The sequence below is a fragment of the Saimiri boliviensis genome, chromosome 1, assembly GCF_048565385.1.
Source record: "Saimiri boliviensis isolate mSaiBol1 chromosome 1, mSaiBol1.pri, whole genome shotgun sequence".
NCBI classification, from domain to species: Eukaryota; Metazoa; Chordata; class Mammalia; order Primates; family Cebidae; genus Saimiri; species Saimiri boliviensis.
The window spans coordinates 53,328,237-53,472,415 of record NC_133449.1 but is presented as its reverse complement, the minus strand read 5'-3'; the positions used below and the strand labels follow the sequence as shown (position 1 = coordinate 53,472,415).

The 144,179-nt window shown below is 44.2% G+C and overlaps 1 protein-coding gene across 3 annotated transcripts; it reads left to right on the top strand.

The window, feature by feature from the left end:
* Nucleotides 1-52,868: 52,868 nt before the first annotated feature.
* KCMF1 (potassium channel modulatory factor 1) lies at nt 52,869-142,860 on the top strand. Of its 3 annotated transcripts, none has more exons than XM_039461780.2 (7): nt 52,869-53,186; nt 113,603-113,770; nt 120,759-120,898; nt 130,023-130,124; nt 132,873-133,047; nt 136,876-137,158; nt 142,236-142,860. In XM_039461780.2, exons 1-7 carry the CDS (start codon nt 53,171-53,173, stop codon nt 142,495-142,497), a joined length of 1,146 nt encoding a protein of 381 aa, XP_039317714.1. In that variant the 5' UTR covers nt 52,869-53,170; the 3' UTR covers nt 142,498-142,860. The 3 variants fall into 3 exon arrangements, with proteins under 3 accessions (XP_039317714.1, XP_074253696.1, XP_074253702.1); XM_074397595.1 differs by lacking the exon at nt 52,869-53,186 and adding an exon at nt 53,483-53,959; XM_074397601.1 differs by lacking the exon at nt 52,869-53,186 and adding an exon at nt 53,483-53,964.
* Nucleotides 142,861-144,179: the final 1,319 nt, after the last annotated feature.

Below are 144,179 nucleotides of genomic sequence, written 5' to 3'. Positions count from 1 at the left end.
ACACAATAATAGTTACAGCTCACAGTCTAGGCCGAGAGCCATGGTGGGTAGAACCCAGCAGCATGGCTTGGGAGCTGAGTTAGGAAGCTGAATTTCAGGGATTGCCTAAACAGACCTTGGAATGTGTTGACATCAATAGCAACAGCTAACATGGTTCCTGAGTCCCCACACTGTTCATTGTCTGTATCAGGGTTTTCCAGAGAAACAGAGCCAATAGGAGATACACACACACACACACACACACACACACACACGCACACATGCTCACACACAAACATGGAGTGAAAGAGATTGTAAGAAATTGGTGAAGTGGCCGGGCGCGGTGGCTCAAGCCTGTAATCCCAGCACTTTGGGAGGCCGAGGTGGGTGGATCACGAGGTTGAGAGATCAAGACCATCCTGGTCAACATGGTGAAACCCCGTCTCTACTAAAAAATACAAAAAACTAGCTGGGCGTGGTGGCGCGTGCCTGTAATCCCAGCTACTCAGGAGGCTGAGGCAGGAGAATTGCCTGAGCCCAGGAGGCGGAGGTTGCGGTGAGCCGAGATCGCGCCATTGCACTCCAGCCTGGGTAACAAGAGCGAAACTCCGTCTCAAAAAAAAAAAAAAAGAAAAAAAAAAAAAAAATTGGTGAAGTGGCGTTTGTTGTCTGGGGTAAATATTTAGGGTTTATCATCTCCCGCCAAGGACACAGACACACACAGTGAGTGAGTTTAGGAGGGGAGGTTTAATAGGCAAAAGAAAGAGAAAGGCGAACAGCTGTCTCTCTTGGAAGAGAGAGGGGATTCCAAATGGGAAATCTGGCCCAGAATGGGAGTGCACCAAATTGTATAGGCAGGCTTGCAGAGGTGGTGTCTGATTTTTGTAGGGCCCACAGATTGGTTAGACCAGGTGTGATGTTTACACTGTGCTCAGAGAAGGGTGGCCACCCCACCTTAATCTTATTATGAAAATAGTCTCTCCATTTGGCCCCCACCCTGTCGTCTGCTCCTTACCGCATATGCGGCTGGCAAAGAGAGAAGATGGAGCCGCCATTTTGAATATGCCTCGTCCCCGTAGGCTTTTCCTGTTGTCACAGCTGCCGGCATGCACCCATGCAGGCTCCCAGCTTACTTCTCTGTCTGCAACTCGATTTTACAGGCTGCTCTTTGTTAGGAAAGAAAATAATCTGGGGGCTGCTTTTCATTAAAAGGAAAACCTTACCAAGGACTTCCTTACCCTCACTCTCTGCATAAGTAATTTCTTTTTAACTCCTATATCATTGGGTCAGATGATTGTAGGGGTTAACAAGTCTGAAATCCATAGCACAAGTCATCAAGATGGAAACTGAAGCAGTTGGGGTTAGCGAGTCTGAAATCCATAGCACAGGTCATCAAGATGCAAATTGAAGCACTTCTTCCATGTTATAGTCAAGGTAGAATTTCTTCTTCTCAGAGAAACTGCAGTTTTTTTCTCTGAAGACCTTAAACTGATTGGATGAGGTCCACCCAGAAGGACTATCTCCTTTTCTTCAAGTCAGCTACTTGCACATGTTAATCACATCTACAAAACGCCTTCACAGCAATTGATAGACTGTGTTTGACCAAATAGCTGGACACCATAGCTAAGTTGACACATAAAATTCACTATCACAGTGTTTGCGGGGTTTTTTCCATTTCATCTGCACAGGCACCTGGATTCCAGCAAGTATTTTCTCCTTGGATCTGGGCACCAGTACATCCCACGCCAGGCCTGGCCCACCACGAGGACCACTGAATGCAGAAGTCCACCTCCCACTCCCACCCAGGGCCAGGAAATGACACTGGGGATGGAAACTGATGTTGGATGGTACCGCAGAAAGCTGAAGGAGACTGGGAGCTCAGAGTTGCTATGCCAGGCGTGGGCTGCTCCTTCCAGCCATCTTCATCAGGAAGACGAATAAGCTTCTATTATGATACATAAGTCACTGGGATTTTGTTTGTTTTTGTTTTTGTCTTCCTTTTGTGACGGAATCTCTCTGTCACCCAGGCTGGAGTGCAAGGGTGCATCTCGGCTCACTGCAACCTCCCCCTCAGGGGTTCAAGCGATTCTTCTCCCACCTCAGCCTCCCAAATAGCTGGGATTACAGGCACGCAGCATCATGCCCAGCTGATTTTTGTATTTTTGTAGAGACGGGGTTTCACCATGTTGGCCAGGCTGGCCTTGAACTCCTGACCTCAGGTGATCTGCCTGTTTCAGCCTCCCAACGTGCTGGGATTACAAGCGTAAACCACCATATCTGGCCGTGGTTTTGTTCTTTGAGACAGAGTCTCACTCTGTCACCAAGGCTGGAGTGCAGTGGCACCATCTCGGCTCACTGCAACCTCCACCTCCCAGTTCAAGCAATTATCATGCCTCAGACTCTACAGTAGCTGGAATTACATGTGTATGCCACCATGCTAGGCTAGATTTTGTATTTTTAGTAGAGATGGTGTTTCACCATGTTGGTCAGGCTGGTCTCAAACTCCTGACCTCATGATTCACCCGCCTCGGCCTCTCAGAGTGCTGAGATTACAGGCATGAGCCACCACACCCGGCGACAGTCCAATATTTTAAAATCAGCCATAAATTTATGCACTGAATAATGTCTCTCTCTCTGACACATACACATATACACACACACACTCGTGCGTGTGCACACCCACACATTGTTACCACTTAGAAGAGTGCCAGGCCCAGATGGTTTCACAGACGATTGCTTTCAAAGCTGCAAGAAAGCAATAACTTCAATACCTCAAAATTTGTTTCAGTAGTTAGAAAAGGACATATGCTTCCTGTGATGGTTAACTTTGGCTGTCAACTTGACTTAATTAAGTAATACGGTAGTCTCCCCTTATCCACAGAGGGTATGTTCCAAGATCTCCAGTGGATGCCTGAAGCCACACATAGTACCAAACCCTGTACACACCTATGATAACATTTAATTTATAAATTAGGCACAGTAAGAGATTAACAACAATAAGAATAAAATAAAACAACTAAGTTAAGCAGTTGAACACAAGCAGTGTGATGCTGTGACAGTCACTCCTCACTGAGATGGCTGCTGAGAGACTAGCTAACGGGTAAGTAGTGTATTTATACAAAGTGGAAAGGCTGGACAAAGGGATGAGTCACATCCTGGGAGGGACAGAGTAGAATGCCATGAGATTTCATCATGTTACTCAGAACGATGAGCCATTTAAAACTGATGAACTGCTTATTTCTGGAATTTTTAATTTCATATTTTCATACCAAGGTTGACCAGAAGTAACTAAAACTGCAGAAAGCCAAATTCTGAATAAAGTGAGGCGTGGAGAACCCGGAGAGCTGGTAAAGCATTCTTTCTAGCCGGGTCTGTGAGGGTGTTTTCAGAAGAGATTGGCATGTGAGTGGGTGGGCTGACTGAGGAAGATCAGCCCTCAATGTGGGCGGACACCATCCAATTGGCTGGGGCCCCACATAGAACCAAAAGGCAGAGAAAAGGCAGATTCTTTCTTCTCTCTCCTGAAGCTGGGCCAGCCTTCTGCTGCTGCTGCTGGACATAACTGCAGGCTCCCTGGCCTTTGGCCTCTGGGTCTTACATCAGCAGCCCCCAGGTTCCAGACCTTTGGCCTTGGACTGAGAGTTACACCATCAGCTGCCCTGGCTCTGAGATTTTAGGACTTGAACTGAGCCACACTGTGGCAACCCAGAGTCTCCAGCTTGCAGACAGTCTGTCATGAGACTTTTCACCCTCCCTGATCTCATGAGCCAATTCCCCCAATAAATCCTCACTCATATATCGATATTCACTTGCCTCTCATATCTATGGGGGATGGGTTCCAGGTTATGTTGCCCAGGCTGTTCTTCAACTCCTGGGCTCAAGTTATCCTCCCATCTCAGCTTCCTGAGTAGCTATATTATAGTCTTTTTTTGAGAGAGAGTCTGTCGCCCAGGCTGGAGTGTAATGACATGATCTCAGCTCATCCTCTGCCTCCCGGGTTCAAGCAATTCTCCTGCCTCAGCCTCCTGAATAGCTGGGATTACAGGTACCTGCCACCATGTCTGGCTAATTTTTTGTATTTTTAGTAGAGACAGGGTTTCACCATATTGGCCAGGCTGGTCTCAAACTCCTGACCTCAGTTGAGCTGGCCGCCTAGGCCTCTCAAAGTGCTGGGACTGGAGGCACGAACCACCGCGCCCAGCCAAACTATATTCTTTTTGTTTTGTTTTGTTTTTTTGTTTTTTTGTTTTTTTTTTGAGACAGAGTTTCACTCTTGTTACCCATGCTGGAGTGCAGTGGCACGATCTCGGCTCACCACAACCTCCACCTCCTGGGTTCAAGCAATTCTCCTGCCTCAGCCTCCCGAGTAGCTGGGACTACAGGCATGCGCCACCATGCCCAACTAATTTTTGTATTTTTAGTAGAGACGGGGTTTCACCATGTTGACCAGGATGGTCTCGATCTCTTGACCTCGTAATCCACCCGCCTCGGCCTCCCAAAGTACTGGGAGTATAGGCATGAGCCACTGCGCCCGGCCCAAACCGTATTTTTTTTTTTTTTTTTTTTTTTTGAGACGGAGTTTCACTCTTGTTACCCAGGCTGGAGTGCAATGGCGCCATCTCGGCTCACTGCAACCTCCGCCTCCTGGGTTCAGGCAATTCTCCTGCCTCAGCCTCCTGAGTAGCTGGGATTACAGGCAAGCGCCACCACGCCCAGCTAATTTTTCGTATTTTTAGTAGAGACGGGGTTTCACCATGCTGACCAGGATGGTCTCGATCTCTTGACCTCGTGATCCACCCGCCTCGGCCTCCCAAAGTGCTGGGATTACAGGCTTGAGCCACCGCGCCCGGCCTTCCAAACCGTATTCTTAAACACATTTGTTCTGGCTTATTGCTGCTTACCAAATAACTCCAAGAGTTAGTGTCCTAAAACAATCACTACTTTTTATTGCTTTTTAATTATTTCAATCTCTTTGTTAAATTTATCTGATGGAATCCTGAATTTCTTTTCTATGTTATCTTTTTTTTTTTTTTTTTTGAGAAAAAGAGTAATAAGAAAAAGAACAAAGAAGAGGAAGAAAGAGAAAAAGAAGAGGGAGAGAGAATGGGGGTATTGCTTTGCTGCCCGGGCTAGAATGCAGTCCAAATATGGGTATGCCTACAATTGTCCCCAATAATGGAGACATGAAAGAAAATGAGGGAAGAGAGCAACAAACAAGGAGCCAACCAACATTTCATTTAAACTTCCAAGTTGATATGATGTGGTACTGATAAGAGTGTATATTCTGTGTAAAGTGGAGAGTTCTATAAATATTAATTACGTTTACTTGTTCCAGATCTGAGTTCAAATCCTGGATATCGTTATTAATTTTCTGTCTCATTGATCTGTCTAATATTAATGTTGAAGTCTCCCACTATTATTGTGTGGGAGTCTAAGTCTCTTTATAAGTCTTGTATGTCTGGGTATTCCTGTATTGGGTGCGTGTATATTTAGGATCTTTAACTCTTCTTGTTGTTGCATTGATTCTTTTATCATTATATAATGTCCTTCTTTGCTTCTTTTGATCTTTGTTGCTTTAAATACTATTTTATCAGAGGCAAAAATTGTAACTTCTGCTTTTTATTTATTTATTTTTGCTCTCTGGTTGGTTGGTAAGTCTCTCTCCATCCTTTGTTTTGAGTCTTTGTGTATCCTTGAATGTGAGATGGGTCTGGATGCAGCATACAGTTTTAGTTTTTTGTCCAAATTGCCTGTCTTTGAATTGAGGAATTCAGTCAATTTAAATTTAGAATTAATAATGATATGTGTGAGTTTAATACTGTCATTTAATGTTAGCTGGCTATTTTGCCCATTAGTTGATGTAAATTCTTCATTATATTGATGTTTTTTACTTTTTGGTATTTTTTAGAAAGGCTGATACTGTTTGTTCCTTTCTATGTGTAGTGGTTCTTTCAGAAGCTCTTGTAAAGCAGGCCTGGTGGTGATGAATTCTCTGACTGCTTGCTTGTTCACAAAAAACTTTATTTTTCCTTCACTTAGGAAGCTTAGTTTGGCTGGATGTGAAATTCTTGGTTGAAAGTTCTTTTCTTTAAGGATGTTGAATATTGGTCCCCACTCTCTTCTGGCTTGTAGGGTTTCTGCTGAGAGATCTGCTGTGAGTCTGATAGGCTTCCCTTTGTGGGTAACCTGACCTTTCTCTCTGGCTGCCCTTAGTATTTTCTCCTTCATTTCAACCCTGGTGAATCTGACAATTATGTGCCTTGGAGTTGCTCTTCTTGAGGAATATCTTTGTGGTGTTCTCTGTATTACCTGGAGCTGAATATTATCCTGCCTTACTAAGTTGGGAAAATTTTCCTGAATAACATCCTGAAGCATATTTTCCAGCTTGGATTCATTCTCTTCGTCACATTCGGGTACACCTATCAAGCGTAGATTAGGTCTTTTCACATAGTCCCATATTTCTTGGAGACTTTGCTCGTTCCTTTTTATCCTTTTTTCTCTAATCTTGTCTTCTAGTTTTATTTCATTGAGTTGGTCTTCGACCTCTGATATCCTTTCTTCTGCTTGATCAATTCGGCTGTTAAAACTTGTGCATACTTCACGTAGTTCTCGTATTGTGTTTTTCAGTTCCATCAATTCACTTATTTTCCTCTCTAAATTTTGTATTCTTGTTGACATTTCGTCAAACCTTTTTTCAAAGTTCTTAGTTTCTTTAGATTGTGTTAGCACAAGTTCTTTTAATTCACAGAAGTTTCTTATTATCCACATTTTGAAGCCTGCTTCTGTAATTGGAACCCACTCGTTCTCCATCAAGCCTTGTTTCATTGATGATGAGGAACTGGGATCCCCTGCTGAGGGAGAGGCGTTCTGATCTTGGGTATTCTCAGCCTTTTTTGGCTGTTTTCTTCCCTTCGTTGTAGATTTATCCATTTGTGGTCTTTATAATTACCGTCTTTGTAATTGGGTTTCTGAGTGGACGTCCAACTTATTGATTCTCAGCGCCGAAATCTGAGCAACCCACTGCGCCGACTCAATCAGCGGCGTTAAGATTGATGGTGCTTTTCTGACTCTGCACCAAGAACCGACGCTCCGAGGTGCCGGCAAAACCGCCTCGCCGGTCACAGGAGTCGCGCTGGCGACCCGTGGGGCTCCTCCGCTGGGAATCTCCTGGTACGTGAGCAACCAGAATTCATGTGAAGGTGTGGCGTCCTCTCGTTCTTTGCGTTTTCAGTAGGAGCTACAATCCCGAGCTGCTAGTGATCAGCCATCTTGGATCTCTCTCTCTTCTGTGTTATCTTTAATTTCTTTGAGTTTCTTCGACAGCTATTTTGAGCTGGGCATGGTGGCTCATGACTGTAATCCTGGCACTTTGGGAGGTCGAGGTGAGTGGATCGCATGTGGTCAGGAGTTTGAGACCAGCCTGGCAAGTATGGTGAAACCTTGTCTCTACTAAAAATACAAAAATTAGCCAGGCATGATGGTGGGTGCCTGTAACCCCAGCTACTAGGGAGGCTGTTGCAGGCCCCTGTTTTTCATTTTTTTTGTTTGTTTTCTGCACTAGCAGGACAGCACTAATTTCAATGCCTCTCCATTGCTGGGCTCTCCCTTCCCCAGCACACAGAAAATCTCTCTGCAGCTGGAGGACAGGGAATAGGTGGCACCAGTAATTTAAGACTGTTTTTTCTACTTCTTCAGCGCATCTTTCAGTGATCTGAAGTTAAAACCCCTGAGTCTTCACCTGATTTTTGATTCTCAGGAAGGTGCCTTTTTGTGTAGATATCTGTTAAATTAAAGAACCAATAGAAGCTTCAGTGGGACTTTCTATTCTCTGCGTTTGTCTCATTCTTTTTTTTTTTTTTTTTTTTTTTTTTTTGAGAAAGGATCTAGCTTTGTTATCCAGGCTGGAGTGCAGTGGTGAGATCATAGAGATCATAGCTCACTGCAGCCTGGAACTTCTGGGCTCAAGTGATCCTCCCACCTCTGCTTCCCTAGTAGCTGGAACTACGGGTGCATACCACCACACTCAGCTAATTTTTAAAATTGTTTATATAGATGTTGCTTTATGTTGCTTATGCTGGTCTCTAACTCCTGGACTGCAGTGATCCTCCTTGGCCTCCCAAAAAGCTGGAATCCTAGGCATGAGCCTGGCCCAGAAAGCATGGTTTCCTTTATCTACTCCCCTGGGCCCCACATCTAACCCATCTGCCTATGGTCTCTGTCTTCCCTATCTCCTGGCCTTCACTGCTACTCAATCTATCCCTGGACCCCTGAGTTTAGCTCAGACTCTTTCACCTCACAGATATTCCTAATAAGCCCAGACCTGCTGCTGGCCTCTCCTCCCCGTACCTTGCCATATTTTTCTAAATGAAATTAAATCTGGGCTGGGCAAGGTGGCTCACACCTGTCATCCTAGCACTTCAGAAGGCCAAGGTGGGAGAATCACTTGAGGTCAGGAGTTCAAGACCAGCCTGGCCAATGTGATAAAACCTTGTCTCTACTAAAAATATAAAAATTAGCTGGGTGTGGTGGCACATGCCTGTAATCCCAGCTACTCAGGAGGCTGAGGCTGGGGAAATGCTTGAACCTGGGGAGGTAGGAGTTGCAGTGAGCCAAGATCAAGCCACTGTACTCTGGCCTGGGCAATGGAGTGAGACCCTGTCTCCAAAAAAAAAAAAAAAGCAAAAACAAAGAAAAGAAAAGAAAAAGAAAGAAAGAAATTAAATCTGGCCCTGCACCCCATATTAAGTATATCTACCACATCAGTGCTCCTACGGGGAAGGCTACTTCCCTGAACGCAGAGAGAGAGTGGGTGAGAGTCTCAGGTCCTTGAGGAAATTATAGACTTCTGGCTCCTTCCAGTCCTGGGGAATTTCCCAAACCTCTCTCCCTTTGTCTTGACACTTCCTCCCGTTCTCTTCCCCTGGCGTCAACCCACATAATCCTGGTGTAGCCCATTCCTTCCGGGATTAGCCCACTAGAATAATAAAAGCCATCAGAGTTTCCTAACCACCAACACTACTCGTCAACACACCTGCCACCAGGACATGAACTGTACCAAGGGATACTTTTCCCCACTATAATCTTCATAAACCTCCTAAATAAAATAAGCACTTATGATATCCTCATATAAACAAACACCAGTAAAGGCATCTCTGGAAAATGTTTCTGTTTTAATTAAGCTGCAAACACTTCATCCATACAAGGCATATAGAGTTTCAAGTCAAACCCATAGCTGTCCCCTACAATTCCAGACCACCTTCTCCGGACTGAAGCAGGAAAATAGGGTCTTGAAGCAGGGAACCTAAGGCCGATTCACACTGATTTTCTAGAACTAAATCATAAGGAAAACTCCAACTTTCCACAGCTAAGTAACAAAAGGACTGGAAGCTACTCCCTTTGCAAACCTCACCCACCTTTTCTGTGGGGCCAAAAAATTGAAATTAGTTGCTTTCCACAATGAATCACACACCTTGCATAGGGTGTAACCTTGGTAACTTCACTTCAGCCTCTGATTGCTTAATTTCTGCAACCAATCAGACTGATAATGGGCCACTAATTCATTTACATAGAGTGTACACAAAGTAGCCAATGGGAAACCTCCAGAGGGTTTTGGGGTTTTTTGTTTGTTTGTTTTTTGAGAGGGAATCTCACTCTGTCACCCAGGCGGGCACTATCTCAGCTCACTGCAGCCTCTGTGTTCCGGGTTCAAGCGATTCTCCTGCCTCAGCCTCACCTGTAGCTGGGACTACAGGCACATGCCACCACACCCAGCTAATTTTCTGTATTTTTAGTAGAGACGTGGTTTCACTGTGTTAGCCAGGATGGTCTAGATCTCCCCACCTCGTGATCCGCCCACCTTGGCCTCCCAAAGTGCTGGGATTACAGGTGTAGTCATCCAGCTGGCTCTAGAGGGTATTTAAACCCCAGAAAATCCTATACTTGATTTGCTCACACCCTGTGGAGTTTACTCTCGTTTTCAATAAATCTCTGCTTTTGTTGGTTCTTTCTTTTTTTGCTTTGTGCATTTTGTCCAATCCTTTGTTCAAACTACCAAGAACCTGGACACCCTCTACCAGCACCACCCAACCAGATTGCTGCCTCTGAGCCCCTTCTTTTCAGAAATTCTAGAGGCGCTATTAAGAATATGATGCATGTGCTGGGCGCGGTGGGTCACGCCTGTAATCCTAGCACTTTGGGAGGCCCAGGTGGGTGGATCACAAGGTCAAGAGATCGAGACCATCCTGGTCAACATGGTGAAACCCCGTCTCTACTAAAAATACAAAAACTCAGCTGGGCATGGTGGCGCGTGCCTTTAGTCCCAGATACTTGGGAGGCTGAGGCAGGAGAATTGCCTAAACCCAGGAGGCAGAGGTTGCCGTGAGCCGAGATCGCACCATTGCACTCCAGCCTGGGTGACAAGAGCAAAATTCCATCTCAAAAAATAAATAAATAAATAAATAAATAATATGATGCATGTGCCTTTAGCCACTAGCTATTCCCATCTCTCTTCTGGGATATGTTCAGCACTGGGTCTTCTCCATCTGCCCACAGGTTCAGGGAGCCGAGGGAGCCTTCCAGAGCCTCGAAGCTACTCCCTTTGCAAACCCCTCTGGGAGGCTGTCTGCCTGGCCCACACACAGGCAGGCCCCCTTCTTGGCCTCCCCAAGCCAAGAGGGCACAGACTGATGATCCAGGGCAGGTCTAGGCAAGTGGGGCATGCAAGGCTGTTGTATTAAAGCTTAAGCATCATGAAAGGATCTGAAGACTCAGGGAGCAATTTCTTGAGGCCATATTGTCCACCTGGGAAGAAATTGTGGCTGAGGAGTGTTCAGGAGCAGCTATGGGGCAGAAAGGGGCAGAAATGCACCTCAAGCTTCTACTGAGTTCAGGAGGTCCCGGGGCTAGGCAGAGCAAAGGGAAGCTTGAGAATTGGCTCCCTAACCATCAGTTCGCTTATGAATGCGAAGCCCCGGGAAAGGTGAAGGGTGCCTTCTGGTGGCCAGCCATGGAGGCGGCCTCAGAGAAGAGTGACCCCAGTAACAAGTCGCAGTGAGCGCTGGCTGCGTGCCCAGCTGCGTTGCACAACTCCGGGGCCACCAGTGGGCACCATTCTCACACTCCAGCGCAAATGATGCTCCTTGGAGTCGAGGGTCGTCGAGGTCCTTCCTCAGGCAGCCTGGGATGTGCCCATAACCCACAGGGGAGTTCGGGCCACACTTTAGCTAGATCTTGAATGAGATGAAGACCAGGAGAAAGGGCCTTCCAGACAGAGGGCTTACACCCTGAACAAAGAGCGTGGAGGGGCGTGGCACGTTCAGTCTGGCCAGTGCATAAAGTGAGAGAGGCGGGAGACAGGATAGAAAAGGAGAGTGGGAATAGCTGTGAAGGGTCCCCAGGGCCTTGCTAACGCATTCGGACTTTATCCTGCGCCAGACATTTTAAAGGTGGTAAGTAGTGAGGCCAGACGTAGTGGCCCCCCTCTGTAATCCAAGCACTTTGGAGGCCAAGGCGGGTGGATCACCTGAGGTCGGGAGTTCAAGATCAGCCTAACCAACATGGTGAAACCCCGTCTTTATTTAAAAAAAAAAAAAAAAAAAAAAGATGGTAAGTAGTTTACAGATGTGTATTTTTAGGCCAGCACAGTTCTGTTTGTTTGTTTGTTTGTGACAGTGTCTGGCACCCAGGCTGCAGTGCAGTAACGCTATCTCAGCTCACTGCGACCTCTGCTTCCCAGGTTCAAGCGATTCCCCTGTCTCAGCCTCCCGAGTAGCTGGGGCTACAGGCGCCAGCCACCACACCCGGCTAATTTTTGTATTTTTAGTGGAGACGGGGTTTCGCCACCTTGGTCAGGCTGGTCTCGAACTTCTGACCTAAGGTGATCCACCTGCTGCAGCCTCCCAAAGTGCTGGGTGGCCTGAGCCACCTGGCCAGCAGCACAGTGTCTTAAGCAATTTTGGATATGAATACCTTCAAGACGAACTTGCGCTCCCACAGACCCCACCACTCCTTACAGTCTGTAATTACCCCCAGCTGCACCCATCTGCATAGCTTTCCTGGTCCAGAGGCACAGGTGTGTGTGACGCTGAAGGATAGTGGGGTGGCCTTGCATGGCATGGCTGCCATTGCTAAGAGGGGTGTTTCGCCAGCCTTCGGTCCCACTCACCGGATGATGTGGGAGCTGGCCCCCATCATCATTACTATTTGATGACCTGAGGCGCCCAGGCTCCAAAGGAAAGGCTGCCGCCCTAGTTCCTACAGGGGACCCCTAGAGTCCCTCAGGTCAGCTTTCCTGTCCTAGCTTTGCATCAACACTGCTGAGATTCCCTCACCTTCCTTCTCCCAGGTCTCCGTTCTCTGTGATTCTGTTCTCCCTCGAGGAAACACTGAATGTTTTAGAGGGAGAGCTGGCATCTCTTTTGCAGGGTTGGAGGGAGACTGACAAACTCAACCACCAGCCTGCAGGCAGCAGCCATCAGCGGATTGCAGGTAGGTAGGTACCCTGCCGGCGGGTCCCGGCTAAGTGCCGAACACCGGAGGCCTTAGGAAGTGGGAACAGGCGCCATCTGGTGGTCATCTCTGGAGTGACAGTACAGAACTGGGGGTGTGTGTGTGTGTGTGTGTGTGTGTGTGTGTGTGTGTGTGTGTGTGTGTGTGTGTGTGTGTGTGTGTGTGTGTGTAAAGACAGAGTCTCACTCCATCACCAGGCGCCAGGCTGGAGTGCAGTGGCGGGACCTCGGCTCACTGCAATCTTTGCCTCCCGGGTTCAAGCAATTCTCCTGCCTCAGCCTCCTGAATAGCTGGGACTACAGGCGCGCGACACCACGCCCAGCTAATTTTTTGTATTTTTAGTAGAGACAGGGTTTCACGTTGGCCAGGATGGTCTCGATCTCTTGACCTCGTGATCCGCCCACCTCGGCCTCCCAAAGCGCTGGGATTACAGGCGTGAGCCACCGCTCCCGGCCTGGAATATATTTTATATTTTGTTTTGACCCTGTTCCATTAATTGAATAAAGCAGAAACAATTCGAAGAGTCATGTAGTTACTAAATACCTTAGGGCCACATCAGGCCAGAAACAGCAACAAAACGGAAAAGCTAAAAAGAAGTTCTTCAGAGAGAGGGAACATGGTATAAATTGGAAATCCAGATCCAAGAAGGAATAAATGAAGGTAAAATGAAATATTTTATTTTTCTTTTCTTTTTTTTTTTTTTTTTTTTTTGATACGGAGTTTCGCTCTTGTTACCCAGGCTGGAGTGCAATGGCGCCATCTCGGCTCACCGCAACCTCAGCCTCCTGGGTTCAGGCAATTCTCCTGCCTCAGCCTCCTGAGTAGCTGGGATTGCAGGCACGCGCCACCATGCCCAGCTAATGTTTTGTATTTTTAGTAGAGACGGGGTTTCACCATGTTGACCAGGATGGTCTCGATCTCTTGACCTTGTGATCCACCCGCCTCGGCCTCCCAAAGTGCTGGGATTACAGGCTTGAGCCACCACGCCCAGCCATTATTTTTCTTTTTTTGAAATGGAGTCTTGCTCTGTCACCCAGGCTGGAGTGCAGAGGCACAATCTTAGCTCCCTGCAACCTCCACCTCACAGTTCAAGTGATTCTCCTTCCTCAGCCTCTGGAGCAGCTGGGATTACAGGCGTGTGCCACCATATCTAGCTAATTTTTGTACCATTAGTAGAGACAGGGTTTCACCTTGTTGGTCAGGCATCTCGAACTCCTGACCTCGTGATCCACCCGCCTTGGCCTCCCAAAGTGCTGGGATTACAGGCGGGAGCCACGACACCTGGCTTATTTTTCTTATTCTTCACTAATCTAATAGATAACTGTTCAAAGTTCTAGTAGCAACAATGTATTTGACAATTACAGCATATGGATAAGTGAACTGAATTACGGCAATGTTATAAAGGATGAGAAGGAGGAATTGTGAATGTATAAATGGTAACTGTACCATTTGTAACAGTTGTAAAGTGCCACAGCATTACTTACAAGTGGACATAGCCAGACACAAAAGTACAAATATCATATGATTCCATTTATATAGTTGCCTACAATAGCCCAAATTAGACAAACAGGAAGTAGAACAGTGTTTACAGGGACTAGGTGAAAGGAAAAATGGAGAGTTATTTAATGAGTAGGGTTTCTATTTGGGACGGTGAAAAAAATCTAGAAACACATAGGAGTGATGTTTACACAACATTGTGAGTATACCTGAAGCCACTGAGTTATACACTTAAATATGGTTAAAATTTGTCAGGCGTGGCCAGGTGCAGTGGCTCACACCTATAATCCCAGCACTTTGGGAGGCCGAAGCAGGCAGATCACTTGAGGTCAGGAGTTCAAGACCAGCTGGCCAACATGGCGAAACACCGTCTCTACTAAATAAAAAAAAATTAGCCAAATGTGGTACATGCCTGTAATCACAGCTACTCAGGAGGCAGACGCAGGGAGAATTGTTTGAATCTGGGAGGTGGAAGTTGCAGTGAGCCGAGATCACACCATTGCACTCCAAGCACTCCAGCCTAGGCTACAAAGGCAAGACTCCCTCTCAAAAAAAAAAAAAAAAAAAAAAAGCAAATTTGTCAGGTGTGGTGGCTTATGCCTATAATTTCAACTCTTTGGGAGGCAAAGGTGGGAGGATCACTTGAGCCCAGGAGTTTCAGACCAGCCTGGGCATATATTGAGACCTCATCTTTATAGAACATTTAAAAATCAGCCAAGTACGTTGGTGTGCACCTGTAGTTGCAACTACTCAGGAGGCTGGGGTGGGAGGATCATCTGAGCCTGGGAGGCGGAGATCACAATAAGCCGAGATCATGCCACTGCACTCCAGCTTGGGCTACAGAGGGAGACCCTGTCTTAGAAAAAAAAAAAAATGGTTAAAATGACACATTTTGGGGCCGGACACAGTAACAGTAGTTCACGCCTGTAATAGCACTTTGGGAGGCTGAGGTGGGCAGATCACTTGAGGTCAGGAGCTTGAGACCAACCTGGCCAACATGGTTGAAACCGCAACTCTACTAAAAATACAAAAATTTGCCGGCATAGTGGCGCATGCCTGTAATCCCAGCTGCCTGGGAGGCTGAGGCAGGAGAATTGGTTGAACCTGGGAGGCAAAGGTTGCGGTAGGCCAAGATCATGCCATTGCATTCCAGCTTGGGCAACGAAAGCGAAATTCATCTCAAAAATAACAGTAGGCTGGGTGCGGTGGCTCACACCTGTAATCCCAGCACTTTGGGAGGCTGAGGCAGGCAGATCACGAGGTCAAAAGATCGAGACCATCTTGGCCAACATGGTGAAACCCTGTCTCTACTAAAAATACAAAAAATTAGCAGTGCATGGTGGTGCATGCCTGTAATCCCAGCTACTCGGGAGGCCTTGGCAGGAGAATTGCTTGAAACCGGAAAATGGAAGTTGCAGTGAGCCGGGATCGCACCACTGCACTCCAGGCTAGCGATAGAGTGAGACTCTGTCTAAAAATAATAATAAATGACAAATTTTATGTTATGTATATTTTACCACAATAAAAAATGAAATAAAGAACACATGACCGGGCGCGGTGGCTCAAGCCTGTAATCCCAGCACTTTGGGAGGCCGAGGCGGGTGGATCACGAGGTCAAGAGATCGAGACCATCTGGTCAACATGGTGAAACCCTGTCTCTACTAAAAATACAAAAAATTAGCTGGGCATGGTGGCGCGTGCCTGTAATCCCAGCTACTCAGGAGGCTGAGGCAGGAGAATTGCCTGAACCCAGGAGGCAGAGGTTGCGGTGAGCCGAGATCGCGCCATTGCACTCCAGCCTGGGTAACAAGAGCGAAACTCCGTCTCAAAAAAAAAAAAAAAAAAAATTAGCTGGGCATGGTGGTGCATGCCTGTAATCCCAGCTACTCAGGAGGCTGAGGCAGGAGAATTGCCTGAACCCAGGAGGTGGAGGTTGCAGTCAGCCGAGATCGCGCCATTGCACTCCAGCCTGGGTAACAAGAGCGAAACTCTGCCTCAAAAAAAAAAAAAGAAAGAAAAGAAAAAGAAAGAAAACAGTTACAAATATAGTAGATATTAATCTAACTATACCAATAATCACTTTAAATCTGAACCATTTTTTAAATCTACTCTGATGGTGTGATCATCAGAGTGAATTTTTAAAAGAAACTAAATTATATGGTGTATACAAGAAATCAGTTTTAAATACGAAAACTCAGATTGATTAAAAGTAAAAGAATGGGCCGGGCACAGTGGCTCACGCCTGTAATCCCAGCACTTTGGGAGGCTGAGGCGGGTGGATCACGAGGTCAAGAGATCAAGACCATCCTGGTCAACATGGTGAAACCCCGTCTCTACTAAAAATACAAAAAATTAGCTGGGCATGGTGGCGCGTGCCTGTAATCCCAGCTACTCAGGAGGCTGAGGCAGAATTGCCTGAACCCAGGAGGCAGAAGTTGCGGTGAGCCGAGATCGCGCCATTGCACTCCAGCCTGGGTAACAAGAGCAAAAGTCCGTCTCAAAAAAAAAAAAAAAAAATTAGCCAGGCATGGTGGCACATGCCTATAGTCTCAGCTACTCAGATAGCTGAGGCAGGGGAACTGCTTGAACCCGGGAGGCAGAGGTTGCAGTAAGCCGAGATCATGCCACTGCACTCGGCCAGGTGACAGAGCAAGAGCAAGACTCCGTCTCCAAAAAAAATAAAAACATTAAAAAAAAAAAACTAAGCAAAAAGAGAAATAATGAAACTTAGAGCTGAAAACAGTAACACTGAAAACAAGTCAATAGGGAAAAAGTCAGTGAAACCAAAAGCTGGTTCTTTGAAATGACCAATATATTGATAAACCTCTAGCCAGGCTAGCCATGAAAAACAGAAAAGATAAAAATTACTACTAACAGGCCGGGTGCGGTGGCTCACACCTGTAATCCCAGCACTTTAGGAGGCCAAGGAGGGCAGATCACCAGAGGTCAGGACTTCAAGACCAGCCTGGTCAACATGGTAAAGCCTGGTCTCTACTAAAAATACAAAAATTAGGCTAGGAGCTATAGCTCACGCCCGTAATGCCAGCACTTTGGGAGGCTGAGGTGGGTGGATCATGAGGTCAGGAGTTCAAGACCAGCCTGGCTAACATGGTGAAACCCTGTCTCTACTAAAAATACAAAAAAATTAGCTGGGCATGGTGATACGTGCCTATAATTCCAGCTACTTGGGAGGCTGAGGCAGGAGAATTGCTTGAACCGTCCTGGAGGTGGAGGTTGCAGTGAGCCAAGATCGCACCACTGCATTCCAGCCTAGGCGGCAGACCCCATCTCAAAACACACACACACACACACAAAATTATCAGGGTGTGGTGGCCCATTCCTGTAATCCCAGCTACTCAGGAGGCTGAGGCAGGAGAATCGCTTGAACCGAGAGGCAGAGGTTGCAGTGAGTTGCAATCGTGCCACTGCACTCCAGCCTGAGCGGCAGAGCGAGACTCCATCTCAAAAAATAAATACATACATACATACTAATAATAGAAATAAAAGAAGGGCCATCACTGTGGGCCCCATGAATATTAAAAGGATAATAAAGGGAAAAAAAGATAATAAAGGAATATTATGAACAACTTTATGCCCCCAAATTTGATAATCTAGATGAAATGGACCAATTCCTTGAAAGATGCAAACTACTAAAACTCACGAAGAGAAATACATAATCCAAATAGTCCTATATCTATTAAAGAAATTGAGTCAGGCCAGGCATGGTGGCTCACACCTCCAGTCCCAACACTTTTGGAGTCTGAGACTGCAGATCACTTGAGCTCAGGATTTGAGATCAGCCTGGGCAGCAAAGTGAAACCTCATCTCTACAAAAAAAAAAATTTTTTTTTTCAATTAGCCAGGCTTGGTGGTTGGATCACATGCCTATAGTTCCAGCTACTCAAAAGGCTGAGGAGGGAGTATTGCTTAAGCCTAAGAATTTGAGGCTGCAGTGAGCTATGATCCTGCACTCCATATTGGGTGATGAAGCAACACCCTGTCTCTAAAAATAAATAATTAATTAATTTTTAAAAAGAAGTTGAATCGCTGGGCACAGTGACTCATGCCTGTAATCCCAACACTTTGGAAGGCCGAGGAAGGTGGATCATGAGGTCAGTAGCTCAAGACCAGCCTGGCCACCATGGTGAAACCCCGTCTCTACTAAAAATACAAAAAAATTAGCCGAGCGTTGTAGCGGGTACCAGTAATCCCAGCTAGTAGAGAGGCTGAGGCAGGAGAAGCGCTTGTATCCGGAAGACAGAGGTTGCAGTGAGCCAAGGCCACACCCTTGCCCTGCAGCTCTGGCAACAATTCGAGACTCCATCTCAAAAAAAAAAAAAAAAAGCCTAAATCAATAAATAACAACTTTCCATAAAAGAAAACACCAAGCCCAGAGAGTTTCACTGGCGAAGCCTACCAAACATGATTTTTGTTGTTGTTTTTTTCGTTTTTGTTTTTGTTTTTGTTTTTTTTGAAACAGAGTCTCGTTCTGCTGCCAGGTGCCAGCCTGGAATGCAGCGGTGCAATCTCGGCTCACTGCAACCTCCGCCTCGTGGGTTCAAGCAATTCTCCTGCCTCAGCCTCCCGAGTAGCTGGGACTACAGGTGCACACCACCACACCCAGCTAATATTTTTTGGCACTTTCAGTAGAGATGGGGTTTCACCATGTTGGCCAGGATGGTCTCGATCTCTTGACCTGGTGATCCGCCTGCCTCGGACTCCCAAAGTGCTGAGATTACAGACTTGAGCTGCCGTGCCTGGTCCCAAACATGTTTTTAATGATATCAACCTCTCATCTTTTCCAGAAAATAGAAGCAGAGACAATACTTCTGTGTTTTCCTAGAGTTCATATTTGTCTGTTTTGCATCTGTTAGTCACAGGGCCAAATGAATGGCCAAAGTTGTTTAATACCTGTCCTGCAATCCGGAGTCCATACCCTGAATCACCCTTTGTATCCAATTCTCAGACATCAAGACAATATTTTCTTTTCCCTAAATCAACCCAGGGTCAGGTACCAGACAACGAGGGACACCCTCTGTGCCCCAAAGCCCACTGGAATTCTTCTAACCGGCTAATCCTAAACTTGTTTCCTTTGGCCTGCCTTGCCTTTCCCATGGAAAACACAATGTAGGCTCTGGGCCAGGCTATCCCCTGGCTGGCTCGGCCTTTTGACCTACTTTGGTGCTTCCCCATGTGGCCCTGTATTGCATGCCCCCTTCTCCTGGGAAACACAAATAATAAGTTCTTCTTTCAAAGACAGTGGGCTGTGTGTCTGTCACCTTACCACACCTAATTAAGACAAATCCCAGGTGCCCATTTTAGAGCAACTTCCTGACTCATTGAATGGTGCCTGCCTTACCCTAATAACAAAACCAGATAAAGGCATTATAAGAAAGGAAAACTACAGATCAATATCTCTCATGAACAGAGATGCAAAAATCCTCAACAAAACATTAGAAAATCAAATTCAACAATGTATAAAAAGAATTATACACCATGACTAAGTGGGATTTACTCCAGGTATGCAAGGCTGGTTCAACATTCAAAATAAATTAATGTAATCCATCACATCAACAGAATAAAAACAAAAAAATCATATGATCCTATCAATTGAGGCAGAAAAATGCATTTGACAAAACCTGACATTCATTCATGATAAATGAACACCCACTCTCAGCAAACTAGGAATAGTGGGAAACTTCCTCAAGTTGATCAAATCTACCAAAAAACAGCAGTTAACATCGTACATAGTGGTAAGAAACTACATGCTTTCCCCCTAAATTCAGGAACAAGAAAATTACATCCACTTGCCGGGCACGGTGGCTCAAGCCTGTAATCCCAGCACTTTGGGAGGCTGAGGCGGGTGGATCACGAGGTCGAGAGATCGAGACCATCCTGGTCAACCTGGTGAAACCCCGTCTCTACTAAAGATACAAAAAATTAGCTGGGCATGGTGGCACGTGCCTGTAATCCCAGCTACTCAGGAGGCTGAGGCAGGAGAATTGCCTGAACCCAGGAGGCGGAGGTTGCGGTGAGCCGAGATGGCGCCATTGCACTCCAGCCTGGGTAACAAGAGCGAAACTCCGTCTCAAAAAAAAAAAAAAAAGAAAATTACATCCACTCTCACCACTCCTATTAAACATTATACTGAAATGAAAGTCCTGACTTATTCAATAAAATAAGAAGACAAAAAAAAATTTTTTAAAGGCCAGGTGTAGTGGCTCATGCCTTTCATCCCAGCACTTTGGGAAGTTGAGGTGGGAGGATCTCCTGAGCCCAGGAGTTCAAAACCAGCCATGGCAACATAGTGAGACCCTGTCTCTATGAAAAAAGAAAAATGATCTGGGCATGGTGGTGTGCACCTGTAGTCCCAGCTACTTGGTAGACTGATGTGGGAGGATTGCTTCAACCTGGGAAGCAGAGGTTGCAGTGAGATCAAGCCACTGCACACCAGCCTGTGCAAGGGGCAAGACTATGACTCAAAAGAAAGGAAAAGAGCAGAAGGGAGGGCAGGGGAGGGCAGGGGAGGGGAGGAGAGGGGAGGGGAGAGGAGAAAAAATAGCTGGGCATGATGGTGTGAACCTGTAGTCCCAGCTACTGAACAGGCAGAAGTGGAAGGATTGGTCGATTCCAGGAAGTCAAGGCTGCAGTGAGCCATGATCACACCACTGCACTCCAGCCTGGGTGACAGAGCAAAACCCTGTCTCAAAAAAAAAAATAGAAGGCCGGACGAGGTGGCTCACGCCTGTAATCCCAGCACTTTGGGAGTCCGAGGCAGGCAGATCACAAGGTCAGGAGTTTGAGACCAGCCTGGCCAAAATGTTGATAGCCCCGTCTCTACTAAAAATACAAAAATTAGCTGGGCGCGGTGGCACGTGCCTGTAATCCCAGCTACTCAGGAGGCTGAGGCAGGAGAATCGTTTGAACCTGGGAGGCGGAGTTTGCAGTGAGCCGAGATCGCGCCATTGCACTCCAGCCTGGGTGATAGAGTGAGACTCCGTCTCAGCCGGGCGCGGTGGCTCAAGCCTGTAATCCCAGCACTTTGGGAGGCCGAAGCGGGTGGATCACAAGGTCAAGAGATCGAGACCATCCTGGTCAACATGGTGAAACCCCGTCTCTACTAAAAATACAAAAAAATTAGCTGGGCATGGTGGTGCGTGCCTGTAATCCCAGCTACTCAGGAGGCTGACGCAGGAGAATTGCCTGAACCCAGGAGGCGGAGGTTGCAGTGAGCCGAGATCGCGCCATTGCACTCCAGCCTAGGTAACAAGAGCGAAACTCCGTCTCAAAAAAAAAAAAAAAGAAGTAAAAGAAGTAGGGGGTAGTTTATAAGAAATGGTAAGGAGGCTGAGTGCAGTGGCTCACACCTGTAATTCCAGCACTTTGGGAGGCCGAGGAGGGTGGATCACCTGAGGCCAGGAATTCAAGAGCAGCCTGGCCAACATGGTGAAACGCTGTCTCTACTAAAAATACAAAAATTAGCTGGTTGTGGTGGTGTGCACCTATAATCACAACTATTCAGGAGGCTGAGGCACAAGAATTGCTTGAATCCAAGGGGTGGAGGTTGCAGTGTGCCAAGATGATGCCACTATGCTCCAGCCTGGGTGACAGAGCAAGATTCAGAAAAAAAAAAAAAAGAAGAAGAAGAAGATGAAAGAAGAGAGAGAGAGAGAGGAGAGAAACTGAGGCAAACATAGAGAAAAAGTCAAGTCAGGAATAGAGATTAAAAATTCAGAGCTGGGGCCGGGCGCGGTGGCTCAAACCTGTAATCCCAGCACTTTGGGAGGCCGAGGCGGGTGGATCACGAGGTCAAGAGATCGAGACCATCCTGGTCAACATGGTGAAACCCCGTCTCTACTAAAAATACAAAAAATTAGCTGGGCATGGTGGTGCGTGCCTGTAATCCCAGCTACTCAGGAAGCTGAGGCAGGAGAATTGCCTGAACCCAGGAGGCGGAGGTTGTGGTGAGCCGAGATCGCGCCATTGCACTCCAGCCTGGGCAACAAGAGCAAAACTCCGTCTCAAAAAAAAAAAAAAAAATTCAGAGCTTAAAGAACTCAGTGCTTGCCAGAGCTGGGTCATACATTTGACTCAAAGTTTCCTAGCAGCCTATGTGAAAAGGGAAATCTGATTAGTTATGCAGTTTACAATACCTACAAGATAAAGGCAAACTCTTGGCCTGGCATGGTGACTCACGCCTGCAATCCCAGTACTTTGGGAGGCCCAGGTGAGAGGATCACTTGAGTCCAAGACCAATTTTGCAACAAAGTAAGACCTCACGTCTATAAAAAAATTTACAAAATTAGGGTGTGGTGGCACAGGCCTGTGGTCAGCTACTCAGCAGGCTGAAATGGGAGAATGCCTTGAGCCTGAGAGGTTGAGGCCGCATAAGCTTTGGTCACACCACTGCACTCCACCCTGGGTGACAGAATGAGACTCTGTCTCAAAGAAAAAAAAGGCACTGGGCCGGGCGCGGTGGCTCAAGCCTGTAATCCCAGCACTTTGGGAGGCCGAGGCGGGTGGATCACGAGGTCGAGAGATCGAGACCATCCTGGTCAACATGGTGAAACCCCGTCTCTACTAAAAATACAAAAAATTAGCTGGGCGTGGTGGTGCGTGCCTGTAATCCCAGCTACTCAGGAGGCTGAGGCAGGAGAATTGCCTGAACCCAGGAGGCGGAGGTTGCGGTGAGCCGAGATCGTGCCATTGCACTCCAGCCTGGGTAACAAGAGCGAAACTCCGTCTCAAAAAAAAAAAAAAGAAAAAAAAGAAAAAAAAGAAAAAAAAGGCACCTTCCTAAATCTAAAGAAATACAACTCTTGGGCCAGGCGCGGTGGCTCACGCCTGTAATCCCAGCACTTTGGGAGGCCGAGGCGGGTGGATCACAAGGTCAAGAGATCGAGATCGGCTGGGCGCGGTGGCTCAGCCTGTAATCCCAGCACTTTGGGAGGCCGAGGCGGGTGGATCACGAGGTCGAGAGATCAAGACCATCCTGGTCAACAGAGTGAAACCCCGTCTCTACTAAAAATACAAAAAACTAGCTGGGCATGGTGGTGCGTGCCTGTAATCCCAGCTACTCAGGAGGCTGAGGCAGGAGAATTGCCTGAGCCCAGGAGGCGGAGGTTGCGGTGAGCCGAGATCGCGCCATTGCACTCCAGCCTGGGTAACGAGAGCGAAACGCTGTCTCAAAAAAAAAAAAAAAAAAAAAATTAGCTGGGCATGGTGTCTCAAAAAAAAAAAAAAAAAGAAATACAACTCTTTTTGGTAATAAGACCAGACCAGGAAAAAGAAAACAATAAAATTCTATCCTGGAGTTTCTTTGTGTGTGTGTGTGTGTGTGTGTGTGTGTATGCGTCTTCGTGCTCAGTGACCTGGAGTTTCTTATAAAAATGACACGTGTGTGATTTATTACTCATTTAAAAAGTGAAACCAGAAGAGAAACATCCTGAGGTAAGACTTTAACTGAACCCTTATATGGTGTAACAGATCTTATTTTTTAGTTGGTCACGCTACCTACTCAGTTAGAAACAAGTTCCCGTTTACGTTAGAGTACGTTTATGCCACAGTGTCAGAGTCCACACAGTTTTCTTTTTTCTTTCTTTTTTTTTTTCTTTTTTTGAGATGGAGTTTCGCTCTTGTTGCCCAGGCTGGAGTGCAATAGCATGCTCTCAGCTCACTGCAATCTCCACCTGCTGAGCTCAAGCAGTTCTCCTGCCTCAGCCTCCCGAGTAGCTGCGATGCCTACCATTCCTGGCTAATTTTTTTCTTCTTTCTTTTTCTTTTCTTTTTCTTTTTTTTTTTTTTTTTTTTTTTTTGAGATAGATTCTCACTCTGTTCCCCAGGCTGGAGTACAGTGGCACAATCCTGGCTCATAACAACCTCTGCCTCACAGGTTCAAGCGATTTTCCTGCCTCAGCCTCCCGAGCAGTTGGGACTACAGGCACGTGCTAATTCTTGTATTTATAGTAGAGATGGGGTTTAATTTGTTGGCCAGGCTGGTCTCGAACTCCTGACGTCGTGATCGACCAGTCTTGTCCTCCCAAAGTGCTGGGATTATAGGCGTGAGTCATCGCATCCAGCCAATTTTTGTATTTTTAGTAGAGACAGAGTTTCACCATGTTGGCCAGGCTGGTTTCGAACTCCTGACCTCAGGTGACCTGCCTGCCTCAGCCTCCCAAAGGCGTGACCCACTGTACCTGGCTGTTTCCACACAGTTTTCTAGTTTGCTGAGCTGCAGACATACCAGCAGAGAAGGAATGTTCCTGGTAGAGCTCCTTTGGCCTCCCTCAGATCCATGGGATGCACTGTGACTGTTCCTTTAGCGACACAGATACGTAACCATGTTTATCCTCTTCAGTTATTTAGTTATCCCAATCTTTCAGATAAGTCTCTTCTAGACAAATGGAGTTGCAAGGTGACCTTGGTGTGACAGTGGTGGTAGTGATTATGGTGGTGGTGATGGTAGTGAAAGTGAAGGGGATGAGGGTAGTGGTGGGGGGTGGTTTCTTTGGTTTCTTAAAGCTGCAGTCTGTAGTTCACCACCGTGGCTGCTGAGAATAGTCTCTGTTTGTCTGCCATCAATGCATCAGTCTATCCAGATCCTTCTACCTGGGAGAAAATCTGCACTAGCCAGGCCTGGTCACATGGCAGCAACCAGGTTGCAAGGAACAAAAACTCCTCTCTGGAGGGAAGATTAATCCAGATTTAGAAACTGCCAAGAGCTGGGTTTCTCAAGCCACCTAGGCCTTGAACTCCCTCTAAGGGAGGTCATCAGCAGAGTGTAAGAGGTACTTGGGATCCTGCAGTTGGTGGAGTTGAGATGGGTGTGGAGACTCCGCCTTTGTGACGGCCTGCAGGTTTCAGTTTTAAGCACATGGTTTTAAAGGGGACCTTCCCCATCAGAGGAGGAAGAGCTGACAATTGGAACAGCCCCTGAGTTTAATGAACTTAGCCGAAAGCAGCTATAATTGGCAAACAATAAAGATTGAGATGGTGTAGTATCCAGGCAAATACCAGCAGCTAGCACCCAGACAAATCCAGAACCTTACACTGATCAACCCCGGAGGTTTGTGAAAGCACAAAGCCTTTTGTGGGGAGGAGAAGGGAAATGAAAGCTAATGTTAGGCTAAGCAGTTGTTGATAACAGTAAAAGTTTATGCCAAGTCAATATGAAGAAAGAAATGACCAAAGATAGACTTTCTGGTGGAGGAGACAAGGGATCATTGAGATGAAATCAGACCAGCATACCTTCCCTGAGATGCAAATTGCCCTCATCCCCAACCCCAATCTCAGCTAGGGAGACTGGGGAAGGGAGCTCCTTAAAAAAATTGGGCCAGGCACAGTGGCTCACACTTACAATTTCAGCACTTTGGGAGCTGAGGCAGGGGGATCAATTGAGGTCAGGAGTTAGAGACCAGCCTGGCCAACATGATGAAACTCCATCTCTACAAAAAATACAAAACTTAGCCGAGCATTGTGGAGGCACCTGTAATTGTTATTCGGGAGGCTGAAGTAGGAGAATCACTTGAACCTGGGAGGCAGAGGTTGCAGTGAGCTGAGATGGCGCCACTGCACTCCAGTCTAGGCAACAGAGCAAGACTCCATAAAACATAGTAAGTTGAAAATTCCAATGGTAAAAAGAATACACAGTGGAGTTTCCCACTTTGGGACACCCAGTTCCTTTCCCCAAAGGATCTATTGGTTTCTTTTGTCTCCATTGTACATATACAAATGATATGAGTATGTATCTTTTGTCTCCATTGTACATATACAAATGATATGAGTATTTTTCTTTTTTTTTCCTACAAAAGGCAGCATATTATTAATATAATAGGGTTCAGATGCATGCTTTTTCACATATCAGAACATCTTGGAATGATCCATGTAGCGGCACATGTCTGTAGTCCCAGCTACTCAGGAGGCTGAGGCAGAGGAATCACTTGAACCAGGGAGGTGGAGGTTGCATGAGCCGAGATCACACCACTGCACTCCAGCCTGGCGACAGAGCAAGACTCCCTCTCAAAAAAAAAAAAAGGTCCCTCATGAAGAATCTGAGAGGAAAGATTCCAAGATACATGGGTGAACAAGGTCAATAAGAGGCATTCTGTGCTCCACTGAAATACAATAGGTATGTAAACACATGAGAGAGAATGGGGAATAGGTGAGTCAGAAGCCAAGCCAAGCTGGGGCGGTCAGCTCAGTCCAGGAGTGGGAATGAAGGTGCCAGTCAACCCCTATTACCTGGACACATAATAAACGATTGTTACAGGCAGGGTGTGGTGGCTCACATCTGTAATCCCAGCACTTTGGGAGTCTGAGGTGGGTGAATCACCTGAGGTCAGGAGTTTGAGATCAGCCTGGCCATATCATGGTGAAACCCCATCTCTACTAAAAACACAAAAAATTAGCCAGGCATGGTGGGGTGTGCCTGTAATCCCTGCTACTCAGGAGGCTGAGGCAGGAAAATCACTTGAACCCAGAGGCAGAGGTTTAAGTGACCCAAGATCGCATCACTGCACTCCAGCCTGGGCGACAGAGCAAGACTCCATCTCAAAATAAATAAATAAATAAAGAATAAATAGGCCGAGACGGGTGGATCACGAGGTCAGGAGTTCGAGACCAGCCTGACCAACATGGTGAAACTCCGTCTCTTAAAAAAAAAAAAAACACACACACACACACACCAAAAAAAAGAATAAATAAATGGTTGCTGTTATGTCACTGACAGTAGATAATGGAAACAATCTTCCTTCCCATATCTGCTCCTCCTCTCACATCTCCCACCTTGGCTAATGGCACCAGTACTCCTGTGGTAAATATATATTCAGTCTTTGTCCTCAGTCTAGGCAGCACTTATGACTCTTGGAATCTCTGGAATGATGTCTTTTGTATGCTAATGAGGTGCCTGGTGGCTGGGGGTTCCCTGACATAGCTTGAGGATGGGGGCTGGTCACCAGAGAGACCAAGGCAGGACAGAATTGTAACTTTCAGCTCATCCTCCAACCTCCAGGAGGGAAAAGGGGCTGATGATTGAATCAATCACCACTGGTCAATGATTTCATCAATTATGCCTGTGTAATGAAATTTCCATTAAAAAACCCCAAATGATGAGATTCAGGGAGCTTCTGGGTTGGTGGAAACACTGAAGTGCTCGGAGGGCAGCCCAGAGGAGACACAGAAGCCCTCCATGCCCCTTCAATACCATGTCTTCTGCATCGCTTCCACCTGGCTGTCCCTGAGCATATGTCCTTTATCATAATGTGGCAAGCCTGACGAGAGTGTTTCCCTGAGTTCTGTGAGCAATTCTAGCAAATTATTGACCATGAAGAGGGGTTTTGTGGGAACCTAGAACTTATATAGCTGGTTGGTCAGAAATACAGATGGTAACCTGGTACCAGCAACTGGCATCTGAAATCAGGGCAATCTTGTGGGATGGAGCCCTTTAACTGGTGGCATTGACACTAATTCCAGCTAGATAATGTCAGAATGGAATTGATTGGTTGGATACCCAGTTGGTATCTAGAGAGTTGAATAATTGGTCAGTATAAGAAAAAACTGAGGCCGGGTGCGGTGGCTCAAGCCTGTAATCCCAGCACTTTGGGAGGCCGAGGCGGGTGGATCACAAGGTTGAGAGATCGAGACCATCCTGGTCAACATGGTGAAACCCCGTCTCTACTAAAAGTGCAAAAAAATTAGCTGGGCATGGTGGCACGTGCCTGTAATCCCAGCTACTCAGGAGGCTGAGGCAGGAGAATTGCCTGACCCCAGGAGGCGGAGGTTGCGGTGAGCCGAGATCGCGCCATTGCACTCCAGCCTGGGTAACAAGAGTGAAACTCTGTCTCAAAAAAAAAAAAGAAAGAAAAAACTGGCTGGGTGTGATGGCTCATGCCTGTAATCCCAGCACTTTGGAAGGGCAGATCACCTGAGGTCAGGAGTTTGAGACTAGCCTGACCAATGTGGAGAAACCCTGTCTCTACTAAAAATACAAAATTTGCTGGGCTAATTTTGAGGCTGAGGCAGGAGAATTGCTTGAACCCGAGAGGTGGAGGCTGCAGTGAGCTGAGATTGTGCCATTGCACTCCAGCCTGGGCAACGAGTGAAATTGCATCTCAAAAAACAAAAAAGAAATGAAAAGAAAAGACAAACTCACACATTTGGTGGCAGAAGTATTGTGAATAAAAACAGAGCTCCCCTACTCCCAAACTGGAAAACCTGGAGTCATTTTCTTTTTTTTTAATCTTATTATTATTATTATTTTTTAAAAAGATGGGGTTTCGTCATGTTGGTCAGGCTGGTCTTGAACTCCCGACCCCAGGTGATCCGCCTGCCTTGGCCTTCAAAGTGCTTGGATTACAGGCGTGAGCCACCACGCCCGGCCAACCTGGAGTCATTTTTGATGCCACCCTTTCACCACCCACCCTCTGCACTGTCTCTGCCAATCACTTGCCAAGTTATCCTGCTTCCACCCCTAAATACCTCTCTCATTGCCCTTGTTTACTGTTCATTCATCATTTACTCATTTAATCACAGATATTTGCTCTTACTTTCTCTGTGCCAGGTTTTGTGATAGGCACTGGAGTCAGAAAAACAAATGAGACCTGGTAGGAAAATCACTGTCTGGTGGTAAAACAAAAACCAGAACACAATCACAAAGCAATGAGATTCTCACACAGAGAAATGCACAGAGTATCTCAAAGTCCAGGGCAGCAGTTCCTGACCAAGCTCAGGAGTGGTAGGGGATGGGATGGGGACATTAGTGGAGTTTTTGGGGTTTTTTGGTTTTGTTTTGTTTGAGACAGGGTCTTGCTCTGTCACCCAGGCTGGGAGTGCATTGGTGTGATCCTAGTTCACTGCAACTTTAAACTCTTGGCCTCCAGAGATCCTCCCATCTCAGCCTCCTGAGTAGCTGGGATTGCAGGAATGAGCCACCACACGCAGTCAATAGACTTTTCTTAATAGGGGTGATGCCCAAGCTTCAAGACTAAAGGAGAGCTGGCACACCGAAAGTATAGGAGAGGAGAGGACACGGCAGGGTGGTAGGACAGCTTTGAGCATGGCTCAGAGGCGAGGCAAGCAAGGTCTGAATCACTTGTGCTCCAAGTCCAGGCCCACATTACTTCTTCTGTGGACAAGAGATCAGTAACTGCTCAACCCACACATTCTCCTCCCCTACCACCAGAAAAATCTCCCTAAAGCTCAACTTTGACTTCCTGTCTCCCCTGCTTGCTACCCTCTGATTGTTCCCCTTTCTGATCTGTGGCATTTCAGCTCCACCTCTGTTCATAAACTTCATCTGCTGCCTTCAAAATTATTTCTGTCTCTGGACCTTCATCCCTGCACTACTGTCTGCCTGGAATTTCCTGTCCTGCCTTGGTTGATGAGGTGGACTCCTATTCATTCTTCAGAGTGACTCAGATGTGACTTATTCCACAAGGGCCCCTCCTACTTGCACTCACCTCCGGAGTGCACGTATTCCAGGGCTGTGAGCTTCACCTCTCTGCACGTCTCCTTCCTGCTACAGCTGTAAGGGTACAGGCCTCCACCGCTGGCACCAGGGTCTGGTCTGCACTGCGCCTTCAGCAAATGCGGAACTAAGGCTCCTGGTAGGTGAAAATGCAGCTAATGACCGGAAGCTAGAAGCTGTTGGAACATTCCTGAGATCCTTTGGACCTGAAAGTAGCTCTGTGTGGGAGGGTTGCGGATAGAGAAGGATGGGAATGAGGTCCCTCTGTCCCCAGCTTGCCTTAGACCCTGGCTCCAGATACAGCCGCAAGTGTTTCCAACCAAGACTCTGACCTGGCTCCTCAACCAAACCTTCCTGCGCCCATGGATCTGCCTGAACTCCCATTTATAACCGTAAGAGGCTGTTCATTGGAGGCACTGTGCTGATGATGGCTGTATGGTTCTTATGGTTGTGAAGCTGTTATATTTTGTTTTTTTGTTTTTTTGTTTTTTCTTTTTGAGACGGAGTTTCGCTCTTGTTACCCAGGCTGGAGTGCAATGGCACGATCTGAGCTCACCGCAACCTCCGCCTCCTGGGTTCAGGCAATTCTCCTGCGTCAGCCTCCTGAGTAGCTAGGATTACAGGCATGCGCCACCATGCCCAGCTAAGTTTTTTGAATTTTTATTAGAGACGGGGTTTCACCATGTTGACCAGGATGGTCTCGATCTCTCGACCTCGTGATCCACCCGCCTCGGCCTCCCAAAGTGCTGGGATTACAGGCTTGAGCCACCGCGCCCGGCCGAAGCTGTTATATTTTATGTAGAATATAAATTTAGGTACATTACGATTAAGACTAGTAAAGCTGGGGCCGGGCATGGTGGTTTACGCCTATAATCCCAGCACTTTGGGAGGCTGAGGTGGGCAGATCACCTGAGGTCACAAGTTCAAGACCATCCTGACCAACATGGAGAAACCCTGGTCTCTACTAAAAATACAAAATTGGCCAGGCGTGGTGGTACACGCCTGTAATCCCAGCTACTCAGGAGGCTGAGGCAGGAGAATCACTTTAACCCAGGAGGCGGAAGTTGCAGTGAGCCAAGATTGCAGCCTTGCACTCTGGCCTGGGCAACAAGAGTGAAACTCCATCTCAAAAAAAAAAAAAAAAAAAAACAAATTCCAGTTCCCTGTCCGGCATGATGGCTCACACCTGTAATTCTAGCTCTTTGGGCTGGGCGCGGTGGCTCATGCCTGTAATCCAAGCACTTTGGAGGCCAAAGTGGGTGGATCACCTGAGGTCGGGAGTTCAAGACCAGCCTGACCAACATGGTGAAACCCTGTCTTAAAAAAAAAAGAAGCCGGGCGCGGTGGCTCAAGCCTGTAATCCCAGCACTTTGGGAGGCCGAGGCGGGTGGATCACGAGGTCGAGAGATCGAGACCATCCTGGTCAACATGGTGAAACCCCGTCTCTACTAAAAATACAAAAAATTAGCTGGGCATGGTGGCACGTGCCTGTAATCCCAGCTACTCAGGAGGCTGAGACAGGAGAATTGCCTGAACCCAGGAGGCGGAGGTTGCGGTGAGCCGAGATCGCGCCATTGCACTCCAGCCTGGGTAACAAGAGCGAAACTCTGTCTCAAAAAAAAAAAAAGAAGAAAGAAAAAAAGAAAAAATAAAAATAAAAAAATTAGCCGAACGTGGCGGCATGTATCTTTAGTCCCAGCTACTTGGGAGGCAGAGGCAGGAGGACTGTTTGAGTCCCGGAGGTTGAACTTACAGTGAGCCATGATCTTGCCACTGCTCTCTAGCCTGGGTGACAGAGTGAGACCCACTCTCAAAAAAAAGAAAAAGAAAAAAAAAATCTCAAGTCAATTGTATTTATTTATTTATTTATTTATTTCAGATGCAGTTTCGCTCTTGTTGCCCAGGCTGGAGTGCAATGGTACAATCTCAGCTCACTGCAACCTCCACCTCTAGGTTCAAGCAGTTCTCCTGCCTCAGCCTCCCAAGTAGCTGGCATTACAGGCATATGCCACCATACCCAGCTAATTTTGTATTTTTAGTAGAGACAAGGTTTTTCCATGTTGGTCAGGCTGGTCTTGAACTCCTGAACACAGGTGATCTGCCTGCCTCTGCCTCCCAAAGTGCTGGGATTACAGGCGTGAGCCACCACGACTGGTTATATTTAATTATTTCAAAAGCCAGGCTCTCTCATTGCACAACATTTAAACAATAAAGTAAGAAGAAGTGCCTACCTACCCCAAATTGGCATGACTACTGCTAGCATTTAGGAGTGTGTCCTTTCAGCCTAGAGGAACACAAGTATCTGTGTGTGTGTAACTTTGACCCCTTCTCCTCCCGCTCCAAAAAATGTACTTACATATATATATACATTTTTTGTTTTGTTTTGTTTTTTTTTTTTTTTTTGAGACGGAGTTTCGCTCTTGTTACCTAGGCTGGAGTGCAATGGTGCGATCTCGACTCACCGCAACCTCCGCCTCCTGGATTCAGGCAATTCTCCCTCCTCAGCCTCCTGAGTAGTTGGAATTACAGGCACGTGCCACCATGCCTAGCTAATTTTTTGTATTTTTAGTAGAGACGGGATTTCACCATGTTGACCAGGATGGTCTCGATCTCTCGACCTCGTGATCCACCCGCCTTGGCCTCCCAAAGTTCTGGGATTACAGGCTTGAGCCACTGCGCCCGGCCTGGTTTGGTTTTTTGTTTTTGATATTAGCAGAGACAAGGTCTCACTATATTGCCCTGGCTTGTCACAAACTCCTGGGCTCAAGCAATCCTCTCACCTTGGCCTCCCAAAGTGCTGGGATTACAGGCGTAAGCCACTATGCTCAGCCTATATATTCCTTTTTTTTTTTTTTTTTTTAATATGTAGCCATGCCCAGCTATATATTCTTTAAAAAAAAAAAAAAAAAAAAAAAAAAAACCTTGGCCGGGCGCGGTGGCTCAAGCCTGTAATCCCAGCACTTTGGGAGGCCGAGGCGGGTGGATCACGAGGTCGAGAGATCGAGACCAACCATGGTCAACATGGTGAAACCCCGTCTCTACTAAAAACACAAAAAATTAGCTGGGCATGGTTGTGCGTGCCTATAATCCCAGCTACTCAGGAGGCTGAGGCAGGAGAATTGCCTGAACCCAGGAGGCAGAGGTTGCGGTGAGCTGAGATCGCGCCATTGCACTCCAGCCTGGGTAACAAGAGCGAAACTCCGTCTCAAAAAAAAAAAAAAAAAAAAAACCTTGATGGAGCCAAGTGTGGTGGCTCACACCTGTAATCCTGGGACTTTGGGAGGCCAAGGAGGGCGAATCATGAGGTCAGGAGTTCAAGACCAGCCTGGTGAAACCCTGTCTCTACCAAAAATACAAAAAAAAAAAAAAAAAAAAAAAAAAAATTAGCTGGGCATGGTGGCACATGCCTGTAATCCCAGCTACTCAGGAGGCTGGAGCAGGAGAATTGCTTGAACCAGGACCTGGGAGGCAGAGATTGTAGAGAGCCGAGATCGTGGCACTGCACTCCAGCCAGGGCTACAAAGCAAGACTCCATATCCAAAAAAAAGGTTATATCAGAGATTCTGCGGCCTACAAAGCCCAAAGAGCTTACTATCTAGTTATTTACAGAAAATGTATGCCAACCTCTGCAGTATATGATGTATCATGCTTTATTTAACCCAGGCGTCCCCCAACTATGGCCCGCGGGCCGCATGTGGCCCCCTGAGGCCATTTATCCAGCCCCCCGCCGCACTTCAGGAAGGGGCACCTCTTTCACTGGTGGTCCGTGAGTGGAGCACAGTATGTGGTGGCCCTCCAACAGTCTGAGGGACAGTGAACTGGCCCTCTGTGTAAAAAGTTTGGGGACACCTGAAACCAGTCCCCTAGTAATAACATTTAAATTCTTTCCATTTGTTCAGCATTAACAAACAATCTCACAATTAACACTTTCTTTTTCTAATTTATTTATTTATTTATTTATTTATTGAGACGGAGTTTCGCTCTTGTTGCCCAGGCTGGAGTGCAATGGCACGATCTCGGCTCACCGCAACCTCCGCCTCCCGGGTTCAGGCAATTCTCCTGCCTCAGCCTCCTGAGTAGCTGGGATTACAGGCACGCGCCACCATGCCCAGCTAATTTTTTGTATTTTTAGTAGATACGGGGTTTCGCCATGTTGACCAGGATGGTCTCGATCTCTCGACCTCGTGATCCACCCGCCTCGGCCTCCCAAAGTGCTGGGATTACAGGCTTGAGCCACCGCGCCCGGCTAACACTTTCTTTTTCAACATTTATATCAGTTGATGGCTATTAGTGAGTGAGAATATTACTAATTGTGAACCCAATGTGTCCATACAGAAATACCCTTTAAAAGTGGGCCCTCGGCCAGGAGTGGTGGCTCACGCCTGTAATCCCAGCACTTTGGGAAGCCGAGGTAGGTGGATCATGAAGTCAAGAGATCGATACCATCCTGGTCAACATGGTGAAACCCCATCTCTACTAAAAAGACAAAAATTAGCTGGGCATGGTGGCGCGTGCCTGTAGTCACAGCTACTCGGGAGGCTGAGGCAGGAGAATTGCTTAAATCCAGGAGGCGGAGGTTGCGGTGAGCCGAGATCACGCCATTGCACTCCAGCCTCGGTAACAAGAGTGAAACTCTGTCTCAAAACAAAACGAAAAAAAAAAAGTGGGCCCTCATGTTAATAGACACTGTGGCTCCAGGGTCAACTCTGGAAATATGAGCAATTGCCAAAGTTGCCAAGCCAAAGGGCTGTACAGAACGATCTCATTTTCTTTTTCTTTTCTTTTCTTTTTTTTTGAGACAGAGTTTCACTCTTGTTGCCTAGGCTGGAGTGCAGTGGCACAATCTTGGCTCACTGAACCTCGGCTTCTCAGGTTCAAGTGATTCTCCTGCCTCAGCCTCCCAAGTAGCTGGGATTATAGGCATGTACCACTGTACCAGCTAATTTTGTTTTCTGGGGTTTTTTTAGACAGAATTTTGCTCTTGTTGCCCTGGCTGGAGGGCAGAGGTGTGATCTCAGCTCACCACAACCTCTGCCTCCCGGGTTCAAGAGATTCTCCTGCTTCAGTCTCCTGAGTAGCTGGGATTGCAAGCATGCGCCACCATGCCTGGCTAATTTTTTTTGTATTTTTAGTAAAGATGGGGTTTCTCCACGTTGGTCAGGCTGGTCTCAAACTCCCGATCTCAGGTGATCTGCCCACCTCGGCCTCCCAAAGTGCTGGGATTACAGGCGTGAGCCACTGCGCCCGGCTCTGCATCAACTTTTTAACTATGCCGTTGTAGCACCAAAGTGCTACATAAGAAATAACATACATAAGAAATAACGGGTGGGTTGCAGTGGCTCACACCTGTAATCCCAGCACTTTGGGAGGCCTTTTTTTCATCCCATACATTCAGAGATTTTTTTTTTTTTTTTTTTAAAGATGGGGTTTTTGGGCCGGGCATGGAGGCTCACGCCTGTAATCCCAGCACTTTGGGAGGCCGAGGCGGGTGGATCACGAAGTCAAGAGATCGAGACCATCCTGGTCAACATGGCGAAACCCCATCTCTACTAAAAAAATACAAAAAATTAGCTGGGCATGGTGGCACGTGCCTGTAATCCCAGCTACTCAGGAGGCTGAGGCAGGAGAATTGCCTGAACCCAGGAGGCGGAGGTTGCGGTGAGCCGAGATCGCGCCATTGCACTCCAGCCTGGGTAACAAGAGCGAAACTCCGTCTCAAAAAAAAAAAAAAAAAAAAAAAGATGGGGTTTTGGCCGGGCGTGGTGGCTAATGCCTGTAATCCAAGCACTTTGGAGGCCAAGGTGGGCAGATCATCTGAGGTCCGGAGTTCAAGATCAGCCTGACCAACATGGTGAAACCCCATCTTAAAAATAAATAAATAGGCCGGGCGCGGTGGCTCAAGCCTGTAATCCCAGCACTTTGGGAGGCCGAGGCGGGTGGATCACGAGGCCGAAAGATCGAGACCATCCTGGTCAACATGGTGAAACCCCGTCTCTACTAAAAATACAATAAAACTAGCTGGGCATGGTGGCACGTGCCTGTAATCCCAGCTACTCAGGAGGCTGAGGCAGGAGAATTGCCTGAACCCAGGAGGCGGAGGTTGCGGTGAGCCGAGATCGTGCCATTGCACTCCAGCCTGGGTAACAAGAGCGAAACTCCGTCTCAAAAAATAAATAAATAAATAAATAAATAAATAAATAAATAAATAAAATAAAATAAAAAGATGGGGTTTCACCATGATGGCCAGGCGTGAGCCACTGCTCCCGACCTTCAGTTAGAAATTTAAATGCTAGGCCGGGCGCGGTGGCTCAAGCCTGTAATCCCAGCACTTTGGGAGGCCGAGGCGGGTGGATCACGAGGTCAAGAGATCGAGACCATCCTGGTCAACATGGTGAAACCCCGTCTCTACTAAAAATACAAAAAATTAGCTGGGCATGGTGGCACGTGCCTGTAATCCCAGCTACTCAGGAAGCTGAGGCAGGAGAATTGCCTGAACCCAGGAGGCGGAGGTTGTGGTGAGCCGAGATTGCGCCATTGTACTCCACCCTGGGTAACAAGAGTGAAATTCTGTCTCAAAAAAAAAAAAAAAGAAAGAAATTTAAATGCTGCCGGGCGCAGTGGCTCACGCCTGTAATCCCAGCACTTTGGGAGGCTGAGGCGGGTGGATCACAAGGTCAAGTGATCGAGACCATCCTGGTCAACATAGTGAAACCCCGTCTCTACTAAAAATACAAAAAATTAGCTGGGCATGGTGGCGCGCGCCTATAATCCCAGCTACTCAGGAGGCTGAGGCAGGACCCAAGAGGCGGAGGTTGCAGTGAGCCGAGATCGCGCCATTGCACTCCAGCCTGGGTAACAAGAGTGAAACTCCGTCTCAAAAAAAAAAAGAAAAGAAAAAAGAAATTTAAATGCTAGTCTTGATCAGGTGCACTGACCCACACCTGTAATTCCAGCACTATGGGGAGCTGAGACAGACGCCTGGCCAACATGGCAAAACCCGGTCTCTACAAAAAACAGAAAAATTAGCTGGGCATGGTGGCACATGCTAATAATCCCAGCTACTCAGGAGGCTGAGGCAGAATTGCTTGAACCTGGGAGGGGGAGGTTGCAATAAACTGAGACGGCACCACTGCACTCCAGCCTGTACATCACAATGAGACACTGTTTCCAAAAAAAAAAAAAAAAAAAAAAAAAAAGTAACAAATAGGCATGACTGTATTCTAATAAAACCTTATTTGCCAGGTGCAGCGGTTCAGATCACACCTGTAATCCCAGCCCTTTGAGAGGCCGAGGCGGGTGGATCACCTGAGGTCAGGAGTTTGAGACCAGCTTGGCCAACATGGTGAAACCCTATTTCTACTAAAAACACAAAAAGAAAAAAATTAGCCAGGCATGGTTATAGGCGTCTGTAATCCCAGCTACTCAGGAGGCTGAGGCAGGAGAATTGCTCGAACCCGGGAGGCGGAGGTTGCAGTGAGCCGAGATTACACCATTGCACTCCAGCCTGGGCAACAGAGCAAGACTCCGACTCAAAACAAAACAAAGCAAACAAGCAAAGAAACAAACACTTTATTTGCAAAAATGGTGGTGGGGGCCAAATTTGGCCCATGGGCTAGTTTGCCTACCCCAGACCTAAAGAAATAATACAACAGTTAACATTTGTTGAGAACTACCACATACCAGTCACTTTATTATCGATTCTCACAGCAACCTTGAGAGGAAGTATTATTGGCTCCCTTCTAGAGATAAAGAAACTGAGGCTGAGAGGTGTTGGGTAACTTGCCTGGGGTCACCCTGATGGTGTGTGGCAAAGCTGGGATTCAACTCAGGACTAAGGTCTTACTCTGGAGCTCATGGTTATTTTATGCCACCTGCCAGAGGCAGTCAAGAGGAAGGGAAAGGAGAATATATGACTATCAGGTCTCAGTTCCTGGGAGAATTCACTCACTCACTTTTCATTCATTCATTCACTCATTTAACAAATATTTCACTTACACTATTTGCAAAGTACTTGGGACTCAAAGACAAATAAAACATGATTGCTGTCCTTGAGTAGCTCAGAGTCTAGATTTTTTTTTTTTTTTTTTTTTTTTTTTTTGAAACAGGGTTTTGCTCTGTTACCCAGACTGGCATGCAGTGGCGCAATCATGGCTTACTGCAGCCTCCACCTCCTGGGTTCAAGTGATCCTCCTGTCTTAGCCTCCCAAGTAGCTGAGACTACAGACATGCACCACCACACCAGTCTAATTGTTTTTTTTTTTTTGTAGAGGTGGAGTTTCACCATGTTGCCCAGGCTGGTCTTGAACTCCTGAGCTCAAGTGATCCACCCGCCTTGGCCTCCCAAATTGCTGGGATTACAGGCATGAGTCACCGCACCTGGCCAAGTCTAGCATTTAAACCTCTAAGTGAACGTAAGGGATGAAGAAAAGGGAATGTGATTTATTAATAGGATCAATGAATTAAAACATTGAAGATTCTCTCATCCCTGCTTCCTTCCTTCCTCTAAGCAGCCAGAGAGCTCTCTGATCCTTTGGGATCAGACACTGGATATTTTTACTCTGTAGCATGAACACATAGGTGGATTTACTGTGAAACTACTGAAGCTTACATTTCAGGGTCCCTCACTTCCTCAAACAGGGCTTCCAAGCCCTTTATCTAATTTTGCATTTCTTTCTTAAGAGTTGCCTGTCCTGTGGACGGGCACAGTGGCTCATGCCTGTAATTCCAGTACTTTGGAAGGCCAAGGCGGGTGGATCACCTGAGGTCATGAGTTCAAGACCAGCCTGACCAACATGGTGAAACCCTGTCTGGACAAAAAATACAAAAAATTATTCAGGCATGGTGGTGGGCAACTGTAATCCCAGCTACTTGGGAGGCTGAGACAGGAGAATCGCTTGAACCCAGAAGGCGGAGGTTGCAGTGAGCCAAGATCGTGCCACTGCACTCCAGCCTGGGTGACACAGTGAGACTCTGTCTCAAAAAGAAAAGAAAAACAAGAACAACAAAAAAAGAACAAACAAGAGTTGCCTGTCCCAAATACATAAACCTCAGGGCCTCAAACCTGGATCCAGACCAAGTGAATGTTCTTTTAGAGCCAGGTCTGGTAGAAGCCTGTTTTTAAGAAATTACCAGGAACTGAGGATGTTGTTTTGGCCCTCAGGGTTTTCTCTGAGAACTAAGAATTTGGGGGCTGTCCTCAAAGTCACAGGTGTAGCCAATCTGAAGTCTGTTCCCACCCTGTCCACTCTCTTCCTCTTCCCATCACCTGCCCCTGCTGTGTCTTCCCTTACAATACAGCCCCGAGCCCTAAGCTTTGCGCTGATTCAAGCTCTTTGGAATTCAAGACATCCAGGAATCTGACGCTCCAAGAATTTTCCCAATGACCTCTCAGTGGGCCATTCAGGCAGGAAAGGACACACACATTCCTACTGGGGCCAGGGGCTGTGACTGAGCCTGTGTGTGCCTGGGAGCCTGCTGAATACTGGGTGCTGGCAGTTGGCAGGGCTTCCCAGGGCAGGGGCATCTTGCCGAGCTTATCAGCAGGCCCAGCTCTGTACCCATTTGTCCAGGGTAAAAAACAACCTCTGGTGCAATTTTTAAATTTTTATTTATTTATTTTTGAGACGTAGTCTCACTCTTGTTGCCCAGGCTGGAGTGCAGTGGTGCGATCTTGGATCACTGCAACCTCCATCTCCCGGATTCAAGCAATTCTCCTGCCTCAGCCTCCCGAGTAGCCGGGATTACAGGAGTGCGCCACCAAGCCTAATTTTGTATTTTTAGTAGAGATGGGGTTTCACCATGTTGGCCAGGCTGGTCTTGAACTCCTGACCTTAGGTGATCTGCCCGCCTCAGCCTCCTAAAGTGCTGGGATTACAGGTGTGAGCCACTGCGCCTGGCTGAATTGTTTTATACTCACCCACGTCATAAATGACTCACAACTAGAATGTTATTAACATGAGAACAGAAGGACTACCTGGATTTGGTCATTTGCTCAGAGTGCCAGGCAAATCCACAAAGCATCTAAAATTACAGTTTAGCAATCTGATGAATAAACAACAGTAATACTACGAGTACTCAAGGTTAGGTCCTGTACCTATTTTTTTTTTTTTTTTTGAGACGGAGTTTCACTCTTGTTACCCAGGCTGGAGTGCAATGGCACGATCTCGGCTCGGCTCACCGCAACCTCCACCTCCTGGGTTCAGGCAATTCTCCTGCCTCAGCCTCCTGAGTAGCTGGTATTACAGGCACGCACCACCATGCCCAGCTAATTTTTTGTTTTTTTTTTTTTTTTTTTTTTTTTTGTATTTTTAGTAGAGGCGGGGTTTCACCATGTTGACCAGAATGGTCTTGATCTGTCGACCTCGTGATCCACCCGCCTCGGCCTCCCAAAGTGCTGGGATTACAGGCTTGAGCCACCGCGCCCGGCCTTTTTTTTTTTTGAGACGGGGTTTCGCTCTTGTTACCCAGGCTGGAGTGCAATGGAGCGATCTCGGCTCACCGCAACCTCCGCCTCCTGGGTTCAGGCAATTCTCCTGCCTCAGCCTCCTGTGTAGCTGGGATTACAGGCATGCGCCACCATACCCAGCTCTTTTTTTTTTTTTTTTTTTTTTGAGACGGAGTTTCGCCCTTGTTACCCAGGCTGGAGTGCAATGGCGCGATCTCGGCTCACTGCAACCTCCGCCTCCTGGGTTCAGGCAATTCTCCTGCCTCAGCCTCCTGAGTAGCTGGGATTACAGGTACGCGCCACCATGCCCAGCTAATTTTTTGTATTTTTAGTAGAGACGGGGTTTCACCATGTTGACCAGGATGGTCTCGATCTCTCGACCTCGTGATCCACCCACCTCGGCCTCCCAAAGTGCTGGGATTACAGGCTTGAGCCACGCGCCGGGCCGGTCCTGTACCTGTTTTGTCCACTGTCATATCTCCAACAAGACACAGCGAGTACAGCCCCTAACACGCTGGATATACTCTATAAAGAATTACTGAATGATTAAAGAAAAGGGATAAGCTGTTCTTAGTGGAAACACCCATTTCTCCCAAGATGAATTCGAATTCTCTTAGACCAGGTCTTTCTAAATTAACAGCACCAGCCAGGAGATACCAAAGAATCTTTGTTGTTGTTGCTTGTTGTTTGAGATGGAGTTTCGCTCTGTTGTCCAGGCTGGAGTGCAGTGACACAGTCTCAGCTCACTGCAAACTCCATCCCCCAGGCTCAAGCGATTCTTCTGCCTCAGCCTCCCGAGTAGCTGGGATTATAGGCACCTGCCATCATGCCTGGCTAATTTTTCTATTTTTAGCAGAGACAGAGTTTTGCCACGTTGGCCAGGGCCAGGCTGGTCTCGAACTCCTGACCTCAGGTGATCCACCCGCCTCAGCCTTTCAAAGTGCTAGGATTATAGGCGTGAGCCACCATGCTCAGCTGAGACGCTCTAATTTCTAACTTACGGCTTCCCCTTTTCTGGATCCCACGAGGTCCACACACAAGCGTTCTATGACTCACTACATCCTGAGCCTCAGCTTCTTTTTTTTTTTTTTTTTTTTTTTTTTTTTTTGAGACGGGGTTTCGCTCTTGTTACCCAGGCTGGAGTGCAATGGCACGATCTCGGCTCACCGCAACCTCCGCCTCCTGGGTTCAGCCAATTCTCCTGCCTCAGCCTCCTGCGTAGCTGGGATTACAGGCACGCGCCACCATGCCCAGATAATTTTTTGTATTTTTAGTAGAGACGGGGTTTCACCATGTTGACCAGGATGGTCTCGATCTCTTGATCTCGTGATCCACCCGCCTCGGCCTCCCAAAGTGCCGGGATTACAGGTGTGAGCCACCGCGCCCGGCCGAACCTCAGCTTCTTGACTGTTACATTCCAGGGCTCTTTTCCACGGTATGTTTCTAACTCTTTGATGGGTTTGGGGGAGACCTGGGTGACACACTTGGAACAGACCTGGTCCACGGGTTTGCTCATCCAGTTTGTGTACATCCCACTCCCTTCATGTTCAGGTGACCTCATTTTTTGAACTTCCTCAGAGCAACCAATCCCCCACACACTGTCTCCTTCAGAGAATCTTTCTGTGTGAATTTGTGGTCTTTAAATTAGCGTATGAGTTTTAGGCATAGTCAGAGCAGGAAATGCCTTCATGAGGAATTCAGCAGCTTCTAGAGATAAAACGTGATAGGGCAAATTATGAGTCTGGGGATAAGGACACCTGGGTTCCAGTTTTGTACACATCATTCATTCATTTCACAAATAAGCACCCAAAGCCCACCATGATATGCAGCTGCAGGGCTGTGCTAGAAGTATGTAAACAAAGACACCTACTCCCGCCCAAGGGCAGCCCAGTGGGGGAAGTGAAAGGATTAAATGCAATAATGGAGAATTGTAAAAAGAATCAGGAGCACTTAGTGAGGTGGTTCTTCAACTTTATTGCACCATCAGGATCCCCACGGGTGTTCTTTCAAATGCCAATCTTTGAGCCCCATCCTTCAGAAATCCTGATCCGGTTGATCTAGGAAAGCTCAGAGACATTTATTGTTTATCTTGAGCACCTTCCCTCCTCCCTTCACTCCCCTCCCAGGTGATTCCACTAGAAGTTGGCCCCAACCCACACACCTTCCTTCAAGAAAAGGTTCAAAAAGCAGGGGTCTGCAACTGATTTTTTTTTTTTCTTTAAAGAGACAAAGTGTTGCTCTATCACCCAGCCTGGAGTGCAGTGGTGAGATCATGGCTCACTGCAGCCCTCAACCTCCTGGGCTAGAGTGATCCTCCTACCTGTTTCCCAAGTAGCTGGGACTACAGGCCTCTGCTACCACATCCAGCCCTTACAGCTAATTTTTTTTTTTTTTTTTTTTTTCCAGATGGAGTCTCACTCTGTTGCCCAGGCTAGAGTGCAGTGGCACGATCTTGGCTCACTGCAACCTCCACCTTCCAGGTTTAAGCAATTCTCCTGCCTTAACCTTTGAAGTAGCTGGGATTGTAGGCACGTGCCACCATGCCCGGCTAATTTGTTGTATTTTTAGTAGAGACAGAGTTTCGCCATGTTGGCCAGTCTGGTCTTGAATTCCTGACCTTGTGATCCACCTGCCTTGGCCTCCCAAAGTGCTGGGATTACAGGCCTATAATCTGATTTTTAGAGAAAAAGGAGCACAAATGAGACACAGAGGTACAAAATGGCATGATTTTTATCCTCCACTCTAAGAAAATGAAGGCCATGAGGCATGAATACCACAGCTTCCTGACATACCCAATGGGACACCTTTATCTCCACTGGCAACCCTTTTTTTTTGAGACAGAGTCTCACTCTGCACCCAGGCTGGAGTGCGGTGGCACAATCTCGGCTCACTGCAACCTCCACTTCCCTGGTTCAAGTGATTCTCCTGCCTCAGTTTCCCAAGTAGCTGGGACTATAGGCGTGCACCACCATGCCTAGCTAACTTTTGTATTTTTTCAGTAGAGATGGGGTCTCACCATATTGGCCAGGCTGGTCTCGAACTCCTGACCTCGTGATCCACCCGCCTCAGCCTCCCCAAGTGCTGGGATTACAGGTGTGAGCCACCGCGCCCAGCCCATTGGCAACCTTTTCCATAGCCAGCAGCTGAAGAGGCGTCCTGCTCCTGGTGGAAGCTAAACTCATGTGGGCTCCTTCGCCCCTCCATCTCCCACCCTCCCCATCCCTACCTCCTTTCCGCACACGCACATATACACTTCAGTTCTCTGCCGCCTCTCCTGGATCCTTCCCCTAAGCTTCTAAACACTCCCATTCCTAAAACCAAAAATGCTTCTCTTCACTCTGGAGCTTCCATTAAGCACGGTTTCTTATTTACTTGTTTATTTATTTACTGTTTTGAGATGGAGTCTTGCTCTGTTGCCAGGCTGGAGTATAGTGGCTCGATCTCAGCTCACTTGATCTGCCTCCCAGATTCAGGCAATTCTCCTGCCTCAGTCTCCCAAATAGCTGGGACTACACGCACGTCACCATGCCCAGCTAAGTTTTGTATATTTAATAGAGACGGGGGTTTCACCATGTTGGCAGGATGGTCTTGATCTCTTGACCTCATGATTGGCCAGCCTCAGCCTCCCAAAGCAAAGTGCTGGGATTACAGGTGTGAGCCGCCACCATGCCCGGCCTTATTTATTTATTTTTTTGAGATGGAGTCTTGCTCTGTTGAATGCAGTGGCACAGTCTTGGCACACTGCAACCTTTAGCTCCTGGACTCAAGTGATCCTCCTGTGTCAGCCTCCTAAGTAACTGGGATTACAGGTGTGCAACATGATAACCGGCTAATTTACGTATTGTTCGTAGAGATGGGGTTTTGCATATTGGCCAGGCTGGTCTTGAACTCCTGACCTCAAGGGATCCACCTGCCTCAGCCTCCCAAAGTGCTGGGATTACTGGTGTGAGCCACTGCACCCAGCCTCTGCCAAGCTTCTTTTTTTTTTTTTTTTGAGACGGAGTTTTTTTGCTCTTGTTACCCAGGCTGGAGTGCAATGGCGCGATCTCGGCTCACCGCAACCTCCACCTCCTGGGTTCAGGCAATTCTCCTGCCTCAGCCTCCTGAGTAGCTGGGATTACAGGCACACGCCACCATGCCCAGCTCATTTTTTGTATTTTTAGTAGAGACGGGGTTTCACCATGTTGACTAGGCTGGTCTCGATCTCTCAACCTTGTGATCCTCCCGCCTCGGCCTCCCAAAGTGCTACGATTACAGGCTTGAGCCACTGCGCCCGGCTGCTTCTTTAAACATAAAAGAAAGAAAAAAGAAACAAAAGGGCTATAAAACCAGTATACATTCATTACAGAAAATTTCAAAACTAAAAGGAAAAAAAGTCCATTACACCTTATCATAAGCTCTCAAATCATCAATCAGAACTGCTTCAATTAATTTTGTCACCAGAATGTAAATACCTCCAGGATGCGGACATGGTTTTCTTTTTCATCACTGTGTCCTCAGTGGACCTAGAAGACTCAAATATGTATTTACCGGGGACTACTAGATGGAGGAGGGAGGGAGACAAGGGCTGAAAAATTACCTTCTGGGTACAATGCTTAGTATCTGGGTGACAGGAATGTTCACACCCCAAACCTCAGCATCATGCAGTATACCCAGGTAACAAACCTGAGTAACATAAAAATAACATAAACCATCCATTTTTTAAATTTTATTTATTTTTTATTTTTATTTTTATTTTTTATTTTTTGAGACGGAGTTTCGCTCTTGTTACCCAGGCTGGAGTGCAATGGCGCGATCTCGGCTCACCGCAACCTCCGCCTCCTGGGTTCAGGCAATTCTCCTGCCTCAGCCTCCTGAGTAGCTGGGATTACAGGCACGCGCCACCACGCCCAGCTAGTTTTTTGTATTTTTAGTAGAGACGGGGTTTCGCCACGTTGACCAGGATGGTCTCGATCTCTCGACCTCATGATCCACCCGCCTCAGCCTCCCAAAGTGCTGGGATTACAGGCTTGAACCACCGCGCCCGGCTAAATCATCCATATTATACTCCGATAACCACACTGACTCTTTTTTTTTTTTTTTTTTTTGAGACAGAGTTTCGCTCTTGTTACCCAGGCTGGAGTGCAATGGCGCGATCTCGGCTCACCGCAACCTCCGCCTCCTGGGTTCAGGCAATTCTCCTGCCTCAGCCTCCTGAGTAGCTGGGATTACAGGCACGTGCCACCATGCCCAGCTAATTTTTTGTATTTTTAGTAGAGACGGGGTTTCACTATGTTGACCGGGATGGTCTCGATCTCTCGACCTCGTGATCCACCCGCCTCGGCCTCCCAAAGTGCTGGGATTACAGGCTTGAGCCACCGCGCCCGGCCCCTGTTTCACATTTTTTTTTTTTTTTTTATGAGATGAAGTCTTGCTCTGTTGCCCAGGCTAGAGTGCAGAGGCACGATCTTGGCTCACTGCAACCTCCGCCTCCCAGGTTCAAGCAATTCTCCTGCCTCAGCCTCCTGAGTAGCTGGGATTACAGACGAGTGCCACCACGCCTGGCTAATTTTTGTATTTTTAGTAGAGACAGGGTTTCACCATCTTGGCCAGGCTGGTCTTGAACTCCTGACCTCAGGTAATCTACCTGCTTTGGCTTCCCAAAGTGCTGGGATTACAGGTGTGAGCCACCAAGCCTGGCCTGTTTCACATCCTTATTTCATCTTATCTTCTGGAAGAAGTCATCTCTAGCTACTGTCAGTTTCTAGGCTTGCCAGGACTCCCTTCAGCTTATTACAATGCAGCTTCTGATCCTAATTCTCCACTGACAGATGATACCCATTTCTGAAATCCAGAGGCCACACTTCAGTCTATCTCATGAGGTATACCTGCTGGGTGGACACCATTGGTCTCCCTTGTGCTTCTTTTTTTTTTTTTTTTTTTTTTTTTTTTTGAGACGGAGTTTCACTCTTGTTGCCCAGGCTGGAGTGCAATGGCGCGATCTCGGCTCACCGCAACCTCCGCCTCCTGGGCTCAGGCAATTCTCCTGCCTCAGCCTCCTGAGTAGCTGGGATTACAGGCACGTGCCACCACGCCCAGCTAGTTTTTTGTATTTTTAGTAGAGACGGGGTTTCACCATGTTGACCAGGATGGTCTCGATCTCTCAACCTTGTGATCCACCCGCCTCGGCCTCCCAAAGTGCTGGGATTACAGGCTTGAGCCACCGCGCCCGGCCTCCCTTGTGCTTCTTTAGCTTCTGTGAGCATAGCCTCTTTTGGTCCCTCCTGTTCTCTGGCACAGACTTCTCTGGAGGACAGGGGGGCCCTTCCGCATCATTATTGCCTAGGACAGTACAAAGGACCACATAAGAGAGCGTGACTGTTGGTGAGGAGCCAAGATCACTTCACGTCTCAAGAGGAGATGGTAGCAGCTTAGAATGGTTTGGTAGCCATGAGAATAAAGAGAAAGGGATGGATTTGACAGACGTTTAATGGGTAAACATCACAGGATTTGGCAACTAACTGGCTATGGAAGATAAATGGGAGGAGAGTCTAGGATGACTGTTGGGTTTCATCTTGGGTGGGTGACTTGACTAGGTTGGTGACTTTGCTCAATCCAACAGGGGATACAAAAAGAGGAAAGACAAGAAAGGGAAGATGATGAAAGTGGTATCCCAGAAAATGAAAGGGTGACCAACAGCACCACAAATCAAGCATCAGATAAATCAGGTTCTAAGCTGAGGGAGTGACAATCCTTTCAAGAAGCTTGTCCGTGGAGAGAAACAATAGGGTTATAACAACCAGAGGGAGTGCAGGGTTGAAGGGGTGTTTTTTGGCTGAAGGCAATGGACCAGCTAAGTAGCTGAAAGTGCAGGTGCCACACATGAGGGTGGCTGAAGGAGTAAGATCCCAGAGATGGGATGAAGTGGGATCATAACAGAGGCAGGGCTGAACAGAAAGGATATCTCCATGCATGAGGCAGCAGGACACAGATGTACAGACTCCCTTGGGGACTCCCAGTGGGAAGTGAAAGTTCCTGCATTTTGAACTTTCCTCCCTCTGTGAATTAGAAGGTGAGGTTATCTATTAGGCATGTGAGTGAGCAAGCAGTTGGAGCCAAGTGGTGAATGTTTATAGTAGAGGGTTCTGACCAAAGACAAAGATTGCTCAATGGCACTGAGGTCCAACTGCAGTTGAATGCCCTAGATTCATAACAGCCCCAATCAGTATGCTTCTGTATTTTTAGTTGCTATATTCTACACCCCAAGCAGATATACACAGGGAGAAACCGAGTCAGGCTTGGAAGCTTACAATGCTTGTATTGTTTGAGGATGAGGGATTTAAGGAGCTAAAGGTATGAATGAGAAGTCTGTGTTGACCACAGGGCACCAGTTGGGTCAGGTAGAGAATGGGATTAAAAGGGAAAAAACAAAACAAAACAAAAAATCACCCAGGTGCAGTGGCTCTCATCTGTAATCTCAGCACTTTGGGAGGCCAAGGCAGGTAGATCACTTGAGGTCAGGATTCAAGACTAGCCTGGCCAACATGGTAAAACCCTGTCTCTACAAAAAATATAAAAACTAGCCAGGCGTGGTGGTGACACCTGTATTCCCAGCTACTCAGGAGGCTGAGGCAGGAGAATTGCTTGAATCCAGGAGGTGGAGGTGGCAGTGAGCCAAGATCATACCACTTCACTCCAGCCTGGGTGACAGAGCAAGACTCTGTCTCCAAAAAGCTAATAATATAAAATAAATCATTCATTCATTCACTCACTCATTCAACAATACTGGATCCTGGAGACAAAAATGAACAATGTTGTCACTGCCTTTGAGGAGTCTGAGAAAAAAGATGAAAACACATTAAAAATGACAGCACAACACGAGTGAGCAGAGGAAGTTAGGAAATTACTGGTGCACCTAAGGGAGGCAAGGAAGGCTTACTGGAGTACAGGGGACCTGAACTTTTTTTTTTTTTTTTTTAAAGACGGGGTTTCACCATGTTGGTCAGGCTGGTCTTGAACTCCCGACCTCAGGTGATCCGCCCGCCTTGGCCTCCAAAGTGCTTGGATTACAGGCGTGAGCCACCGCACCCGGCCCTGGGACCTGAACTTTGACCTTACTTTCCTGTGCTCCGTCTAAGCAGAAAGAAGAGTATGTACAAAAGCACAGGGGCAGAAATTTTATTTACTTATTTTTATTTTTTTGAGACAGAGTCTCGCTCTATTGCCCAGGTTGGAGTGCAGTGGTGCGATCTAGGCTCACTGCAACCTCCATCTCCTGGGTTCAAGCAATTCTCCTGCCTCAGCCTCTCAAACACCTGGGACTACAGGCGCCCGCCACCACATCCAGCTAATTTTTGTATTATTATTATTTTTTTTAGTAGAGATGAGGTTTCACCATATTGGCCAGGCTGGTCTCCAACTCCTGACCTTGTGATCCGCCCGCCTCAGCCTCGCAAAGTACTGGAATTATAGGCGTGAGCCACCACGCCCGGCCAGGGGCATGAATTTATAATACAGTACAAGGAAGCCCAGGGTGCGCTGACAGAAAGAAGCCTGTATGCTGGAACAGCATGTTGGGCCTTAAAGTTACATTTCATATTGTAAGCTCCAGGAGGCTGGGACGATAAGAGCTTGCTTTTCTTATTTTAAGTCAGGTTTACTGAGATATAATTTACAGAGAAGTAAAAACTACCCTCTTAGGTGTATAATTCTGTTTTGACAGACTCATCCAATAATGTAAACAATACCACAATCAAGATACAGGATATTCTTATTATCTCAAGAAGTTCTCCTGGTGGTCAGTTCACCCATCCCCAACTCCAGTGGCCAGCAACCATTGATCTGATTTCTGTCTCTGTATCTTCTTTTTTTTTTTTTGAGATAGAATCTCACTCCGTCACCAGGCTGGAGTGCAATGGTTCAATCTCGGCTCACTGCAGCCTCTGCTTCCTGGGTTCAAGCAATTCTGCCTCAGCCTCCCCAGTAGGTGGGACTACAGGCACACACCACCATGTCCAGCTAATTTTTCTACTTTTAGTAGAGATGGGGTTTCACCATGTTGGCCAGGATGGTCTCAATCTCCTGACCTTGTGATTGGCCTGCCTCGGCCTCCCAAAGTGCTGCGATTATAGGCGTGAGCCACTGAGCCCAGCCTTTGTCCCTATACTTTAATTTTTTTTTTTTTTTTTTGAGACGGAGTTTCACTCTTGTTACCCAGGCTGGAGTGCAATGGCGCGATCTCAGCTTACCGCAACCTCCGCCTCCTGGGTTCAGGCAATTCTCCTGCCTCAGCCTCCTGAGTAGCTGGGATTACAGGCACGCGCCACCATGCCCAGCTCATTTTTTGTATTTTTAGTAGAGACGGGGTTTCACCATGTTGACCAGGATGGTCTCCATCTCTTGACCTCATGATCCACCCGCCTCAGCCTCCCAAAGTGCTGGGATTACAGGCTTGAGCCACCGCGCCCGGCCCCCTATACTTTAATTTTTTACTTTGAAATAATGATATACTCATAGGTAGTTGCAAAGAGGGCCCGGGTACACTTTCTCCAATGGGAACATCTTATAAAAACTATGTAAAAATAATGAAATCCAGGAAATCGACATGAGTACAATTCTATTGAGTAGACTATAGACCTTATTCGGATTTCACTAGTGCTTACATCCATTAGCTTGTTTGAAAAAATATAATTGGACCATAGTACATAGAAAAAATATAATTTAGCCTAGCAAAAACATGCATTAGTTACAGTTGTCCACAGAAGAAGGAGAAGTCAAGGGGATGTGGGGAGAAGGGACTGGAGGAAAACACTTCTGGAGTGGAACAGAAATCACTTGGTAGACAATTTGGTATAAGGATTTAAATCATTCCTTTTTTTCTTTTCTTTTTTGAGACAGAGTGTCACACATCACTCAGGCGAGGATGTGGTGGTGTAATCATGGCACACTGCAGCCTTGACCTCCCAGGCTCAAACAATCTTCCCACCTTAGCCTCTTGAGTAGCTGGGACCAAAGGTGCATGCCATCATGCCCAGCTAATTTGGTATTTTTTTGTAGAGATGGGGTTTTGCCCAGGCTGGAAATTAATCCTTTTTTTGGAAATGAAATTTCCCATATGACAGGACAGCAAGCAGAAGGTTGTTTAAAGTTGAACAGCCTGAAACTCTAATTGAATGAAGGTCATGAAAACCCCAAATAACCACAATATTTCTGCTTACTCTTATTCAAACAGGAAAAACAAAACAAAACAAAACCATTTAGTTGCTCTCTTTCCTTACGCTTGCCTGACTGAAAACAATGATGTAACTGTCAAAAACAGTTATCTAGGCTGGGCGCGGTGGCTCACGCCTGTAATCCCAGCACTTTGGGGAGGCCGAGGTGGGTGGATCATGAGGTCAAGAGATCGAGACCATCCTGGTCAACATTGTGAAACCCCGTCTCTACTAAAAATACAAAAAATTAGCTAAGCATGGTGGCGCGTGCCTGTAATCCCAGCTACTCAGGAGGCTGAGGCAAGAGAATTGCCTGAACCCAGGAGGCGGAGGTTGCGGTGAGCCGAGATCGCGCCATTGCACTCCAGCCTGGGTAACAAGAGCGAAAATCCGTCTCAAAAAAAAAAAAAAAAAAAAAAAAAAAAAAAAAAACCAAACAACAACAACAACAACAACAACAACAAAACAGTTATCTGTTTCGTTAGCCAAGCTTTGCCAAACCTAAGCAAATAAAACCTCATATTTACTCTTTTTCTTTTCTTTTTTTTTTTGAGACGGAGTTTCGCTCTTGTTACCCAGGCTGGAGTGCAATGGCGCGATCTCGGCTCACCGCAACCTCCGCCTCCTGGGTTCAGCCAATTCTCCTGCCTCAGCCTCCTGAGTAGCTGGGATTACAGGCACGCGCCACCATGCCCAGCTAATTTTTTGTATTTTTAGTAGAGACGGAGTTTCACCATGTTGACAAGGATGGTCGCGATCTCTTGACCTCGTGATCCACCCACCTTGGCCTCCCAAAGTGCTGGGATTATAGGCGTGAGCCACCGCGCCCGGCATCCTTTTATTTACTCTTAATCTCTCCTGCAGTTCAGTACTGTTGTAGGCTTTCCTACCTTCTCCAGCATTTTATCTGTCTGCAGCACTGATAATGCCTTAACCTCTATACAATTTATTTATAGACATCGCTTACCCCTAGGGAGACAGTGGGATCAGTGTTGTCCCCACTTTTACAGCCCAAGAAATTGAGGCTCCTAATACCCAGGATCACATATGCCAATACTGTAAAATGCTTAGAAAGGCATCAACACAGGGCAAGCATTCAATAAGCATTAACTAGCTTTACTTAAAACCCTTCTTTCTATTTCACCAGACTCCATTTACAGCCAGGTTGGACCTCTTTCCACAAAAGAAATGGAATGAATTTGTGCAGAAGCTCCATACAAATATTTCTGGTTACAAAGTCCTCATTTAAACTGTAGTTTATCACTAGTTACTACCAAATACAGTCCCTCAGGAGTTCTGAGTGACCCAAAATCTACTTCCTGGACTTTAAGATGAGTTTTAGTTTCTTTGAAATCAGGAAATGTCTTAAAATCAGATTCAATGAAATACGGTAACAATCTTTTTACTGTGTCCTGTGGTAGGTATTTTATATGCATTTTAGCACTTCACCTCCAAGCCTCTTATTATTAAACATCTGTTGTTATGTCCATTTTAGAGACAGAGAAGTCAGGGCACAGAGAGGTTAAGAGATCACACAGCCAGTGAATGGTGGAGAGTATAAGAGTAACCCCAAAGCAAGCAGTACCCTAGATTACAATTTCAGTTGACTTAGCCTGTTAACAGTTCAATTTTATGCAAAAACCACAACTTCAAATGGAAAAAGATAAATTAAAACACCCACAAAAACCAAACAGACAAATGGAGGCTCAGCAAGCCCTGTAACTCGTCCACGGTTACACAGAGGATATCAGAGCCAAAATCCCATGGCCGATCTGTCTTGACTTCAAAGTGCCATCTATTTCCACCAAACCACGCTAACACCGACACGTGGTAAGGGGCAGTACAAAGATCTGAATTAATAATGCCTGAAAACAAAGTTGACAATAAGAAAGTAAAAATGTAAAACACAGATAAAATCGGAAGAGCAGACCACTTGCAGGAAACAAAAAACTCCAAGTTTTCAAGGCAGGGCATTCACGGTGAGCCAAGGCGCTGGGACAGTTTGCGCGGATACCGCCGGACTCCGGGGCTGCCCGGGGCGGAGTCTTTAACAGAGACGGTTCGCAAGGAGTCGGCCTCGGAGCCTCGGAGCCCCGCAGCCTCCCGGCTTCCCTCCCGACCTCCAGTAACCCGGCCGGCGAACACCGGCGACTACCGGTGGCCAGCCGCCTTTCCCTTCTGGGCTGTTGTCTTAAAATACAGACAAACGCAAGTACTCAGGCGGTCCGCGGCCTCTCCGTGGGGCCGGAGCTCGCTGCCCGCGGCCGGCCCGGAGGCCATACACCTGGGGACAGTAGCCCCTCCGAGTCGCAGCTCGCCTCCGAGAAGCACCCACTGCCCGCGGCCGGCCCAGCCCAAGGCCCAGGCCCGCCCCAGGCGGAGCTGGGGGCGGCGAGGCAGGCGGGCGCTCCTCAGGCCGCGCGGGTGAGCAGCGGGAGCCGGCGCTGGGCATTTCCTCTTCCTCCCTACGCGTGGCGCGGAGCGGCGCGGCGGCGGCCAGGTGGAGGCTGGGCTCGGGCGCCCGATCGCGGCCTGCTGGCAAGCGCGGGCAAGCGCCGCGACCCGAGCCGCCGCCGCCGCGCCGCCCCCGCCGGCCGCGGGGCCTAGGGGCGGCTGGGCCCGGCGCGGGCAGCGAGAGGCGGGGCTGGCGTGCGGGCGGCGGAAGGAGGCGGAGGAGGAGGAAGAGGAGGAGGAGGAGGCGGCGGCCGGGAGCTGGGGGAGAGGGGCGGGGGGTGGGCCGGGGGAGGGGAGGAGCGGGATTCGCGGAGCGCCGCGCCGCTGCCGGGAGCCGGCGGGCCCGAGAGTGACCGGAGTCACGGCGGGCGCCGGCGGAGCCGCGGCGTCGGACCCGCCTCCTGGAGGAGCTCAGCCCCGACCAGGCCCGGCCCCATTCCCGCCCCGCGCCGCCTCCCCGCCGCCGCCGCCGCCGCCGCCGCCGCCGCGGGAGCGCTCCCCTGCCCACCCCGCCCCCGCGGCCGAGCCCAGGAGTCGAGTGGGAGTCGGCCGGCCGGCGCGGGCAGCGCCGGGACCCCGCGGGGGACACTGCAGCCGGAGCCCGGGAGGGGCCGCGCCGCCACCGTCTGAACTAGGATGTCCCGACATGAAGGTGAGAGGAGCCCCCGCCCCCACCCGCACCGCCCGGGTCTCGGCCTACCCCGCCCGGGCCGGGCGCGGCGGAGGGCGGCCAGGAAGCGTCGGAGACTTTGGTCGAGCCTGAGCCGGCCCGAGGCGCTGGACCCGGGAGCGAGCGAACGAGGGCGGAGAGCCGCGGCGCCGCTGCCGCCACGGCCGCGGCCCTTAGCTGGGCCTGCTGCTGGAGGCGGGGCGGCTGGGGCGGCCGGAGGGTTTGCACTGTCATGGGGCGAGGGGGGGAGGGGAGGCGGTGGGGCCCGTTACCGGCGGGAGCTCGGCCCTCGGGACTGATACTGGACGCCGAGGCCCGCCCGGCCGGTCCGGGATCCGCGGGCCCCAGCGCGGCCTAGCGCTCCCACCGCCCCGGAAGAGCCCGGTGTGGTCGCAGAGCCGGGCCGCGGGCGGCAGCAGGAGGCGAAAGAGCCGGCCCGGGACCCGGCAGGCGCGTCCGGTCGCCGGGAGACGGCGGCGAGTGTCCCCGCCTGCGGGCGACCGCGGGGCTGGCGGGAAGGCTCTGCGGCCAGGGGACAGGAAGCCCTCGCCGCCTGGAGCCCGCCCCGGCCTCGCGGCTAGGCCTCAGCGCGTCCCTGGGCTCGGGTAACAAGTTCCCGGGGTGGATCCGACCCCGCCGCGGCAAGCAAACTCCCTGCTCAGTCACCCAGGCGGATCAGGACTCGCTCCCCGCCAGCCCCGGGGCCCTCGTCGTCATGTGCTGCCTACCAGACTAGGTTTTGGAAAATGACGATGGTGAGGTCTGTTCATGGTCGGGGGTCGTTTTGGACCTTGTAAGATTTAAAAACATGGTAGGAGTACAGTTGCAAATAAGCAGACAGCTCTAAGCCCAGTCCCAGGGCACAAAGAGACAAATGTTTAGGGTCGATGTTTAGGCTTTGAGCTGGTAAGAAATAAGTAAACTTTAATTTACTGCCATATGGTTTAGAAAAGGAGGAGGGGGTTGTGTTTTCTTTGTTTCAGTACTACAGGTTTTTGGATAAAAAGTGTTAAAGAGATTTGGCGAAAAGTTTATCCTGCTAAGGTTAATACAAGATTGTAGAAGTGGCTTAAAAGTTTGTGTACTCATGATTTTAAAATCCTGTATAGGTGATGTAGGAGTGGAGAAAGTTTAGTGAGTCAGTTTAGTGTGTGCTTCGCACTATGGGAAGGATATTCTTTGGGAAATACAGACCTTAGAATTTCAAGGCTGAAAAACTCAGATTGATTAAAATTGTATTTAGAAAAAGTTTCAAAATTCACATTACTAATTGCAACGTTGAGATTGACTCAAAGAATATTCTGTGTTTAGTGGTTCTGTTCTGTATTTTAAAAGTTACAAAACTAATAGGAAATATATTTTCTTCACAAAGCATTTATTGAGTACTTGCTGTGTTTAAGTGTTGGACGTTTTGAAATAATGAAGTACCTAGCCTCATTGAAAGGAGCAGAGAAGTAGGAAGCTATGCCTATTTTTCCCACTATTTCTGTTTAATGGAAATGCATCCTTATCTCTGTAATTTAAAAAAGTCGTAATTAAAGTTATAATCAAATTTTAATTTGGGATATTAAAGTTTGTCTTAAACTATACTCTACATTGACCACCTTCAAGACAAAACAAAAGTTAGCAATGGTTGCAGGCTCTCTTACTCTTAAAAACTGGGAGAGTTAAAATTACAGAATCACTGCCATGGAAGAAGAGTGTTTCAGATCCATTCTCCTTGCTCTAAGCAAGCATCCAGATAGTTCCAGATGGAGCATTCTAATTGAACAGTGTCCTGGGAAGAAAATTCCTTCACCCCCAGTGCTCTGTTAGAGTAATTAAAATATAGTTGGAACATTCTTGAATGTAACCTACATTCTGTAATTTAAGCCCATTTCTCCATATTTGGTCCTGTGCAAAGGTGTGTGGTTATGAAACTTAATTACCTTTTAGTTACTTGAATGTTACTGAACCTCTGCACACTAGTAGCACACCTTTCCTAGGAGCTTACATTAATGTCAGCAAATTGAACTTGCCTATTGAAAAAGGAACGTACCTAAATAATCTGTTGAAGACTTACAGTACAATATTTGACAATGATTATCTTTCAGGGGTCTAGTTTATGGCCTAAGACAGGAATAACAGCCTCATGAATTACATTTAATTCATTAGATACGTTATGGAATATTAGTTCAGACTGCCATTATTGTCATCAGTAAGACTTCGACCTGTTAGCACATACAGGGTTTGGCATCCTTGCTGCTATCAGTTCTTTTCTTTTTTCTCTCTTTTGGGTCAACGAATCCCATTTCTTTCAGCATTTCTTTTCTTTTTCTTTCTTTTTTTTTTTTTGAGATGGAGTCTCGTTGTGTTACCCAGGTTGGAATGGAATGGCGCTATCTCCCATCACTGAAACCTCTGCCCCCCAGGTTCAAGTGATTCTCCTGCCTCAGCCTCTGGAGTGGGTGGGATTACAGGTGCCCAACACCACGCCCAGCTAATTTTTATATTTTTTGTAGAAACAGAGTTTCACCATTTTGGTCAGGCTGGTCTCGAACTCCTGACCTCAGGTGATCCACCCGCCTCAGCTCCCGAAGTGCTGGGATTATAGGCTTGAGCCACCACACCTGGCCTCAGTATTTATTTAGTGGTATAATATTTGTGCTCTCAGTCATCTGTCCCCCTCTAAATTCTCTGTAGTCCTTGTTTCCTTTCAGTAGTGTGACCACGAACTGGATGTAATAGTCGGGTAAAAGGTTTGAACATGCCTATCATGTACTTGCATGGTGCTTCCTGTTCAGAGCCTTATGTGTGCAAGTTATATGTTACTTTGTCTTTGTTCCCACCCTAATGAATTACACTAAATTTTATTATTTCATTAATGTAACTTTGGACGACACAGTCCCAAGATGGACACTTGACAAGCTTGAAGGCTCAACCCTGTGAAGCAGTGGGCTGGCTGTTTCTCAGAAAGGCAATGCAACCAGGAGTGTAGAGAAATGCTCTAGTCCAGGGGTCAGCATGCTGCTTCTCTAAGGGGCCAGGTGGCAAACATTGCAGGCTTAGCAAGCTGTAATAGCGCTAAAGCAGCTATAGACAACATGTAATTGAATGAGCATGGCTATGTTCCAATTAAAACTTTATTTATGGACACTGACATTTGAATTTCATATAATTTTCATGTGTCATGAAATATGATTTGTTATTTGACACCCCCCACCCCCACCATTCAAAAATACAAATAATCATTCTTAACTTTCGGGCTGTATAAAAAGTAGTGGTTGGATTTGGCCTTAGGGCTATAGTTTGCCTTACCTCTGCCCTAGACTGGCGCTTTAGAGCATTGATGGAGCTTGAACTGTCAGAAGTCTAGAAAGGGCCCAGTCGGCTTGCTATTCCATCATTTTCTTTGGGTGACGGGAAGTGAGTTCACAGACTGAACCGTCTCCTCTGTACCTCAGTTTTCAGCAGCACCATGTGAATTGGAATGGAAGTAATTGTTCCTCAGGAGTGGGCAGCAGGCTCCCCACCTTCCATACCCTTAGTGGAGATGGCGGTACTCTACATTTTTTCTGTTTGCCCGTTATTACTTTTCTGGTGAGAATTCCAGGGCCACTTTAACTCACTTTGTGGTGTTCTTCTCATGTTAACCTTTTTTTAGAGATTAGCACACAGTCACTTTACGTTCACCCTACCAACGCTGTCTAGTTCCACAGTGAGCCCAATCATTTTTTACGTTGATGTGGTTTATTTTTTTATTTTTTATTTTTTTGGAGACAAAGTTTCGCGCGTTACCCAGGCTGGAGTGCAATGGCGTGATCTTGGCTTACCGCAACCTACGCCTCCTGGGTTTAAGCAGTTCTCCTGCCTCAGCCTCCCAAGTAGCTGGGACTACAGGTGTGTACCGCCATGCCCAGCTAATTTTTGTATTTTTAGTAGATACGGGGTTTTGCTGTGCTGACCAGGATGGTCTCGATCTCTTGACCTCGTGATCCACCTGCCTCAGCCTCCCAAAGTGCTGGGATTATAGGCATGAGCCACTGCGCCCGGCCATGTTGATGTATTTTTTTAAAAGTCTTACTATCATACTTTCAAATACATTTAAAATGTAAATATTCAGAGCTTAAAATCTACTTTTAAAACTTTCCAAATAAAAAAAGCAACTTAACAGATTACTCAGTGCTTATTAGCTAAAATGAAACTATGAGTGTTCTTACATAGATTAGAGCCTTATTGATTACCTGGATCTAGGTACACGTGTCGCCTTAAGTCATTCGGTCTTTCAGTTACTACTGTGTGTAAGGCAGTTTGCTAGGTTCCAAGGAATGTGAGGATAAGTGAATGACGTAGCTATTTACCTTAAGTCTGGCGAGGAATATGCATCTTTTACATAGCTTCCATAGTGTAGTGTGAAACATGCCTTAAGGAAGGGGTAAACATTGATGACAAAGTAATTGCCAACTTTTTTCTTACTAATTTTGTCAAATTTCAGAGAGGGACTCTACTGTGATGCTAGGACTTTTCTCTTGGGTGCCTTCTTAACTCTTTCTGAGACACTTTTGATTTTAGATAAAATTGTTGGAGATTTCAAGCTGGTTGCAGTGGTAGTCCCAGCTACTTGGGAGGCTGACAGACCCTATCTCTTAAAAAAAAAAATTGTTTGAGATTTCTTTTTTATTTTTTGAGATGGAGTTTTAGTCTTGCTGCCCAGGCTGGAGTGCAGTGTCATGATCTTGGCTCACTGCAACCTCTGCCTACTGGGTTCAAGCAATTCTTTGCCTCAGCCTCCCAAGTGGCTGGTATTACAGACGTTCACCACCATGCCCAGCTATTTTTTGTATTTTTAGTAGAGACGAGGTTTCACCATGTCGGCCAGGCTTGTCTTGAACTCCTGATCTCATTCCACCCAACCCAGCCTCCCAAAATGCTGGGATTACAGGCATGAGCCACCGTGCCTGGCCCTAATTTTGTATTTTTAGTACAGACAGGATTTCTCCATGTTGGTCAGGCTGGTCTTGAACTCCTGACCTCAGGTGATCTGCTGGCCTTGGTCTCCCAAAGGCTGGGATTACAGGTGTGAGCCACCTCTACTGAAATGTCAAGTATGAGTCCTTATTATCTTTATCCGATTTATAATTTTCCTAGCTTTTTGAAGATCTTCACATGTAAAAATGATAGTGCATAAATGAGCAGGTGGTCATATTGTTTTGCTATTCTCAGAAGCATCTGATACAATTTTTTTGTTTTGGTTTGGTTTTGGTTTTTTTTTTTTTTTTGAGACAGAGTCTTGCTCTGTCGCCCAAGCTGGAGTGCAGTGGCATGATCTCGCCTCACTGCAACCTCCGCCCCCTGGGTTCAAGCGATTCTTCTGCCTCAGCCTCCTGAGTAGTTAGGACTACAGGCACGTGTCACCATGCCTGGCCAATTTTTTGTATTTTTAGTAGAGACCAGGTTTCACCATGGTAGCCAGGATGGTCTCCATCTCCTGACCTCGTGATCTGCCCGCCTTGTCCTCCCAAACTGCTGGGATTACAATTGTGAGCCACTGCACCTGGCCTATTTATTTTTAAAATGTAAAATACTACCTAGGCTGTTAATCTAGTTAGTCCCAACTTTTTTTTTTTGATTGGCAAAAATTGTATATATTTATCATGTATAACATGATGTTTTGAAATATGTATACATTGCAGGATAGCGGCTCCAACTTTTTGAAAGTTGTACTACTCTTAGTAGATTTTAATTCTCTGTCTCTTTCTTTTTTTTTTTGAGACAGAGTCTCTGTTGCCCAGGCTAAAGTAGAGTACAGTGATGGGATCTTGGCTCTCTGCAACTTCCACCTCCCAGGCTTAAGTAATCTTCCCATCTCAGCTTCCCAGAGTGTTGGGATTACAGGCATGAGCCACCACTCCTGGCTTTAATTTTCTCTTCTCAAAAATGGTATCTGCCACTGAAACATACATATAGACAAAAATAATTTGGTTTCAGAATTTGGGGACTGCAAAGCCAAGGTTGATAATTAGCATGTGATTTTAATATGGTGCCTTTTGCTTCCCTGTAGAAATGTAAATTGACTCCCACTGATAAGATCCTTACTGTTGGGTCTTCTTTTTTTTTTTTTTTTTTTTTTTGAGAGGAGTTTCACTCTTGTTACCCAGGCTGGAGTGCAATGGCGCGATCTCGGCTCACTGCAACCTCCGCCTCCTGGGTTCAGGCAATTCTCCTGCCTCAACCTCCTGAGTAGCTGGGATTACATGCACGCGCCACCACGCCCAGCTAATTTTTTGTATTTTTAGTAGAGATGAGGTTTCACCATGTTGACCAGGATGGTCTCGATTTCTTGACCTCGTGATGTACCCGCCTCGGCCTCCCAAAGTGCTGGGATTGCAGGCTTGAGCCACCGCGCCCGGCCTGGGTCTTCTTACAATTTATTTTACTTTAACTGTAATCTGTTAAAAGATTATGACATTCTCAAGACTTTTTTTTTTTTTTGAGACGGAGTTTCGCTCTTGTTACCCAGGCTGGAGTGCAATGGCGCGATCTCGGCTCACCGCAACCTCCGCCTCCTGGGTTCAGGCAATTCTCCTGCCTCAGCCTCCGTAGTAGCTGGGATTACAGGCACGCGCCACCATGCCCAGCTAATTTTTTGCACCTTTAGTAGAGACGGGGTTTCACCATGTTGACCAGGATGGTCTCGATCTCTTGACCTCGTGATCCACCCGCCTCGGCCTCCCAAAGTGCTGGGATTACAGGCTTGAGCCACCGCGCCCGGCTCTCAAGACTTTTTCAGTTGGTTTTTTGTTTGTTTGTTTGTTTGTTTTTTGAGACGGAGTTTCGCTCTTGTTACCCAGGCTGGAGTGCAATGGCGCGATCTCGGCTCACCGCAACCTCCGCCTCCTGGGTTCAGGCAATTCTCCTGCCTCAGCCTCCTGAGTAGCTGGGATTATAGGCACGCGCCACCATGCCCAGCTAATTTTTTGTATTTTTAGTAGAGACGGGGTTTCACCATGTTGACCAGGTTGGTCTCGATCTCTCGACCTTGTGATCCACCCGCCTCGGCCTCCCAAAGTGCTGGCATTACAGGCTTGAGCCACCGCGCCCGGCCTTTTTTTTTTTTTTTTTGAGACGGAGTTTCGCTCTTGTTACCCAGGCTGGAGTGCAATGGCACGATCTCGGCTTACCGCAACCTCCGCCTCCTGGGTTCAGGCAATTCTCCTGCCTCAGCCTCCTGAGTAGCTGGGATTATAGGCATGCGCCACCATGCCCAGCTAATTTTTTGTATTTTTAGTAGAGACGGGGTTTCACCATGTTGACCGGGATGATCTCGATCTCTTGACCTCGTGATCCACCCGCCTCGGCCTCCCAAAGTGCTGGGATTACAGGCTTGAGCCACTGTGCCTGGCCGGTTTTTTGTTTTTGAGGCAGGCTCTGCACTAGCACAGCCCGCTGCAGCGTTGACCTCCCAGGCTCAAACAGTCCTCCCACCTCAGCCTCCATAGTGGATGGGAGGGACCTCCGCAGTAGGTGTGCACCACACCCAGCTAATCTTTTTTCTTTTTTTGTAGAGACAGGATCTTCCTGTGTTACCCAGGCTGGTCTCAAACTCCTGGGCTCAAGCGATTCTCCCACCTCAGCTCCTTAGAGTGCTGAGATTATAGGTGTGAGCCATCATGCCCAGCAACTTTTTCAGTTTCAGTAAATTGTAAATTATGTTTACCTTGACTTTCAATAGAGAATAGATAAGAATGTAAATTTATTGGAAAACATTTTAATTTCTGAGGTCTTTGATTTCATTATTGCAAATAAAGTTCATTTTGAAGCTGATTTTCCCAAATTTTTTACATTGAAGTTTAAGTTAAAATGTAGTAAAACATAATGTTCTTGTTTCAAATTGGGAACTTAATTTGGGAGAGATTCCTTTTAGTCTGAGGATTTTAAGATGTATTAGCAGCAATCCTGTAAGATGGTAACTTTTTCACAGTAGCAGCTTATGAAATTTATGATGTGAAATGACCAAACAGATCCCTTCATATTAAGCTTTGCAACCTTTTTAAAGAAATCCATGCATTTATGAGTCATAACTTGCTTTTCAAAACATCAGCTTTATGCTGTCTACCGTACATCTTTGCCTAGGTTTTTTGTTTTTGGGGTTTTTTTGAGACAGGGTCTCACTCTGTCATCCAGGCTGCAGTGTAGTGGCGTGATCTCGGCTCACTTCACCCTCTGCTTCCCAGGTTCAAGCGATTCTGTTTGTTTTAAGATGGAGTTTTGCTCTTGTTGGCCAGGCTGGAGTGCAGTGGCACAGTCTCGGCTTACTGCAACCTCCACTTCCTGGGTTCAAGTGATTCTCCTGCCTCAGCCTCCCAAGCAGCTGGGACCACAGGAATGCAGCACTGTGTTTGGCTAATTTTTGAATTTTTAGTAGAGACAGCATTTCTTCATGTTGGTCAGGCTGGTCTCAAACTCACAACTTCAGGTGATCCGCCTGCCTCAGTCTCCCAAAGTGCTGGGATTATGGGCATGAGCCACTGTGACGAGCCTTTTTTTTTTTTTTTAAACTAAAAGTTTGAAAAGTTTTTAGTGAAGGCTAAGGTATCATTGAATTATCCTAGAAATAACTTTTTTAAAATCACTTTATAAATATTGCTGTGGGGCTACTTTCATGAATATGGATTCAAAGGAAGCATTCCCTACACTGCATATTCATAAAAGTTAAAAGTAGAGGTCTGGAGCGGTGGCTCATGCTTGTAATCCCAGCACTTTGGAAGGCCGAGGTAGGTGGATCACAAAGTCAGGAGTTCGAAACCAGCCTGGCTGACATATTGAAACCCATCTCTACTAAAAATACAAAAAATTAGCTGGAGGGGATGGCAGGCACCTGTAATCCCAGCTGCTGAGAAGGCTGAAGCAAGAAAATTGCTTGAACCTGGGAGGCAGAGGTTGCAGTGAGCTGAGATCACGCCATTGCATTCCAGCCCGGGCAACAGTGTGAGACTTCGTCTCAGAAAAAAAAAAAAGTTAAAACTAGAATACTATTCCTAGTAAAAGTCTTTGTTTATAGAAGATTATTTTTTTAATTAATTTTAGTGTTCTAAGGACCATGATTTTCATTTCCTTAAAATGACAAGGTATTTTTTTTCAGTCATTGAAATTATTCATTAAAATTGAGGAAAGAACTCGTTAAGCAGTATACAGATCAGAGCATCTTAAAATGTGGTGATTTTTGTATGTTAGCCATGTCTTGATTTATGTGAAAGATCTGGGATAAGGCAGACAGTTTCCTAAGGGAACGTATTACCTAGATTACATGGGAAGTGAGGAGTCAGGAAAAGACAGGCTGTTCTTGGGTTGGTAAGGACCAGTGGCCAGGTGGGTATTGGTAGAGGAAAGACAGGCAAGGTGGGTATGAGGCTTAGAAATGGCTCAGAAAACCAGCTCTCATGCCTGATGGAATGTCTTGAGAGCTGGATACCAGGACGTGAAAACTCTGCCCAGTGAGATGAACAAGAGATAAATTGCCTTGTTTGGCACCCTCCACCCTGCCCTCTCTGCCACCTCCCTAGTGGTCCTCTTGGTATTTGTTAATCATAGTAACTGCCTGTAAAATTGTTTTTAGTTGTTGGCCTTCTGAGTTGTAGAATTATGAGTCCACCCAATGCATATATACAGTCAGTTAGCCTCATCTCTTCTTCTTCTTTTGTCTTGAGGCAGGGTCTCATTCTGTCTCTCAGGCTGGAGTATAGTGACAAACAGAGATTACTGCAGCCTCAACCTCTGGGCTTAAGTGATCCTCTTGCCTCAGCCTCCCAAGTACAGGCATGTGCCACCACACCTGGATAATTTTTAAAACTTTTGTAGAGATAGGGTCTCATTGTGTCATCCAGGCTGGTCTTGAACTTCTGGGCTTAAGTGATCCTTCTGCCTCAGCTTCACAAAGTGCTGGAATTACAGGTGTGAAGCACCACACCCAGCCCAGTCTTACGTCTTCTGTGGCCACCAATGCCAGCCAGCAGTCCATCAAACTTTGCCAATGGCCACAGGGGTATTGGTGAGGAAAATGGATTTTTTTTCTCTCTTTTGTTGGTACTCAGTGCCAGTTTTATATCAACTTTTTCTATAGTAAGAGGATTTTCATTAGGAGAGTCACTTCTTAGAGTACTAAATTGATGAGTTTATTCGACTGTAATTTGTTATTTGGTTATGACATTTATTGTTCATTTAAGACTCTGTCATCCTCCCTACTCAGCAAAGTAAAGAGACCCTCCAGTAGCACCCCTGCCTTATTCTCCAGGCTTTTCTTTTTTTAGACAGAGTCTCGCCCTATAAGCCAGGCTGGAGTTCAGTACTGGGATCTCAGCTCACTGCAACCTCCACCTCCTGGGTTCAAGTGATTCTCCTGCCTCACCCTCCTGAGTAGCTGGGATTACAGGCGCCTGCTTTCACACCTGGCTAATTTTTTTTTTTTTTTTTTTTGAGTTGAAATTTCTCTCTTTGTGCCGAGGCTGGAGTGCAGTGACACGATCTCAGCTCACTGCAACCTCTGCCTCCAGGGTTCAAGTGATTTTTCTGCCTTAGCCTCCTGGGAATACAGGCACCTGCCACCACGCCTGGCTAATTTTTTTTTTTTTTTTGAGACGGAGTTTCACTCTTGTTACCCAGGCTGGAGTGCAATGGCGCGATCTCGGCTCACCGCAACCTCCGCCTCCTGGGTTCAGGCAATTCTCCTGCCTCAGCCTCCTGAGTAGCTGGGATTATAGGCACGCGCCACCATGCCCAGCTAATCTTTTTTTGTATTTTTAGTAGAGACAGGGTTTCACCATGTTGACCAGGTTGGTCTCGATCTCTCGACCTTGTGATCCACCCACCTCGGCCTCCCAAAGTGCTGGGATTACAGGCTTGAGCCACCGCGCCCGGCCTGCCTGGCTAATTTTTGTATTTTTAGTAGAGATGGAGTTTCACTGTGTTAGCCAGGCTAGTCTTGAACTCCTAACCTCAGGTTATCCATCCACCTCAAGCTCACAGAGTGCTAGAATTACAGGCGTGAGCCACCATGCCCAGCCCAATTTTTATATTTTTTTAGTAGAGACAGAGTTTTCACCGTGTTGGCCAGGCTGGTCTCAAATCTCTGACCTCAACTGATCCACCTGCCTCAGCCTCCCAGTGTGCTGGGATTACAGGTGTGACACACACGCCACCATGCCTGGTGATTCCTCATAGATTCGTAATTATCTTTTTTTTTTTTTTTTTTTGAGACGGAGTTTCGCTCTTGTTGCCCAGGCTGGAGTGCAATGGCGCGATATCGGCTCACCGCAACCTCCGCCTCCTGGGTTCAGGCAATTCTCCTGCCTCAGCCTCCTGAGTAGCTGGGATTACAGGCACGTGCCACCATGCCCAGCTAATTTTTTGTATTTTTAGTAGAGACAGGGTTTCACCCTGTTGACCAGGATGGTCTCGATCTCTTGACCTCGTGATCCACCCGCCTCGGCCTCCCAAAGTGCTGGGATTACAGGCTTGAGCCACCGCGCCCGGCCTCGTAATTATCTTTTGATACCTAGAAGAGAGCTAAAGGGATTTCACATTCATTTTTTTTTTTTTTTTTTGAGACGGAGTTTCGCTCTTGTTACCCAGGCTGGAGTGCAATGGCGCGATCTCGGCTCACCGCAACCTCCGCCTCCTGGGTTCAGGCAATTCTCCTGCCTCAGCCTCCTGAGTAGCTGGGATTACAGGCACGTGCCACCATGCCCAGCTAGTTTTTTGTATTTTTAGTAGAGACGGGGTTTCACCATGTTGACCAGAATGGTCTCGATCTCTCGACCTCGTGATCCACCCGCCTCGGCCTCCCAAAGTGCTGGGATTACAGGCTTGAGCCACCGCGCCCGGCCTCACATTCATTTTTTGTGTTTTCAGTGAAGTTTTTCGAATTACGGGTTTTTGTGAATGGGTAGATAACTAACAGCTGTTGGGATGAATAGCTGGACCCTGCTATTGTTGGTCCACCAGTATTCTCCTTTGGCGTCTTCTGTGGTTGTAGAGGTTTGGCAGTGTGAGCAGAGAAGTTTTCTAAATTAGGAGTTGAGGATGTTGAAGTAGAGCAGGCAGGGATTATATAAAGCAGTTACAGATGTGTTCCTTCTTTTCTATAATAATGAAATATATGCTGGGAATTGAGGATAGTTAGATGATGAATGGGAACCCAGGTAGTTTTCGTATTCAGAGATCTTTTTTTTGAGACAGAGTTTCGCTCTTATTACCCAGGCTGGAGTGCAATGGCGCGATCTCGGCTCACCGCAACCTCCGCCTCCTGGGTTCAGGCAATTCTCCTGCCTCAGCCTCCTGAGTAGCTGGTATTACAGGCACGCGCCACCATGCCCAGCTAATTTTTTTTTTTTTTTTTTTTTTGAGACGGAGTTTCGCTCTTGTTACCCAGGCTGGAGTGCAATGGCGCGATCTCGGCTCACCGCAACCTCCGCCTCCTGGGTTCAGGCAATTCTCCTGCCTCAGCCTCCTGAGTAGCTTGGATTACAGGCATATGCCACCATGCCCAGCTACTTTTTTGTATTTTTAGTAGAGACAGGGTTTCACCATGTTGACCAGGATGGTCTTGATCTCTTGACCTTGTGATCCACCCGCCTCAGCCTCCCAAAGTGCTGGGATTACAGGCTTGAGCCACCGCGCCCGGCCATATTTCTTTGTTATTCTAAGCTCTGGGATACATGTGCAGAGCATACAAGTTTGTTACGTAGGTATACATGTGCCATGGTGGTTTGCTGCACCCGTCAACCCGTCATCTACATTAGGTATTTCTCCTAATGCTATCCCTCCCCTAGCCTCCCCACCCCCAGCAGGTCCTGGTGTGTGCCGTTCCCCTCTCTGTGTCTATGTGTTCTCCTTGTACAACTCCTATTTATAAGAACATGTGGGCCGGGCGCGGTGGCTCAAGCCTGTAATCCCAGCACTTTGGGAGGCCGAGGCGGGTGGATCACAAGGTCGAGAGATCAAGACCATTCTGGTCAACATGGTGAAACCCCGTCTCTACTGAAAATACAAAAAATTAGCTGGGCATGGTGGCACGTGCCTGTAATTCCAGCTACTCAGGAGGCTGAGGCAGGAGAATTGCTTGAACCCAGGAGGTGGAGGTTGTGGTGAGCCGAGATCGCGCCATTGCACTCCAGCCTGGGTAACAAGAGTGAAACTCCGTCTCAAAAAAAAAAAAAAAAAAAAAAAAAAGAACATGTGGTATTTGGTTTTGTGTTCCTGTGTTAGTTTGCTGAGAATGATGGTTTGCAGCTTTATCCATGTCCCTGCAAATGATATGAACTCATCATTTTTTATGGCTGCATCTAGATCATTTTTTTTCTTTTTTCTTTTTTTTTTTTTAAGATGGGGTTTCAAACGGCCGGAGCGGTGGCTCAAGCCTGTAATCCCAGCACTTTCGGAGGCCGAGGCGGGTGGATCACGAGGTCAAGAGATCGAGACCAACGTGGTCAACATGGTGAAACCCCATCTCTACTAAAAATACAAAAAATTAGCTGGGCATGGTGGCGCGTGCCTGTAATCCCAGCTACTCAGGAGGCTGAGGCAGGAGAATTGCCTGAACCCAGGAGGCGGAGGTTGCAGTGAGCCGATATCGCACCATTGCACTCCAGCCTGGGTAACAAGAGTGAAACTCTGTCTCAAAAAAAAAATAAAAAATAAAAAAAAAATAAAAAAAGATGGGGTTTCACCATGATGGCCAGGCTGGTCTTGAACTCCTGACCTCAGGTGATCCACACACCTCCGCCTCCCAGAGTGCTAGGATTACAGGTGTGAGCCACCACGCCCGGTGCATCTAGATCATATTCTATAAGCCTTTAAAAAGCCACCCAATGGCTGGGCGCGGTGGCTCAAGCCTGTAATCCCAGCACTTTGGGAGGCCGAAGCGGGTGGATCGTGAGGTCGAGAGATCGAGACCATCCTGGTCAACGTGGTGAAACCCCATCTCTACTAAAAATACAAAAAATTAGCTGGGCATGGTGGCGTGTGCCTGTAATCCCAGCTACTCAGGAGGCTGAGGCAGGAGAATTGCCTGAACCCAGGAGGCGGAGGTTGCAGTGAGCCAAGATCGTGTCATTGCACTCCAGCCTGGGTAACAGGAGTGACACTCTGTCTCAAAAAAAAAAAGCCACCCAATGGAAGAGATAGCAAATCTACTTGCAGAATTAGGGTAGACCATTGCTTATCCAATAGAAATCTAATGTAAGCCACATACATACTCTTACATTCCCTGGTAGCCACATTTTAAATAAAGAAGGTGAAATTAGTAGTTAAACAACAACCCAGTATATCCAAAATACTATTTTAACATGTAACTGACATAAGAATTGTTTGTGATATTTTTACATTTCTTTCTTACAAAGTCTTATTTATTTATTTTTTTAAGAGACAGGGTTTCACTTTGTTGCCCAGGCTGGAGTGTGGGAGTGTGATCGTACCTCACTGCAGCCTCAATCTTCCAGCCTCAAGCGATTCTCCCACCTCAACCTCCTGAGTAGATAGGACTACAGACTTTTTTTTTTTTTTTTTTTTTTTTGAGAGAGTCTTGCTCTGTCGCTGGGCTGGAGTATAATGGCATGATCTCTACTCACTGCAACCTCCACTCAGGGTTCAAGTGATTACCCTGCCTCAGCCTCCCAAGTAGCTGGGAGTACAGGCGCAAAATGTATTTTAGTAGAGACGGGGTTTCACTATGTTGGCCAGGATGGTCTCGATCTCCTGACCTTGTGATCTACCTGCGTCGGCCTCCCAAAGTGCTGGGATTACAGGTGTGAGCCACCGCGCCCAGCAAACTTTTGTATCCTCAGCCATATACAATACAAAAAATAAAACTTCTGTATTTTTTATAGAGATGGAGTCATCCTGTGTTGCCCAGGCAAGTCCTGACTGAGCTCCTGGCCTCAAGCAGTCCTCCAGCCTTGGGCTCCTAAAGTGCTGGGATTACAAGAGTGAGTCCCTATGCCCACCAAAGTCTTAAATCTTCAGTTTTACATTCAGCATATTTTAATTCAAGTGCTAAATTTTCATTGAAAAATGGCTGAGCTGAAAAACATAATCAGTTTTATGCATTAAGGATCTGCTAGGCTTTTGCTTACCACCCTGTGTAAAGCAGCTCATACTCTGGCTGGCCATGGCTCATGCTTGTAATTCCAGCCCTTTGGGAGGCCGAGGCAGGAGGATTATTTGAGTCCAGGAGTTTGAGACGAACCTGGGCAACATGGTAAGACTCCATCAGGCCGGGCGCAGTGGCTCAAGCCTATAATCCCAGCACTTTGGGAGGCTGAGGCGGGTGAATCACAAGGTCAAGAGATTGAGACCATCCTGGTCAACAAGGTGAAACCCCATCTCTACTAAAAATACAAAAAGTAAGCTGGGCATGGTGGTGCGTGCCTGTACTCCCAGCTACTCAGGAGGCTGAGACAGGAGAATTGCCTGAACCCAGGAGGCGGAGGTTGTGGTGAGCTGAGATCGCGCCATTACACTCCAGCCTGGGTAAAAGAGCGAAACTCCATCTCAAAAAAAAAAAAAAGACTGCATTTTCACAAAATAAGTAAATAATAGAAGTTTCTTTTAAAAATTAGGTAAATAAAGTAGCCCACACTCTATGTGTTTTTTTTTTTTTTTGTTTTTTTTTGTTTTTTTTTTTTAAGAGATGGGGTCTTGCTGTGTTGCCCAGGCTGGTCTCAGACTCCTGAGCTCAAGCAGTCTTCTCACCTCAGCCTCCCAAAGTGCTAGGATAACAGATGTCAGCCACCACACTAGGGTGTGGATTTCTGCTTCAATTTCTCTCCTAAGAATCTAGATTTTCCGTTTCTTTTTCACCTTAAAAATATTTTTTAGCGCCGGGCGCGGTGGCTCAAGCCTGTAATCCCAGCACTTTGGGAGGCCGAGGCGGGTGGATCACGAGGTCGAGAGATCGAGACCATCCTGGTCAACATGGTGAAACCCCGTCTCTACTAAAAGTGCAAAAAATTAGCTGGGCATGGTGGCGCGTGCCTGTAATCCCAGCTACTCAGGAGGCTGAGGCAGGAGAATTGCCTGAGCCCAGGAGGCGGAGGTTGCGGTGAGCCGAGATCGCGCCATTGCACTCCAGCCTGGGTAACAAGGGCGAAACTCCGTCTCAAAAAAAAAAAAATAAAAATAAAAAAATAAAAAAATAAAAAAAAAATATTTTTTAACGTATGTTAGCAACGTACAGATTGTGGGCTACTTTATTTACTTTTTTTTTCTTTAAGAAACTTCTAGGCCAGGCGTGGTGGCTCAAGCTTGTAATCCCAGCACTTTGGGAGGCCGAGGCGGGTGGATCACAAGGTCGAGAGATCGAGACCATCCTGATCAACAAGATGAAACCCCGTCTCTACTAAAAATACAAAAAATTAGCTGGGCATGGTGGCATGTGCCTGTAATCCCAGCTACTCAGGAGGCTGAGGCAGGAGAATTGCCTGAACCCAGGAGGTGGAGGTTGCGGTGAGCCGAGATCGTGCCATTGCACTCCAGCCTGGGTAACAAGAGTGAAACTCCGTCTCAAAAAAAAAATAAAATAAAATAAAGAAACTTCTATTATTTATTTATTTTGTGAAGATGGGGTCTCACTATGTTGCCCAGGTTGGCCTTGAACTCTTGGGCTCAAACAGTCCTTTGCCTCAGTCTCTGAAAGTGCTGGGATTACAAGTATGAGCCACCATGGCCGGCCAGAGAATGGGCTACTTTAGATGGGGTGGTCAGGAAATGTCTAACTGAAGATGAACATTTAAGGAAAACTCTCAGTTAAATGAGAAATCTTTAAAGGAGAAAAAATTGGTCTGAGGATACAGCAAATGTAGAGGTCCTGAAATTGGAATGTTCGTGGAGCACCACAGAGGCCTTGTGGTGGGTGGAAAGGGGTAGGAAATGAAGTTGGCATAGTGGGAGCCAGATCTGGCACACTCTTGCATTGTAGTCCGTGTTGAGCACTGTTGAACTGTGAATGCTTTGAGAAATGCATTATGGAGGCCCTACTTCTATAGAAAGGTCTTTTTGACTAAATAAATGGCAGAGGGTGGAAAGTTGAATATTCGTTGTGTGTCCCAAACATCTCTAAGAACATTTGTTTACAAACTTTCCACCACATTTACCATTCTTTTAAGCTTTATCTTTCTTGACCCCTGTTACTCTGTTTAGCTGATGTTTCCTGGAGGGTGTGGTGTTTGGCGGAACATGAATCTTCCTATTTGAATGTAAAACCCTTGGGTCTAGAAACGGTCATCTACATTAGCAGCTTTCAAAGTTTTAAAAAAATATAACACATGCTGAGAAATATATTTTATATTCTGATCCAGTAGTCACATACATATGTAATGAAGCAAGAGTAGTGCAAAATAATACCGTTACTTTGAAACATATACCATTTTATTCTGCTTCTTAAAAACGGAAATACTAGTTGTGACCTTCTTGATTGATTTCACATTCTGTTCATGGAGTGGGATCTACTATCGAAAAACACAGGCCTTGGCTGTCTAACCTAAAACTTTGAGTCCTTATGTGCAAGGTATTATGATAGGTACTGTAAGGCATATAGAAAACTCCTCCTGAAGTATGTGGTATGACTGAAGCAGTAGGGTCTAAGTATTTAAAATAAAATAGCCCTTGTATGAGTGGGGCAGTTAAAAGTGTCAACTCATTTACTACAAGTTGTGTAGTGTTGCCAGTGGAATGAGGTGTTATTTGGGTGTCAGAGAAAGGATCTCCTTAGGGTGGCATTTAAACTTAAGACTTGAAGAAATACTGTATTTTTATAGGATGAGTTGGGGGAAGGGGATCTGCCAACTGAGAGGATGTAGGAGGTAAAGTGCATAGCTAAGAAAACATACAGTGTGTTGGAGAGAGGCAGGTGGGACAACAGTGAGGAGATTGGAGTTTCTGGAACAGGAGACTCCCATATGTTAGCAGTGGGAGTGAGGTATATTAGAAAGGTTGATTGACTTACCTAAGGTTTCGACGGGGAGTGGGACAGGGACTCATTTGTTTGGGCTTCCAGTTCAATGCTAGTAGTCTGTTTTCTCATCTGTGAAAGAAGGACACTAATGCCTGTTTAGCTACTCTCTAAGGCTTTTGTCAAGATGAAATGCCAATGCATGTCAGAAGGTTTTCTTTTTTTTTTTTTTTTTTTTTTTTTTTTTTTCAGATGAGTTACTTTATTTTTCCAGTATGTAAATTATTCATGTTCAAATGGGGATAGTAATAGAACCAACCTCATGGTGGTATTATAGAGATTAAGTTTAGGTATTATAGAGATTAAGATTAGCTTAAGGTCTGGTACATAATCACTTGATATTAGTTAGTAATTGTTATTATTATTATTATTATTTTTTTTTTTATTTTTATTTTTATTTATTTATTTTTTTTTTTTTTTATTGCATTTTAGGTTTTGGGGTACATGTGATGAACATGCAAGATTGTTGCATAGGTACACACATGGCAGTGTGCTTTGCTGCCTTCCGTCCCCTCACCTGTATCTGTCATTTCTCCCCATGCTATCTCTTCCCACCTCCCCACCCCCCACCCCTCCCCCATTTGTCAGAAGGTTTTCTAAGCTAGATAAAGCATTGCATAAATGTAAAGTGATCGTATTTTTTATCATGGTAATAAGATAAGAAATGGTGGTGGGAGCAAGGTCGATAAGTGAAGGATTTTGATTGCCACATGAAGGACAGTCTTGTCCTTTTCCCATACAGATTGTGGGATGGAGGAAGGAGTAGTGCATTCAAAGTTTTAAGCACAGAAAGGGAACAAGGAAAAGTAGTATCATTTAAGAAGAATAGTATGGGGTGTGTGTGTGTGTGTGTGTGTGTGAGAGAGAGAGAGAGAGAGAGAGAGAGAGAGAGAGATTGGTGCCTGTGCCTGTGGCAGGGAGACCCGTAGAGCTTTTTGCTGGAACGAGCTTGAGCTTGAAATAAAAAGGACCTGAATTAGTCAATGGTCATAGGAACAGAAAGAAAAAAGATGCCTTAAGATAAAGGCTCATTGTTGAGAGAGCAAGGAATAAAGCATAAATTGCAGGACAGTCAGCCAGAGTGCCAGAAGAATTGCACGTTTTTCTAGTAAATTGGGAAGCTAGGAGTGGAGAGACAGGAAGAAGAATCGTTTTCAGCTTTTGATACTTTGAATTTAAGGTGATAGTAGGCCACCAGATAGAAATCAGAAGTGGGAAATACTAATATAGCAGATATTCAGGGGTTCGGGGGCAAGAAATTGGGGCTAAAGATAAGAATTTCGTAGCCTTGCTGGATACGGTGGCTCATGCCTGTAATCCCAGCACTTCGGGAGGACGAGGCGGGCAGATCATCAGGTCAAGATAACAAAGACCATCCTGGCCAACATAGTGAAACCCGTCTCTAGTAAAAATGCAAAAATCAGCTGGGTGTGGTGGTGCACCTGTAACCCCAGCTACTTGGGAGGCAGAGCCAGGAGAATTGCTTGAACCCAGGAGGCAGAGGTTGTAGTGAACCGAGATCGCCCCAATGCACTCCAGCTTGGCAACAGAGCGAGATTCTGTCCCCCCGCCCCCCCCCCCAAAAAAAATTCATAGTCTTCTACATTGAAGCTTGAGGATAAGCTAGATTTCTAAGGAAGAAAGCGTAGAGAAGGGAGACATAGGTTCATATTTAGAAGCAAGAGACAGAGGAGTCAGGGTCAGTGAAGTCAGAACGCTGAGAGGAGGACCCTTGTGTATTGACTTGGAAGCCATCTTCTGTAGTATAATAGCACTTGTCATAGGAGTGTTGACTGACTTGTTCGTTTCCTTTAAATATAAGCTTCTTGGGAATGGGGGTGGGAAGTAGAGTAGATGAAGAGGCAGGAAGGGGAGAAAATAATATTAACGAAGCATCTGCTATATTAATATTTATTGAATGCTCACTGTGTGCCAGGCACTGTTGTAAACATTTCCTTTTTTTTTGAGACGGAGTTTTGCTCTTGTTACCCAGGCTGGAGTGCAATTGCGTGATCTCGGCCCACGGCAACCTCCGCCTCCTGGGTTCAGGCAATTCTCCTGTCTCAGCCTCCTGAGTAGCTGGGATTACAGGCACGTGCCACCATGCCCAGCTAATTTTTTGTATTTTTTAGTAAAGACGGGGTTTCACCATGTTGACCAGGATGGTCTCGATTTCTTGACCTTGTGATCCACCCACCTCAGCCTCCCAAAGTGCTGGGATTACAGGCTTGAGCCACCACGCCCGGCCTGTTGTAAGCGTTTCACATGTACCAACTCATTTAATTCTCTTAACAGTCCTAAGAGATATGTACCATTATCTCAGTTTTATAGATTGGGAAATTAACACACTGAGAAGTTAAGTACCTTGCTCGAGATGACTCAATGTTTGATAGAGCTGGAATTCAAACCCAGGTCTGAGTTCTTAACATTAAACTCTGTACCAAGAACTTTCAGACTGGTTCCTATGGCAGATACCTCAGTTTAAAGGCTTATTAAAATTTCAGATATACCCAGCAAGGCATATGTTATTCCATTTTACAAATTAGGAAATTGAGTTTCAGAGAGATTAGGTTATTCGTTGTAGGTCCTGTAGGTAGTAAGAGATAAAGCCAGGACTTTTTTTTTTTTTTTTTTTTTTTGAAACCGAGTCTTGCTCCGTTGCCGAGGCTGGATTGCAGTAACGCAATCTTGACTCACTGCAACCTCCACCTCCCGGTTCAAGTGATTCTCCTGCCTCAGCCTCCCGAGTAGCTAGGACTGCAGGCATGCACCACCACTCCCAGCTAATTTTTTGTATTTTAGTAAAGATGGGGTTTTACCATGTTGGCTAGGATGATCTCGATCTCCTGACCTTGTTATCTGCCTGCCTTGGCCTGCCAAAGTGCTAGAATTACAGACGTGAGCCACTGTGTCTGGCTAAAGCCAGGATTTTTACTCAAGCTCTATCAGAGACCAAAGCCCATGTTCATTAATATTTATTTACTTTTTTTTAAAATTTATTTTATTGCATTTTAGGTTTTGGGGTACATGTGAAAGGAATATTATGCAGCCATCAAAAATGATGAGTTCGTGTCCTTTGTAGGGACGTGGATGAACCTGGAAACCATCATTCTCAGCAAACTGACACAAGAGCAGAAAATCAAACACCGCATATATATTTACTTTTTGAGATGGAGTTTCATTCACTCTTGTTGCCCAGGCTGGAGTGCAATAGCTCAATCTTGGCTCACCGCAACTTCTGCCTTCTGAGTTCAAGTGATTCTCCTGCCTTAGCCTCCCAAGTAGCTGGGATTACAGGCATGTACCACCATGCCCAGCTAATATTTGTGTATTTTTAGTAGAGACAGGATTTCTCCACGTTGGTCAGGCTGGTCTCAAACTCAGACCTCAGGTGATCCACTTGCCTTGGCCTCCCAAAGTTCTGGGATTGCAGATGGGAACCACCATGCCCAGCCTGGTCATTCATATTTAGTTGAGAAGCCATCTGACTTTTTCTTTGAAGGACCAGATAGCAAATGTGGCTTTGTGTGCCAATGGTCTTGATTGCAGTTACTCTACTCTGCTGTTTTAGTATGAAAGCAGCCATAAGACTATGCGTAAACAGATGAATATGGCTATTATGATCTAGTAAATCTTTGTGGGCACTGAAATTTGAATTTCATATAATTTTCAGGCAACACCAAATATTATTCTAGGTCCCCCCTGCCTCATCATTTAAAAATGTAAAAACTATAGCAGGTTGTACAAACCAGATGGGGGACTAGATATGTCCATGGGCCATAGTATGCTGACCTCTGCTTTAATCCATTCTTCTAATAAATATGTATTGAATCTTTACTCTGTGGAAATGTACTGGGCACTGGTAACATAAAAGCAAAGAGAGTTTCCGTTCTCTGAGACAGGTGATTGTAATATAGGGTAGTAAGAACTGTAATAAATTTATATTTACCAGATATAGTGGCCAAACAGGTACAGAGGCACCATACTTTGATGGTGAATTTATGAAGGCATCTCATAAAAGAATGATTGTTGATGGATTGCCAGGCTTATGGTGTAGGGGACGGCATAGGTAGCATTGCTGAGGCAGAAAGGGGGAGGGACAAATGCCAGGAGATGAGCTTTGTCAAGAGGGTAGGGTGATGAGGAGTGAGTTTTTAGGAAATTTTAAGCCAGGGAGTAACATCTGATTTTTGTGCTCTAAAAGATAGCTCTCTGGAGCATAAATTTGCAGGGAGGAAGGCATAGGAGGGAGATGGTTTCGTTACCACAAGAAAATATAATTGCTGTAGTTGTAGAGGTAAGAGGCATATCTGTCTGGTGATTGATTAGACATAAGAATTGTGGGAGAATGAAAAGCCTAAGAAAACTCAGGTTTTTGACTTGATTAATTGGGCATTGCCATTCATCATAATGCATATAGGGGACAGAGAAGCATGCTTTGAGGGTGGGTGCAGGAAACAGGGAAGAAGGGACTTTGGTTTTTGGCATGTTGGGTTTGAGGTGCCTGAGGGCCATCAGGAAGAGATGTCTACGGGGATTTTAACATGTGAATATGAGGTCTAGGCTAAAAGGAGTCCCTGAGTAATTGCTCAGGGATGGTGATAACATGGATTGTGAAGATGAGGAGACTGAATTGAACATTGAAGGAGCAGGAAACTGAACAGCCTGGAGAATAGGACCAGGTGAGAGTATTGGTATAGAAACTTAAGAAAATGATTTTCCTGAAGAAGAATATGGTCAGTAGCACTACAGAAAGGTCAAGAAGATGAGGAATGCCATATTCATTGGCTTGAGCCATTGGAGTACGGAAGGTTGTGGAACTTAATGAGCAGTTTCAAAGGAGTGGGCTGGAACCCAGATTGCAATATGTTAAGTTCTGACTGAATATGAGAAATTGAGGACACTACCCAAAGGTTTGGCTGTGAAGGGAAGGAGAGATGGCAACAGCTGGAGGTATCTCTAGCACCTAGTGCATATTTTGGCACATAATAGAGACTGGGAAAATTCATTCATTCGACAAATACTGTGCCAGAAGCTATTACTGAAGCTCGGGATAGAGTAATGAAAGATAAGAAGAACAGCTTCTCACCGTGAAGCTTACATTTTAGTGGAGAATGGGAGTTGGGGAGTAGAGTAGAAATGAAACATAATTTTGGAAGGTGATAAATATTCTGAAGAAAAGAAAGCAGAGTGAGAGAATAAGGATTGCATAACCTGTCCGTGTGCAGTATCTTATGCCTGTAATCTTAATACTTTGGGAGGCCAAGGTGGGAGGATTGCTTAAGCCCAGAGTTTGAGACCAGCCTGGATACCCTGTCTCTATTTTAGTTAAAAAAAAAAAAAAATTGCATAACCATGTAAGTCAGATGAGTGGTCTGTGTGGCTGTTTTAAAAAGGGTGGTCAGGGAAGGCCTTTTGAGGAGGTGATATTGGAGCAGAGACTTCATTAAATATGAAAACCCTGAGTTGGAACACTGTAGGTTGGTTGTGGAACAACAGGGTGGTTGGAGCTGCTAGGCAAATAAGAGGAGTAGAGAAGATGAGGTAGGGGTAAGCTGGGTCCAGGTTATACGGGACATTTTAGGCCATGGTGAGAAATTTGATTTTGATAACTTTTTTTTTCTGTTACCCACGCTGGATTTCAGTGGCGCGATCTTGGCTCACTGCAACCGCTGCCTCCCAGGGTTCAAGTGATTCTTCTGCCTCAGCCTCCTGAGTAACTGGGACTACAGGGGTATGTGACTATGCCCAGCTGATTTTTGTGTTTCTAGTAGAAACAAGGTTTCACTTTGTTGGCCAGGCTGGTTTTGAACTCCTGACCTCAGGTGATCCACTCACCCCAGCCTCCCAAAGTGCTGGGATTACAGGCATGAACCACTGTACCTGGCCAAACTTAGGTCTTTTTTGACCAGGCTTTTAAACTGGTATATCAGAGCGTCACCACAGACAGTATCTTTCAGCTGGGTTCAGTGGTTCACACCTGTAATCCCAGCACTTTGGGAGGCCAAGGCAGGCAGGTCCCTTGTCCCCAGGTGTTCAAGACTAGGCTGAACAACATGATGAAACCCATCTCTACAAAAAATACAAAACAATTAGCCAGGCATGATGGCACATGCCTGTTGTCCCAGCTATTTGGGAGGCTGAGACGAAAGGATCACCTGAGCCCAGGAGATCGAGGCAGCGGTGAGCCATGATTGTGACACTGCACTGTAGCCCAGGCAATAGAGTGAGACCCTGTCTCAAAAAAAAAGGGGGGGGGGAAGGAAAAAAACCGAAAGAAACCAAAGACAATATCTTTGCTTCGTTAGGGAGTATCAGACAAGACTGTCATTGTCCTCATGGACATAATAGATGTGTTGGATGATAATATAAGAGGAGCTCATCACAGATTGAGTAGTTTACAAGAGTGTTAATCCACAGATAGTGTCAACCTGGAATAAAGAGACACTGAGATGATTCTCTGTCACTTGTTTCTGTTGGGGGCTAATTTGTTTGATATGGACTGAGATTAAGACATAGTTGATATGCTACCTTAATCTATTACCTAGCTTCTCCCATCAACATTTTATCTTTTTTTTTTTTTTTTTTTTCAATTCTCTACTCCCCCCTCTCTCTCTCTCTCTCTTTTTTTTTTTTTTTTTTTGAGATTGAGTGTTATTCTTGTTCCCCAGGCTGGAGTGGAATGTCACCATCTTGGCTCACTGCAGCCTCTGCCTCCCGGGTTCAAGCGAAGTGATTCTCCTGCCTCAGCCTTCTGAGTAGCTGGGATTACAGGCACATGCCTCCATGTCCGGCTATTTTTTTGTATTTTTAGTAGAGACAAGGCTTCACCACATTGGCCAGGCTAGTCTCAAACTCCTGACCTCAAGTGATCCGCCTGCCTTGGCCTCCCAAAGTGCTAGGATTACAGGCATGAGCCACCGCACCTAGCCTATCCCCCATTTTTGAGTTTGAACATTTTTTTTTTAAAGATGGGGTTTCACCATGATGGCCAGGCTGGTCTTAACCTCCTGACCTCAGGTGATCCACCCACCTCGGCCTCCCAAAGTGCTGGGATTACAGGCGTGAGTCAGCACGCCCAGCCCGAGTTTGAACATTTTTTTTTTTTTTTTTGAGACAGAGTTTCACTCTTGTTACCCAGGCTGGAATGCAATGGCACGATCTTGGCTCACTGCAACCTCCGCCTCCTGGGTTCAGGCAATTCTCCTGCCTCAGCCTCCTGAGTAGCTGAGATTAGAGGCACGCGCCACCATGCCCAGCTAATTTTTTGTATTTTTAGTAGAGACGGGGTTTCACCGTGTTGAACAGGATGGTCTCCATCTCCTGACCTCGTGATCCACCCGCCTCAGCCTCCCAAAGTGCTGGGATTACAGGCTTGAGCCACTGCGCCCGGCTAGAGTTTGAACATTTTTAAGCAGATTTCAGACCTGCATATCCTTTTACTCAGAAATATTTCTGTTATTTATTTGTAACTACTGGATAATGATGTACTACACACGCACACACGTGTGTGTATAAGAAATCTCAATATTATCAAACCTCATTAAATTAACAATACTTTAATATTTAATAGTCAGTTCATGTTCAGTTTTCTCATTTGTCATACATGTCTTTTTAGGTTTTTTTTTTTTTTTTTTTTTTTTTGAGACAGAGTTTCACTCTCTCACCCAGGCTGGAGTGCAATGGCACAATCTCGGCTCACTGCAACCTCCACCTCCCAGGTTCAAGTGATTCTCCTGCCTCAGCCTCCTGAGTAGCTAGGATTACAGGCGCGTGCCACCACGCCCAGCTAATTTTTGTGTTTTTAGTAGAGACGGGGTTTCAACATTTTGGCCAGGCTGGTCTCGAACTCCTGACCTTGTGATCCACCCGCCTCGGCCTCCCAAAGTGCTGGGATTACAGGCATGAGCCACTGCGCCCGGCCGTCTTTTTAGGTTTTTAAAATCAGGATCCAAATAAAATCCACATGTTACATTTGGTTATATCCTTTAAAATGTCTATTAATTTATAATAGCCTTTCTTTTGAAAATCCTGCTTATTTGTTGAAAAAACTGGATCATTCCTTTGATAGTATTTCACAAATTTTGGATTGCATTTTCATAATATTTTAATATATTACTTCCATCACCTATATTTCTTTTAAGTGGTACTTAGTTCTAGAGTCTTTTTTTTTTTTTTTGAGACGGAGTTTCGCTCTTGTTACCGAGGCTGGAGTGCAATGGCGCGATCTCGGCTCACCGCAACCTCCGCCTCCTGGGTTCAGGTGATTCTCCTGCCTCAGCCTCCTGAGTAGCTGGGATTACAGGCACGCGCCACCACGCCCAGCTAATTTTTTGTACTTTTAGTAGAGATGGGGTTTCACCTTGTTGACCAGGATGGTCTCGATCTCCCGACCTTGTGATCCACCCGCCTCGGCCTCCCAAAGTGCTGGGATTACAGGCTTGAGCCACCGCGCCCGGCTAGAGTCTTTTTTAAAATTTAAATTTTATTTTTTTCTTGGTGTGATAGGTATGTTCAGAGTTTCAGGATATCAGTTCTAGAGTCTTGATTCAGGTTTTTGTCTTTGGTAAGAATATTTCATAGGTGCTGAATATGTTTTTATAAAACTATTAGTGTTGGCCGGGCGCGGTGGCTCAAGCCTGTAATCCCAGCACTTTGGGAGGCCGAGGCAGGTGGATCACAAGGTCAAGAGATCAAGATCATCCCGGTCAACATAGTGAAACCCTGTCTCTACTAAAAATACAAAAAATTAGCTGGGCATGGTGGCACGTGCCTGTAATCCCAGCTACTCAGGAGGCTGAGGCAGGAGAATTGCCTGAACCCAGGAGGCGGAGGTTGCGGTGAGCCGAGATCGCGCCATTGCACTCCAGCCTGGGTAACAAGAGCGAAACTCTGTCTCAAAAAAAAAAAAAAAAAATTAATGTTACACTTTTTTTTTTTTTTGAGATGGAGTCTCACTCTGTCACCCAGGTTGGAGTGCAGTGGTGCGGTCTCGGCTCACCGCAACCTCTGTCTCCCGGGTTCAAGCAATTCTCTTGCCTCAGCCTCCTGAGTTGCTGGGATTACAGGTACCCACCACCACGCCCAGCTAATTTTTGTATTCTCAGTAGAGACAGAGTTTTATCATGTTGGCCAGGCTGGTCTCGAACTCCTCAGCCCATGATCCACTCAAAGTGCTGGGATTACAGGTGTGAGCCACCACGCTTGGCCTTTACTTCTTATTAAATTATACTGACAGGCTTACACTATCTGGTTGTCTCAGTGGGTTCACATGTCAGGCTTTCCAGACATTGACACTGATGTGAGCTGCATGGATCTATTCTTTTTTTTTTTTTTGAGATGGAGTTTCGCTCTTGTTACCCAGGGTGGAGTGCAATGGCACGATCTCGGCTAACCACAAGCTCCGCCTTCTGGGTTGAGGCAATTCTCCTGCCTCAGCCTCCTGAGTAGCTGGGATTACAGGCACACGCCACCATGCCCAGCTAATTTTTTTGTACTTTTAGTAGAGATGGGGTTTCACCATGTTGACCGGGATGGTCTTGATCTCTTGACCTCGTGATCCACCCGCCTCGGCCTCCCAAAGTGCTGGGATTACAGGTTTGAGCTACCGCGCCCGGCCTGGATCTATTCTTTTTTTTTTTTTTTTTTTTTTTTTTTTTGAGACGGAGTTTTGCTCTTGTTACCCAGGCTGAAGTGCAATGGCGTGATCTCGGCTCGCTGCAACCTCCACCTCCTGGGTTCAGGCAATTCTCCTGCCTCAGCCTCCTGAGTAGCTGGGATTACAGGCACACGCCACCATGCCCAGCTAATTTTTTTGTACTTTTAGTAGAGATGGGGTTTCACCATGTTGACCGGGATGGTCTCGATCTCTTGACCTCATGATCTACCCGCCTCGGCCTCCCAAAGTGCTGGGATTACAGGCGTGAGCCACCGTGCCCAGCTGGATCTGTTCTTAATAGCGATTGCAAGAGGTTGACTTTCCAGTTTTATCATTTCTATTTCTGTGATTATTCATTAGAATTTTTCTATAAGGAACTCTTGACTGAGCACAGTGGCTCATACCTGTAATCCCAACATTGGGAGGCTACGGTGGGAAGATCACTTGAGGCCAGGAGTTCAATACCAGCATAAGCAATATAGTGAGACCCTATCTCTTCTAAAAATATATGTTTAAAAAGAACTCTTGTTCACATACTTTAAAGCAGGTGTCCCCAAACTTTTTACACAGGGGGCCAATTCACTGTCCCTCAGACCGTTGGAGGGCCGCCACATACTGTGCCCCTCTCACTGACCACCAATGAAAGGGCTTCCTGAAGTGTGGGGGTGGTGGGGGAGATAAATGACCTCAGGGGGTGGCATGCGGCCCCCGGGCCCGGCCCGGCCGTAGTTTGGGGACGCCTGCTTTAAAGAAATCACTAGAATGCTGAAATGTAAAGGAAAATTGAAAATGCTACACGATAAGATAGTATGCCTTTTAAGATGCAGATGCTCAGGAAGTTATTTGAAGAAGTCAGATACTCTTTAAATGTGATGGCTTCAAATCCAATGCATAACAGACATGTTGTGTTGAAGTTCAGATACCACAAAGAGTATTGCCACCAATGTTGTTTCTTTTTGAACCGCTCATGGTGTTAATTTTCAAATAATTGTATTTCTGGTGATTTCAGTGTGTATGTTAAAATCATTCAAAAGTACTTAGTATCTAGATAAAACCGAGTTAGCTTCTATACTCAAGTAATTAGTATTTGAGTTTTTCTCTTGGGACATTTGACAATTATGTGAAAGGTGAGTCTTCATCGTGTAGTATTGTCTGTCATACTGCAGGTGTGGAGTGCAGGCTGGAGTGCAGTGCCGTGATCTGGCTCACTGTAACTTCCACCTCCCAGGTTCAAGCGATTCTCCTACCTTAGTCTCCTGAGTAGCTAGGATTACAGGCATGCAGCACCATGCCCTGTTAATTTTTTTTATTTGTTTGTACTTTTAGTTGAGACAGGGTTTTACCATGTTGGCCAGGTTAATCTTGGATGCCTGATCTCAACTGATCCACCCGTCTTGGCCTCCCAAAGTGCTGAAATTACAGGCATGAACCCCTGTGCCCAGCCTCTCATTTATTTTTTATAGCAAATAATTTAATGCCTATTGATTATCCTGAAATAAAATTAATAGATGAGTCTTAGGCCAGGCGCTGTGGCTCACGCCAGTAATCCCAGCACTTTGGGAGGCTGAAGCAGACAGATAATGATGTCAGGAGATCGAGACCATCCTGGTTAACACAGTGAAACCCCACTAAAAATACAAAAAAAATTAGCCATGGTAGCACACGCCTATAGTCCCCAGCTACTTGAAAGGCTGAGGCAGGAGAAGAGCTTGAATCTGGGAGTCAGAGGTTGCAATGAGCCAAAATTGCACCAGTGCACTCCAGCTTGGGCGATACAGAGACTCCATCTCAAAAAAAAAAAAAAGATGAGTCTTTTTTTTTTTTTTTTTTTTGAGACGGAGTTTCACTCTTGTTACCCAGGCTGGAGTGCAATGGCGCGATCTCGGCTCACCGCAAACTCCGCCTCCTGGGTTCAGGCAATTCTCCTGCCTCAGCCTCCTGAGTAGCTGGGATTAGAGGCACGTGCCACCATGCCCAGCTAATGTTTTGTATTTTTAGTAGAGACAGGGTTTCACCATGTTGACCAGGATGGTCTCAATCTCTCAACTTCGTGATCCACCTGCCTTAGCCTCCCAAAGTGCTGGGATTACAAGCTTGAGCCACCGTGCCCGGCCAAGATGAGTCTTTTAACTACATTTGAATCTGACATTACAGTGAAGTAGTTGAGTACCTGTACCTACTTAAAATAAATAAGTTGGACTTAAATAAGCTCAGAAGAACTTTAATTTTCCTACGCTATTTATAGATATGGGTAGATACCAGAATGAAAACTGCTAGAATGAGTAAAAGCAGAATTATTGCATATGGTAAGGGAGAGGGGGAAATAATTTTGTTTGATGTAGGGATAACATAAGACAAATTACATACTTCCCACGTGGAAAAATAAAAATAGTATCACGGGCCGGGTGCGGTGGCGTAAGCCTGTAATCCCAGCACTTTGGGAGGCCGAGGTGGGTGGATCACGAGGTCGAGAGATAGAGACCATCCTGGTCAACATGGTGAAACCCCGTCTCTACTAAAAATACAAAAAATTAGCTGGGCATGGTGGCACGTGCCTGTAATCCCAGCTACTCAGGAGGCCGAGGCAGGAGAATTGTTTGAACCCAGCAGGCGGAGATCGTGCCATTGCACTCCAGCCTGGGTAACAAGAGTGAAACTCCGTCTCAAAAAAAAAAAAAATAGTATCACATAGTCATCAGTGAGTTTGACCTTATTATAGTGTCAAAATAATTCCCTGTGAGAGGACCTGACATGAGACAAGGAAGTGAGGAAATCTCACAGAAAACCTGGTGGAATCTACTGTTAATCTACCTACATTCAGCCCCTGGTACTAAAATGTCCCCTAGATAAAATATCCCTTGATAGGCAATGAGGAATAAAGGATTAGAAAAAGAAACAGTAACAGATGTGTAGTAGACTTTAGGGGACATCATTAGAGTTAAAAATAGCAATCTCAAATAAGTTCAACATTTAATTTTTACAACTTAGGTTTCTACCTATTGTGTTACAAAAAGTGAAATATAAGCTGACATTGATGTGAAATATATTTTTTAATGTTACAATGTAGCAAGAACGCTGTGTTTCATAAGCCCCTTGTAACAATGATGTTTGGAAATAAATCTCTTCAGCAGTCTCTATTTTATATTTGGAAGTTACAGCTCTGAAAGCAGTCTGATCAGGTACTGTGTACTGGAAAGTCAGCTACAAGCAGCTTTGCATACAATTTTCTGGAATGTTTAGGTAAAGTCCTAAATGAAGCAAAACAATATTAATTTGTATAATAGTGACATACTAGAAAATAAGTGTTTACTAAAACTATAAATAATATTGTGTGTTAGGTGAAAAATTGAATTAGGTATTGTGCTTAGATAATTTTACTTTTTTTTTTTTTTTTTTGGTAGAGTCAGGTTCTTGCTGTGTTGCCCAGGCTGGATTGTGGTAGCACAATCATAGCTGCTCACTGCAGCTTTGAACTCCTGGGCTCAAGTGATCCTCCCACCTCAGCATCTTGAGCCGCTAGGGCTACACACATGCACTGCTATGCGCAGCTAAAGTTTTGGGGGTTTTTTGTTTTGTTTTGTGGGTTTCTTTTTTCTTTTTTGTAGGGATGGGGTCTCACCATTTGTTGCCCAGGCTGGTCTTAAGCTCCTAGTCTCCAGTGATTTTCCTGCTCTGCCTCCCAAAGTGCTGGGATTACAGGTGTGAGCCACTACTCTCAGCCTTACATAATTTTATTTAATTAATTAATTCATTCATTTTTAAATTTTTTTGAGGCAGGGTCTCTCTCTGTTACCCAGGCTGGAATGCAGTGGTAGGATGTTGGCTTGCTGCAACCTCTGCCTCCCAGGTTCAAGTGACTCACCCACTTCAGCCTCCTGAGTAGCTGGGACTACCAGGCATACACCACCATGCCCAGTTAATTTTTTTATTTTTTAGTAGGGACAAGTTTCACCATGTTGGTTAGGCTGGTCTCAAACTCCTGACCTCAAGGGGTCTGCCTGCCCTAGCCTCCCAAACTGCTGGGATTACAGGTGTGAGCAACTACACTTGGCCCCCAGCCTTATGTAATTTTAAAGTTTTGGGTTTTGCCGTCTGATTTTTTAGTTTCCTTCTTGAATTTCTGGTAGGAGGTTTAGAAAATCATGTTAGGATGCTGAACAATTCCATATTGCATTTTCTGTGCATTGCAAAACACTTAACATCTTTGGCACCTTTCCTCAATAAATGCCAGTAGGACCCCTAATCATTGTGATGACTAAAAAGTAGTCGTTACACAGTTCTAGAATGTCCCATTGGGGTGATACCTCTCAGTTGAGAGCTATAGTGACTAAATTGATTTTACTGAAATATAACCTGTAGTTTGTCACATGTTGCCTAGCAACACAAATGCAATCAGAGATGGATTGTTACACAATTTTGTCATGGTGTGAATATCATAGAGTGTACTAACACAAACCTAGATGGTACAGCCTACTATATACCTAGGCTATATGGATAGCTTATTGTTTCTAAGCTAGAAACCTGCATAGTATGTTGCTGTACTCAATATTGTAGGCAGTTACACACAGTGGTATTTGTGGTTCTAAACATACCTAAACATAGAAAAGGTATCAGGAAAAATATGATATAATAATCTTGTTGGGACCACCATCATATATGCAGTTTTTCATTGACCTAACCATGGTAGGCTTTGGCATCCTCCTCAAAACTGGTAGTTGATTGGATTAATAACATTATTGCAAATACAGAATTGTTACTTTCCTACTATTGATGAATCTACTTCAGTTAGTTTTGTTCTTTACATTCTGGTTTTTGAACTCCAGTATAAATGTTAATGGCCTTACTAAACTCCTTTGAGCTCCAGTTTAGATGGTACCAGTGTCCTATGAAATACGCAGAAACCCTTTCAGAAACACGTTTCAGTTTGTCTTTTAATCTCTGAACATAATGCATGCATTGACAGAGCATTCAGTGTACCATCAGAGAATCGTTCTTTGAACCACCTGCCTGCTTGTTAGCTTACTTTTTAAAAATGAACTTTTATTTTGAGACAATTTTTTGATTTACAGAAAAGTTGAGAAGATAGTATAGAGACTTCCCATATACTCCTTACCTGGTTTCTCCCAATGTTAATATTTTGCATTACCTTGGTATATTTGTCAAAACTAAGAAACCAACACTGGTACATTATTACTTACAAAGCTCCCGACTTTATTGGGGTCTTACTGTTTTTTTTCCACTAATATCCCTTTTCTGTTGTGGGATCCAGGATACCAGGTTGCATTTAATGTCTCTTGGTTTTGACCTTATTAGCTACAGAGAACCGAGTGCACTGCCTCTTTGTGATAGCTCTGTATGCAGCTGTGGCATCCCCTCAGTATTGCCTGTTCCCAACTCCTTTGCTGAACAGCCTGTTTCGTCCTTTAGTAATTTCTCTTGGTGTAGTTTCTAGATATTCTGCCATTCTGTCTATATAGTATATACACTAACTATGTAACTATATATACTGCTGTACTTGTTTTCCACTTTGAAACAAGACACACAGGTCTGAATGTAGTTCTTCACATATGGTCTGGCAAGAGTGAAATGTTGTAGATAAATCACACTTATGAATCTTGTATGGTTATTAATGCAACCTAAGCTTGCTTGTTTATTTGCTGGCATTTTTAACAACTGCATCCCATCTTGGGCTAATATTTAAGCAAAGGTTCTACTTAGTTAATTAATCCAGGTTTTTTTTTTTTTTTTTTTTTTTTTTTGAGACGGAGTTTCGCTCTTGTTACCCAGGCTGGAGTGCAATGGCGCGATCTCGGCTCACCGCAACCTCCGCCTCCTGGGTTCAGGCAATTCTCCTGCCTCAGCCTCCGGAGTAGCTGGGATTACAGGCACGTGCCACCATGCTCAGCTAATTTTTTGCACCATTAGTAGAGACGGGGTTTCACCATGTTGACCAGGATGGTCTCGATCTCTTGACCTCGTGATCCACCCGCCTTGGCCTCCCAAAGTGCTGGGATTACAGGCTTGAGCCACCGCGCCCGGCCAATCCAGGATTTTTTATCACATGAATTGTTTTATCCAAAGGCAAAGACTTTGTATGAAGTCCTTTTTCTTTTTTCTCTTTTTCCTTTTTTGTTTCTTTTGAGACAGAGTTTCACTCTTGCTGCCCAAGCTGGAGTGTAGTAGTGTGATCTTGACTCACTGCAACTTCCACCTCCCAGGTTCAAATGATTCTCTGGTGTCAGCCTTCAGAGTAGCTCGGATTACAGGTGCACGCCACACGCTTGGCTAATTTTATTTATTTATTTATTTATTTTTTAGTAGAAATGAGGTTTCACTGTGTAAGCCAGGCTCATCTCAAACTCCTGACCTCAGGTGATCCACCTGCCTCAGCTTCCCAAAGTGCTAGGATTACAGGCCTGAGCCACAGCACCCAGCATGAAGTCCTTTTAAAAGTCATCTTGCCGGAGTGGTGATCCCAGCACTTTGGAAGGCCAAGGCGGGTGGATCACCTGAAGTCAGGAGTTTGAGACCGGCCTAGCCAATGTGGCAAAATCCTGTCTCTACTAAAAATACAAAAATTAGCTGGGCATGGTGGTGGGCACTTGTAATCCCAGCTACCTGGGAGGCTAAGGTGGGAGAATCACTTGAACCCGAGAGGTGGAGGTTGCAGTGAGCCTAGATCATGCTGCCACACTCAAGTCTGGGCAGCAGAGCAAGACTCTGCACACACACACACAAAAAAAGTCCTCTTGTTTTGCACATTCATTTGCCTCCCTTCAATCTCTGTTCTGTCCTTCAGTATTTTAACTGTTTTATGCACAAGCTTATAAATATTTGCTGTCATTTTTTAAAAAATTTTTTTGTTTTAAATAGAGACAGGGTCTCCCTATGTTGTCTAGGTGCGTCTTGAACTCCTAGGCTCAAGGAATTCTTCTGCCTCAGCGTCCCAAAATGCTAGAATTACAGGCATGAGCCACCCACACCTGGCCTACTGTCATTTTCTGAGTCACTAATAAAAACATTGTATAAAATAGGGTGAAGTACAGGACATTAGACCCAAGGTAACTGGGCAAGTGAAAAGGAGATGTAGCAAACATGTACTTGTATGAGGAAGCTAAAAAACCGGTTAGCATAGGGCAAAAGCCTTGATTCTGCCTGTTTACAGTGGTCACCCTTTATCTGAGGGGGGTATTTTTTCAAGACTACCCAGTGGATGTCTGAACCTATGGATAGTACGGAACCCTTTGTATCCTGTTTTTCATCTGATAACCAGCTGCTAAGTGAGTGGTGGGCAGGTACGCAGCACAGTTAAACCAAGCAAAGGGATGATTCACCTCCCGGGTGGGACAGTGCACGATTTCATCACACTGTTTAAAACAGCATGTAGTTTAAAACTTATGAATTGTTTGTCTCTGGAATTTTCCATTTAATATTTTCAGACCACTATTGACTACGGATGACTGAAACCTCAGAAAGCAAAACTTCGGATTGGGAGGACTACAGTATATTCTCACCTGTGGGTGGTACCTAAGCTAGAACTCTTGCAGAATGTGAGAACAGCTGAATTCTTTGGAGGCGGGCAGGTGGGCACAGGGTCCATCTTAACTAAGAATAAAGCCAGTTGTGATTCACAGGATTGTTTGGTTATCTTTTATATTACCGGTCATGCCTCAGTCTTCTATTTTGAGATTTTCATGAGTCTTGCTTGAACTAGGCTTTTTTATGAATGGCATTGAAAATTTTGGAGGACTGTAGGCATACTTTTAAAATTATTTATTTATTTTTGAGACAGAGTTTCAGTCTTGTTGCCCAGGCTGGAGTGCAATGGTGCAATCTCAGCTGACTGTAACCTCTGCCTCCTGGGTTCAAGCAATTCTTCTGCCTCAGCCTCCTGAATAGCTGGGAGTACAGGCACCCACCACCATGCCCAGCTTAACTTTTATATTTTTAGTAGATAGGTTCACCATGTTGGTCAGGCTGGTCTTGAACTCCTGACCTCAGGTGATCTGCCCATCTTGGCCTCCGAAAGTGCTGGGATTACAGGCATGAACCACCGCGCCTGGCCTAAATTTTTTCTTTTTAATTGATATGATAATTGTGCAGATTTCTAGGATACATAGTGATATTTTGCTTTTTTATTTTTATTTTTTTTTTAATAAAGTAGAGATGAGGTCTCACTGTGTTTCCCAGGATGGTCTCAAACCCTGGCCTTAAATGGTCCTCTTGTCTTGGCCTCACAAAGTTCTGGAATTATAGGCATGAGACACCACACCCAGCTCATAGTGGTATTTCGGTAAATAGATAACAGTGTGTAATGACCAGATCTGGTTAATTAGTGTATCCATCACCTCAGACATTTATCATTCCTTTGTGTTAGGAGTATTCAAAATCCTCTCTTCCAGCCATTTGAAAATATAAATAAATTATTAACTAGGCATACTTCTTTTAGTTACCAAAGTTATATTCGAATGACATATTTCCTCTTCCATAATGCTTGGTCATATATCAGTTCCTATTTCTGTTTTTTCCCTCCTACTGGCCCTTTTCTTAATGTTTAGGAGCCCCTTGTTATATTTGTTACTGATACTTCTCCCCACTTGTCATTTGAGTTTGTTTATGGAACTTTTTGCCAATATTAAAGTGTTACACTTATTTATGATCAAATTTACAGTGTGCTCTACCTAGTTTCACTTTCCCTATATTGCTTAGAAAGGCCTTACCCACTAAATATTCTCATTTTCTTTTGAGAAGTTTGTCTTTTTAAAAAATCTAAATAATATCTGCCATTTTAAAGATATATGGCCAGCCAGTTATTTTCTTTGAGAATAGAATTTTTATGTATGTGTGTGAAATGTGTTGTAACTTTTAGAAGAGTGTACAAAAGTATGTAGCCAGTAAAATAAGAATAAAACAAACGTCACACATCCACTACTCATATTAAGAAATAGAACATCTCATCCGTATGTCCGTAACTGCTAACTAGACCTTTGTTTTGATAATCCTCTTGCCTTTCTTTGCAGGTTTACTCCCAGTATATCCATTTCTATCTGAGCCACATGTTGTTAGTTATCAAACATGGAATAGCAAGCCCAAGCCTCACCATGTGAGGAAAGAGCAGTTTGCACTGTTCGGGGGAAGCCCTTAAAATAGAAGCTGAACAGAATCTGCCTTTAGCTTCCCTGAGAGTTTCCAAGAGACTCGAGAAATCACTGGGCAGGGTCACAAATGAACCTTGGAAACTCAGGACCCAACATATATGGAGCGTTTAGCTGGATCATTATATGGACCAGCGTGGATTTCCAGCAGAGTAGTAGTCAGAGGACTGCTCTTCACTTGGCCTACCTCCAGCTCCCAGGAGCAGGTCAGAGTGGGACACTCCCATGGGGTGAAATGAGATCAGCTGAACTTCTTTCCTTGAGGGGAGAGCAGGAGCTTCATCATCATTTGGGCAAGACCAGCCAAGTCCAGATAAGATGTTGGGATGGGCCAAACTCCCCAGGTACCATTGTGTACTCAGGTTACAAAGAAAATGTACAATACTATATGAATCTGTGTATGTATGTGTAATTAATTCTTGTTTTATGTTGTAGTTCTTTTATTATTATTATTTTTTGAGATGGAGTCTTGCTTTTGTAGCCTAGGCTGGAGTGCGATGGTGCTATCTCACTGCAACCTCCACTTCCTGGGTACAAGTGATTCTCCTGCCTCAGCCTCCCAAGTAGCTAGAATTACAGGCACCAGCACCACACCCAGCTAATTTTTAAAACATTTTTATTAGAGATGGGGTTTCACTATGTTGGCCAGGCTGGTTTTGAACTCCTGACCTCAAGTGATCTGCTCTCTTCGGCCTCCCTAAGTGCTGGGATTACAGACGTGAAACACCACACCCGGCCTCTAGTTGTATTCTATAAAGTTTACATGAACACAAAGTTAGCAATTACTGAACCTCTGTTCCTAGAGGAAATACAGGGTAGGATTCCTCTGAGCCTCTGGTTATAACATTTTTATCAGTGGATCAATACATAACCTTGTTTTATGTGTATTTCTGCTGAAAAAAATAATATATATTGTTGATTCATTAACATCGAACTCAAGGCCAGCAACACTATAACTCAATGCCTGATACATCTGTTTTCTCTGTAAGGCTCATCTCAGCCATGTGGTGCTGAGGAACACTAGACAGCATTTCAGCACTACACTTGGGAGCCATTTAAAATAGCGAAATCACCAAAAAACAGCACAAAAAGGTGAAAACATGGCACTAAATAGACCATGAAAAGGACACTTGTTTACAAAATGAGAGCTGAAACAAGAAGGCAGAGCATTGCTTTGTTGGACCTGAGCTGAGGACCTGAGCTGCGAACATGGTTATCAAGCCATTCAACTTTTATACTGCTCTGTGCCTGTTCAGTCGCTCACTGGAAAGACTGAAAGCACTGCAAGTATTGATGTATTCTTTTGTCACCTGAGCTGAAGTGCAGTGGCCCAATCTCAACTCACTGCAACCTCTGCCTCGTGGACTTAGGCAGTCCTCCCTGCTCAGTCTCTCACTTTGCTAGCAATTTTTTGTAGATAGGAGGTCTTACTATATCACCCTGGTTGGTCTCAAACTCCTGGGCTCAAACAGTCTTCCTGCCATGGCTTTCCAAAGTGCTGGGGTTTTAAGTGTGAGCCACCATGCCTAGCCTTTTTTTTTTGGAGACAGAGTTTTCCTCTGTTGTCCAGGCTGGAGTGCAGTGTCACCATCTCGGCTCACTGCAGCCTCCACCTCCTGGATTCAAGCAGTTCTTTTGCCTTAGCCTCCCAAGTACTTGGGATTACAGGCTCCTACCACCACACCCAGCTAATTGTTTTGTATTTTTACTAGAGACAGGGTTGAAGCATATTTGCCAAGCTGTTTTCAAACCCCTGACCTCAAGTGATCCACTCGCCTTTGCAGAGTTCCCCCTTGCTGTTCTAGAGATAGTAAGTTCTCATGAGATCTGGGTGTTTGAAAGTATGTGGCACTTCCCCCTTCGTGTTTGCCTGTGGCTCGCTCGTACTCTCTCTCTCTCTCTCTCTCTCTCTCTCTCTCACTCTCAATCTCTCACTCTCTCACCTCTCTTCATAAATTACTCAGTCTCAGGGTAATTTTTTATATTTTGGAGAAGGTGTTTTTGTATGTTGGGAAGGCATGATTCTGTCCTTTGTATTAGTGTGAAAATGGACTAATACAGAAAATTGGTGCCAAGAAGAGGGGCATTGCTGTACAGATGTCCTTTCAGTGGAGCACTGCTGTACAGCAGCCCTTTTAGCCTGGCAACTCCTATTCTTTGTTCTGGCAACATTTTCTTGAATTACTCTGTTGATTATTTCCTCCTTTCCATTTTCTCACTTTGAGGATATTGAAGCTTCTAGGGTAGGGTTCCATTTTTCTTCTCTTTTATGTTCTGAAAATGTGGAAGCGACTTTGGAACTGGGTAATAGGCAGAGGTTGGAACAGTTTGGAGGGCTCAGAAGAAGACAGGAAGATGGAAAATTTGGAACTTCCTAGAGACTTGTTGAATTGTTTTAGCCAAAATGCTAATAGTGATATATGGACAAGGTGGTCTCACACAGAGATGAAGAACTTACTGGGAACTGGAGCAGAGGTCACTCTTGCTATGCTTTAGCAAAGAGACTGGCAGATTGTGCCCCTGCTCTAGGGATCAGTGGATCTTAGAACTTGAGAAAGATGATTTAAGATATCTGGCAGAGGAAATTTCTAAGCAGCAAAGCATTCAAGACACAGCTTGTGCAAAAGTAATTGCAGGTAATTTTTAAAAAAGAAGAAAAAAAAGGCATGGCTGCTCCTAACAGCATGCAGCCATTTGCAGTCACTAAGAGTTGGTCTGAAATTGTAATTAATGTTTAAAAGGGAAGTAGAGCATAAAAGTTTGAAAGTTTTTCAGCCTGAACCTGTAATGGAAAAGAAAAATCCATTTTCTGGGGAGAAATTTAAATCATCTGCAGAAATTTGCATAAGAGGAGCCGAATATTACTAATGGGCCAGGCCCAGGGCTCTGCTATGCTGTGCAGCCTCTGGAGTTGGCACCCTGCATCCCAGCTGCTTCAGCTCCAGCCATGGCTAAAAGGGGCTGAGATACATCTTGGGCCATTGTTTCAGAGAGTGCAAGCCCCAAGCCTTGGCAGCTTCCCTGTGGTGTTGGGCCTGTGGGTGCACAGAAGGCAAAAGTTAAGAACCTCCACCTAGATTTCAGAGATTGTAGGGAAATGCCTGGATATCTAGGCAGAATGCTGCAAGGGTGTAGCCTTCATAGAAAATCTCTTTTAGGGCAGTGTGGTGGGGAATTGTGGGGTTGGAGCCCCCACACAGAGTCCCCAGTAGGGCACTGCCCAGTGGAGTTGTGAGAAGAGGGGCCCTCATCTTCCATACCCCAGAATGGGTAGATTCACTGACAGCTTGCACCATGTACCTGGAAAAGCTGCAGGTGCTCAGCGGTAGGCGCTTAACGCCATTCCATGAAAGCAGCCGCAGGGGCAGAAATGCCCAAAGCCTTGGGAATGCACCCCTTGCATCAGTGTGCTCTGGATGTGAGACATGGATTCAAAGGAGATTATTTTGGACCTTAATGACTGCCCTGCTGAGTTTCAGACTTGCACAGGGCCTGTAGCTCCTTTGTTTTGGCCAATTTCTTCCTCTTGGAATGGGAGCATTTACCCAATGCATGTACTCCCATTGTGTCTTGGAAGTAACTAACTAGTTTTTTGATTTTACAGACTCATAGCCAGAAGGAACTTGCCTTGTGTCAGATCAGACTTTGGACTTGGACTTTTGAGTTAATGCTGGAATGAATTAAGACTTTGGGGAACTGTTGGGAAGGCATGATTCTGTTTTGAAATGTGAGAAGGACATGAGATTTGGAATGGGAAGTGGGCAGAATGATATGGTTTGACTTTATGTTCCCACCCACATTTTGTCTTGAGTTGTAATCTCCATGTGTTGAGGGAGGAGCCTGGTGGGCAGTGACTGAATCATGGGGATGGACTTCCCCTTGCATTTCTGGTGATAGTGAGAGATCTGATTGTGTGAAAGTGCGTGGCACTTCCCCCTTCACGCTCTTTCCTGCTCCACCATTGTGAAGAAGGTGCTTGCTTCCCCTTCACCTTCTATCATGATTATAAGTTTCATGAGGCCTCCCAGTCATGCTTCCTGTTAAGACTGCAGAACTGTGTCAATTAAACCTCTTTTCTTTATAAATTACCCAGTCTCAGGTAGTTTTTTATAGCAGTGTGAAAACAAACTAATACAATATATTTATACATGTAAATAGACAAAGCAGGTGCAGTTTATCTAAGGTGTTTAGGATGGTAACTGGGGTAGTTAATAGAAGAGAATGGTAGTATTCCATTATTTGATCTGGGTGTTCATTACACAGGATGTGTTCATTTCATAAAATCCAAGCTATGCTGTTTCTGCTTTATATTCTTCTCTGCATGTTATGCTTCAGTAAACAGCGTAAAACAAACAATGCTGTGGCCTCAGGATCTGGGTGATGACCACCCTTCCCTTAAGTAGGACTCTTTGAGTGTCACTGCCCAATGTGGTGTAATGGCCCTCATCTGCTTCATGGCTTTTCATCCTGGAGGTTCTTCCTTCACTGTCTTCCTGGTGATTTTCATTGCATCTCACGTTGGATCTCGATTCCTAAATTCCGTCTCCCTGTTTTTTTTGTTTTTTTTTTTTTTTGAGACAGAGTTTCGCTCTTGTTACCCAGGCTGGAGTGCAATGGCACGATCTCGGCTCACCGCAACCTCCGCCTCCTGGGTTCAGGCAATTCTCCTGTCTCAGCCTCCTGAGTAGCTGGGATTACAGGCATGCACCACCATGCCCAGCTAATTTTTTGTATTTTTAGTAGAGACGGGGTTTCACCTTGTTGACCAAGGTTGGTCTCGATCTCTTGACCTTGTGATCCACCCGCCTCGGCCTCCCAAAGTGCTGGGATTACAGGCTTGAGCCACCGCGCCCGGCCCCGTCTCCCTGTTTTTAATACAGCTCTTACTCTTCTGGTGGTGGACGCTTTTGTATTTTCTGGAGAAAAAAAGGTGTTTAATACATGGGAAGTGGTTTTTTTCTAGAACTTAACATAATGTGAAAATGTTCTACTGCCCTCACACTTGAATGATAACTTTCCTAGGCATAAAATCTTAAATTGGAAATTCTCACCTTCAGGTGACGTTTGTGCATTACCTTCTAGAGTCCAGTGTTCCTATCAGAAGTATCAGATTCTTGGTCTTTGTGTGTAACCCATTCTTTCCCCTCTCCACTCCTCCTCTCCTGGAAGCTAGTAGAATCTCCCTTTGAGGGCCTGTTCTTCCGATATGTGATTGGTAGAGATCTCTTTTTATTCATTGTATTGAGTACTCTCTGGACCCTTTGAACCTGGCAACTCCTGTTCTCTGTTCTGGGAAGTTTTCTTGAATTACTCTGTTGATTATTTCCTCCCTTCCATTTTTCTCACTTTGAGGATATTGAAGCTTCTAGAGTAGGGTTCCATTTTTCTTCCCTTTTCTGTTCTATTTTCTGTCCCTTTCTCTCTCCTCCTCTCCTTTCTGTTTCTGGAAATGATTTACTTACTTAATCCCTCTGTTTTCAATAAAATATGCACTTTATTCTGTTGTCAGTGATGCATTGAGTTCCTAGGAGTCAGAGACCCTCTTTAATATACAAACTTGGACTTTCCGCTTGAAGTGCAGTGTTGAAGAGGCAACTTAGAAATTTAACTGCTTCTCAAAGACCTTTTATCCATCTTCTATCCTTCAGCAGTTCTCCACCCTAACTGTGGTTTCAGCAATACCTGATGCTGCTGGTCCCAGACATTTCATTGAATTTCCTTTGCAAATTGGGTTGTTTCTTAGCTTTCACCTTTGCCCATTCTAGGATTCAGCTCTTTCCAGTCTCCTAATTCAGTTGCCTAATTCTGCTTTTCAGCATTCAAAATATTATTCCTGTTATTTCTTTTATTCTCTTTATTTTTGTGAAATTGTCTTTTATTTCAATTGCATTACAAAAATTTAAGAGTTTCAGAAAGCAACAAAATTACATCTTACCTTAAGACTATTCTAGGATGGGTGTGGTGGCTCACCTCTGTAATCTCAGTACTTTGGGATGGGCTCACTTTAGGCCAGGAGTTCAAGACCAGCCTGGGCAACATATTGAAACCCGCATCTCTAGTAAAAATACAAAAAATAGCCGGGTGTAGTGGTGCACACCTGTAGCCTCAGCCACTTGGGTGGCTGAGACATGAGAGTCGCTTGAACCAGGGAGGCGGAGGCTGCAGTGAGTCTAGATCACCTCACTGTACTCCAGCTGGGGTGACAGAATGAGACTCTTCCTTCAATGAAAAAGACTATTCTAGACCTTATTTTCACAAAATTATGATTCAGTCTCTCAAATGCCATTGTCCAGTGGAGCACTGTCCGATGCTGTAGCTACTAGCCACATGGGCACTTGAAATATGACCAGTGCAACTGAGGAACTACATTTTTAGTTTAATTTTAATAGATTACATTTAAATAGTGACATGTGCCTAGTGGCTACTGTATTGGACAGCATACTTCTAGTACCAGTGAATTAAGGAGTTGGAATGTAATTTCTAGTCAGTCTACCACGAGGAAAATTTTTTCTGTTTCCTTCTTCTGATTTATTTATTCCTTTATATCAGTATGGAGTCGTGGATTCTTGTGTTATTCAGTGAATTATAATCTTTTTTTTTTTTTTTTGACATGGAGTCTCGCTCTGTTACCAGGCTGGAGTGCAGAGGCGCCATCTTCACTCACTGCAACCTTTGCCTCCTGGGTCCAAGCGATTCTTCTGCCTCAGCCTCCTGAGCAGCTGGGACTACAGGCATGTGCCACCATACCCAGCTAATCTTTGTATTTTTAGTAGAGATGGTGTTTCACCATGTTGGCCAGGATGGTCTCAATTGCTTGACCTCATGATCCACCCCCCTCCCACTCCCAAAATGCTGGGATTACAGAAATGAGCCACCATGCCTAGCCAGTCTATTACTTTTATTATTAATCTTGATGCTCAAATTGTCCCACATTTGGCTGGTGAAACCACTTTAAGGTTTTTCTACGTACTTTTGATATGTCCCCATCATTCTAACTCAGTCATTTCTGGATGATTCATTTTAGAACTGGATATATTACAGGCTCATGTATTTGCTCTGCCCAGCCCATAGAGTCGTTCATTTCTGTGAGGAGCCCTGGTTTCTCTTAGTGAAGGATACAGTTTAGACTTGCTTGGTGCTTGCTAGGTATACTTACTGTATCACTGCTTCTAGGCCCTGTCACCTGAAAAGGCATTTTAATTGCTAATGGCTATTACATTGGACAGTACAGATGTAAAACATTACCATCCTTGTGAAAAAGAAAAAAATTGAGTTACTACAATTTAGGAATTCAGAGGCCCACTTGCCTGTCTTTACACAGTTGGTATTTAGCCTTCTGTGTAGGATGCAACTAGCTGGTGTTGGAGCTCTGGATAGAAGGAGCCCTGCAGCTAGAAGGATGCTGACCTCTTGCCATTTTTTTCCTCTCCCTCTGAGGCCTCCCATTGGTAAACCAAAAACAAGCTGCCAAGGGAGTCTGAATAATTGAGTTGGCAGAGTCTAGACCATGGTTTCTCAACCTTGGAATCGTAGACGTTTTAGGCCAGGGGGCTGTCCTGTGCTTTGTAGGATGTTTAGTAACATTCCTAGCCTCCACAAAATTGTTGCCAGTAGCCCTCCCTGTCCTGCTAACTATTAGAACTGAGAGTGTCTCCATACATTGCTGAGTGACCCCTAGGGGACAAAATGGCCCCTGGTTGAGAACTATTTCCTAGACCCAGCAGAGGAGAGTGTGGAAGGGTGGGCTTGGAGCTGAGAAATGGTAGTAATAACTAACCACCACCCAACTTTACATCAGATGTTCTTGAAATGTAGAGGAAGGGCAAAGGAATTAATGTTTATGGGCCTGTGATGATCCTGTAATGAGAGATTATCCTTTTTCTTTTTTTTCCTTTTTCATTGTTGAGGAAAGCAAAGATCAGGTAAGCGTTATCTTTATAGTAAGGCAAGATTCAAATCCTGGTAAAGTTTATATTTGTATACATGCTCTTTTTTTTTTTTTTTTTTTTGAGACGGAGTTTTGCTCTTGTTACCCAGGCTGGAGTGCAATGGCGTGATCTCGGCTCACCTCAACCTCCGCCTCCTGGGTTCAGGCAATTCTCCTGCCTCAGCCTCCTGAGTAGCTGGAATTACAGGCACGTGCCGCCATGCCCAGCTAATTTTTTGTATTTTTAGTAGAGACGGGGTTTCACCATGTTGACCAGGATGGTCTCGATCTCTCGACCTCGTGATCCACCCGCCTCGGCCTCCCAAAGTGCTGGGATTACAGTCTTGAGCCACCGTGCCCGGCCCTACATGCTCTTAAAGTATGTTTTTTTTTGTTTGTTTGTTTGTTTTTTTTTTAAGACGGGGTTTCGCCGTGTTGGTCAGGCTGGTCTTGAACTTCCGACCTCAGGTGATCCGCCCGCCTTGGCCTCCAGAGTGCTTGGATTACAGGCATGAGCCACCGTGCCCAGCCTAAAGTATGTTCTTGAATTTTCTGGGTTGGTGTTATTGCTATACTATTTTTACATGGGTGAACTGTTTTTTGTGTTACATTTCAGTCATTCTTGATGCATTGTTAACATGGATGCATTTTCTAGATGGTGCCCTGCTAGTGTCATACTGCTCAGAATCATGGCTAGACATTGTAAGTTAAGGAAAGAAATGAATATTTATATTAAAGTCAGTGTTAAAAAAAACTTTAAAATTTTGTTTTGTATACCTTGGTTGATTTGAGATTCGCTTCAAACTGTATAAGCACTATCAATTTTTCTCCTTTTGTCTTTATGCTTGGTCCCTTCCTTCTTTCTTTTCCATATTATCGTATATCACTCTCGGATACAAAGATATCCTCTCTCAGAGAAAGTCTCCCAAAGATCAGCTCATCCTAACCAACTGTTTACTATACTTTTCAGCTTGCATGTCTCATGATCACCTCAAACGAAACATGTCTAAAATCAGACTTGCATGCCTCCTAAACCAGATATAAACCATGCCTCTTTTCCCTCAGTGCTGGAGTCTTCTCTATTTTGTATTAATTATTCCTAGTCCAATCCAGAGTTGTATGTTTGTTGTGGGTCCCTTTATTTTAAAAATCCGTGAAGAAACTGGAGCAGACATAAAGAAATGTAATTTAACAGTTGAAGGTAGGATTTCAGAGGACTCACTAACATTTTAAATTGGTTAGCCTACAAAACAGAGGAAAGTGACTTAATTCTTGTGTGTGGTGAGTTTTTGAGACTGGATTTAGAATAACTGCTCTATATGTAGAGAACATTAGAACAAAGAGACTTGAAGTTATATTTCAGTGTTTTAGAGTGGACTTCAGGGACTGCTTGGTATGAAGAGTTGTGTCAGGGTGAGCCCTTTGTACTTCCCCCACTAGACACAAGTCACCTTTTATCATTTGTATATGTTTGGCTGTGTTTCTGTAAATCTCTATTTCTTAGTCTTCATACTGTTTTAAATGCTTATTTACTTATCCTTATTCCCCATTTAGGCTCTAAGCACTAAGTGGGTACTGCAAGTGCTTAAAAATTTTGGTTGCTAGAAATAGTAATGTTAAGTCAATGAGAAATGGTCTTAAAATACAGATCCAGGCCAGATCTTTTCCGACCTCAATACAAAGAGCTGTCATGTGCATTGACTGGGAGTCTATCACAAATACATGTGCAGACATTTCTAGTTTAGATATTTTAAAAAACGCGTTTAAGAAGCAGTATTTTTTTCAACTCCCTACTTATACATCTTGTGATACATTAAGGATTTCCACTTTTCCTTTTTCTCAAACAATTACGGAAAGTCATTATAAGAGTGTTTAGCCCAGACACAGTGGCTCACACTTGTAATCCCAGCACTTTGGGAGGCTGAAGCAGGTGGATCACAAGGTCAGGTGTTCAAGATCAGCCTGGCCAACATGGTGAAACCCCATCTCCGCTAAAAATACAAAAATTAGCCGGGCATGGTGGCGCACACCTGTAATCCCAGCTACTCTGGAGGCTGAGGTAGGAGAATCACTTGTCCCCAGGAGGCGGAGGTTGCAGTGAGCCAAGATTGTGCCACTACACTCCAGCCTGGGCAATAGAGTGAGACTTGGTCTCAAAAAAAAAAAAAAAAAAAAAGAGTGTTAAACAGTAGACTAAGAAGTCCGAAGCCAGTAGGGAGGGGCATTAACTGTGTTTCCCCCTTTCATGATTTGAAATGACATTATTCTCTTACATATAGTGTGTTTTTCCAGAGGCCATCTATTGCTGTGCGTACATTATTAGCCAAATATATGATGGGAAGGCTTTCTAAACAGCTCTGAGACCGTGTTATCAGTGCCCAATGGTACACAGTCTTTGCATTGCCTGTAAGTTTTTCCTGTAATTTTAAAGAAGTTGAGAAAACACTGCTTTAGAGTAAGAACTTAACATAGTGACTTTAGGTAGAGCTTTGTTTGCTGATCAACCTCTGAAAATAATTATCTGTAAGCATCTGCCCCAAGAATGATTCCTTAACCTCAGAATTTCATTCCAGAGAAGTTGTGTAATTCGTAGAATCTTCTTAGAAAATAAAAAGTGAAAAACAATAAAACAAGGCATTAAATATGTATCTCCATATCATAATAAATAAGTTCTGAAGGCATCTACTTCTGAGGAAAAAAGGATTGTTATCAAAAGATAGGCTTCAGTAGGCAACCCTTTATCTTAATCACTGGTTTGCCACTGAATGGCTCTGTACCTTTGGAGCAAGTTACTTAGTGCCTGTGTGCCTCCGTTTATTCATCTGTAAAAGAATCAGCATTTAAGTGATCAAATGTCTAGCAGATTAAAAATCCTTACCTTCCTTTAAAAGGGCTTGTCTTTTTTTGGAAAGTTGGAGTCTAAACCAAGCTCTCTCTGCCTTGCTCCCACAGACCTACCTGCAGAATTTTCGAAACAGAGCAGTTTCTACCTAGTAGTGTGCATTGTTTAAAGCAACTAAACTGAATTGCACGTGTATATGGAAATACTGGTTGTGTGTGTGTGTCTCTGTGTGATTTTTTCTAAATAGACATGAGGTCTCACTATGTTGCCTAGGCTGGTCTTGAACTCCTGGGCTCAAGCAATCCTCCCGCCTCAGCCTCCCAAAGTGTCGAGATGACAGACGTGAGCCACCTCACCTGGCCTTATTTTTGTATTTTGCATATAAAATGTTTATCACAAGACCATGGCTGACAGGGGATTCATTTCTTAAAAACCTGTTTCCCATTAATCACCTTATTACACGTTAAAACTTGCAACCTAGTTTTCCTGGGCTGCTGTTGCCACCTGGTGGCTTACTCCTAGAGGTATTAGATGCAGCATTTTTACCTACTTAATTTTTTTTTTCTGCTATAGAAAACAAGTACTTGTTGTTCAGGGCCTTCGTCCCCCTACCCCCACTTTAATTATTCAGTAATTCTTTTTTTTTTTTTTTTTGAGACAGAGTTTCACTCTTGTTACCCAGGCTGGAGTGCAATGGCGCAATCTCAGCTCACCGCAACCTCCGCCTCCTGGGTTCAGGCAATTCTCCTGCCTCAGCCTCCCGAGTAGCTGGGATTACAGGCACACGCCACCATGCCCAGCTGACTTTTTGTATTTTTAGTAGAGACGGGGTTTCACCATGTTGGCCAGGATGGTCTTGATCTCTTGACCTCGTGATCCACCCGCCTTGACCTCCCAAAGTACTGGGATTACAGGCTTGAGCCACCGCGCCCAGCCTCTATTCAGTAATTCTTAAATCAAGAAGGCTAGGAGGTGGAGGTTGCAGTGAGCCAAGATCACGCTACTGCACTCCAGCCTGGGTGACAAAGTGAGATTCTGTCTCAAAAAAAAGACTGAGCTGGGTGTGGTGGCTCATGCCTGTAATCCCAGCACTTTGGGAGGCCAAGATGGGCAGATCATGAGGTCAGGAGTTTGAGACCAGCCTGGCCAACATAGTGAAACCCCACCTCTACTAAAAAAATATAAAAAATTAGTGGGGCATGATAGCGGGCGCCTGTAATCCCCAGCTACTTGGGAGAGTGAAGCAGGAAAATTGCTTGAACCCGGAAGGCGGAGGTTGCAGTGAGCGGAGATCGGACCACTGCACTCCAGGCTGGGCAATAGTGCAAGACTCCGTCTCAAAAAAAAAAAAAAAAAAAATCTGTTACAGACACACATTTATCCCCTCTGCCTTTCTCTTCTTTTTGTGCTCTTATCTAATTACTCTAGGAAAACGTCCCCTTCTCTTTTCATTTACTTCATTCATTCAACAGATGTTATTGAATCCCCGCATTGTCCCAGGCACTCTTTATCCACCTCCTCTTCCTTCATTTTATGAGTCAGAAAATAGCTCTAATCATGACTGAGTATAATAGTAGATTGAGTAATATAGAAGCTTCTCTATTTCCAGATAAGAGGCTCTGAAAGGCTGTTCCTAAGCTCACTCTGAGCAAGTCCATTGTTGCTAAGATAAGTTTCTGTTTTCAGAACAGGGATGCATTTCTAAGAACAAATAAGAGTGTAGATCAGTTCTTTAAAATCAGGCAAACCAATCAGTTATTTTAAAGTGGACCAAGTTCTATTATACTGAAAACTTTTAGAAATGAATTAAACTTTCCTCTTCTCATAAAGTTCATAAAGAATTCTTTAAATTCAATCTTTCAGCCATTTTTCCATTCACTTTGTTGGGCAGATTTGAACCAGCTTTTAAGTCATCTGTAGTCACAAAAGAAGCTTTATCACAGTCCCACCTACTCATGACTTTATGAAGATTGACAAAGTAATATATGTAAGTCATCAGGTACATAATTAAAAATGAAGGATCTTGCTATTAAACCACTAGAGAAATGGCAAGAATTTTTATTCGCTGCTGTATCCTTAGCAAATATTTTTGTTCACTGCTGTATCTTGGCATGTAATAGATAATAAATAACAAAAGGATGGGTGGATGCTTTTTATTGTTAAATATTACAGAAATTGCAGAATTCCACCTGAAAAACAAAATAGTAGAAAAGCTGATTTCCAGTATGAAAGTAGAGTTTTAAATGTTTTAAATGCTGAATGAATGTATCAGTGTCAAGTAAGACTACTGTGTGAAGAGTACACGTATTGGAAAACCTACTTACTAAGCTTCCCAGTTCTCTTGCTTCTGGATCTTGCTCTCCCACTTTTTCATTTCTCTTGCTCTGCTGTGGAATCTCTTTAGCTGTAGGTTTTCTCTTGAAGAGTGTGTTTGTATGGGTCTCGATAACCCTGTTTCTCTCTCCTCTTGAGTCTGTCCCTTAAACACATGGCATAGGTTTTAAAAAATGTACATATAGAGTTATATGTATATTTAACAGATCTTTTTATTCTCTTCCTATTTTTAAAAATAAGGAGAGCTCTTAAAAAAAAAAAAAAAAAAAAAAAAAAAGCAAGCCAGGCGCGATGGCTCAAGCCTGTAATCCCAGCACTTTGGGAGGCCGAGTTGGGTGGATCACGAGGTCAAGAGATCAAGACCATCCTGGTCAACAAGGTGAAACCCCGTCTCTACTAAAAATACAAAAAGTTAGCTGGGCATGGTGGTGTGTGCCTGTAATCTCAGCTACTCAGGAGGCTGAGACAGGAGAATTGCCTGAACCCAGAAGGCGGAGGTTGCCGTGAGCCGAGATCGCGCCATTGCACTCCAGCCTGGGTAACAAGAGCGAAACTCCATCTCAAAAAAAAAAAGCAGAGAGGCCCTTAAGTTTCTTTTTATTTTGGCAAGGGATGATTTATATTTCCTCTGTAATTCTTAAGTAGAAGGTGAAAAAGCTCTGCACTCCTGATCTAGGCTCCCAGTTTATGAAGAGTTATAAACTTTGTCTTAGATTTCCTTCCTCCAGCAGTTTTACTTCTGGAAGTATCCTTTGAGCAAAATAATTTCTTTTAAGCAAAATAATTTAAGTTTCTTTAAGCAAAATAATTCTGGCTATTTCTGCTTTTCACTGAGTTACTTATACTATAGTTCATCCTTTTTTTTTTTTTTTTTTTTTTTGAGACAGAGTTTCGCTCTTGTTACCCAGGCTGGAGTGCAATGGCGTGATCTCGGCTCACCGCAACCTCTGCCTCCTGGGTTCAGGCAATTCTCCTGCTTCAGCCTCCCGAGTAGCTGGGATTACAGGCACGTGCCACCATGCCCAGCTAATTTTTTGTATTTTTAGTAGAGACGGGGTTTCACTATGTTGACCAGGATGGTCTCGATCTCTCGACCTCGTGATCCACCCGCCTCGGCCTCCCAAAGTGCTGGGATTACAGGCTTGAGCCACCGCGCCTGGCCCTGTTGTATTTTTTACCCTGTTTTTCTTGAGGATAACTTGCCCTTTGTTGACCTTTTCTTTCCCATCAACTCTCTATTCCCTAGCTAAAAATTAATTCTATTAAAAAGTAAGAGGTATGCCAACTTGAGATTTTTTCCTTTAAAAAGCTGTAAACAAATATTTAGAAAAAAAAAAGCTGTAAACAAATACTTAAAATCTCTTATTATTATTATTTTTTTTAATAAGAAAAGACTACATATTATTTGAGTGGCTTTTAAAAAATGTGTTCCCACTAGAGGGCATCCTTTTCTCCTATTTTAGTTCATAGCTTCCATTTGTTTTACAGAACTGCTAAATACAAGATATATGCTGAGAATAGGAATGTGTTCAGATACAAGCTTTTCAGATAGGTGATTGTCAGATATACACCATTTTTTCTTTCTTTTTTTTTTTTGAGACGGAGTTTCGCTCTTGTTACCCAGGCTGGAGTGCAATGGCACGATCTCGGCTCACCGCAACCTCCGCCTCCTGGGTTCAGGCAATTCTCCTGCCTCAGCCTCCTGAGTAGCTGGGATTACAGGCACGCGTCACCACGCCCAGCTAATTTTTTGTATTTTTAGTAGAGACGGGGTTTCACCATGTTGACCAGGACGGTCTCGATCTCTTGACCTTGTGATCCACCCGCCTTGGCCTCCCAAAGTGCTGGGATTACAGGCTTGAGCCACCGTGCCCGGCTACACCATTTTTTTCATATAGGTTTTACCTGTGACATATCAGAAAGTGGGTTAAACTCTATTTCCTAGCATTTTCATTTCTCTTGCTGGGTGAGCTTGACTGGATGGGGGATTACAAATATAACACCGTAACCTTATGATATAGCTTGTACAGGTTACCATTTTACAAACTAGTGATTTCTCAACTTCTTTATGACACAGTATGACTAAGCTAGATTATTCAGTGATGGGTTGCACATGTTACTTGGTTAACTCAGTTTTTGCAGAATATATGTAGTATAAGGTAAATGAATCCTAAATATTTTTTAATGTAATGGATCTCAGTGCTACCTAGACAACTAGTAGCTATTCAGCTTTGCCTCTCAAGGCATTATTTTATTTTACAGTATTTGAACTGTTGTTTCTGTTATAATACTTCTCAGAACTTTGATTTTTTTTTTTTTTTAAGATGATGGAGTTTCCCTCTGTCACCCAGGCTGGAGTGCAGTGGTACTGTCTCGGCTCACTACAACCTCTGCCTCCTGGGTTCAAGCAGTTCTCCTGCTTCAGCCTCCTGAGTAGCTGGGATTACAGGGGCCTGCCACCATACCTGGCTGATTTTTTTTAGACAGAGTGTTGCTCTTGTTACCCAGGCTGGAGTGCAATGGCGCGATCTCGGCTCACCGCAACCTCCGCCTCCTGGGTTCAAGCAATTCTCCTGCCTCAGCCTCCTGAGTAGCTGGGACTACAGGCACGCGCCACCATGCCCAGCTAATTTTTTGTATTTTTAGTAGAGACGGGGTTTCACCACGTTGACCAGGATGGTCTCGATCTCTCGACCTCGTGATCCACCCGCCTTGGCCTCCCAAAGTGCTGGGATTACAGGCTTGAGCCACCGCGCCCGGCCTGATTTTTGTGTTTTTAATAGAGATGAGGTTTTAACCATGTTGACCAGGCTGGTCTTGAACTCCTGACCTCAGGTCATCTGTTTGCCTTGGCCTCCCAAAGTGCTGGAATTATAGGCATAAGCCACTGCGCCTGGCCAGAACTTTAATTTTTAATCTTAAATACAATGTACTGAAGTCTCATCAGAAGTAACTTCATTCTCCTTGTGAAGGAATGTGTAATTTTACATATGCCATGTATCTGTTCTGTTTCAGATTTCTCTGACTTCCTGATACCAGGTAGAATCACTACTGTTAACCAAGGGACTGCAGCAAAGAGCTAACTTATTTCCTCCCATAGGAACTTTAGATTACCCGTAGTTGAGAGGAGCAGAGCAGGTTTTGTTAGTCCATGTCATAAAATGACACAAATTCTGAGAGAGATGCTTAGGAGGGCCTCTGTACTGAATAAGAGTCATTCTAAGGGGGACAATGGGCTACTATTGAGAAACTGAAAAAAAGAAAAACAGTGCTTCTGTGCTTTTATTTAGACACTTAGGTGGTATGGAATGAATGTTCTTTAAAATTAAATATTAACTTTAACAAATTTATAACAGAAGGAACTAAAGGACAGAGCTGTCGTAAACAAAACAACGAGAAAGGATGATAGCAGGCTGTATGGAAAAACTGTATGTTCTAAAACATTTTTACTCCCCCCCCACACACTTCTTTTTTTTTTTGTAACAAAGTCTCGCTCTGTTACCCAGGCTGGAGAGCAGTAGCTCAATCTCAGCTCACAGCAACCTCCACCTCCTAAGTTCAAGCGATTCTCCTGCCTCAGCCTCCTGAGTAGCTGGAACTACAGGAGCATGCCACCACACCCAGCTAATTTTTTGTATTTTTAGTAGAGACAGAGTTTCACCATGTTAGCCAGGATGGTCTTGATTTCCTGACCTCGTAATTCACCTGCCTCGGCCTCCCACAGTGCTGGGATTACAGGCGTGAGCCACCACACCCTGCTCCCCAACTCACTCATAGTACACTAATCACTAAAAAAACCTCTGTAGCATGCCTGCCACATAGATGATTATTAATAAAGTGAATCTTATAAGAAACCCTGCTGTAAACTTACCCGTTTGACTTGAGAGAGAAGGAGAGAGAGAGAGAGAGAGAAAGTGTGTGAGTGAGAGAGAGAGAGAGAGTGTGTGTGTGTGTGTGTGTGTGTGTGTGTGTGTATTTGAAATACTGACCTTGAATCATAAAAGGACTTTCAGTGTTGTAGTTACAGAACTCTAGCTGGGTTTAAGTGAAGCCAGAGACTACCACCATCCATCCCTTATTGAACCATTGAGGTAGCTTTGAATTAAATCACAAGTGTAGACCGAGCCAAGGGCTAAGTATCAGCATCTTTTTACTGAAAGATAATACTGTTTGGCAGTATCACCATGCACAGATGCCTTAAGCTTTGTTCATCTATGCTTGCCAGTAGGCATCCCTACCTCAGAAAGAAAAGGCAAGCCACACACCAAAAAGTTGAGAGCTGGATTTACCTTCCTGGCACCTAAATTCACACTACAGTTGTTTGTTAATACTATTATACCATCATATTAAACTTTTATTTGTGAACCTAAATAGGTATCTTCCCCAATTAATTATTTTTAGTGTTATGCTTAAAGCATTGTCATGCATGAAAACTATGTTTTGTTTTGTTTTTATTTGAGATAGGGTCTCACTCTGGCACCCAGGCTGAAGCACAGTAGCTCAGTCTCAGCTCACTGCAGCCTCAGCCTCCTACACTCAAGCAGTCCTTTCCCCCTCAGCCTGGGTAGTAGGGACTGCAGGCACTCAGCACCACACCTTGGCTAATTTTTTTTTTTTTTTTTTTTTTTTAATTGTGGAGATAAGGTTTCTCCATGTTTTCCAGGCTGGTCTCAAATGCCTGCATTCAAACTATCTGTCCCCCTTGGTCTCCCAAAGTGTTGGGATTGATTACAGGCCTGAGCCACTGCACCTGGCGTGGAAGCTATTAATACTTTCTTTGCCCACACTACCTTCACTGCTTTATTTTTCTCCATGCACTTACCGTCACCATCCTCTACAACATTTTTTCTTTTTTTTTTTTGAGTCAGGGTTTGCTCTGTCTCCAGGCTACAGTGCAGTTGCCTGATCACAGCTCACAGCAGCCTTGACCTCTGGACTGAAGCAGTTCTCCCACCTCAGCTTCCTGAGTAGCTGGGACTACACAGGCATGCTCCACCACACTTAGCCAACTTTTGTTTTTATACTTATCTTCACCCACTAACTGTTAGTTTCTTGGGGGCAGGGCTTTGTTTTGTTCATTGCTGTATTCCCAGCACCTAAAACATATTAGATATTAGATAATCAGTATTGTTGAATTTGCTGAAAAATTGCTGCCATGATGCTATCGTTTTGCTCTCATTGTAAGTTGATCAGGGAGTCTTGGTACAGCTTTGGACATCTCATGATCTTGGAGGATATTTTGAAAACTAATTTAAAAGGTTGTGTATATTATCGTGATTAAATTCTATTCTAAGAAAGTGATAAAATAATCTTACTACATCTGAATGAAACAGTGTTGCCACATTAAAATTTAGGACTTTCATATCTTTTTTTTCTCATTTGATTCTCATAGCAAACTTCATAGATGAAGAAAAATTGAGCAGAGAACATTAAGTTATTTGTCTAAGTGCTCATTGTTAATGGCTAAATAATAACAGGGAATCCCATGTTTGTTTGTTTGTTTAAAATAAAACATATTCATTCAACAAACATTAAGAATCTGTAACCTAGGCCAGGCTTAGTGGCTCATGCCTATAATCCTAGTACTTTGGGAGGCAGACACAGGCAGATTGCTTGAGTCCAGGAGTTTGAGACCAGCCTGGGCGACATGGTGAAACCCCATCTCTACAAAAAAATACAAACATTATGCGGGCATGGTGGTGCACACCGGTAGTCCCAGCTACTCAGGAGGCTGAGGTAGAAGGATTACTTAAACCTGGGAGATCGAGGCCTTAGTGACCCAAGACTGTGCAACTAGACTCCAGCCAGGGTGACTTTGAGACCTTGTCTCAAAAAGAAATCTACAATCTGCCAAACCTATGCTGATTTTCCAGTTTTCCACCTTGAATTGACAGCCCAGAGGTTATTGTAAACAATTCCAGCTTTGCTTTCTATTTTTGTTTTTTGTTTGTTTGGAAAGAAGGAAGGAAGGGATTAAAAATAAAATATTAGTTGGATATATGAGAATTTTCGTAAAATAAATGCAAATGTGAAGAATGCATCCAAGATCCTCTTGGCCAGATGTAAAAAGGTTATCTTTCAAGATCCCTAAAAGCTCCACACACTCATCTCCTCATCCCCTTACCCCCCAGAGGGAGAGCCACTGACCAAAATTTTATCATTCCCTCGTTTTCCTTTTATAGTTGTACTACATGTTTGATTTCCTAAACTAGATACTGGCTTTCAACTTTATACTGTATGTATTCTTTGAGACTTCCTTTCACTTATCTGAGACAGATATTCTTTTTTTTTTTTTTGAGACGGAGTTTCGCTCTTGTTAACCCGGGCTGGAGTGCAATGGCGCCATCTCGGCTCACCGCAACCTCCGCCTCCCGGGTTCAGGCAATTCTCCTGCCTCAGCCTCCCGAGTAGCTGGGATTACAGGCACGCGCCACCATGCTCAGCTAATTTTTTGCACCATTAGTAGAGACGGGGTTTCACCATGTTGACCAGGATGGTCTCGATCTCTTGACCTTGTGATCCACCCGCTTCGGCCTCCCAAAGTGCTGGGATTACAGGCTTGAGCCACCGCGCCCTGCGGGTTCTCCGTTTTTCTATTGAGTGTTCATTATTTACTTACTGATATGTAAGAGTTTATAATGCATTCTGAATAACAAACTTTTGTCTGTCATGTATGTTGTACATATCGCCAGTTTCTGAACCTTGTATTTTCAATCATTGTAGCCTGTTAGAAGATGAAGAAAAAGTCTTAATAAAGTTGAATTTATCTCTATGATTTGGAGAGAGAGAGAGAGAGAGTGTGTGTGTGTGTGTGTGCATGTGCGTGTGTTTGAGAGAAAAATTTAAGAAATTATTTTCTACTTTGAGCTCATAAAAATAGTCTGTATTGTCTTCTAGAGACATTTTTTATTCTTTCGAATCTGTCTTTAAACCATCTGGAATTGATTTTCTGTGTATATGGGATATGGGGAAGAGATCTAATTCTGTTTTCCCCACATAGAGATAATCACCTATTCAGCACCATTTATTGTCCATTCCCTTCTTTTCTCAGTGTTCTTTAGTGATTGCTATGGGCTTTCCATTCTATTCCATAGGCCAGTTTGTCTCCACCTTGGTGCCATTCCATCTTGTTATTATAGCTTTATTATTTGTTATTGTGTTATTTATTATTATTTAGTGTATCTCTTGATATGTAAAACAAGTCCCTCTATCTTGTTTTTCTTGGGAGCATCTTGACTGCCCTTGGCCCTTTTTGTAACTTGCATCAAAATTTGCGACAGCTTATCATGTCCCACAAAAAAATTGTTTAAATTTTGGTTATAATTGTATTGAATCCACCAATCAATTGACGTTTTGTTATGAACGTCAATTATTTAGTGTCTTTGAATACATTTTTACTAATTTGCTTCATAAAGGGCAGCCTATCTTTGGTTAGATTTATTTAGAAGCACTTTTTAAAAATGCTGTTGCAAGTGGCGTATTTTTTTATTGTAATAAAACGTACATAGCATAAAATTTGTTTTAACCCCTTTTAGGTGTATAATTCAGTAGCATTAAGTATATTCACATTCTTGCAACCATCACCATTGTCCATCTCCAGAATTCTTCCATTATCCCAAACTTGAAAATTCTGTATCTACTAAACCCTAACTCCCCATTCTCCCTTTCCTCCAGTTTCTGGTAACCACTGTTCTACTTTCTCTTTGATTTTGACACATCTAGATGAAATCATAAATGACTTTTTTTTCCTGAAACAGAGTCCCACTCTGTCACCCAGGCTGGAGTGCAGTGGTGCCATCTCAGCTCACTGCAACTTCTGCCTCCCGGGTTCAAGTGATTCTCTTGCTTCCGCCTCCTGAGTAGCTGAGATTACAGTCACACACCACCATGTCCAGCTAATTTTTTTGTAATAAATGACATATTTTTAATAATACGTTTTTCTGTCTGTTTTGCAATGAAGAAAGACAATACTTTAAATGGTCTCTAACAGCCTTGCTTACTACTTAATTCTAATAACTTAGCTGTATTTTGAGTTTTCAACATAAGCAAGCATATCACATGTGAGTAAAATTTTCTACTATGAAACTCATCCACTGAATTTTAAATTTTAACTTTTTTTTTTTTTGAGACATAGTCTCTCTCTTTGTTATCCAAGCTGGAGTGCAGTGGCACAATCCCAGCTCACTGCAACCTCCACCTCCTGAGTTCAGGTGATTCTTCTGCCTCAGGCTCCCAAGTAGCTGGGATTACAAGCACCTGCCACCACGCCCAGCTAATTTTTGTATTTTTAGTAAGATGGAATTTCACCATGTTGCCAGGGTGGTCTTGAACTCCTGACCTCAGGCTATCCGCCTGCCTCGACCTCCCAAAGTGCTGGGATTACAGGCATGAGCCACTGCACCCAGCAAATTTTAGCTTTTTTTTTTTTTTTTTTTTTTTTTTTTACAAATAGAGATGATGAAATCTCTCTGTGTTGCCTCAGCTGCTCTCAAAACTCCTGGCCTCGAGCAGCCCGCTTGTCACAGTCTCCCAAAGTGTTGGGATTATAGGTGTGAACTATGGTACCCAGCCCTGTTCAAGCTTCTTTCTTTCCTTTCTTCATTATTATTTTTTTCTTTTTTCAAACAGAGTCTTGTTACCCAAGCTGGCGTGTAGTAGTGTGATCGTGGCTTACTGCAGCCTTGAGCTCCTGGCCTCAAGCATTCCTCCCACCTCAACCTCCCAAGCAGTTAGGGCTACAGGCACAGGCCACAAGTGGCCCAGCTAATTTTTAAATTTTTTTGTGGACAGGGTCTCTCTCTGTTGCCTAGGCTGCTCTTGAACTCCGGGCCTCAATCCCCTGTCTTACCTTCCCAGAATGCTTGGGATTGCAGTTGTTAACGACCATACTCAGCTATTTCTTTTAACAGATCGAGAATTGTTTAATACCAAATTCTGATATGAACTCAATGACTGTCTGATTCTGCTACTCCTGCTAGTTCTTTCTGATGGTGCTTTGTTTTTTTGTATGCATTTTATGATATAAATTATGAACTTATTCCTTGGATGTTTATTTATGCCAGATGTTTGGTGGCAATTCTAATTTAAGACTACTTAAAATTCTTGACCCAAGTTCTTTGGAGCCATTGGTAGAATTTGGGCTATAAACCCATGAGGACTGGTTTGTGGTTATGGCTTTTTGTTATTTTGTGCCCCCAGAGCAGGGGGCCTTCACTAGGGTAATTTTTGTAATCCCCTAAGGAGGATTTCTATCCCACCCAGTCATTGAGAGTATATTAGAATTTTGGTTTCATGCGGAATCTTCTGTTAATTACCCCACCTTCAGTAGACCTTTGTCCCGCAATGTTGTGGAACTTAAGCTCAGATTTTTACCTGCTTTGGCAAATATCCTCATGGTGAAAAGCCTTCTTCAGTGCTTCCAATTACCAGTTCCTCTTTCCCTTGGTTCTTACCTTCTTGCTGACTTATCAAGGCATTTTTTTGGGGGGGGGACGGGCGTTACATTGTATCAGTCATTTTACTTTAATTTAATTAATTTATTTTATTTTATTTTATTATTTTTATTTATTTATTTTTTTTGAGACGGAGTTTCGCTCGTTACCCAGGCTGGAGTTCAATGGCGCGATCTCGGCTCACCGCAACCTCCGCCTCCTGGGTTCAGGCAATTCTCCTGCCTCAGCCTCCTGAGTAGCTGGGATTACAGGCACGCGCCACCATGCCCAGCTAATTTTTTTGTATTTTTAGTAGAGACAGGGTTTCACCATGTTGACCAGGATGGTCTCGATCTCTCGACCTTGTGATCCACCCGCCTCGGCCTCCCAAAGTGCTGGGATTACAGGCTTGAGCCACCGCGCCCGGCCCCTATTATTATTTTTTAAAGACAGGGTTTCACCACTTTGGACAGGCTGGTCTTGAACTCCTGACCTCAGGTGATCTGCCTGCCTCGGCCTCTCAAAGTGCTGAGATTACAGGCATAAGCCACTGCGCCTGGCCCTATTTATTTATTTTTTATTGTGAGTCAGCGTTTCTGTCGCCCACGCTGAAGTGTAGTGATGTGATCTCGGCTCACTGCAACCTTCGCCTCCTGAGTTCAAGCAATTCTCAGCCTCCTAAGTAGTTGGGATTACAGGTGCCTGCCACCACACCTGGCTAACTTATGCATTTTTAGTAGAGGCAGGGTTCCACCATGTTGGCCAGGCTGGTCTCAAACTCCTGACCTCAAGTGATCCACCTGCCTTGGCCTCCCAAAGTGCTAGAATTACAGGCATGAGCTACTGTACCCGGCCTGTATCAGTCATTTTAAATTATTTTTATTTGGAGTATATATCAGAGTAATGAATTCACCACATGGCTGAAAATTCCCATATCATTTTACTATGTCATTTCTAGTCATTTTGGAAAGGATATATGAGGTTAAATGAGCACCTGAAACATTTATAAAAATGAAATCAAGAGTGGCTTTTTACAACTGCTAACTAACGATATTTCTTTTTTTATAGGTGTCAGCTGTGATGCATGTTTAAAAGGAAATTTTCGAGGTCGCAGATATAAGTGTTTAATTTGCTACGATTACGATCTTTGTGCATCTTGTTATGAAAGTGGTGCAACAACAACAAGGCATACAACTGACCACCCAATGCAGTGCATATTAACAAGGGTAGATTTTGGTAAGTAATGAAAAATTTAGTGAACTACCTTATTTAGAATTTTATGTATGGGTGAAGAAGTAAAGGCAAAGTGTTCTAAAACTCCCCAGCAGCAAACCATGAGGCCCCAAATTCACTAAAAATGAAGTAAGTCTTACTTTTATATTCTAAGTAATTCTGTCTCTTCATCTTAAATCATAGTTTACTTGTTTAAAAAAGCCATTCAGAAATACATACAACTGACAAGGTATGAAGTAGAAGAGTACTTCAATAAAGAAGAAAATATGGTCTGTCTTCTGTTCTTGCTATTAAAACACGAGTAATAGCTCTTTTTTTTTTTTTTTTTTTTTTGAGACAGAGTCTTTCTCTGTCGTCCAGGCTGGAGTGCAGTGATGCAATCTCAGCTCACTGTGACCTCCACCTCCCAGGTTCAAGCAATTTTGCAACCTCCACCTCCCAGGTTCAGGCGATTTTCCTTCCTTAGTCACCTGAGTAGCTGGGACTATAGGCACATGCCACCACACCCAGCTAATTTTGGTATTTTTAGTTGAGGTGGGGTTTCACCATATTGGTCACACTGGTCTTGAACTTGTGACCTTGTGAACTGCCTGCCTCAGCCTCCCAAAGTGCTGGGATTACAGGTGTGAGCCACCATGCCCAGCTGTGGTTTTTTGTTTTTTTGTTTGTTTTGGAGATAGAGCCTCACACCGTCCACCCAGGCTGGAGTGTAGTGACACGATCTCAGCTGACTGCAACATCTGCCTGCTGGGTTCAGGCAATTGTCATGCCTCAGCTTCTTGGGTACCTGGGACTACAGGTGTATGCCACCATGGCCAGCTAATTTTTTTTGTATTTTTAGTAGAGATGAAGTTTCACCATGTTGGCCAGGCTGGTCTTGAACTCCTGACCTCAAGTTATCTGTCTACTTTGGCCTCCCAAAGTGCTGGAATTACAAGACTGAGCCACCATGCCTGGCAGTAATACCTCTTATAGTGACCAGAAAGCAGATTGTTGGCTGCGTGTGGTGGCTCACACCTGTAATCCCAGTACTTTGGGAGGCTTAGATGGGCAGATCACTTGACCCCAGGAGTTTGAGACCAGCCTAGGCAACATCGTGAAAACCCTGTCTCTGCCCCTTTCCCCCCACGAAAAAAAAAACACAATAAAAATAATAATAAAAATACAATAACTTAGCTGGATGTGGTAGCACACATACCTCTGTAGTCCTAGCTACTTAGGAGGCTGAGATGGGAGGATCACGTGAGTCCAGGAGTTCGAAGCTGCAGTAAACCCTGATTAGGCCACTACACTCCAGCCTGGGCAACAAAGAGAGATGCTGTCTCAAAGGGAAAAAAAAGCAGATTGTTTGTACAGTTCATTAGAAGACATTGTCTGTAAGAAAATATGTAAATGTTTCATACTATAATTTTTTTTGAGATGGAGTTTTACTCGTCATACAGGCTAGAGTGAAGTGGCACAATCTTGGCTCACTGCAGCCTCCACCTCCTGGGTTCAAGCTGTTCTCCTGCCTCAGCCTCCTGAGTAGCTGGGATTACAGGTGCCCACCACCAAGCTCAGCAAATGTTTGTAGTAGTAGAGATGGGGTTTCACCATGTTGGCCAGGCTGATCTTGAACTCCTGACAGGTGATCCACCTGCCAGTGCCTCCCAGAGTGTTGAGATTACAGACATGACTCATCATGCCTGGCCTCATGCTGTAATTTCTTACCTAGCCAACACTTATTTGTCCTTTTTATTTCAGCCATTCTAGCAGGTGTAAAATAGTGTCTCAGGTGGTTTTGATTTATATTTCTCTGAAATAAAATTATGTGGAACGTCTTTTCTTGTGCTTATGGGCCATTTGTGTATCTACCTTGAGGAAATATCAGGATCCTTTGCCCATTTTTTAAATTGGATATGTTTTTGTTATTGAATTGTAATAGTTCTTTATTCCATATGTAAGTTTCTTATCTGATAGATAATTTGCAAAAATTTTCTCCCATTCTGTGGGTTGTGTTTCACTTTCTTAGTGGTGTGCTTTGAAGCACAAAAGTTCTAATTTTGATAATGTCCCGTTTATGTATTTTTTTCATTTATTGTGCCTTTGGTGCCATATCTAGAAAACCACTGCCTAGTTCAAAGTGACGAAGGTTTAAACCAGTATGTTCTTCTAAGAGTTTTATAGTTTTAGCTTTTACATTTAGATCCTTGATCCATTTAGAATTAATTTTTACATATGAAATGAGGTAAAGGGCCAGTTTTATTCTTTTGCATGTGAATATTTAGTTGTCCCAATATTTTTTGTTGAAAAGACTATTCCTTTTTGTTTGTTTGTTTCGTTTTGTTTTTTGAGATAGAGTCTCGCTTGGTCACCAGGCTGGAGTGCAGTTGTGCAATCTTGGCTCACTGCAACCTTCATCTCCCAAGTTCAACTGATCCTCCTGTCTCAACCTCCTAAGTAGCTGGGACTACAGGTTCGCGCCACCGCACCCAGCTAAATTTTTGGTATTTTCAGTAAAGATGGGGTTTCACCATATTGGCCTGGATGGTCTCGATCTCTTGACCTCATGATCTGCCCACCTCGGCCTCCCAAAGTGTTGGGATTACAGGTGTGAGCCACCACACCCGACCTGAAAAGACTATTCTTTACCCAATGCATTGTCTTGGCACTCTTGTTGAAAATAAGTTGACTAAAATGAGGGTTTATTTCTAGACTCTCGATCTATTCTGCTGTATGGTGGGGTTTTTTTTTTGTTTTTTTTTTTTTAAACAGGCTCTCACTCTGTCACCCAGGCTGGGGTGCAGTGGTGCAATCTTGGCTTATGCCATCTTCTACTTCCCAGGCTCAGACAGTCCTCCAGCCTGAACCTTCCAAGTAGTTGGGACCACAGGTGCAAGCCACCACGCCTGGCTGATTTTTTTATTTTTTATAGAGATGGAGTTTTGCCACGTTGCCCAGGCTGGTGTCAAACTTCTGAGCTCAAAGTAATCTGCCCATCTCAGTCTCCCAAAGTGCTGAGATTACTGGCGTGAGCCATCATGCCCAACCTGTATGTTTGTCTTTATGCCAGTACTACACTGTCTTGGTTTCTGTAGCTTCATAGTAAGCTTTGAAATCCAGAAGAGTGAGAGTCTTCCAACTTTGTTCTTTTTCAAGATTGTTTTGGGTATTCTGTGTCCCTTTCATTTCTGTATTGTAGAATCAGCTTATCAGTTTCTGCAAAGAAGCCAACTAGGATTTGAATGGGATTCTGTCAAATCTGTAGATTAATTTGGAGAGTATTACCATCTATCTTAATAATATTAAATCTGCAAATCCATGAACATGGGAAATATTTCCATGTATGTAGGTCTTCCTTAATTTCTTTTCTTTTCTTTTCTTTTCTTTTTTTTTTTTTTGAGACAGAGTTTCGCTCTTGTTACCCAGGCTGGAGCGCAATGGCGCGATCTCGGCTCACTGCAACCTCCGCCTCCTGGGTTCAGGCAATTCTCCTGACTCAGCCTCCTGAGTAACTGGGATTACAGGAACGCGCCACCATGCCCAGCTAATTTTTTTGTATTTTTAGTAGAGACGGGGTTTCACCATGTTGGCCAGGATGGTCTTGATCTCTTGACCTCGTGATCCACCCGCTTCAGCCTCCCAAAGTGCTGGGATTACAGGCGTGAGCCACCACGCCCGGCCCTGTCTTCCTTAATTTCTTTTGACAAACTTTTGTAGTTATCACAGTGAGTTTTGCACTTCCGTTGAATTTATTCCTAAGCATACATGGTCCCCAGTTTTTGATGATTCCGTGTATGATTTTTTGATCTTATAGTGGTGCAAAAGCAATACATGTTCAATAGAAATGAAACTTTAAGTACATACAACCATGCTGTTTTTCATTTTCAGTGCAGTGTTCAATAAATTACATAAAATAGGCTTTATTAGATGATTTTGCCCAACCGTAGGGTTACGTAAATGTTCTGAGCACATTTAATGTAGACTAGGCTAAGCTATGATGTTTGGTAGGTTAGGTGTACTGAATGCATTTTCAACTTAAAATGAGTTTATCAAGCTTATTAGGACATAATCCCATTGTAAGTCAAAGAGCATCTGTATTCTTTTTACTGTTTTAAATGGAATTTTATTTACTTATTTATTTATTTCGAAATGGGTTCTCTGTTGCCTAGGCTGGAGTGCAGTGGTGCTATCATGACTCATTGCAGCCTCAATCTCTCAGGCTCAAGTGATCTTCCCATCTCAGCCTTCCAAGTACCTGGGACCACATACACATGCCACCACAGCTGGCTGAATTTTAAATTTTTTGTAGAGGTGAAATCTTGTTACATTGCAAACATTTGTCTCAAAATCCTGGGCTCAAGTGGTCCCTGCCTCGGCCTCCAAAAGCATTGGGATTACAGGCATGAGCCACCATGCTCAGCTGTTTTTTTATTTTTATTTTTGGATGGTTTATTGCAACTGTATAGACAAACAATTGAATTTTTGCATATGGATTTTATATCCTACAATGTTACTGAACTTGTTTATTCATTCCAAGAGGTTTTTATGGGTCTTTTTGTTTGTTTTTTGGTTTGTTTTTGAGATGGAGTCTCCAGCCCAGGCTGGAGTGCAGTGGTACAATCCCAGCTCGCTGCAACCTCTACCTTCCAGGTTCAAGCGATTCTCCTGCCTCAGCCTCCTGAATAGGTGGGATTACAGGCATGCACGATGACGCTCAGCTACTTTTTATATTTTTAGCAGAGGTGGGCTTTCACCAGTTGGCCAGGCTGGTCTTGAACTCCTGACCTCAATTGATTTACTCGTCTCGCCCTCCCAAAGTGCTAGGATTATAGGCGTGAGCCACCGCGCCTGGCCCCGAGAGTTTTTAAGTGGATTCCTTAGGACTTTCTGTACACAAGGTCATGTCATCTGCAAATAAAGATCATTTTACTTCTTCCTTTATATGCTCTTCATTTACTATAGATAGATCCTCCAGTAAAATACTAAGTAGAAGTAGCAAGAGTGGATACCCTTGTCTTATTCTGATCTTAGGGGAAAGCATCCAGTCTTTCACCAGTATATAATATTTGCTGAGTTTTTGGTAGATGCCCTTTATCAGATGAGGAAGTTTTGTTCTTTTTAATACGTTTATCGCCAGCTACTCCAAATTTACCTGACAAATCTTGTGCACCTAATAAATGATCAATATATACATAATGCATAAAAACTTTTATGATAATTTAAATCTCCTTAAAAATTAATATGAACAAATCTATCATGTAATAAACACTTTCTTCCATTTTCTTTTCTCACAAAAGCTCTCTCAAATTTGTTGTTTGTTTTATGCTAAATAATCAAATAATCCTTTGTAATGGCATAACATACTGAATATACTTTCATTTTATGTTTCTGTCTTAACTCTTTTTTCTCTTACTGTAAGAAAACCCTTGAAATTAGATAATTTCTAAAGGAAACAGGTCTGTTTAGCTCACAATTCTGGAGGCTAGAAGGGCCAAGATTGGGCATTTGTGTCTGGTCAACTTCTGGTGAGGGCCTCATTCTGTGTCATAACATGGCAGAGAAGCAGAAGGGGAAGTGGGCACATGCAAAGAGACCAAACGGTTTTAAGTGACAAGCAGCCTCACTTTAAAACAGCTCACTCTTGAGGGAACTAATGCAGTCCTGAGAGAGAGCAAGACCTCCCTTTTGAGATAAGGACCACCTAAAGACACCACCTTCCAATACCACCTCACTGGGGACTAAACCACAGCATGAGCTTTGGTGGGGACAAACCATATTCAAACCACAGCAGATACCTAATGGAAAAAATAACTTATTCCTTGAGATACATTTATGAAGTGAACAGATTATTCCCATAGACTCTAACTGGTTAGTTTTCCAGTAACCCAGTTGTGTGAAATATTTAGTGACAGGCCAGGCATGGTAGCTTATGCCTGTAATCCCAGCACTTTGGGAGGCCAACGTGAAAGGATCATTTGAGCCTAGGAGTTCAAAACCAGCCTAGTCAACATACTGGGACCCCATCTCTACGAAAATTTTTTTTAATTAGCCAGGCACGATGGCACACACCTATAGTTCACTTATGTATGAGGCTGAGGCAGGAAGAGCGTATAAGCCCAGATGCTGAGTCTGCAGTGAGTTGTGATTGTACCATTGTGCTCCAGCCCGGGCAACAGAATAAGACCTTCTCTCAAAAAAAAAATTTTTTTTAATTTTGTTGGAACTACCTTAAGTTAGCATTTACAAAATAATGAAATATTTAGGGTCCTTCCTTCTCTAAGAGCAGCATGTAGATACATCTGGGAGTTCTCATATTGATCATGGTTGTCTGTTCTTTCCCTCTGAGCACTTTTGTCCTTGTTACATGATAGACCCTGCTGATTTTTTCTGTTGGTATTGGTGTTGCCACAGTATATACAGATAAGGAAAAAAATAAATTACAATAAAACTAGAGCCAGGTGTGAAATGAGCCATATTTCAAATAAATGAAGGAGGATGGAGTTGTTTGCTTAGTTCTCTCTTAAAGCTACATATCTGGGGAAGGAATTTTGGAGGAACACCATGAAGTCCTCCTGGGAATAAGGATATTACAAATGTAAACAGGTACCTTAGCGCTCCTTGACCAAGTGAGGTTGTTGAATATTTTAGGCACACTTTCTTTTGTAGTGCAGTGGCACGATCTTAACTCACTGCAACCTCTGCCTTCTGGGTTCGCGTGATTCTCCTGGCTCAGCTTCTGGAGCAGCTGGGATCACAGGCACCTGCCACCATGCCCAGCTAATTTTTGTATTGTTAGTAGACATGAGGTTTCACCACATTGGCCTGGCTGGTCTTGAACTCCTGACGTCAAGTGATCTACCCACCTTCGCCTCCTAAAGTGCTGGGATTACAGGTGTGAGCCACTGTTCCTGGCCCACACTTTTCCTTTTTACATTATTGTACTATATGATTACATTTTTATATGTTTAAAAACTAATATTCCTCAATGCAATTCTACTTTATTTTTCAGATTTATACTATGGTGGGGAAGCTTTCTCTGTAGAGCAGCCACAGTCTTTTACTTGTCCCTATTGTGGAAAAATGGGCTATACAGAGACATCTCTTCAAGAGCATGTTACTTCTGAACACGCAGAAACATCAACAGAAGTGGTAAGTGAAGCAGCAGCCTCATGACTAAAATGATGTTGTAAAGTACATTATTTCTAACATTAATAAAGCTAGGTCACTGTCATCTACTTCCTGCTCAGTGTACTGATACCGTTTACATAATTATTAAAATCATCTTTTAACAGCAAATTTTATACATCATGGAAGGCTGCATTTTTACAAAATAATACCCCGTACTGTCCACACTGGGTTTCTTAACTTGTAGCTAAAACCACAGCATGTTGTCTTGACCAAATTGAGGAGCCCTTTATTCAGTGCACTGTGAAAGATTAAAAGGACAGCAGTCTGCAGTGCATCTCTTGTTATAGTATCTTTGCTATCTGCTTAGTTTTTCTTCTACAAGGAACTTTACAAGAAAATTTAAAAACCTTTGGTAGTATCATAATAATTCATTGTCACATCTCATTGTATCATATCGCTGATCTTACCTGGTTTTCATCAGATCACATCTCTTGCTTCCTAGGTCAAAGCTCTGGGGTCCCTAGAAGTTCTTCCTATCCTGATCTTTCCAGTGGCTAAAGGCCATGGACCCAGAATAATACACAAAGAAAGTCTTACCTTGAAAGCTTTTTGGAGTTTTCACTTGACATCTGAGTCAGCATGCATCCACCTTCAAGAAATGATAAAGTACACCTAAAAGAGTCTCTCCCCCACCTCTTTACCATTGATAATAATAGGTAAAGTGAAGGCTTTGTATGGAACCTATAGATAATGAATTGGGAGAATTTTGTCACAAGTAATTGCACATTGCATCAACTAATAGGCCCCTAAATGTACTCAAAACAAATTAATTGAAACCCAGAGAAATAAAGTAGCATGCTCAATGGCATACAGCCTAGTAAGGGGAAGGAGCAGGTGTTTGAACTCAGCTAGAGTCCCTCTGGATTCCAGAGTCTCTACTTAACTCTGCTACAGCTATGCATAAAATACAGGTTTACTTTTATTCCCATTGACACTGCTAATTTGATGCTTGAAGTTGTTACAGCATTTATAGTTCAAACAGTAGATAAATTTATTTTATATAGAACTCAAGCCAAAGTTTACTGTCTTAACAGCTCAGAAATGCTCTGATCTTGCACCTAGGAGAGCTTCAAACTACAGTTGTCACATTTTACTACTATTCTTAGTTTGTTCTTTTTATTGTGTAAAGTGACTTTTCCTTCCTTTTGGTACAGTCCCACATACCAATATGAAGAATCCTGACTCAGTTGCAACTCCATAATGGTGGTTGTGGAAAACTTTCCATCATTTTTCTTTGATTTAATTTTTGTTAAGTTTGGGTTATTTACCTAAATACAATAAGGCAAACATAGGGTTCTTATTGTAAATTAGGCATCCTTAAAATCATTATCAGACTGTGCACAGTGACTCATGCCTGTAATCCCAACACTTTGGGAGGCTGAGACAGGAGCATCGCTTGAGCCCAGAAGTTTAAGATCAGCCTGGACAACAAAGTGGGGCCTTGTCTCCACAAAGTTTAAAAATTAGCTGGATGTGGTGGCACATGCCCATGGTCCCAGCTACTTGGGAAATTGAGGTATGAGAACTGCTTGAGCTCAGGAGGTTGAGGCTACAGTGAGCCATGATTGTGCCACTGCACTGCACTGCAGCTTGGGTGACAGAACAAGACACCATCTCCCAAAAATAATAATTATAATATTATCAGCCAGTAGGCCCTAGTATAGTATTTTTATCACCCCACAGGGACAAGGCAACTACCCAGTTTTCCATATCCTTGCCTCTGGTTGTTTTGTTTGTTTGTTTGTTTGTTTGTTTGTCTTCCCGCTGAGAGTAAATTCTCAGAATTTGTTTATCTGGCATATCTGATAAACAGTTTGAAAATTAAATACCACCTTCAAATGGTTTCATGGACTGTTTCTTGTGAGTTGTGTTTTTGCCGTCATTAAGTTTCCTAGCTTTTGGTACATAGCCCAAGGCAGTTGTCACTCTGTATTTTCATAATGGTTTCTGTGGAATATTTTAAGGATTTATCTCTCTTCATTAGCCCTTAGTCTTTGCATGAGTACCATATCAGCCTCTGTTCCCACCCATACACCCAGACATTTCAAAGTGAAAAGTGGCAAGCAAATAAGAATCTTTGATATAAAATTACAGGATTTCTTCAGGTCATGTGGGTCAAGTCGTAGAGGCAGGGCTGGCATTCAGCAGATACACCCAAGGGTAGCATGCTGACTGTTATCCATTTTGAAGGATTGATGCCTATGCCATACCAGTTGTTAGGTGTTTTGAATGCCTCTTTGTACATATGTGAAACATATCATCAGCTCCAGTGTGCTACAGTTATATGTAAATGTCCAGGTGACATTAATGTATGTCCCCTCTCACCCCTTAATGTTTTGCATTTTTAAATTAGGGAATTCAAGAGTGATTTACATCATTTTGGTTTACGGGGGTTATATCTACACAACTTGCTGTATCTCCTTTTCTGTTCCTCTTAACATGTTCCTTTTTAAATGCTCTGTTTACTGTCTTGCTTTGTCCACATTACCTTCATGTGTCCTCTAGACCAGGGTTTCCCAACCCCTGGTCCATGGATGGACCATGGCCTGTTAGGAACCACACCACAGAGCAGGAGGTGAGCAGTGGGCCAGCGGGCATTTCCACCTGAGCTCCGCCTGCTGTCAGATCAGCAGCAGCATTAGATTCTCACAGGAGCACAAGCTCTTTGTGAACTGCTTTCTGATTTCTTTGGAATCATTTTTCAGTATAATAGCTAAATTATGTAATATTATTTCAAGTTTTGTTAATTCCCAAGATGTCATCATACACATAAGTTTTTGTACAAGAACCATGTTTAAAAGTAAAACACAATTGCTTTTTAGGACTTTGTTAATTACATGTAAATGCTGTTCTCTGGAAGCCAGTGACAAATCTAACTTGAGCATTATGATGCGTAGAATGGAATTGAGAGGGAAAATAAATTTAATTGAAGTAATTCACAATTATAAGTTATAATTTCACTTACAGTTGAACACTTATTATAAGTGTTCACTGCAACAACAGAAAATTAGATTGTAATCTAGTTGCACAGTGTGCTCGCTCAACTCTTGAAAGGGCCTTTATATTTGGCAAAATGGATGGCCAAGGTGCAGGTAGCTACAAGCTAGTTGGTTTTACAAGGCCCAGAAGAACTTTCTTGACCATGTAGCGTAGATCATCCACTAGTGCTTTATGGGTATTCTCAAAGCAAAACTCCAGTGTCAGTCTTCTATTCATTATATCTGCAGATTTTGTAGGATAAACTAATACTTTAATTGGGCAGGAGATCCAAAAGCCTGAAGTTGTCATTGGCCGTGGCAGATAGCTAGCTCAATGGAACGTCTTTCTTCCTTTTTTTTTTTTAATAGGCATTAAAGTATAACACCTGTCAAGGGGTTTTGTGTGTTGGCTTTAAATTTAGATGGCTCTTTTTGGGTCATTATTCTTTTGTGGAAAAAGTGTTTTAAACACTGCCTTCATACATTCCCTCCATTCAGAAAATCTCTTGGCATAATAAGCCTGGATGTTTCTGTAGCTGAGTTCTAAGAGCTGCTCAAAAGCAGAGACATGAATTGTACTCCAGTTTGAAGAAATAATGAAAAATACACACCAATTAAAAAAATTTTTTTTTGGTAGAGACTGGGTCTCACCACACTCTGTGTGGCCCAGACTGGTCTCAAACTCTTGGCTGCAAGTGATCCTCCTGCCTCAGTCTTTCAAATTGTCGGGGTTATAGGGATAAGCCAGTGTGCCCTGCCTCAATTTTGGCTCCAGTTTTTAAAAAGAGATGAAATTCATATGAACTTTATTGCTGGCAGGAACTATGCTTGTTTCTTGATAATGTTTTAACCTAAAGTGTTAGGTTAGCTCTGATTTGGTACTCAGTAAATGCTTAATGGATTAGTACATGGTAGCAAAATTGTACAGTATAACGAATTTAGCCAGTCAGAACTTTAACTTTACTAATTCATCTGGATTTCATAGCATAGATCCTTCAACTAGAAATAGGGATGTGGTTATAAAGACTAGTTTTGTTTTTTTTTTTTTTGAGACGGAGTTTCGCCCTTGTTACCCAGGCTGGAGTGCAATGGCGTGATCTCGGCTCACCGCAACCTCCGCCTCCTGGGCTCAGGCAATTCTCCTGCCTCAACCTCCTGAGTAGCTGGGATTACAGGCACGTGCCACCATGCCCAGCTAATTTTTTGCACTTTTAGTAGAGATGGGGTTTCACCATGTTGACCAGGATGGTCTCGATCTCTCGACCTCGTGATCCACCCGCCTCGGCCTCCCAAAGTGCTGGGATTACAGGCTTGAGCCACCGCACCCGGCAAGACTAGTTTTTAAAGCTGTACATAGAACCCAGAGAGAGAATTGCTCTCTGATGTGATTGTATCAGTTCGAGAAAAAGGCTAGAGGAAATCCAGACTTGCTGTAGAATGGTTGATAATTGTATGAAGAAGAATGTATGGAGCTGTTGCTTTTTAAAAAAAAAAAAAAAAAGTCACACATGCTGACTTTAGGTGCCTTTTTAATGGACATACAGCCTGTGTCATAGGGGGAAAGTTTTGTACATTCAGTAGTGACTTGGTGTTTATATATGAAGTAATGACTTCAGAAGATAATGTTTTAGCACAACAAACTGCTAAAATGTGCCCTGACTGGTTGCTGGCTGGCAGTCATGCCCTGGGACCACATGGAAAAATGGAGACCCTGAAACGTTCTTGGGATGGGGCCTCATCTCAGTTGGTAAAGGCTTCTTTTTTTTTTTTTTTTTTGAGACAGAGTTTCGCTCTTGTTACCCAGGCTGGAGTGCAATGGCGCGATCTCGGCTCACCGCAACCTCCGCCTCCTGGGTTCAGGCAATTCTCCTGCCTCAGCCTCCTGAGTAGCTGGGATTACAGGCACGCGCCACCATGCCCAGCTAATTTTTTGTAATTTTAGTAGAGACGGGGTTTCACCATGTTGACCAGGATGGTCTCGATCTCTTGACCTCGTGATCCGCCCGCCTCGGCCTCCCAAAGTGCTGGGATTACAGGCTTGAGCCACCGCGCCCGGCGGTAAAGGCTTCTAAAGGGGCTACAGATAAAAAACAAGATTGATGGTGACCCTCAGTGGCAAGGTGAAGGAGAAGAGGAAGACTCGAGCAGTAGCAGGGACAACACTGAGAATAGCAGACACATTTGTGAATACAATTTTTTTGTTATGTTAAGAAACAATGACATTTGGTGTTTCATATAACAGAGTAAATACAGTTTTTCAATGCTATTGTATATTTAAGTTATATTTACCAAACTTACCTAATCAACCAGGACCTTTGTCAAAATAGATGGTTAAATCCCTCTATTTCCAGGAATAGGAAACTCTATTTTTAACAAGTGCTCCAGATGATTGTGTATTCTTAGCCAAATTAAAGAAACACTGACTTAAGCCAGTTAAGTAAACTTTAATTGACACGTTATCATTTTAAGCTTGTGTGTTATGTGGAATTTTCCTGTATGAATAATAGATGTTACTATGTCATGTGGCAGTGGAAGTATGATAAATACTAATGTTGACAAGCTGTCAATACCCTAAAATTAGCCTTTGTGTAAAGTTTTCTTGTCCTGTAAGATGTATTAACCACCACGACATGGAAGTAAAGGCACACTCAAAACTAAGCAGTGTTAGTGTCCCTGAGTGGCACAGTAGCTTGCTTTCTCTCTCCTGCCACTTTCCATCACTATTTTTCCATTTCTCCTGCCTCTCTTCGCTCTCTTTTTTCTTTCTTTCCTGTTCCCTTCATTTCCTCTTAGAAAACACAGCCTTGAAACAAGCATTTTTGTCTTAAAACATGAGTTAGCTTGCTAAATATGAAATGTAAAACCTAGGCCAGGCACGGTGGCTCACTCCTGTAATTCCAGCACTTTGGGAGGCCAAGGCTGGCAGATCACAAGGTCAAAAGATCCAGATCATCCTGGCTAACATGGTGAAACCCCGTCTCTACTAAAAATACAAAAACTAGCTGGGTGTGGTGGTGTGTGCCTATAGTCCCAGCTACTCTGGACTGGGAAGAGAATTACTTAAACCTGGGAGGCAGAGGTTGCAGTGAGCCGAGATGGCACCACTGAACTCCATCCAGCCTGGTGACAGAGCGAGACTTTGTCTCAAAAAAAAAAGTGAAACCTAAAAGATGACCATGTCTCTGCGGTTGCATCAGCATCTGAGCTTAGTTTTCCTTTCCAAGTCCTCATCTGAGTTAACTTTATGTGGTCCAAGTGTGGTAACATGTTCCACTCGGTTCTCAATCTAGCCTCTTGATTTTCTATGCCAGCTGTCAACCTGGGTGATCCTCCCACCACAGTTAATTTCTTGTCCTTAGTAATTCTTTATCCCTAGTCATTATGAAAGTTTGGTTGGTTGATTGATTAATTTTATATTATTTCTCTCTGAATGAAGCAGTTCTGAATACCTTCATCCTGCCATCTTAGCAGAGTTACTGCAATGAAATAAAAAGATTTGAGTATAGAACCAAAGCCAATACGCAATATGGAAGAATCTTGACATTCTTTTTATTTTGCATCCTCGTCTCAGAGGTGCTTTTCTAATTGTTAAATTGTCTATCTTATTAGGACATTCTTAGTACTTTTGGTATCTGTGTTTCCCATTCTGTTTTCCTTCTAGGAATCTATATCCTTGTGGAGACTTTTCTAATCTACCAACATTTTTATGTCCCCTCAAGTACTGAAGGCTCTGCAGCTATATTTATATAGCTCAAGTTTTCTATAGATTTTACCAAAAGGCCAACCTAAAGCAAAGTATCTTAAAAGAAAGATGCCTTATCCTTTTGGTGGTTATTTTCTCTTTAAATAAAAATTGTATACAGCTTTATAATATTGTAATAAAACTATAACCCATCTCGGTTAATGTTTTCTTTTTCTCTCTCTTTTTTTTTTTTTTGAGATGGAGTTTCACTTTTGTTACCCAGGCTGGAGTGCAATGGCGCGATCTCAGCTCACCACAACTTCTGCCTCCTGGGTTCAGGCAGTTCTCCTGCCTCAGCCTCCTGAGTAGCTGGGATTACAGGCATGCGCCACCATGCCCAGCTAATGTTTTGTATTTTTAGTAGAGATGGGATTTCACCATGTTGACCAGGATGGTCTCGATCTCTTGACCTCGTGATCCACCCACCTCGGCCTCCCAAAGTGCTGGGATTACAGGCTTGAGTCACTATGCCCGGCAGTCTGTTAATGTTTTCAAAATGAGTCTCTAAGGTGGCTTGTTTCTTTTATTTTTAAATAACTGGAATTTTTTTTTCTGTTTCTCCAAACATTTCTGGTCTTTTTTTTTTTTTTCTTTTCTTTTTTTTTTTCTTTTTTTAACAGCAAGTCTGGCCAGAGTTTAAAACCAAAAACAAATCATACTGTCCTGCATCTCTCAAAGAGTTTACAATTTAGCTAGGTAACACAGAAGTACATGAAAAGTAAAATATGTATATCAGCTACTCCCAGGTAATGTCAGAGTACCGGAATGGTACAGATGGTAAAATATAAATTCCTAATAAAGAGAGAGTTGATCATCTGTAAACTTGTGAACAGATATAGCTACCTTTCTGACAGAGGAAAGAATCTCTGGTATCTTCTAAGAAGGCATAGGCATGTCTATTTACGTCTTTTTCTCATTTGCCTCATCACATTCCATTGTGACTTCTCTAGTTCTTTTGCACACTGTAATGCTTAAATGTTATCTCTCATGAACGTGTTTGGATTTTCCTGAGGATATTTCTGAGAGTCCTGAGTCACATAATCAGGACAGCTCATTAGGCATAAGAGAGACTGGTATCAAATCAGAGTTGAACTCTCAGGGGACTTCTGCTTTCTGGTTGTTAGAAGATGGGAAGTTATGTTTGTTTGGGTTCCAGGAATCAGAGCAGTTTGTTTTCCCTCCATGCCCTAGAATTGTCCTTCCAAGTCTCACGTTTCCCATCTGCCCTCCTCTCCAGTGCTACCACCTACTCCCACTGTGCCGTCAGCAGACAGTAAGGTCTCCTGATTGCCTAGATTTTGCCTAGGTGAAAGAATTTTTGCATGTGGACTGGCAAGGTGAATCACATATCCTGTCTTTAACCCTCTTACTTATGGCTATACATACAAGTCTACCACTTTAACTGTGTGCTTCCTGGGGCTCCCTTTGGTCATGCCACTTGCTTCTGACATTTCTTCTTGGCCCTGTTGTTTAAGATTGAAGTTGTTCAAACTTCAAAGCTTGGCTACCACTGTTAGACCATTATCTGCCACTTCGGATTTCAGAAGAGTAAGGGCCTTTCCTCTTTAAAAAGTTCCTCATTCTTTCTAGCCTTCCCCTCTCCTTCCCTCTGTTTTACCAATTTTGCTAACTATAGAAAACACCTTCCCAACCTGTCATCCACTCCCCGAACCTTGATTGAGTACACACCATTTTATTCCTACTTTCTCCTATCTCTTACTGAAAGGCCCATGTAAAGTTGATCTGCTTCTTGAGCCTGACCTGGTCACAAGCTTCTGCCCTATCACCCATTTCTTTAGGAAATAAGATTTAAAAATGGGCTTCCATATTATATTCCCCTTGGAAGTCACGGTCATGAATTTATAGAGCGTATTTCCATATTATTGGTAATCATAATTTGTCTTACATTCAACAGATAAATGTTTGCACAGTTGGATTTAATCAGACCTCTGCTGTCTTATTTGGGAATTGGCTCTCCAGTGTAGCTTACTTTGGAGAAGTGTGCCATAGGCTTATATCAGTCTTTACCATTCAAGACTAGAATTAAACATAAATGTGCACCAAATGGCACATTTTAAAGTTTTTTAATGGAAACTATTTTGTTAGACTATGCAAATGAATCAGGCAAGCTGTTAGAAGGCCCTGCCAGAGATCAAGTTGAGTGTGTGTGAAACTGTTGTGTTTGACCCTGAGGGACCTTGTGTGAACAGTTTTAGGCTTTTACTGCTTTTCACTAATTCAGGGTCTGCTGTGTTTTTTATTGGTTAAAACTTGATAATAGTAAAACTTACAGCAGAATACTCATCTGGAAAGATGTCTTATTGATGTTCGTTTATTAAGCCTGCTTTCTTTACTTCCATTTCAGATTTGTCCAATATGTGCAGCATTACCTGGAGGCGATCCTAATCATGTCACAGATGACTTTGCAGCTCATCTTACACTTGAACACAGAGCCCCTAGAGATTTAATATCCTTTTAAGAGATGACAAGGAAAAGAGTTGTTTGTAATGTTTGTCATTTTGATTATTCTGTTTTGGAGACAGGATCTCACTGTGTCAACCTGGTCTCCAATTTCTGAGCTCAAGTGATCCTCCTGCTTCAGCCTCTTGAGTAGCTGGGACTATAGGCATACACTCGCCACTGCATCCAGCTTGTCATTTTAATTATTTTTAAGGATAGTATCCCCAAAAAGAGGAAAACTAATCTCCAAATTATTTTTACTTATTTGAACTTTTCCTAAAAGTGACTCAGTGTTGAGATGCAATTTATTTCTCTTTTTATATACTATCACTATTATATGAACCATTTTCATTAAGTAAAAGTTGACTTGTCTTTCATCTTTAGTTCATTACAATTAGATTTTTTTTTAAGGCAGTTTGACCAGTTTATGTCTTCCAGGATAGCCTTTTCATACAAATGCGGAAAATGTTAATCCAAATTAAAATTTAATTAGTTAAATATGAAAAGCCATTATTTGCTTTCCCTATCCGTTCCTCTGCTGCCTTACCCTGTTGTGGGTGTGGTGTGGTGGGATGATGGGGACAGGTGTACATCTTGGTGTTCCTTTCCTTTTTGGGGTCCCGTTCTCCGGAGAGAGCTGTTTGCTGCCCAGTTCCTGAGTAGAATAGCACAAGGTCAAGTCTAGCTTTAATTTCGTTTTTCCTTTTTTTTTTTTTAGACAGAGTCTTGCTCTTGTCACCCAGGCTGGAGTGGAGTGCAGTGGCACAATCTCAGCTCACTGCAACCTTTGCTTCCTGGGTTCAAGCGATTCTCCTGCCTCGGCTTCCCAAGTAGCTGGGAAGCTCGAAAGGAGAATCACTTAATTCTTTACGCCCAGCTAATTTCTGTTTTTTTGTTTTTTTGTTTTTTTTGAGACGGAGTTTCACTCTTGTTACCCAGGCTGGAGTGCAATGGCGCGATCTCGGCTCACCGCAACCTCCGCCTCCTGGATTCAGGCAATTCTCTTGCCTCAGCCTCCTGAGTAGCTGGGATTACAGTCACGCGCCAACCATGCCCAGCTAATTTTTTGTATTTTTAGTAGAGACGGGGTTTCACCATGTTGACCAGGATGGTCTTGATCTCTTGACCTCATGATCCACCCGCCTCGGCGTCCCAAAGTGCTGGGACGTGAACCACTGTGCCGGGCCTTGATTTTTGTATTTTTTAGTAGAGACAAGGTTTCACCATGTTGGCCAGGCTACTCTCAAACTCCTGACCTCAGGTGATCCACCTGCTTCAGCTTCCTAAAGTGCTAGGATTACAGGCATGAGCCACTGTGCCCCGCCTCCTGCTTTTATTTCTGCATTCCCTTCCCTATCTCTCAATTCCTGGCAGTGTTCCCTGAGATTACTGGCCTACTTAATTTGGTGGACTCAGTGCTTCTGGTTTCAGGTTATGAATTGTTCTTCTAAAACTATCACTGGCTGGGTGCAGTAGCTCACACCTAAACTCCCAGCACTTTGAAAGGCCGAGGTGGGAGGATCACTTGAGCCCAGAAGTATCTCAAAATACATATACATACACACACATACACACACATACACACACACACACACACACACACACAATCATATAAATTATCAAATATACAAATATAATCATCATTATTTTCTCTAGAACCCAAACCATCCTTATGAATGTGATGGAACACTGCGTGGACGGTGATACCTGAAGGCCTCCTGGAGCTACCCATCTGGTCCTTAAATAACTTTAGAACCGGGGCCGGGCACGGTGGCTCAAGCCTGTAATCCCAGCACTTTGGGAGGCCGAGGTGGGTGAATCACGAGGCCAAGAGATCGAGACCATCCTGGTCAACATGGTGAAACCCCGTCTCTACTAAAAATACAAAAAATTAGCTGGGCATGGTGGTGCGTGCCTGTAATCCCAGCTACTCAGGAGGCTGAGGCAGGAGAATTGCCTGAACCCAGGAGGCGGAGGTTGCGGTGAGCTGAGATCGCGCTATTGCACTCCAACCTGGGTAATAAGAGCGAAACTCCGTCTCAAAAAAAAAAAAAATAAATAACTTTAGAACCATCAGCTGAAAAACTGAGAAGCCAGCAAAAAAAAAAAAAAAAAAAATCTGCATTATAAAGCTGGTCTGTTTGGTGCTTTAAAGGAAAAATCTCTTCTATATGATCTGGCCTAATCCACCTCTCGTTTGCTTTTGTGGAAACGTGGGGCTGTCTTCATGAGTTTTGACAGTTCTTTGTGACTGAGGACCTTTTTCAGTTCAACTCACACTCAGCTGTGTAAGATGGCTGAGGCTGCTGGGAATTTGACTTCGTGAGAAATGTCATGTTAATCTCTCTTACACAAGAAATGCAAATCTCTTTTCTGCTTAGCAGCAGCATTGGAAAGAAGCTTGAAGACAGATTAAAACTAATAATCCAAAAGGAATCTTTGGTCTGCTGAATTTAAATTCAGTATTGTTTCTTTTTTCATTATAGATGGTAATTGAGATTTCAAGAGCTATATTGAGAAACTTTCTTACCTCACACACCCAGTACACACACTCAAGTGTTGCCTTATATTTGAGTGTCTTTTTAGGGTTAATAGCCCTCATGGGTAGAGTTGGGACATTTGCACTTTAGATTAAATGTGCTGTTTTTAAATGATTACAATTTAGGAAATCTTGATACCTGTCTAGCAAGGGCTCAAATGATTTTTTTTTTCTTTCTATGAAATACTTTCCTTGTTTTCTTAACTTTTGAGTTATGATGAATCGAGTGGTGTTCGACATGTCCGTAGAATGTTTCACCCTGGCCGGGGATTAGGAGGTCCTCGTGCTCGTAGATCAAACATGCACTTTACTAGCAGTTCTACTGGTGGACTTTCTTCTTCTCAGAGTTCATATTCTCCAAGCAATAGGGAAGCCATGGATCCTATAGCTGGTAAGTTAGTTTCACATTAATAAGGGAAATGGCAAGGGAAAGGGGAGCTCCTTTTAAAACTTTTTGTGATGCCGGCTGCGGTGGCTCACGCCTTTAATCCCAACACTCTGGGAGGCCGGAGCAGGAGGATTACTTGAGGCCAGGAATTCGAGATCAATCTGGCCAACATGACGAAACTCCATCTCTACTAAAAATACAAAAATTACCTGGGTATGGTGGTGAGCACTTGTAATCACAGCTACTCAGGAGGTTGAGGCATGAGAATTCCTTGAGCCTGGGAGGCGGAGGTTCCGGGGAGCCGAAATCACACCACTGCACTCCAGCCTGGGTGATGGAGTGAGACCCTGTCTCAAATAAATACATACATAACATGCATACATACATACATATGTACGTACATACTTTTTTGAGATTTATGTTCTTACTCTTACCTCTTGATCATAAGCCCATGTTCTTTCAGAAAATTTTCAAGTACTTTATAAGTGTAAAATAAAAGCAGACACTTAACATGAAATAATTCATACTGTCCTGGCATTACTTAAGTCCAGTAGTAACCCTCTCATATGTGGTTTTGCTCTCCCAGGTTTCATTCACCCACAATCAACTACAGTCAAAAAATAGGTGAGTCCAGGACAATAAGATATTTTGAGAGAGAGAGAGAGAGAGACCACATCACATAACTTTCATAGTATATTGTTTTGTTTTGTGTTGTTTTGTTTTTTTTGAGAGGAGTTTCACTCTTGTTGCCCAGGCTGGAGTGCAATGGCATGATCTTGGCTCGCTGCAACCTCCACTTCCTGGGTTCATGCAGTTCTCCTGCCTCAGCCTCCGTAGTAGCTGGGATTACAGGCATGAGCCCCTATGCCTGGCTACTTTTGTATTTTTAGTAGAGACGAGCTTTCTCCATCTTGGTCAGGCTGGTCTCCCAAAGTGCTCCCAACCTCAGATGATCTGCCACCTCGGCCTCCCAAAGTGCTGGGATTACAGGAGTGAGCTGCCACGCCCTGCCTTTTCATAGTATATTGTTAGATTTACTCTATTTTATTGTTGTGAATCTCTTACTGTTCCTAATTTATAAATTAATGCAAGTATGTATGTACAGAAAACAGCATAGTATATGTAGGGTTCGGTATTATCCAGATGTCCGTTTCAGCCATTCATTGGGGGTCGTAAAAGGAGATTGCTGTTCTTAGAGACATAAGATGATAAGAAATGTTTTTATGTTTTATTTGTGGCCTGTATTGAAGCCCAAGAAAATCATAAAAGATTTGAGTTGGAATATCTCCAAAATGTCATGGTCAAACCTCCATAAATACACATAAAAAATGTGCCGGGCGCGGTGGCTCAAGCCTGTAATCCCAGCACTTTGGGAGGCTGAGGCGGGTGGATCACAAGGTCAAGAGATCGAGACCATCCTGGTCAACAAGGTGAAACCCCGTCTCTACTAAAAATACAAAAAATTAGCTGGGCATGTTGGTGCCTGCCTGTAATCCCAGCTGCTCAGGAGGCTGAGACAGGAGAATTGCCTGAACCTAGGAGGCAGAGGTTGCGGTGAGCTGAGATCACGCCATTGCACTCCAGCCTGGGTAACAAGAGCGAAACTCCGTCTCAAAAAAAAAAAAAAAAAAAAAAAAAAATGTCAAAAGCACATTTGGAATTAAGGTTTTATAAGGTATAGCTAACATTTTTAAGAACATGTTATGCGTGAAATTGTTCTTAGTTTCTGTCAAGATTTATGCCTATCAATGTTTGGGGTGTTGTGCAGGGTGCCTTGTGGCTTCCAGGTACACATTCCACCACATGGACACATTTCAGAACTGTTACCTGTAGCTAATTGACAAGACTAAAGAATTAAGCTCTTCTCATGGAAGAAAGGAAAGTAGGACTTTCTGTCTTGGCCTTGATTTGCGAACTATATTGTTGTAGAAAGTTATATGTTTTAATAGCTTGGGGAAAATCTAACTTAAAAAAAAAATTGGTGTTTGAACCTGGCATGTCACTGAGTCTAGTACACGATGACAAACCTGGGAAGTTGGTAGCAGAACACACGATCAAAATAAAATACCAGAAATTACGTAGCCTGACAATCTGCAAGACACACCAGGCAGACAAGTGATAAGACTGTGGGAAGTGTGCACAAATTTAAATCAACAGTTCTGAAATGTGTCCATGTGGTAAAGTGTACACCTACCTGGAAGCCATGAGGCACCCAAACTGAGAACATCAGAGCTAAATGACAACTTAGGAACACAAAGGAAGAGACACAGACACTGGAGGAGAATGGGAGAAGAAAGAGGAGCAGAAAGATAACTGTTGGGCACTGGGCTTAATTGGGTACTGGGTGGTAAGTACAGCAAACCCCCGTGACGTGTTTAACTGTGTCACAGACTTTCACATGTACCCCCAAACCTAAAATTAAAAAAAAAACCTAAGAACACTTTTACACCTAACATGTTATTTAAAAGTTAGATATATAAAATTTTAATTCCAAATGTGCTTTGGACATTTGGGTGTGCAATGACAAAAACAAGCCTAATAAACTGAATTAGGGGAATTTAAAAAATATTTCTTCATCCAAAGGGAATATTTACCTGCTATTTTGTTGGCAGACACTAAAAATTAGTTTCTGGGAGCAAAATTCAAAATTAGGAAATTCTCTTCATTTGATTTTTTTTCTGTCAGTGAAAATCAGTTTATTTTAGTGATAGACTGTATATTCCATGAAAGAGTGGTATAAGGGTGCTATAAAAAGCCTGGGATAACTCAACAGTGAGCAAGAAAACGGAAACTTTTAATGAGTTTTAATGATAAAGAGTTTTGGCTGGCCTGAGAGTGTCTGCAAGGCAGTCATTGGTTCCCTGTAAGGTGGGTAGACCCTCCAACATGGAAGAAGGCATTTCACTGTTCCTTACTTAGATGAGGATGCCAGGACAAAGGTTTACACCTCTCTTAATGAGTACAGCTTTATGGACACAAGGCCGTCTGGATCATAACAGGCCACTAATTAGGCTGTGCAGTCAAATGCAACAGGTTCTTGGGAGCCAGTCAGCCTTACTGAGCACTGCTAGTGGTCTCTCTACAGTGTACTCTGAAACAGAAATACCAGAAGGTACTTGAGGGGGAAGGCAGAGGTGAGTGTGCAAGGGCCACCATCAGAAATGATCCAGGTCTCTTAGACTGAATCCTAATAATTCATTCAGTCATTTAGTAAATGTCTGAATTTCTGCTATATGTCAGGCCCTCCTCTGAGAGCTAGGAATATAGTAAACAGTAGACCTCATCCCTGCTTCCATGGAACGCATATTGAGAGAACTTATATTATAATTGGGCCCGTAGATAAACCACTTCATTAAATACTAAGAGGAAGCTTAACTAAATTAGTCTATTATGCAAATTATTTTATTTCATTTTATTTTTCTTTGTTTTGTTTTGTTTTGTTTTGTTTTTTTCCTTAAAGATGGGGTTTCACCATGATGGCCAGGCTGGTCTTGAACTCCCGACCTCAGGTGATCCACCCACCTCGGCCTCCCAAAGTGCTAGGATTATTTGCGCCCAGCGCAAATAATTTTAAAGACAGTCTGAGTTTTGCCTAAGGCAGACATAATTGGGTCTGGGTTAATATTCGTATACATTTGCATTCCCTATACACAGTAACTCCTGCTTCCAGGAGGCATTCTAGAAGGTATTCAGCAATTAGCTGAACTGTATGCTACTGTGGTTACCTACTTGTTCACAGTGCTTTTGACGTTCTTCCAGTAAAAGACTGATCTAGCATTTTGTTTTCCTCAGTATTAAGCAGACATTAATTGTCTCTGTTTCCATTGGCAGAGCTTTTATCTCAGTTATCGGGAGTGAGACGTTCTGCAGGAGGACAGCTTAATTCCTCTGGCCCTTCCGCTTCTCAGTTACAACAATTGCAGATGCAGCTGCAGCTAGAACGGCAGCATGCCCAGGCAGCACGGCAACAACTGGAGACCGCACGCAACGCAACCCGGCGTACTAACACAAGCAGTGTCACCACTACAATCACACAGTCCACAGCAACAACCAACATAGCTAATACAGAGAGCAGTCAGCAGGCTCTCCAGAATTCCCAGTTTCTTTTAACAAGGTAGCTTAAATTTCTTAATAGAATTTTGTTTGGAAAGTAATACTCACACAATCTGGAATTATCTTTTCTCTTTTGTGCATACATATTTCTTGAAAATTCTGTGTTCGATTAAAACTCACAGGTCTCTGATTAAAACCGCATATTCAGTATTTCCCCAAGAATGTGAAACATAATAATTATTTTAGATAAGAATACTGGGCCAGATGCAGTGGCTCACACCTGTAATCCCAGCACTTTGGGAGACCAAGGCAAGCCGATCGCCTGAGCCCAGGAATTCCAGACCAGCCTGGGCAGCATGGTAAAATCTTATCTCTACAAAAAATACAAAAATTAGCCAGATTTGCATGTGAAGTCCCCGATACTCCGGAGGCTGAGGCGGGAGGATCACTTGAGTTCTGAAGGCAGAGGTTGCAGTAAGCCAAGACTGCGCCATGCACTTCAGCCTGGGTGACAGAGTGATGTCCTGTCTCTAAAATAAAATAACTGATCTTCTTGTGCTCAAGGTATATATCATCATGTAATGTGAACTGTTTTGCCATTGTACCCATAAAACTTAATACTTTATCATTTTATATATATATATGGTTCATATTAGGTGCATTTATCATAATTAACATTGCTTTTTGCCAATTTTAATCTGTTGTGAAATATTAAAAGGTGTAAGAAAGATTTCATAATGTAGTGGCAGTTTTCTCCTGTGTATTTCTAAAAAAGCTAGATTTAAATTCCTATGGCTGGCACACAAAAGTAACTGTTAAAAAGAATGGCTTCCCATGGTATAAATAATATTCAGTACAACAGTAAACTACTCTACTGGATGGAATTCTTGTTTGCTTCTGGAACTGTTAGCAACTGCGTGTATTTGTCTGCCAAAACTTCCCAGGCATTTTATGTGACTTTTAGGAATAAAAAAAAGTTTCAAAGAAAGCAATGGTAAGTAGAGACTTAGGCTTAACAGATAATGAACCTGAAATAATTTGGGCTTTTAAGGAAGCAGAGAGGAATATAAAGAAAGAACTGTAAAATGAAGAATAATGTTAAATACATCTTTATCTCCACAATGCAGTGTGTATGACAATTCATTGGGATGTTAGAAGAAAATGTAATTTCTACTTTATCTCATACTCTGTTAATACAATGGTGCATGTGTCTAGTTATAAATAACATATTATGGGTACATAAAAAATGCTTGAAAATCCCTGGGCTAGTGCCCCAGCTTTGCCACTTAAAAGTTTTGGACCTCAGGCAAGTCATTTCATTTCTGCAAACTTCAATTTTATCATCAGTCTCCTAGAAGTTTTACCTCTAGAAAGAGAATTATTTTGAGGATTAAATGGAATACTGGTATGTGTATGGTCTGGCTCAGTATCTGGCCTAGAGTAAAGGCCCAATTAATGATACTCATCATTTGTTATGAAACCAAGGAAAAAAATTTAAATGGGGAATTTACTTTTAAAGAATCTCTGCAAGGTCAGTAACTCTGCCTGGTTTTACCAGAATGCTGCTTTAATGTAAGAAAAATCACAGAGCACAGATGGAGCTACCTGCCACCATATTGCCATACCCATAGGGACTGACCAGTAGCAGGTCTGTAATGCCAGAATTAGGGCCCTTCCTCCAAAAGGAGATCTACCAGTGTGCATTTCTACAGAGAGTTCACAGAACTGTGGGTGGAATGTCTTGTCAGTGCCCTTTGGAAAAGACATCTTCCCATCCACCCTTGCCCTAGTCGTCGTCTTCTTTTTTTTTTTAAAGCTCCAAACTACTAAACTACTACTACTACTACTTGATCTGTAATTTTTTTTGTGCGTTTATTCCACACCCAACTCTCAGAGCTTATAACTGACCTCTGAGTCCTCTCCTTGGATTCTGGTTGTAGCTTCTTGAAAGCTCCCTTCTGTCATCTGATACTGTACTTTGCTTGGTGCCATGCAATTTGTGGACCACTTTCCACATCTTTTATTGCATCATATTCATATGATTTAGGCAATACTTCCTCAGAAGTACTCTCTTAACTTCATGTATTCTAAGGAATATATGTAATTACTTATGTTCTTCCATCCCCAATTAACAAGGTTGGAGAAAGCGAAGTAAGAAAAATAAAGAGATTATTTACTGTTGGGTTTCTCAGAACTTTCAGATACATTAATATGCATTGTGAATTTTTTTTTTGAGATGGAGTTTCGCTCTTGTTACCCAGGCTGGAGTGCAATGGCGCTATCTCGGTTCACCGCAACCTCCGCCTCCTGGGTTCAGGCAATTCTCCTGCCTCAGCCTCCTGAGTAGCTGGGATTACAGGCACGCGCCACCACGCCCAGCTAATTTTTTGTATTTTTAGTAGAGAACAGGGTTTCACTATGTTGACCAGGATGGTCTCGATCTCTTGACCTTGTGATCCACCCACCTCGGCCTCCCAAAGTGCTGGGATTACAGGTGTGAGCCACTGTGCCCAGTGCATTGTGAATTTTCAAGGCAAGTCAAATGGCTGCAGTGTATGCAGGGGAGATCCTGGTCTCTGGCCAAACAGCTGGTATATGGTATATATAGAGCTCAAGCCTTATTTTTGGTCTTTTCTTTGACTAGGGGCAGTTCCTATTCATGCTACCTTGGAACTGATGGTAAGACCACAGTTTCTTTGGAATCTGAGATGGTTGACCTTTAGAAAGTGATTGCTGAAGTATGTAAGTCAGATCCCGTCTTTTTTTTTTTTTTTTTTTTTGAGACAGATTTTGGCTCTTGTCATCCAGGCTGGAGTGCAGTGGCGCAGTCTCAGCTCACTGCAACCTACGCCTCCCGGGTTCAAGCAATTCTCCTGCCTCAGCTTCCCAAATGGCTGGGACTACAGGCGCTCACCACCATGCCCAGATAATTTTTATATTTTTAGCAGAGACAGGGTTTCACCATATTGGCCAGGCTGGTCTTCAACTCCTAACTTTGTGATCTGCCCATGTTGGCCTCACAAAGTGCTGGGATTACAAAGGCATGAGTCACCATGCCCAGCCAGATCCGGTCTTTCGACAGTGGGACCAGCTCATTTTGCTAACCCCACTTGAAGATCCTCACAAGCCTTGCAGTTCCATTTATATCCTAAATTTTATATTTTATCAGGAAATCAAGACCTAGTACCAGTACCTCATACATAGACTTGACCTGCCTTTCAGGAATGAGGTGTGTTCTCAGTTATTTCCACAAAAATCAAAACAGTAATATTGTTACTGCATGCTCTCTCAAGGGCGAAGGCTCCAGCCTGTATGTTCTTAGTTTGCCTCATTATTACATGGGGAGTCTTCTATATATCCTTTATCTTTCTGTTACAGATTTAACTTCACTAGTTTTCTTTACCAAAGTCCTTTTCCAAAGCTAAGAACATGGAATGTACTTCAGTTCGTAACATTTTTATAGCTTTGCGTTGAGAACATGTAGGATACTCAGTCTTCTATTCTATTAGATACTCTTACGATATCCTTAATTTGTTTTTAACCATCAGTGTAATCAGTCATTTTTTTTTCCAATATGGATTTTATGGCTTTTCTCTAATTACCTTCCAAATATTTTTGCTTTCTTTCAGTTCTGAAATTGATCTTTTGTTTTCTTAGTCATAGATACCTAATTATTCAGTGGTTTTGAACTTAGCGTCTATGAGGTTTTGTGCAAATTACTTAACCTTTGCTTCAGTTTCCTCTTCCTGTAAAATGTTGATAATAATAGGCCCTAACTCAGAGGAGTTAAATGAGCTAATGCATTCAAAGAGTGCTCAGAGCCTGACCCATCATTAGTATCGTCCATGGTGACTTGGGGATGTTCCTGTGCCTTGCATTACTGGTAGGACAGCAGGAAGCAGGTGCCAGGCAGTAAGGGAGCATGAATTATATCTGTCTCTGGGCTCAAGGTGCTGCCTCTAGGTCCTCGGGGAGAAGACCTGTCATGTGTGCCTGCCAGGCCTCCTTTCAGTGTACCCATCTTCTCCCACGTTGTTCCTTTTGCTGCCCTATTGCCTGTTAATTTTCCTTTCCTTGCCACTGAAAGTGTAGAGGAAATCAGTATAGAAACTAAGCAGAATTTTGCATCATTTTTGGTTGGAGATTGTCTGTTTTTTTGGGGGGGCGGGGGCGTGAAGGTGACAGTCTCACTCTGTTGCCCAGGCTGGAGTGCAGTGATGCAATCTCAGCTCACTGTAACCTCCACCTCTCGGGCTCAAGCAATTCTCATGCCTCAACCTCCCAAGTAGCTTGGATTACAGATGTGCACTACCATACCCTGCTAATTTTTGTATTTTTAGTAGAAGCAGGGTTGGCCAGGCTAGTCTTGAACTCCTGACCTCAGGTAAGCCACTGTGCCCAGCCAGAAATTGACATTTTAAAGTAATTTAACAAGTTTAGTAACAAGTGGTAAGTAGAATTTTCGACTCTTAACCATCTGTCCAGTCTCTGTGCAGATGAGCCAAGTTTCCCAGCATAGCCCAGATCTCATAAGTGCATACATCAGGTGAGCAAGTCAGGCAGGTAGACCTTGTGTCTACCCTGCTACACTGTAGGTCCTTGGTAGGAGAAATGTAGAAGATTGTGTGTGTTTTCTTGCTCTCTCTGGCTTCTGGATATACAGGAAGAATTAAATACAGTAATAGAGAAACGTCAGAGGAAATTTTAGGATATTTTTCAGTTGAATATTCTGTTGACTGTAAATTTTGTTTTTGTGTTTTACTTTCTTTTTTTTTTTATTTAACCCCAGATGAAATTCTGGTTAGATACTTTCCCAAGCATCTAATGTATAAGAAATCCTGTTTTCCTCAGAAAATTTTCACCTAGTTTTCTCTGGAGTGGGAAAAGTCTAAATGTGTGGTTTTTTTCTCATTGAGTCTAAAGCATAAATTTGCACTTTCAGGTAACAGTATTGCAAAAAGTGTGAGGAATTCTTCTCAACACAATTAAGGGTAAATTAGAGCCAGGTATTCCAGAAATGTCTTATTCTGAATTTTGCCACCTGTAAAACTTGCACAGTGGAGAGCACTGTAGAAATTGGCCATGCCATTGTTCATTGACTTTTTACCAATAAGGCCTTTTCTTTTTAACTTACACAGGTTGAATGATCCTAAAATGTCTGAAACGGAGCGCCAGTCCATGGAAAGCGAGCGTGCGGACCGCAGCCTGTTTGTCCAAGAGCTCCTTCTGTCCACTTTAGTGCGTGAAGAGAGCTCGTCCTCAGACGAGGATGATCGGGGGGAGATGGCAGATTTTGGTGCTATGGGCTGTGTAGATATTATGCCTTTAGATGTTGCTTTAGAAAACCTAAATTTAAAAGAGAGTAATAAAGGAAATGAGCCTCCACCACCTCCTCTTTGATGACATCCCAATTCGCAGACAATGTCCTCTGTGCTGTATTTGCCAATGAAAGTGGACAACAACTATCTTGGGTTTGTTTGGTGATTGTAATTTCAGGTCTGTCACTCTTGTTACATTGTGTACATTCAAAAGGAAGAGAGAAAATATATATGATAATCATTTCCACTTAACTAATTTTTACTTCTAGCAGGTAAATGTAGGTAGCAGTGCAGGGGTGATCTCTGCTTCCTGTACCTTGACATGCAAAAGGCTCTCCTAATATTCCACATTCAAACTGAAGAGGAAAATTGAAATCTCTAATGAAGCTGCTGTGTGTATTTATGAATATTAATGAATAAAAACTGCTTGGATGGTTTACCTTAACTACTGCATGAGGTTTTTTGCAGCGTGCATGAGTTTTAGTGACCTTGTTATTTAAAAAATTAAATACAAGGAGTAAAACTTAAAAAAAAAATACAAAGCCCAAAGCTTTCCCAAACATTATTCAATGGTTACACTGCGAAGTAGCTTTTGAATAATGTCTGCCTGAATCACCTTTCTTTGTGTGCCTCCTACGCACAAAGCCAGCTCTGCAGTGGAATCTGGGGATTGTAGCCGGGTGTGGCACTCCGCCCTGTGTGACTGTCCTGTCGACCTGTTAGTCATCTTGCCTGTGTGGAGCTCAGCCTGTCTCTTTAACTCATCTGTAGAAGACACACCAGTAAAGCTACTGTTGGAATCTGCTGCAGGGGCCTTTGTGTGCCCCAAAAACAAATCCTGTTAATGTTTGTTTAAAGTTTTTACTTTTTGTGGTTGTTTAAAATTTTTTCAATTGTTAAATATGTTTTATTCAGGTGTAGATGAATTTCATTTGTTCAACAGAGTTAACCTGAATTATGTTGTCTTTGTTTTTAAAAATCTCACATTCTCGATCATATTTTGCGTTATTTATGTATTTGCTTTGTAGTTTGCTGAGACAGATCAGTATCAGGGGAGCTTTGAGGATTTGCCTTCCCAGATTTGTCAATCTATTACAACAAAATTCTTAATGCTAATTTTAGCACCTTTTATTTATTGGGTTTTTTTCTGGCATAAAAAGTAAAGCCTTTTAATTGAATCATGCCACATATGCCTATATTATTAATCCTATGTGCAAAAAAAAAAAATGTACAGCTTTTTTTGGGTTTGTTTTGGGGTTTGGAAGGGCTGGGTTATTTTTTATTTCCTGTTTCGGTTTTTGTGCATAGACTTTCACAATAGCTCCAAGGCAGGGACAGTGGGTTTGGGGGTTGGGAGGGCAGTTTTTGGAATGTAAATTTAGGACTTTTAAAAAGGTGCGCACAGCTTCTGATAAATTTATAACTAGACTTAACCTAATCATGTCTCGTTCCAGTTCTCTTTTCTGAGCCCTTTTCTCAGTTTCCTCTCTTTCTCCCGTCATCGTTTTCCTTTCCTGTCCGTGTATCTCCGTTTCTTCAACATGACAAGCATACAGACTTGAACACCCCTCCGGTGTTCTTCCGAGAACTGTGAAGTCCATGTTCATCCAAATGTAACCAAAAAAGAAGTCACCCTACATGTCTGAAAAACTGTTGCTTCTCCTCTGAAACTTCAGACTCCAATGATTTCCAAATATAGCTTTGTTTTCTTTAGTTTCTGTAATGGGAAATGTTTAAAGGAAAACTTTACACCAGGCTTCTGGT

Coding starts and splice junctions, on each gene's coding strand:
- KCMF1 (XM_039461780.2), top strand. Junction 120,899..130,022: donor CAGAAACATCAACAGAAGTG/GTAAGTGAAGCA, acceptor CTTCCATTTCAG/ATTTGTCCAATATGTGCAGC. Junction 137,159..142,235: donor TCCCAGTTTCTTTTAACAAG/GTAGCTTAAATT, acceptor TAACTTACACAG/GTTGAATGATCCTAAAATGT.